Source organism: Capra hircus, chromosome 23, assembly GCF_001704415.2.
Source record: "Capra hircus breed San Clemente chromosome 23, ASM170441v1, whole genome shotgun sequence".
In the NCBI taxonomy this organism is placed as follows: domain Eukaryota; kingdom Metazoa; phylum Chordata; class Mammalia; order Artiodactyla; family Bovidae; genus Capra; species Capra hircus.
Genome location: NC_030830.1, coordinates 39,020,779 through 39,164,957, shown reverse-complemented (window position 1 = coordinate 39,164,957; position 144,179 = coordinate 39,020,779). Strand labels below are relative to the sequence as shown.

The following is a 144,179-nucleotide window of genomic DNA, read 5'->3' as shown; positions in this document are numbered from 1 at the left end:
TGTCTCCTGCATTGGCAGGTGGAGTCTTCACTACTGAACCACCAGGGAAGCTGAATGCTTATGTGTTTCTTACAAATACTTCCTAATTAAAAAATTCAAAATCAGTACATCAAAAGTATGTGTCAGGCCATTCAGGTCTCTGCAGATGTCTTTTTATGTAACTGTTGAAGGACACTTTGATCCAGCACCCTCAAGAGGAGGTGGAAAGCTTTGCTTGCTAGCACCCACCTATCTTGCCAGAGTTTTCCAACACTTCTGCAGAGCCTCTGTTTCCATCCCCTGAAAGTTGGCAGGGCACTCGGCTGAAACTGGGAGACTAGTAATGCTTGGCTTGATGCTGTTTACCGGCAAGGAGTGATTCATTTCATTATCAAAATCCTCGGCCCTTTAATATGCCTCCCAAGAACTTATCTGGCTTGAAAGATCACAGACAAAACACTGAAGGGAGACTCTCAGAAAAGTTGGAACGATTTTATAAAATCAACAAAGTGAACCAAGCCAAAATCTTTTTGTTCAGACTGTGGCCCGTAGGAGTGAATTAATGAATCTTTTTCTACATATATATATATTTTCAAATTGAGATATAGCTGATTTATAACATGGTGTAAATAAGATGTACACACCTTGATGCAATGCATTTATATGTTGCGTTTGACTTGGTGTGTTTGTATTGCAACATGATTACCAGTGTTAGTGTTGGCTAGCAGCTCTGCTGTCACAGAACGATTTTTTGTGGTGAGGACATTGGCGATCTACTCTCTCAGTAACCTTGATGTTTATGATACAATGTGTGGAATGTGGTCACTATGCTGTGCCTTAGGTTTCCAGAAATTATTTCTCTTCTAGCTGCAAGTCTGTATCCTTTAACAGCATCTCCCCCTTTTTCCCTTAGTAACTGCCACTCTGTTTCAATGGGTTTGGCTTTTTTGGGATTCTGTGTATGAGTCGTATCATACTGTATGTTTTCCTGTGTCTTATTTATCTCAGTATAATGCCCCCAAGATCCATACATGTCACAAATGGCAGGATATCTTTCTTATAGCTGAATAATATTCCATTGTATATATACACCGCATCTTTATTCATTCTTCGATGGACACTTAAATTGTTTCCATGTCTTGACTATTGTGAATAATGCTGTATCCATATATGTAAGTTTTGATAACAGGAAACCAGTTTCTCCTAATTCCTCTTTCCTCCAAGTAAATATTTAGCAAATATTTAGAGACTATGGGTTTGAACTCTAATTGGAAAAGATACATGCATCCCAGTGTTCGTAGCGGCACTGCTTAAGACATGGAAGCAACCTAAGTGTCCATAAACAGATGAATGGATAAAGAGGACGTGGTACACGTGAGACAATTTCCCTGGTGGCTCAGATGGAAAAGAAGATGAGGTGCATATATACACAATGGAATATTACTCAGCCATCAGAAAATGAAATGTTGCCATTTGCAGCAATATGAATGGGCCTAGAAAACACCATACTAAGTAAGTCAGAGAAAGACAGATATGATATCACTTATATGTGGAACTGAAAAATAATACAAATGAATCTATTTAGAAAACAGAAACAGACTCACAGACATAGAAAACAGACTTATAGTTACCAAAAGAGAAAAGAGGGGAAGGGGTAAATTGAGTATGGGATTAACATAGCACTATAGTATGTTAATCCCATACTCCTAATTTATCCCTGGGATTAACATAGCACTATAGTATATTAAATGGGGCTTCCCTAGTGGCTCAGTCGGTAAAGAATCTGCCTGCAATGCAGGAGATGCGGGTTTGATCCCTGGGTCTGGAAGATCCCTTGGAGGAGGGCATGGCAACTCACTGCAGTATTCTTGCCTGGCGGATCCCATGGACAGAGGAGCCTGGAGGGCTATAGTGCATGGGGTTGCAAAGAGTCAGACATGACTGAAGTGACTGAGCGCATAGTATTTTAAACAGATAAGCAACAAAGACTTATTGCATAACTTACGGATGAATATTCAATATCTTGTAATAACCTATAATAAAAATAATTTGAAAATATGTAACTTGAACCACTTTGCTATATATTTGAAACTAACACAATATTATAAGTCAACTGTAATTCCATTTAAAAAAAGACTGGGTTTGAAATGACACCAGAGTGATAGCCTGCTAGTGTACTGCCTGTCTTAGTCTGGTCCTGGGGATAGTTTCTTCACTGTAATGTAGAAATAATATATACTACATATAAATGTACACTATAAATATAAGCTATTATTGCCCAACAACCAAAAAATCAAATAAACAGTATAAAAAAATAGGGAAAGGACTAAAATGACATTTCTCCGGTGATAATATACAAAAGGCCAACGAGCAAATGAAAGTATGTTCAGCATCACTAATCATTAGGAAAGTGCAAGTCAAAGCCACAGTGAAATATCACCTCGTAACCATTAGGATGGCTGCTGATAAAACAAAAGCAAAACGGAAAATGTCAAGTGTTGGTGAGGATGTAGAAAAATTGGAACCACTGTTCACTGTTGGTGGGAATGTAAAGTCATGCAGCCTCCGTGGAAAATACCACAGCGGTTCTTCAAAAACTAGAGCTGGATCCAGCAAATCCTGCTTGTGGGTCTGTATCCAAGGGATTTGAAAGCAGGATCTCAAAGAGACATCTGTACACGTCTGTCTGCAACAGCGTTACTCCCAGTAGCCAAAAGGTGGAAGCTAACTCAAGTGTCCACTGATGGATGAATGGATAAACATAATATCGTATGTACATGCAAAGGAATATTATTCAGCCTTAAAAAGGAAGGAAGTTCTGACGTATACTGCAGCACGAATGAAGCTTGAGGACATTATGCTAAGTGAAATAAGCCAGTCACAAAGAGACAAATACTGTGTGATCCTGCTTATATGAGGGAGTCTCAGTTCAGTTCAGTTGCTCAGTCGTGTCCAACTCTTTGCAACCCCATGGACTGCAGCACGCCAGTCTTCCCTGTCCATCACCAACTCCTGGAGCCTACTCAAACTCATGTCCATCACATCGGTGATGCCATCCAACCATCTCATCCTCTGCCATCCCCTTCTCCTCCTGCCCTCAATCTTTCCCAGTATCAGGGTCTTTTCCAATGAGTCAACTCTTCGCATCAGGTGGCCAAAGTATTGGAGTTTCAGCTTTAGCATCAGTCCTTCCAATGAATATTCAGGACTGATTTCTTTTAGGATGGACTGGTTGGATCTCCTTGCAGTCCAAGGGACTCTCAAGAGTCTTCTCCAACCCAGTTCAAAACCATCAATTCTTCAGCACTCAGGTTTCTTTATAGTCCAGCTCTCACATCCATACATGACTACTGGAAAAACCATAGCTTTGACTAGACAGACCTTTGTTGGTAATGTTTCTGCTTTTTAATATGCTGTCTGGGTTGGTCATAGCTTTTCTTCCAAGGAGCAAGTGTCTTTTAAAAGTGTCTCTTAATGAGGGAGTCTACAGTAGTCAAATTGATAGAAATAGAAAATAGAATGGTTGTTGCCAGGGGCTGGGCAGGAGGAGAGAAGAGGGAATTGAGTTAATGGGTATAGAGTTTTACTCTTGCAAGATGAAAAAATTCTAGAGATTTGTTGCACAATCATGTGAAAATGCTTAGTTCTGTTCAACTGTACACTTAAAAATGATTAAGATGGTAAATTTCATGTTTTTTTAACCACAATAGAAATGTGGACGTTAAATATCAGCTCTTTTACAAGTGAGGAAACTGAAGTCCCAAGCAGGAAGCGGGGGCTTGACAAAAATCACTTCTCTCAACACGGAGCTGGACCTAACCGTGCACTCTTGTCACTGCGCCTCTGGACCCGGAGGAGGACCTCTTGTTGTTGTCCAGTTGCTCAGTCATGTCTGACTCTGTGACCAGCATACCAGGCTTCCCTATCCTTCACCATCTCCCAGAGCTTGCTCAAACTCATGTCCATTGAGCCAGTGATGCCATCCAACCACCTCGTCCTCTGTTGCCCCCTTCTCCTGCCTTCAATCTTTCCCAGCATGAGGGTCTTTTCTAATGAGTCAGCTCTTCGCATCAGGTGGCCAAAGTATTGGAGTTTTAGCTTCAAAATCAGTCCTTCCAATGAATATTAAGGATTGATTTCCTTTAGGATTGACTGGTTTGATCTCCTTGCAGTCCAAGGGACTCTCAAGAGTCTTCTTCAACACCACGGTTCAAAAGCATCAGTTCTTTGGTATTTAGCCTTCCTTATGGTCCAACTCTCACATCCATACATGACTACTGGAAAAACCTTGATGTACTTCTTTCCTAATTCGGAACCAGTTTGTTGTTCCATGTCTGGTTCTAACTTGCTTCTTGACCTGCATACAGATTTATCAGGTGGCAGGTAAGGTGGTCTGGTATTCCCATCTCTTGAATAATTTTCCACAGTTTGTTGTGAAACACACAGTCAAAGGCTTTAGCATAGTCAATGAGGACCTTCTGGGGGAGCATTATTTTGGAATTGAGATGATGAAGCCCAGCACAGAGGTGTGTAGCTCTGTCCGCAGGAAATCTAGTCCCAGCCATCATCCAGGTGACTTGCGTTGTCCCGTGGAACTTGGTTTTTGAGGCCCAGATTCACAGCCTGAAGGTGGCAACTTGGTTATTTGCTTCCATGTTCAATCATGACTGAAGAGTGCAGTGCCTCACTATCAAGTCTTACTACCACTTCCCCTTGTCAACAAGCCACAGCTGGGCTCAGAGAAAGCTTAGAGACCCTTCCAGAAATGGTGCAGAGAGTGGGATTCAACAGCCTCCTCCAAGACAGCAGCACTGTCTGCTGGGAGGCCTTGTTGGCAGAGAGGGTGGGGGTCCCCTCAATATCAGGAACTGATGCCCCTGTAAGGGGTGGCAGTTCTTTTTCTTCCTTTTGTGATCTTTTTAAAAAATTATTTTATGCTGGAGTGTAGTTGGTTGACATTGTTGTGTTTCAGGTGTACAGTGAAGTGACTTAGTTGCACACATGCTGAAGCTCCAATATTCTAATACTTTGGCCACTTGATGCAAAGAGGCAACTCATTGGAAAAGACCCAAATCCTGGAAAGATTGAGGGCAGGAGGAGAAGGGGATGACAGAGGATGAGATGGTTGGATGGCATCACCAACTCAATGGACATGAATCTAAGCAAACTCTGGGAGACAGTGGAGGACAGGGAAGCCTGGCCTGCTTCAGTCCACAAGGTTGCCAGGAGTCTGACACAACTTAGCGACTAAACAATAATATACAGTGTATCTATTCTTTTCCCATTTAAGTTATTACAGAATATTGAGCAGAGTTGTCTGTGCTATGCAATAGGTCTTTGTTGGTCATCTATTTTAAACGTAGCAGTATCTACATGTTAATCTCAAACTCCCAGTCTGTCTATCCCCCTGTTCTTCCTGCGCCTCATAACCATAAATTCATTCTCTAAGTCTGTGGTGTGTTTCTGTTTTCTAAATAAGTTCATTTTGTATCATTTTTTAGATTCCACATGTAAGTCATATCACAGTTATGGTATTTGTCTTTCTTCTGACTTACTTCATTTAGTATGATAATCTCCGGGTCTATCCATGCTGTTGCAAATGGCATTGTTTCATTATTGGCTGAGTGATATTCCATTGCATATATGTCTCATATCTTTATCTATTCACTGTTGATGGATATTTAGATTGCTTCCTTGTCTTGGCTACTGTAAACAGTGCTGCAGTGAACATTGGGGAACATGCATCCTTTCGAACCATGTTTTTCTCTGGATATATGCCCAGGAGTGGGACTGCAACCTCCATATTGTTCTCCATAGTGGCTGTACCAACTTACATTCATAAGAAGGGGGTAGTTCTAATTAAACATCAGACAAATTTGTTTCTCTGAAGCTTAGTACTTTTTAGTGGCTACACAGTAAAGTTTAGGCATGGTGTATTTGTCCAGTTGCTTTGTAGCTAAAGGAAACTTCTGGGGGTTTTGTAGCTGCAGTCTAGGGGATGAATCACAAAATAAATAGCCTGCCTCCCACTCCCCAGACTTCTGCCTGGAGCTCCTTTAAAGAGGGAGGCAGTGCTCCAAGGAAGAAATTAAGATTCTGGCACCAGGAGAAACTTACCTAGACTGCGCCCAGGGCAGTGTCTACATCAGGGCAGGTGTCTACATCAGGTGCCTGGAGGGGAGCCAGAGGTTAGGTGGGGGGAACAGCGGCTGCTGCAGAAGGGTGCGTGCACTGTCGTGGGTCTGGACGTCAGCTGTGGGGTGGGCCCTGGCTGGACATGGCCTCCACCAGAGCTGGGTGATTGGCACGGTGGAGAGGCAGAATTCAGTTTCCTGCCCTGTTCCACAAGTCCTGTGGGTCTGAATAGCAGACGGCAGATGCTCTGCAAGGCTCCAGCCAGCACTTCAGTTCCTGCTTGTCTGTGAGCTATACGAGCATGTGGGATCTTAATTTCCCAACCAGAGATCGAACCTGAGTCCCCTGCATTGGGAGTGTGGAGTCTTAGCCACTGGACCAACCAGGGAAATCCCTGGACATTTCAACAGTATTAATTCTTCCTGTCCATGGGCATGGGATGCCTTTCCACATATTTGTGTCTTCTTTGATTTCTTTTATCAGTGTCTTAGTTTTCAGTGGAGATTTTTCATCCCCTTGCTTAAATTTATTCCTATGTAAGAATTGATGCTTTTGAACTGTGGTGTTGGAGAATTGATGCTTTTGAACTGTGGTGTTGGAGAAGACTCTTGAGAGTCCCTTGGACTGCAAGGAGATCCAACCAGTTCATCCTAAAGGAGATCAGTCCTGGGTGTTCATTGGTAGGACTGATTTTGAAGCTGAAACTCCAATACTTCGGCCGCCTGATGCGAAGAGCTGATTCATTTGAAAAGACCCTGATGCTGGGAAAGATTGAGGGTAGGAGGAGAAGGGGACGACAGAAGATGAGATGGTTGGATGACATCACTGACTCAATGGACATGGGTTTGGGTGGACTCCTGGAGTTGGTGATGGACAGGGAGGCCTGGCATGCTGTGGTTCATGGGCTCGGACACGACTGAGCAACTGGACTGAACTGAAATATTTATTGTTTTTGATACTGTTGTAAGTGGGATTATTTTCTTATTCTCTTTTTCAGATAGTCTGTTGTTAGTGATTTCTTAATGTTAATCTTTTATTTTGCACCTTGTTGACATTGTTTTAGTTCTAATAATTTTTTGGAGTCTTTAGAGTTTTATATATATATATAATCATATCATCTACAAATAGAGACAGTTTTATTTCATTTTGATCCTGGTGTCTTATTTTTCTTGTCTATAATTGCACTGGGTGGGAGCAGTTTCAGTACTATGCTGATTAGGAGTGCTGAGAGTGGGCATCCTTGTTTTGTTTGACAGTGAGTTTGGGAATGTTTCCAACTTTTTGATTTTTTGGAAAAGTTTTAGAAGAATTGATGTAATTATTTTAAAATGTTTGATAAGAATCCATGAGTGAAGCATCTGGTCTGGGCTTTCCTTCATTGGGAGATTTTTACTTACTGATTCAATCTCCTTGTTGTTCAGTTGCTGAGTCGTGTCCAACTCTTTGCAAGCCCATGTGCTGCAGTCCATATCCTTCACCATCTCCCGGGGCTTGCTCAAACTGATGTCCATCGAGTCTGTGATGCCATCCAACCATCTCATCTTCTGTCATCCCCTTCTCATTCTGCCTTCAATCTTTCTAGCATCAGGGTCTTTTCTTTAATATAAATTTATTTATTTTAATTGGAGGCTAATTACTTTACAATATTGTAGTGGTTTTGCCATACATTGACATGAATCTGCCACGGGTGTACATGTGTTCCCCATCCTGAACCCCTCACCCACTTCCCTCCCCATCCCATCCCTCTGGGTCATTCCAGAGGGATGACCAGCCCCGAGCACCCTACACCAGCCCTGAGCACCCTGTCTCATGCATCGAACCTGGACTGGCGGTTTGTTTCACATATGGTAATATACATGTTTCAATGCCGTTCTCCCAAATCATCCCACCCTCGCCCTCTCCCAGAGAGTCCAAAAGACTGTTCTATACATCTGTGTCTCTTTTGCTGTCTCGCATACAGGGTTATTGTTACCATCTTCTAAATTCCATATATATGTGTTAGTATACTGTATTGGTGTTTTTCTTTCTGGCTTACTTCACTCTGTATAATAGGTTTCAGTTTCATCCATCTCATTGGAACTGATTCAAATGTATTCTTTTTAATGGCTGGGTAATATTCCATTGTGTATATGTACCACAGCTTTCTTATCCATTCGTCTGCTGATGGACATCTAGGTTGCTTCCATGTCCTGGCTATTATAAACAGTGCTGCGATGAACATTGGGGTACACGTGTCTCTTTCAATTCTGGTTTCCTTGGTGTGTATGCCCAGCAGTGGGATTGCTGGGTCATATGGCAGTTCTATTTCCAGTTTTTTAAGGAATCTCCACACTGTTCTCCATAGTGGCTGTACTAGTTTGCATTCCCACCAACAGTGTAAGAGGGTTCCCTTTTCTCCACACCCTCTCCAGCATTTATTGCTTGTAGACTTTTGGATCGCAGCCATTCTGACTGGCGTGAAATGGTACCTCGTTGTGGTTTTGATTTGCATTTCTCTGATAATGAGTGATGTTGAGCATTTTTCATGTGTTTGTTAGCCATCCATATGTCTTCTTTGAAGAAATGTCTGTTTAGTTCTTTGGCCCATTTTTTGATTGGGTCATTTATTTTTCTGGAATTGAGCTGCAGGAGTTGCTTGTATATTTTTGAGATTAATTTTTGGTCAGTTGCTTCATTTGCTATTTTCTCCCATTCTGAAGGCTGTCTTTTCACCTGGCTTATAGACCCTTTGTTGTGCAAAAGCTTTTAAGTTTAATTAGGTCCCATTTGTTTATCTTCGTTTTTATTTCCAATATTCTGGGAGGTGGGTCATAGAGGATCCTGCTGTGATTTATGTCAGAGAGTGTTTTGCCTATGTTTTCCTCTAGGAGTTTTATAGTTTCTGGTCTTATGTTTAGATCTTTAATCCATTTTGAGTTTATTTTTATGTATCGTGTTAGAAAGTGTTCTAGTTTCATTCTTTTACAAGTGGTTGACCAGTTTTCCCAGCACCACTTGTTAAAGAGATTGTCTTTTCTCCATTGTATATTCTTGCCTCCTTTGTCAAAGATAACGTGTCCATAGGTGTGTGGATTTATCTCTGGGCTTTCTATTTTGTTCCATTGATCTGTATTTCTATCTTTGTGCCAGTACCATACTGTCTTGACTGTGGCTTTGTAGTAGAGCCTGAAGTCAGGAATGTTGATTCCTCCAGTTCCATTCTTCTTTCTCAAGATTCCTTTGGCTATTCAAGGTTTTTGTATTTCCATACAAATTGTGAAATTATTTGTTCTAGTTCTGTGAAAAATACTGTTGGTAGCTTGATAGAGATTGCATTGAATCTATAGATTGCTTTGGGTATATACTCATTTTCACTATATTGATTCTTCCAATCCATGAACACGGTATATTTCTCCATCTATTTGTGTCCTCTTTGATTTCTTTCTCCAGTGTTTTATAGTTTTCTATATATAGGTCTTTTGTTTCTTTAGGTAGACGTATTCCTAAGTATTTTATTCTTTTCATTGCAATGGTGAATGGAATTGTTTAATTTCTGTTTTCTCAGTGTGTACGAATGCAAGGGATTTCTGTGTGTTGATTTTATATCCGGCAACTTAACTATATTCATTGATTAGCTCTAGTAATTCTCTGTTGGAGTCTAGGGTTTTCTATGTAGAGGATCATGTCATCTGCCAACAGAGTTTTACTTCTTTTCCAATCTGGATTCCTTTTATTTCTTTTTCTGCTCTGATTGCTGTGGCCAAAACTATGCTGAATAGTAATGGTGAGAGTGGGCACCCTTGTCTTGTTCCTGACTTTAGGGGAAATGCTTTCAATTTTTCACCATTGAGGATAATGTTTGCTGTGGGTTTGTCATATATATAGCTTTTATTAGGTTGAGGTATGTTCCTTCTATGCCTGCTTTCTGGAGGATTTTTATATAAATGGATGTTGAATTTTGTCAAAGGCTTTCTTTGCATCTACTGAGATAATCAAATGGTTTTTATCTTTCAATTTGTTAGTGTGGTGTATTATGTTGATTGATTTGTGGATATTGAAGAATTGTTGCATCTCTGGGATAAAGCCCACTTGGTCTTGATGTATGATCTTTTAAATATGTTGTTGGATTCTGTTTGCTAAAATTTTGTTAAGGATTTTTGCATCTATGTTCATCAGTGATATTGGCCTGTAGTTTTTTTCTTTTTGTGGCATCTTTGGTTTTGGTATTAGGGTAATGGTGGCCTCATAGAATGAGTTTGGAAGTTTACCTTCCTCTGAAATTTTCTGGAAGAGTTTGAGTAGGATAGGTGTTAGCTCTTCTCTAAATTTTTGGTAGAATTCAGCTGTGAAGCCGTCTGGTCCTGGCCTTTTGTTGAAAGATTTCTGATTACAGTTGCAATTTCCATGCTTGTGATGGGTCTGTTAAGATTTTCTATTTCTTCCTGGTTCAGTTTTGGAAGGTTGTACTCTTCTAAGAATTTGTCCATTTCTTCCAAGTTGTCCATTTTATTGGCATATAGTTGCTGATAGTAGTCTCTTATGATCCTTTGTATTTCTGTGTTGTGATCTCTCCATTTTCATTTCTAATTTTGTTGATTTGGTTCTTATCCCTTTGTTTCTTGATGAGTCTGGCTAATGGTTTGTCAGTTTTATTTATCTTCTCAACCAGCTTTTGGCTGTGTTGGTCTCTTCTGTTTCTTTTGCATTTATTTCTGCCCTGATTTTTAATTTTTCTTTCCTTCTACTAACCCTGGGGTTCTTCATTTCTTCCTTTTCTAGTTGCTTTAGGTGTAGAGTTAGGTTATTTATTTGACTTTTTTCTTGTTTCTTGAGGTAAGCCTGTATTGCTATGAACCTTTCCCTTAGCACTGCTTTTACAGTGTCCCATAGATTTTGGGTTGTTGTGTTTTCATTTTCACTCGTTTCTATGCATATTTTGATTCATTTTTTATTTCTTCTGTGATTTGTTGGTTATTCAGCAGTGTGTTGTTCAGCCTCCATATGTTGGAATTTTAAACATCTTTTCTCCTGTACTTGACATCTAATCTTACTGCATTCTGTTCAGAAAATATGCTTGGAATGATTTCAATTTTTTTGAATTTACCAAGGCTAGATTTATGGCCCAAGATGTGATCTATCCTGGAGAAGGTTCCATGTGCACTTGAGAAAAAGGTGACATTCATTGTTTTGGGGTGAAATGTCCTATAGATCAATTAGGTCTAACTGGTCTATTGTATTATTTAAAGTTTGTGTTTCCTTGTTAATTTTCTGTTGTTGATCTATCCATAGGTGTGAGTGGGGTATTAAAGTCTCCCACTATTATTGTGTTATTGTTAATTTCCCCTTTCATACTTGTTAGCATTTGTCTTACATATTGTGGTGCTCCTATGTTGGGTGTATATATAGTTGTTATACCTTCTTCTTGGATTGATCCTTTGATCATTATGTAGTGTCCTTTGTCTCTTTTCACAGCCTTTGTTTTAAAGTCTATTTTATCTGAGTATTGCTACTCCTGCTTTCTTTTGGTCTCTATATACGTGGAATATCTTTTTTCAGCCCTTCACTTTCAGTCTGTATGTGTCCCTTGTTTCAAGGTGGGTCTCTTGTAAACATATATAGGGGTCTTGTTATTGTATCCATTCAGCCAGTCTTTGTTTTGGTTGGGACATTCAGCCCATTTACATTTAAGGTAATTATTGATAAGTATGATCCCATTGCCATTTACTGTGTTGTTTTGGGTTCAAGTTTATACACCCTTTCTGTGTTTCCTATCTAGAGAAGATCCTTTAGCATTTGTTGGAGAGCTGGTTTGGTGGTGCTGAATTCTCTCAGCTTTTGCTTGTCTGTAAAGCTTTTGATTTCTCTTTCATATTTGAATGAGCTCCTTGCTGGGTACAGTAATCTGGGTTGTAGGTTTTTCTCTTTCATCACTTTAAGTATGTCGTGCCATTCCCTCCTGGCCTGAAGAGTTTCTATTGAAAGATCAGCTGTTATCCTTATGGGAATCCCCTTGTGTGTTATTTGTTGTTTTTCCCTTGCTGCTTTTAATATTTGTTCTTTGTGTTTGATCTTTGTTAATTTGATTAATATGTGTCTTGGGGTGTTTTGCCTTGGGTTTATCCTGTTTGAGACTCTCTGGGTTTCTTGGACTTGGGTGGCTATTTCCTTCCCCATTTTAGGGAAGTTTCCAACTATTATCTCAAGTATTTTCTCATAGTCTTTCTTTTTGTCTTCTTCTGGGACTCCTATGATTCGAATGTTGGGGTGTTTAACATTGTCCCAGAGGTCTCTGAGGTTGTCCTCATTTCTTGTAATTCTTTTTTCCTCTGTTTCATTTATTTCTACCATTCTATCTTCTGCCTCACTTATCCTATCTTCTGCTTCCGTTATTCTACTGTTGGTTCCCTCCAGAGTGTTTCTGATCTCATTTACTGCATTATTCATTATATATTGACTCTTTATTTCTTCTAGGTCCCTTGTTAAACATTTCTTGCATCTTCTCAATCCTTGTCTCCAGGGTATTTATCTGTGACTCCATTTTGTTTTCAAGATTTCGGATAATTTTCACTATCATTATTTGGAATTCTTTATCAGGTAGATTCCCTATCTCTTCCTCTTTTGTTTGGTTTGGTGGGGATTTGTCTTGTTCCTTTACCTGCTGGGTATTCCTCTGTCTCTTCATCTTGTTTACATTGCTTTGTTTGGGGTGGCCTTTCTGTATTCTGGCAGTTTGTGGAGTTCTCTTTATTGTGGAGTTTCCTTGCTGTGGGTGGGATTGGATGGGTGGCTTGTCAAGGTTTCCTGGTTAGGGAAGCTTGTGTTGGTGTTCTGGTGGGTGGAGCTGGATTTCTTCTCTCTGGAGTGCAATGAAGTGTCCAGTAGTGAGTTTTAAGATGTCAGTGGGTTTGGTGTGACTTTGAGCAGCCTGTATATTGAAGCTCAGGGCTATGTTCCTGTGTTGCTGAAGAATTTGCATGGTATGTCTTGCTCTGGAACTTGTTGGCCCTTGGGTGGTGCTTGGTTTCAGTGTAGGTATGGAGACTTTTGATGAACTCCTATTGAATAATGTTCCCTGGAGTCAGGAGTTCTCTGGTGTTCTCAGGGTTTGGACTTAAGCCTCCTCCCTCTGGTTTTCAGTCTTATTCTTATTCTTGAAGCCTCAAGACTTCTCCATCTCCTTTCAAAGACAATGGGCTCCAGTTTTGGGTGTCTGATGTCCGCTGCCAGCATTCAGAAGTTGTTTTGTGGCATTTGCTCAGCGTTTAATGTTCTTTCGAAGAATTTGTGGGGGAGAAAGTGGTCTCCCCATCCTATTCCTCCGCCATCTTAGGACCTGCCCCCCCAGGGTCTTTTCTAATGAGTCAGCTCTTCAAATTAGGTGGCCGAAGTATTGGAGCTTTAGCTTCAGCATCAGTCTTTCCAATGAATATTCAGGACTGATTTCCTTTAGGATTGACTGGTTGTATCTCTTTGCAGTCCAAGGGACTCTCAAGAATCTTCTCCAACACCATAATTCAAAAGCATTAATTCTTCAGTGTTCAGCCTTCTTTATGGTCCAACTCTCACATCCATACATGACTACTGGAAAAACCATAGTTTTGACTAGATGGATCTTTGTTGCAAAGTGATGCCTCTGCTTTTTAATAAGCTGTCTAGGTTGGTCATAGCTTTTCTTGCAAGAAGCAAGTCTCTTTTAATTACATGGCTGCAATCACCATCTGCAGTGCTTTTGTAGCCCAAGAAAATAGTCTGTCACTGTTTCCATTGTTTCTCCATCTATTTGCCATGAAGTGATGGGGCCAGATGCCATGATCTTAGTTTTTTGAGTGTTGAGTTTTAAGCCAGCTTTTTCACTCTCTTCTTTCACCTTCATCAGGAGGCTTAGTTCCTCTTCACTTTCTACCATAAGGGTGGTGTCATCTGCATGTCTGAGGTGATTGATATTTCTCCTGGCAATCTTGATTCCAGCTTGTGCTTCATCCAGCCCATCATTTCCCATGAGGTACTCTGCACAGAAGTTAAATAAGCAGGCTGATAATATACAGCCTTGACATACTCCTTTCCCAATTTGGAACCAGTCTGTTGTTCCATGGCCAGTTCTAACTGTTGCTTCCTGACCTGCATCCAGATTTCTCAGGAGACAGTTAAGGTGGTCTGGTAGTCCCATCTCTTGAAGAATTTTCCACAGTTTGTTGTGATCCACACAGTCAAAGCCTTTAGCATAGACAATGAAGCAGATGTTTTTCTGGGATTCTCTAGTTTTTTCTGTGATCCAGTGGATGTTGGCAATTTGATCTCTGGTTCCTCTGCCTTTTCTAAATCCAGCTTGTAAAACTGGAAGTTCATGGTTCATCTATTGTTGAAGCCTACCTTTCTCTCCTTACTAGTAATTAACATGCTCAGATTTTCTATTTCTTCCTGATTCAGTCTTGGTAGATTTTAGGTTTTTAAAAATTTATTCACTTTCTTCTAGGTTGTCCAATCTGCTGTAATATAATTGTTCATGTGTGTATTAGTTGCTCAGTCATGTCCAACTCTTTATGACCTGATGGACTGTAGTCCGCCAGGCTCCTCTGTCCATGGAATTCTCCAGGCAAGAATACTGGAGTGGGAAGCCATTTCCTTCTGCAGGGGCTCTTCGCAACTTAGGGATCTAACTCACATCTCCTGAATTGCAGGTGGATTCTTTACTGCCTGAGCCACCAGGGAAGCTCATAATTGTTCAGTGGTCTCTTATTTACATAAAATCAGTCATAATCTCTCCCCCTTAATTTATTTTAGTAACTTGAGTCTTCTCTCTCTTTTTTGTCTATCTAGCTAAAGTTTCTTCAGTTCTTGATCTTTTTAAAGAACTTTTGATTTCATGTATTTTCTGTATCATTTTTCTATTCTCCCTTTCATTTATACCTGCTTTCATCTTTATTATTTCCTTTCTTCTGCTAGTTTTGGGTTTAGTTTGTTCTTTCTCTGGTTACTTAAATTATAAAGTTAGGTTGTTGATTTGAGATCTTGTTTTTTACTGTAAATGTTTATAGCTAAAAAATTTTCCCTTTAAGATTCTCTGGTGTTCCAGTGATTAGTATTTGGAATTTTTACTGTCAAGGACCTGGGTTCAGTCCCTGGTCAGGGAACTAAGATTTCGCAAGCTGAATGGTGTGGCACACACAAAATATTTTCCCCCTTATTTAGTCTCACTTTTGCTGTGTCTCTTAAGTTGGTATGTTGTGTTTTTATATTCATTTATCTCTATTGCTAGTATCTCCTGTGATTTATTTTTTGACCTGTTTTTTAAAGTATATTAATTTCCAAAATTTTGTGTTCTTTCCAGTTTTTTTGGTTATTGTTTCCAACTTCATCTTATTGTGGTCTTGTAAGACATTTATCTTTTAAAATCTGTTGTGGCCTAATGTGGTCTATCTTGGAGAATGGCCTATGTGCAAGTGAGAAGAATGCATATCATGTTATTGTTGGGTGGTGGTCTGTATATATCTGTTAGATCTAGTCCTCTGTTTCCTTAATTATCTTCTATCTGATTGTTCTCTCCATTCTTGCCAGTGGGGTGCTGATGTCTCCAACTGTTACTGTAGAAATGTCTCTTTCTCCCTTCAGTGCTTCCATTTTTGCTTCACTTATTTTCATGGTTGGTCATTAGGTGCTTGAACACAGTAATTGTATAATTTTCTTGCCATATTGATACATTATTAATATATTTTTGTTGCTATTCAGTTGCTAAGTCATGTCTGACTCTGACCTCATGGACTGCAGCATGCCAGGCTTCCCTGTCCTTCACTATCTCCTGGAGCTTGCTCAAGCTCATGACCATTGAGTTGATGATGCCATCCAACCATCTCATCTTCTGTTGCCCTCTTCTCCTTCTGCCCTCCATCTTTCCCAGTATCAGGGTTTTTTTTTTTTTTCCAGTGAATCAGCTCTTCATATCAGGTAGCCAAAGTATTGGAGCTCTAGCATCAGTCCTTCCAATGAATATTCAGAGTTGATTTCCTTTAGGATTGACTGGTTTGATCTCCTTGCTGTCCAAGGTACTCTCAAGAGTCTTCTCCAGAACCACATTTCGAAAGCATCAATTCTTCGGCACTCAGCCTTAATGGTCCAACTCTCACATCTGTACGTGACTACTGGAAAAAACTATAGTTTTGACTACATGGGACTTTGTTGGGAAAGTGATGTCTCTGCTTTTTCAATACACTAAGTTTGTCATAGCTTTCCTTTCATGGAGCAAGCATCTTTTAATTTTGTGGCTGCAGTCACTATCCACAGTGATTTTGGAGCCCAAGAAAATAAAATCTGCCACTGTTTCCCTTTTTATTCCCCACCAATTTATTTATATATAATGTTCTTCTTTGACTTGTAACCTTTCTTGGTTTAAAGTCTGTTTTGTCTGATGTTAGTATAGCCACTCCTGCCCTATTTTGGCTGCAATTTGCATGGAATATTTTTAAATTTCACTTTCAACCTGTTTGTGTTTTTGGATGTCAGGTGAATTTCTTGTAGGAAGCATATACTTGAATCATGTGTATTATCCATTTTGCCCATCTCTCTGTTGAATGGAGAGTTGAATCCATTTATACTTAGAATAATTACTGATAGGAAGAGACATGTTATTGTTTTCTATATGTTCTGTAGGCTTTCTGTGCCTCAGTTGCTGCATTTGTCTTCTTTTGTGTTTAGCTGATTTTTTTTAGTGAAATGTTGAAATTCCTTTTAATTTTCTTCTTTGTATATTCTATAGTTATTTTTTCAGTTACCATAGAGATTATATGTAACATAAAGTTATAACATTCTATTTGAATTTATAGTAGATTCATAATATACAAAACTGGTCTTTTACAGCTTCATCTCTAATCATTTCAGTTGTTGATGTCATTAAAATTAAATTTTCACACACTGTGTGCCCAATACATAAAGTAATCATTCTTTCAAATGTATTAGCTTCCTATATTATGTAGAAAACAAGATTTGGAGTTACAAACTAAAGTTACAGTAATATAAACTTTACATTAATAACTTCTTTTTATTTAGATATGTTAGTCACTTAAGTAATTAGAAAACTAAGGACAGTTACAAATCATTTTTATAACATTACTTTTATTACCCATGTATTTACTGTTACTGAAATTTTCATTTCTCAATATGCCTTTGAGGTACTGTCTTGGGCCCTTTCATTTCACCTTGGAGGTCTCCCTTGAGCAGGTCTTAGTGGTAACAAATTCCCTCAGCTTTTGTTTATCTGAGAATATCTTAAATTCTCCCTCACTTCTGAAAGGCAGTTTTGCTGGGTAGAGGACTTTTGGTTGACCTTTTGATTTGAGCACTTTGAATATACTAGCCCACTGACTTCTTGTCTCTGTTTTTTTGAAGTATATTTGACCTATAACATTACAACATAGTGATTAGATATTTCTGTGCATTACAAAATGATCACTATAATAAATCTAGCTACTGTCTGTGCCAAAGATACATTATTATTGACTATATTCCCTACACTGTACATTTCATCCCTATGACTCATTTGTTTTGAAACTGAAAGTTTGTACCTTAATTTCTCTTACCTCTTTCACTCATCCCACACTCCCTCCCCTCTAGCAAGCACCTTTTTGTTGCTGTGACTCTATTCTGTTTTGTTCATGTTTTGTTTTCTAGATTCCATATGTAAATAAAACTGTACAGTATTTCTTTATCTGACTTATTTCACTTGGAATAATATCTGTAGGCCCATCTATATCATTGCAAGTGGCAAAATTTCATTCTTTTTTATGGCTTATAAAGTGTTCCACACACACATCTTTATCCATTCATTCATTGATAGACACATTGCTTCCATATTTTGGCAGCTGTAAATAATGCTGCAGTTATTTAGGATCTTTTCTGTTTCCATTCAAATTTTAGAATTATTTATTTTAGTTCTGTGAAATTCCACTGATTTAAAAAATTTTAATTTTAAAAAATATTTTTAAAATAGTTAAAAAAATTTTAGCTTCATCAGCTTAGTTGTGGCATGTGGGATCTAGTTTCTTGACCAGGGATCCAACCCTGTGCTGGAGATCCTTTCTTCTCCCAGGTATGTTGAGCATCTTTATGATCATTACTTTGAATTCCTTATTGGATAGATTGCTTATCTCCACTTCACTTAGTTGTACTCCTGTGCTTTTGTCTTGTTCTTTCATTTGGAACATATTCCTTTGTTGCTTCATTTTCCCTAAATCTCTGTGCTTATTTCTAAGTGTTAGGTAAGTTGTTTATAGTTCCCAGTATAGGAGATGTCCTTGTGGGGGCCAAGTAGTACACCACCCTCTGGAAGCAAACTTATGTGATTTAGGGGTGTTGACTTGCTTCTCTCTTGCTGCTTTCAAGATTGTTTATCCTTTCAAAAATACAATTATAATGTGTTGGTTTTGGTTTCTTTGAATTAATCTTACTTGGAATTTGTTGAGCTTTTGGGATGTTTACATTTGTGTGTTTCATCAAAATTAGGAACTTTCAGCCATTATGTCTTCTAATTACTTTTCTGCCCCCCTCTCTCTCTTTTTCTGGACTCTCATGATATCTACTCGATGGTGTCCCACAGGTCCTTTAGGCTCTGTTTCCTTTTTCCAGTCTTTTTTTCTTTTTGTTCTTCAGTCTGAATAATTTCCACCATCCTATCTTAAGGTTTATTAGTTTTTTCTTCTGCCTGCTCAAATCTGCCTTGGAATAATACATCTAGTAAATTTTTCATTGCAGTTGTTGTGCTTTTCAGCTCCAGAATTTTTTTGGCTTCTCTTTAGGTTTTTAAAATCTCTTGAGTGATCCATTTTGTTTACACATTGTTTTCCTGACTTTCTCCATATCTACCTTTAGTTCTTCGAGCATCTTTAAGACAGTTGTTTAAAATTTTGGTTGTGTATCTGTCATGTCTTTTTCAGGGGAAGATTCTGTTGAATTATTTTTTCCTTTAAATGGGCCTCCTGTTTCTTGGTGTCTTGCTTTTTTTTTTGGTTGTTGTTGAACACTGGCCATTTTAATCTAATAACGTGGCATTAACTCTGGAAATCAGATTCTCCCTCATCCTCAGGGTTTTGAGTTTTTGTTTATTTTTATGATTGTTGTAGGCTGTCTTTGTACTGAGAGTCAGTCTGAGGTATAAACGTAATGTCTTCAGGTCTTAGCCTTTCCCTGGGCACATGTGGTCTTTCTCATTTTCCCCATATAAGCAGTTGTTTTTGAATGTGCTAGGTTTTAACGTTTGGCTCCTAAAAGGGAGATGAAGATGCAAAACGTGAAAGATGCAAAACGCTGCTGGAGTTTTGAGCCACAGGCTTACATTGATGGGGGCGAGATGAGACAACACCTGCCTACCTCTTTGCATCTCAGTAATCAAGCAGAAATCCCACTCAGGGCACAGATCCTCAATATCCAGGGAACAGAGTCCCTTTTGCTCACCCTAGTTCCCACAAGCTGTGTCAGAAAACTTGCAGAGCTACCTGCCATGTTGTGGTTGTAGTGGATGAGTAGCTTCTATTGTGCTAGGTGAAATGAACAAAAACTGCCTACAATTTTCCATCCATGCCTGGAAGTTGTAGTTGAGTTCAGTTCAGTCGCTCAGTCATGTCCAACTCTTTGCGACCCCATGAATCACAGCATGCCAGGCCTCCCTGTCCATCACCAACTCCTGGAGTTCACTCAGATTCATGTCCATCGAGTCAGTGATGCCATCCAGCCATCTCATTCTCGGTCGTCCTCTTCTCCTCCTGCCCCCAATCCCTCCCAGCATCAGAGTTTTTTCCAATGAGTCAGCTCTTCTCATGAGGTGGCCAAAGTACTGGAGTTTCAGCTTTAGCATCATTCCTTCCAAAGAAATCCCAGGGCTGATCTCCTTCAGAATGGACTGGTTGGATCTCCTTGCAGTCCAAGGGACTCTCAAGAGTCTTCTCCAACACCACAGTTCAAAAGCATCAATTCTTCGGTGCTCAGCCTTCTTCACAGTCCAACTCTCACATCCATACATGACCACAGGAAAAACCATAGCCTTGACTAGACAGACCTTAGTTGGCAAAGTAATGTCTCTGCTTTTGAATATGCTATCTAGGTTGCTCATAACTTTTCTTCCAAGGAGTAAGCGTCTTTTAATTTCATGGCTGCAGTCACCATCTGCAGTGATTTTGGAGCCCCCCAAAATAAAGTTTGACACTGTTTCCACTGTTTCCCCATCTACTTCCCATGAAGTGATGGGACCGGATGCCTAATCATTTTCTGAATGTTGAGCTTTAAGCCAACTTTTTCACTCTCCTCTTTTAATTTCATCAAGAGGCTTTTTAGTTCCTCTTCGCTTTCTGCCATAAGGGTGGTGTCATCTGCATATCTGAGGTTATTGATATTTCTCCCAGCAATCTTGATTCCAGCTTATTTCTTCCAGTCCAGCATTTCTCATGATGTACTCTGCATAGAAGTTAAATAAACAGGGCGACAATATACAGCCTTGACGTACTCCTTTTCCTATTTGGAACCAGTCTGTTGTTCCATGTCCAGTTTTAACTGGAAGTTGTAAGGCTCTCATAAACTCCTGAATTCCAAAATAGTTGCATCAGACAGATTCTGCCGCTGTAGGTGTTGTCTCAGTAGGAGGTTCCTGGTGCCTCCTGTTCTTCGATCTTCCCAGAATCCTCCTTCACTTCACATTTGATCTACCCTTGTGAGTGGAAATAGATTTAAGATAACTGTGGCCCGAAGACCATAGACCCATTTTGCAGATGCACCCCGAGTCAAGTTGTTGGCTGGTTCCCAGCACCTCAAGGACCAAGATCAGGTTGCCGGGATTGGTAGAAAACCGTGTGGTTCTGGCCTCCACATTCCAAGGCAGGTAACAGGAGTGAAGGGCCACTGAAGTAAGAGATGTGAAGGGATGAAGCCTATTTGCTGAGTATCTACCGAGTACCAGTTTGGGTATAGTGTGCTAGATGCTGAGATGGGGATGAATAAAGGAATGTGTAAGTTTCTTGATGTCTCAGCGGAGGATCATGAGTTTACTGTGTTTGGGCTGGTGTCACCTTTAGGAAGACTTTGGTATCTGTAAGAGGGCAAGGGTATATAGGCGGGTTCATGTTTTTACACTGAAAAGATCAGACGTTCTCACTGTGGCAATGTGGTTGTAAGCAGATATCAAATCAGTAGAGTAACTGGAGTTAGTCATTGCATTGCCAAATACTAATCATTAGCTACTTGTTCTTCCCGCCTTATCTCCTTGCTCAAACTTCTGAGTAGCTAACTTCTTGCTGTAGGCATTATGATTTTTGGCTTTAAATTTATTTAAGAAAGCACAGTATCCAAGTAGACCCAGGAAAGAAATATTTAATGCCTCAGGGAAGGCTTCGACACTTGGGGAATATTTATAATGTGTCAACTAAGCCAGGTTTTAAATACATATCCCAGAATTCCTTCCTTATAGTTTCAGTAAGGACCACATGATCTTCTGTGCGATTCAGAAAATGGCAACAGTGCAGCAGCTACATCCTTTTTACATGTGGAAGCGTAAAGGGTGTTTAAATGTCTGACACATGGGATGCACCCAGTAGTTATGACCCGTTTAAGCCTGAGGCTGCAGGGCAGCTTTTCCTATGCACTTGTTCTTAGCAATTCGCACCAACCTTACCCATGTCAATGCCTGGCAGATCACTGAAGGTTCCACTACTTGCCCTTGATTATGTTAAAAAGGTGAGGGTCCCTCCAAACAAAGATACTGAAGTGTTTGCTCAAAAGGAGCAGGGTGCAGAGGAAAACCTTTTGCCTTTTCTTGCGGCAGCCAGATTCTAATGAGGATCTAATATCTGGTTTGTTTTGCACTGTGAATAAGGGTTCACAATGTATGTGACATCAGCTCTTTAGGCCTTCACACTGTGTGAATATCCAAGAAAAATGCTAAAGAGGAAATACTTGTTTAACACATAACAGTGCATGACACATGCTTACTTATATTTTACGTATTTATTAAAGGGCACAATTAAACCTCTTCACTTTCCAAACTGAACCTACCTTACAATGAAAATGGTGGAATGTCTACTGGTTAATGAAAACACAGAATCCTCTTCTTTTTCTGATTATTTGGTTCATTTGAACAAAGATGCATGATTCCATTGCCTGTACCCCAATGCTGATCTCAAGTTGTGTCTTAGAGCAAGGAGCAGGACAGTGTTGTTTCTTGTCAATTTTCTGAGGTTTCATTTTTTTCAGCTGGGCCCCCAAAGTAGTTTCCCAACCAAAACAACCTTTTTCTTGGAGACTACTTGAGCAAAACCAAGAATAACGGTGGGGGTGGGGTGCTTCCCAGGTAGTTCAGTGGTTCACCTACCAATGCAGCAGAAGCAGGTTCGATCCTTGGGTCAGGAAGATCCCCTAGAGAAGAAAATGGCAGCCTACTCCAGTATTCTTGCCTGGAGAATCCTCTGGACAGAGAAATCTGGTGGATTACAGCCCATGGGGTCACAAAAGAGTCAGAAACAACTTAGCGATTAAAACAACACAACAACAAGAAGAATGGGAAATCACATTTGTTTTTCTGAATTTATTTAAGGAACACCAAAAAAGTACATCTGAATAGTTTTAAAAACCAATCTGCTATTAATTCATCTGTCTCACCACTCCAAATGCAGTCTAAGAGACAGCTGATTTCTAGACAAATTGTTTAAAATCACTGAATTTGATACAAGAATACATGAGTGGTGATGGGCACCTTGTAATAGTTTCCTGTGAACCACCTGCCCACCCTTCCCCTCTGTCCCCTCCACACATTCCTTTTCTGTTCCCGTGACCCATAACATACACTAGGGAGATGGTGGGCTAAGAGAATCTAGTTTGGGGAATACTATTTTGCTTGCTACCTGCAAAAATCTAACTGGCCTTTTTAGGATCTAATTTCAATCTTGGCCTCATTGGAGTCATGCTCTAGTCAACAGAGCTACAAATACTAGACAGTTAAGCAGATAAGTAAAATCAACTTTTGCTTTATATTCTCTAGGTGAGATTGGGGCTTTTTAAAGAAATACCTCATGAAAAAAGACAAATGTGTACATGAGAAATTAAAAAGAATTCTAGTTATTATTAAAGGAGAAACTCAATTCCATTTGTTCCATAGAGACGAAAACTGGTATAAAAAGGAAATGACTTTATTTTTATGTTTTAACATGGGTCCTAACCCAAGAATAAAAGTGTTTTGTTAAAACCACCATAAAAGTAAAAATGAATCTAAAATATAATTGCCAGTGTTTAGGATTTAAAAAGGTTGAGCTGTTCCAGGTTGAAACAAATGTTTTCTGGGTTGCCCAATGCAGTCCTATGAGTGTTTCTTATTTCTTAGGCTGTGGGACTAGAAAGCCATGCTTAATCTCGCTTACCCGTAAGAACTAAAATTCAACTACATGTACGTATTTAAGACTTGCCCTAATTCAATGCCCAAGTACTGGAGATTTTAGGCTAGATGTACCTGCATGGGAAGCTGTTTTCAACTCTTTTCCACAACTCATACCAGAACAAAGCAGCTATCAGTGCAGGAGAAGAAAGCTATAGCATGTCAAACCTGCAAGGAAAATGGTTAATGTAGAAGAGCAGTGATTTATTTCTTCAACCTCACAGATTTTGTTTTTAAAAATTAAGCTACTTAGTAGTAAAAAGTCAAAAAAAATAGGAGTGTAAATAAACTTCCATATATCAGTATACACGTGTTTATGAGACAGGAATTTTAAAAAGACAACAACAACAAAATGCTTCAAGGATCCTAGATAGATAGGTTAGATAAAAACTCACTCCACGTCAAAGACATGAGAGCAAGTCTGAAATTCTTGACAGGAGAGGTCAGAATGGAAGTTAGAAACTGAACGGTAGCAATGAGCAGGCATTACTGGATGCAACATTCTTTCCTACCAGAGACAGAGGAGGGAAGAACAAGCACTATTCTGACTGTTCTCTTCACATTTCAGTGTCTCGGAACTTCATCCAAAGCGGGGAAGGCTAATCCAGAACCTCCTCCTGCTCACCATCATGGAAGAGTGTTTTAGGAATGACAGGGTCCCCCTCGGGGGACAGGCTGCGGGGCAGAAACCGCTCTCACAGTGGGGTTTCTTGACTAAGGCGGCAAAGTCAGCAAGCGAGATGCCTCTGAGGTTCTGGCTTTCAAGTGTGTGATGCTGCTGTGGACCTGAGGGGGACCTCGCCCCTCTACAGTGGGTTCTGTTCGTTAAAAATGCAACAGCTTGCATTCAGAGCACTTCAGTCATTTGGAAAACAAAACCTCCCCCACCCCCAACTCTCCCCTGCCCAACTATAGGAAAGAAGAAACTCATCAAGCATTGATTTCTAGGTTTCTGCAGTGCTATTAAAGTTCAATCAAATGTAAAACCTAACAGACAGCCCCCAATTGTTAGAATGATCTCAAGGGACCCGGAATTGGATATTGCAAGTTGACATCAACTGAAATGAGCTGGACTTAGGTGCTGGCTCACTCTCCACACTGATAGGCGCTGCTCTGTTCCACCTGGAGTGGTCCCCCGCGATGAGACCTCTGGGCAGCAGCAGGGTGGTGGTTTTTTGGGAAGCTACTGGTTTTGCTGTTTGCTTCCAGAATCACATAGACTATAACAAACTTTACATTAAACACTGTTTAGTCCTGAGTTGGGTGAAAGCCCATGGAGGAGGGGCCGAGTTCGTTAGGACTCTTCCCTCCGTGGCGTGGTGTCATACGTGCCCTTCGGCTTTCTGCTCGTCCATCGGCGGACTTCCTATTTCTTTTTCGTTGGTGACCCCTTCTAAAGTCTTCTTGCTCATTGCTTTACTGGCCTCTTCCTAAGGAGCAAACAAGGAATTAAGAGGGTTAGAGGAAAAAAGAAATGTCCAGTTGCTTCCTGGCTCCTCTAGACGGTCAGGTCTAACACAAGAGGGTGTGAGCACGACTGTATTGGGATCCACGGCTGGTCAGTCCTATCGCTGCTGCCATAGTTAGCCTGGAAGCTTTCCCTTTTCTTTGGTTAAAGTGACCAGCCTGCCCCAGGGACAGCTTTGACCGTCATGTCCACGTGACCGAGGGTCTGAGTGGATGGTCAGTGAGGACCAGAATACACCTGAGTGGTCCAGGGGGCTGACTCTGACTGCTCCTCTTGGGTTGCTAAGTTGGCTCTCAAGCTTCAAAGTAAAGGGCATGGGGTAGGGCTTCCCCTCAGAGCTTATTTCCTAGGAAGCTTGGAAGTTTCGACAAGCAAGTGTTGTGTTTGGGTTTTAAAATAATAAAAGCCTTAGTGCACTTCTAGGGAATTAATTCCCTCCTCTCTTGCATGGACGTGCCAGGGCCTCACAACTGTGCCTCTGGCGAACTGAACCGCGCACCCTCCCGGCTCGTCCTCTAGATCCAAGCAGCCTCGACTGGCTCTGAAGTCCTTTTCCCTCCTCATGGCCTCTCAGGTTGTCTTCCTGGGCCTGTGTCCTACGGGAACCTCCTTAGGACGGAAGTCAGAGGCGTGGTCGGTCCGTCCTCCCCCAACCTGAAGGTGGGTGGGTTCTGCATGTACCTTTGCGTCCTGCTCTGCAAACTTCTTGAACATGTTGGCATAGATTCTGCGGTCCCGCTCGTTGTGCTCCTTAGCCTTTTTCTGGCACATGGAGATCTGCAGTCTTGCAGCCTTATTCTGGGGGTTTACTTCCAACACTTTCTCAAAGTCGCCCTTGGCTGACTCGAACTCGTTCATGAGCAGCTGGGCTTCACCCCGCCTGTACAAGCCCTTCTCATTGGCACTGTCCAGTCCAAGGGCCTGGAGACAGATGGGCTGTATTTTAGAAAGGATGCATGTACCTTGTGGGAATTTGGAGAGAAAAGTCTCTGGCCAAGGGAATTAGAAAAGACCAGGCTCAAGGCAATTATATACTAGTCAAAATAATCAAATTCATTTCTTTTTTAAATGCAGTTTGTATAAATATCCCAAGGGGGCTTGGGAGGAGGGCTTTTGAGAAGTTCATTTTAAATGGCAATGGAAGAAGTAAATGCCTAAGACTGGCTGAGAAAATTTTTGTAAACACAAAAAAAATGAGGGGACTTGACCTACCAGAAAAAAAGATATACTATTAAACTACTAAAACAGTTATTAGTACTCCATGAAAAAACAGGTTAGTGGAACGAAGCATTCAGAAACAGATTCACGTGTATGTATATAAAAAAAGATTTAATAATCACAAAGATGGTAACGTAAACCACGTAGAAAAAGGAGTAACTTCAATAAATGGGGCTAAAACAGTGACTATCCATGTAGAAAATAAGAGATTCTATGTAGAAAATAAGATTTAGATTCTTACCTCATAAACACAAAAATAAATTCTAATCCAAATATATTTACATGCAATGCCCCATAAAAATATAATAGGGTTATTATTTCTTAAAAAGCAAACCTAGTTGGAGTAGGTTTAAGTACCAAATGGTTATTTTTAAAAATAATCTTAGGATGTAAACAAGCAATTCAGAGAAGAAATACTAGTTCAATACAAGTAAAGAAAAGATGTGCAACTTAATTAGTAACCAAGAACTAAAAATGAAAATAAGAATTTTCTATTGTCAATAATACTAAGGAATCACTAATAATATTCAATAATATATAAAGTATTAAAATTTAAACATATTTAAATATATTAACAGAATGTCTTTTGACCCAGTATTTCAACTTCTAGGGATTTTATCCTAGAGAAATAATCCCATACATGTGCAGAGAGACACTATATAATTTGTAATATCAAAACCCTGGAAATCTACCAAAATGGGTTGGTTAAATAAACTGATAGATACATACACTGGATACTAAACAGACTTTAAAAAGAAAACGATGAACTGATGAGATGTGGAAAGATGTCCTTATTTTATAGAACTATAAATCTATACATTCTCATTAAAAAGTACACATACATGTTACTCTACTTATGGAAATGGAAAAACGAGGACTGTGTGTGTGAAGTGAATGACTGTGGCCTTGGGAGAGGGTCAGTGGGAATTTTATGAATGGACTCAGGTTCTTAGATGTTTCTGTAACGTCTGAGTATTGAATGACTTTATACTACTTCTATAAGAAAAGAACAGCAAAGGTTTAAAAATGTAATAGTAACATTATTCTCTCAGGCAAAATGCCATTTAATATATTTAACATGTTATATATTTCATATAACATACTAATCCATAAAACTCAAAATTCTAAAACTCAATCTTACAAAGAAGGCCTGAAATACTTGCTTGCTTTTCTTGTTCCCTTTGTCTGTCTTTAAGATACATCCAGTTACTAGCTTGTACCCATAGTAAAAGGTACACTGCTCACTCTGGGACCTAATACCTGACACAGCAGCATCATTAGTACAGAACAGAACAGAGTCATACATATGGTACTTCTCCCAGCCTTTTAGTGCTTAGGCACTGCTTACCATGTTAACAATACAGATGGAATGAGGGTGCTGATGCTTTGTGGGTCTTGCAAATTATTTATGTGTAATCCTAGGCAGTGAATAAATATAATAATAATATGTATATATCCCTGGATGAACAATCACAGCCTATTCTTAAAGACCTAAAAGGCCTAAAAGACCTAAAAGACCTAAAAGGCCTAAAAGGCCTAAAAGTTAAATCTGTTTTTATAAAAGTGTGTAACCTGGTACCAAATGCCACAGACTTAAGGTCATGGATAAATATTGCTTAATTTTATCATAACTTTTAACTCATAATGTATTATTATAAACAGTCTAGGCATAAGGAAAGTATGACTAGTAAAAAAAAAACACAACTTTCTGAATTTCCCAGTTCTTACTGAGAAATAATCTCAAACAAAACAAAATGAAAAAACCCAAACCCTGGCTGAGAGGAAGTGGAAGATGACTAAGCATGAAGATAGGGAAAAATATCTGGACTATGTAGCGTTCATCCCACACGCGGACACTACCTTGTCACAGCACTCCACGGCTTTGGTGTATTCTCTGAGCTTCAGGTAGCACATGGCCAGGTTCAGGAAGGCAGCAAGCAGAAACGACTCAGAAGCTTTCGATTCCTTTTCTGATAAGCCATATTCCATCTCTAACCAGGACACTATCTTCCCATACTGAATCACCGCCTGCATGTACTTGCCTCCCTAAGAGAGAAAAGCTAGTAATTACTTGCTGTCCTGGCTCTGGAGCGAGTTCAAAGGGAGTGTAAGCTCAGCCCTCCCGGAGCGAGGCAGATCCTCAGAAGGGAACTACCACCTCATCCCAAGCAGGGTGTGTGAGTGTCCTGCTCTCCAGACACCTCTCCCTGTTCTTCTCGAGCCCAGTGACCTCTGAGCTGCTGCAGGGCGGGCACCGTGATGCTCTTCGCCAGCATTTACCATTTCACCCTTTTCAGCACATGGGCCTCAAGGCTTTTGAGTTACATTCTTTGGTGCCAATATTTACCAAACTTTCATAAGGCCTGTGAGTAGCTGTAGACTATGTCACTAGTTTACTCGAAGGGAAGTTACTTTCCCCTTTTCTCCTGATGATCAGCCCTAGACAGAGGATACTAGATTCTGTTAAGTGCTAGTCCCAAACCCAGCAGATCTTCGTTAGCTAAACCAAGGGTTGACAAACTTTTCCTATAAGGGGCAGATAATACTTTAGGCTTTGCAGACCCAACAGTCTCTGCTGCAACTCTGTCCTGGCTACTAAAGCAGTGACAGATGATATATAAACAAAGGGGGTGTGGCTGAGTCCCAGGAGAGCCCTGACTACAGAAACAGGCTGTGGTCTGCTAACCACTGATTTACAGACCCAGGGAATATACACAATGAACAGCTGTCCAGCATACCTAACTATAAAACAAAAATCACACAGGTGTTAGTCACCTGACTACATGAGAAAGACTTTTCTCTTAATCATATTTTCACTCAGTAACAACTGTGAATAAAAATTGTATAATTAATTCACATGAATGATATATATGCTCTATTACTGTAGAAAGGAAGCCCTGATGTCAGTTTCCAGTGATAAGGATGGGGTAGACACAGTTCCAAGTGGAGGGCCTGGATCTGAAGGCAGTCTTCCTCAGCTTACAAGGGGGTCACCCCCCAGTATGCCCAGGGAAACTGAAGTGCATTTCATATGCCTCACCTACCTTCAGTGTGATCTAGCCTACAGTTGGGCAAAATCATCTAACACAAAGCCTATTTTATAATAGAGTTCTGAATATCTCATGTAATTTATTGAATACTGTCCTGAAAGTGAAAACCAGAAAGGTGTGTGAGTCCAGAACCGCTGTGTCGGTTGTTCAGCCCCATGATCCCATGGCTGGGAGCCATGCTCACTGATGATGACATCACCAGTTTGGGAAGAGGCAATCCAAATTCAAAGTATGATTTCTACCGAATGCATGTTGCTTTCACACAGGTGTAAGTTAGGGGCTGGCTGTCCTTGTAGTCTGCCATAGCCTTAGGCCCCACTACTCAAGATTAAAGTCCTTACCAGTTTCAGGGGCTGGCATTTTCTGTCATTGTCTTTTCTCTTGGTGGATTATGAGCTTTTGGGGACAGGAAGCATGCCCTATCCCTTTTGGAATATTCAGGGTTTAACACGAGGTGGCTCTTGATGATGGTTTGTTAAGTAAATATTAAGGTCAAAGGAATATAACTATGGAATCAAGTTTTTCAATCACTGGGAGCAAAATGGTGAAAGTGAAAGGTGTCCTTTTGCTCTCATCCTCCTCTTAACTACCTTTCTGTCTAATATAGTGTCATAGAGGAAGGAAAGAGCCAGGGAGGACAAAGACCAGATCCGATCACTTCAGTAGGTTCTGACTGTCAGAATGGTAGAGAGGCTACAGTTTCTGAAAGAAAATAAAAAACCCCAAAGTATCAGACTTTATGTAAATGTTCTTTACACTTGAGTATTTTACTTTCTTGATAGTCCTTTCATATATAGTATATATAATTTCTATATCTCAACTTTAAATGAGCAAAGATCTTTGTGTTATTTCTGCTTCTGATGGACTAAAACTGGAGTTCTCAACTAGGGTGGCTCTGTCCCCAGGTGACCATCTGGTAATGTTTCGAGATCTTCTTTAGTTCTCACAACTGGGAATGTGTGTGCACTACTGGCAGCTAGTGGGTAGGCCCAGGGCTACTGCTAAACGCACAGAACCTCCCACTAAACAATTAACTTTACAGCCTCAAATGTCAACTGTGCCAAGGTTGAGAAGTCTTCTCTTTCCTTCACTATTCTAGAGCAAAAGAGGGTTTTTCTTAACCTAAAATCCGAGAGTCATGGACAACTTGTTTCTGAATCAGAGCACTGGCTTCCTGGGTCAGTAATGGTGGTCAAAACACAGCAAAACCTAGTGTGTCTGCAAAGGGTCCTGTGGCTGAAAGATGACCCTTCACTCAGTTGCTTTAAGAATGCTTTATCCCCAAGGAGCACAAGGGGGCGCAAGAACCTCTTGGTAAGAAGTGTCCTCAGCCTTCTTCCCACTGCCTCCAAGTCAGAGGAGAGAGACACTGACCAGCTGTGACAGTTAACACTCCTGTCTCAGTGCTGTCAGCTATGCGGGCGCAACGCCATGTTATATGTGCTTCATGATTATTTTCAGAGCCAAATGAAGACAGTCCTCTCCTACCTTTCTTTAGTGTTCAGAGGTTCATATGAGGAGTTCACACTCTAAACACCAAAATCACTTCCATTTAAAAGCTTTTTACAGCTCTACTCTACTAAGAGCAGAGGCTTCCCCACTTAGGTGTAAACCCAGCCGACAGGTCACTGAGAATAGGGCTCGATGTGTGCGTGGCATGACCGTGCCCCATCTCTGCCCTGGCCGCCACAACAGGACCCCGTGCTTGTGCATAAGTCGCACAACCTGAAAGGTCGAGGCCCAGGAAGGCTGCTCGGCAGACTGGAACTTGCCCTGACATCTGAAAAGGGAATGTGTATAGGAACCCACCTACCATTTCTAAAGTCATACAGCTAAAACTAGGATCGCCGCTGGGATCTTTTACCTATAAATGTGAAGGTGCCTCCAGGGAAGTTTTTAATGCAAAACATTCAAAGACATTCTGGGAGAAAAAGTCTTAGGTCAGTGGTTCTGAACCTTTTCATTAATTTTCCCCCAAAAGAATAATGTTTTGAAAGATTTTGTCTATCAAACTGCACGTTAAAAATAATATGTGTGATCCAGGTTTTATCCAAACATCAGTAATTTTAAGAGTGTTCATAACATTATGAAATACACAAGTCACTATTGTGGTTATGATGCTAAGACGCAACAAAGTTAAATAATTGTATAGCTACTTTAGCACTGATTTCTGCTGCTGATTACAAATTCTGGCCATCTCTCTGTATATATTCAAGACACAGCTATATGATACGTGGCTTTGCAACACTGAGTCATCAGCAACCAATTAGAGTTTCTGAACAGCTGTTTTATTACACTGAGTTGATATTGTCATTTAATCACTAAGTCGTATCTAACTCTTTGCGACCGGGCTCCTCTGTCCATGGGGACTTCCCAGGCAAGAATACTGGGGTGGGTTGCCATTTCCTTCTCCAGAAAATCTTCCCAACTGAGGGATAGAATCCATGTCTCCTGCATTGCAGACAAATTCTTCCCCTCTGAGCCACCAGGGAATCCAGTATATATGAGTCATAAATAAATATATATTATCTATACCCACAGTAAGAAATGCTTTAAGTTATGATTTGTAAATCATACAAATCAACTCATTTAAGCAGGTAAAGTGACAGATGTTGTTATATTCATGGTGTCACCATTAAAGTGAATAATGAGAGTTACTAGCCTTTCTGGCAACCCTATGTTGATTCCTAACAATTTAACTTGATTATTTAAAAATCTAGTAACATGCTCTTTGCACTTTTTATATTGGGTTCAGTTCCTTTCGAAATCTGTGCATGAACTTTTCTCTCATCATGTACCTAAGTGACTTCCCCAAAACGGTGGAAAGGGAAAATGATATGAAACTTATCCCTTTGAATGCTACTATTTGCTAACAATTATTCTATTCATTCTTTGTTTTGTTGCACAAACACTTGGTGACGGCCCACTATGTACCAAGCACAGTGCTTTAGGCCTTAACTGATACATGGTGAGTGGGCAAGCCAGACCTGGTCTGATGCTATGGATGGTTACAGTCTAGATTAGAATGTGTAAAAGAGGCATTTGTATTCTGTGTCACATTAATTCATTCTGCCTTATAATTTCTTATGCTGAAAATGACAGACTTGTAAAAGTTCAGGCTTATTCTTATCCTGAAGGGTACTGACAGAATCCAGGATAGGGGATATCAGCACAATTCACTGATACTTGAGTAAATTCTTTGAGATGGAAAGTATCGTACAAAGAGTCAACGTACCTTGAAGTACACAGTCCCCTTCTCTTTGACAATGGCAGCCTGCTCCAGTTTTTCTTTGGTATCCATCTCCCAGGATTCTTTGGCCTGTTGTATAAATGCGTGACAATGGTTAGATGAACCAAGAAGGAAAAAGCATCAGCTGATGTCCATAAGAAAAAACTTACAGCTACTTCCACAGAATACCCACACCTCAAAACACAGTGGCTTTTAAAACTGTGTGCCCTTGCCAATGCCCTGATAGGCTAGAACTCACTCTCCATGAGAACAAAGGTGTAGCTTGACCCACGCTGCTCAAGAGGGAGGCTTGGGTGGTAACACCGTAAGGAACGTGAATCGTTGAGCACTGTTAAAGAGTGCATCTTTAGAATTACAAGGTGAGGCCACACAGTGAAAGCTGGGGCCTCTTTTCTCATTCTGCTGCTATACTGTTATTACAATTTGGGCAAGCTGTTTCTCTCAAGATTCAGTTTTTACCTCTAAAATGGGAACACCACTGCAGGCAAGTCAGTTATATACTCATACACAGTTTTAAAAACTCCAGGTCATGTAATTGTCTATATTCACTGTGAAACAACCAGACCTGAAGCCTCCAAACTGTGGCAACTTGCAGAAGTTTACTTGGGGAATTTCAAGGAAAACATAATTGGGAAGACAGAGGTGACGCAGAGACATAAACAAGTGCTTTCACGATCACCTGCTAATTTGTGTGTATCATTACTTTCCCACATTACAGATATGAGTCCAGGGACAACTGCACTTTTATTAAGAACAGCTGGATCATAAAGGGTCAACAGAACAATCTGAGAGGCCCTTTAGGGGAAAAGCACTGACACAGCCATTGTCAACTTACTGATAAGAAGCTTCAGTGGATTATAAATCTGCTCTTAATATTACAAAACAAAATTAAATCATGTTGATACCAACATCATCACACACTGTCACATGGTTTCAAGTATAATCTCATAGCACTGTGGTCAGAAAAGATGCTCGATACAGTTTCAGTTTCCTTAAATCTACCAAGGCTTGCCCTGTGGCCCAGCATGTGACCTGTCCTAGACAATGTTCCATGTGCACTTGAAGAGAATGTGTATTCTGTGCTTCTGGATGGACTGCTCTGTAACTACCAATTAAGTCCCTCTTGTCTTAATTGTCACATGTCATTTAAGGCCTGCGTTTTATGATTTTTCTGTCTGGATGATCTGGTCACTGATGTAAGTCCCCCACTATGATTGCGTTACTGTCATTTCTCCTTTTATGTCTATTAACAGCTGCCTTATATACTGAGGTGCTCCTGTGTTGGTCTGTTGTATCTTCATGGATTGATCATGTGGTTTCAAATGTGCCCTTGGGGCTGTGACTGAGCACAGGCTTGCTGTGGTGTACTACAGTACTACTCAGCAGTGAGAGGGCGCCTAAGTGGGCCAGGGCCACAGGGCCACGATGGGAAGGGGTGGGGGTTACTTTACTGAAATGGAAACAAGAAAGCCAAAGGGCTAAATAACCATGTGCAAAAGATCCCCTTTCCCCTATGTGAAACCACTTTGTGCCGTGAAGACAACTTTGGAGGATCAGGACTTCAGAAGACATTACCTGACAACAGGCAATAGCCGTGAAAAGAGCAGGTGTGTGTTTGTGTTATGATTAGGAGCATCACCATAAGGAGAGGATCCCAAAGCTGTCCTCCTCTTTCTCAGCCCAACATTAAGAGGCCCTCAGGACAATGATTCCCTTTCTGTGTCTAATAACATAAAAATGGTCATGTTTCTAGTCTAAAGCTTAAAGTAAGGAACATCGAGGTAGTGCTGGGAGGGAACGAAAGATGTCTACAAAATGCACTCCCAAGGCTCTCAGGGAAGGGAGACTTTGGTGGGGCAGGGACATAGCTGGATGTGACAGTGTACCCAGCTCAGGCAAATGTTTTGTTTGTCCAGGGAAGCTGCTGCCGGGAGCCTCCAGAGGTGGATCTGAGATGGAAGTATGCTCAAGGAGGTGTGCCATTTCTGGATCTTGAGGCCAACACTTTTTTCTACTTGGACAGGTATGAAAAGAAAAGGTCTAGGGTCAACAGATTTGTTCCTTATGTCCCTTGTCACGGAGCCTGGTGGCCCACGAAGCCTTGTATTTTGGATAATAACTTGGAGCCACAATGACGGCCTCTTCGCAACTCCTGTGAAGGGTACAATCCGTTCAGCCCTGGAAAACTGCACCCCACTCCCCCAAGGAGCTGCTTGGCAAGAACATGAACCTTTTTGTCTTCAACCCAGGAAAAAAAGTACAAAAAGAACAAGTCTAGGAACAAATAAGGGAACAAGTCTTGGCTTCTACCCAAAAAAGTTAATAATAATAAAAAAAAGGCTGACACATAGGAACAAAATAAGAACACTGAGCTCCTTGGTTGCGTATCAGCTGTGCTGCATCAGTTGTCCGGTGCTTTAGGGGCAGCATCAGAGACAGGGGACAAACTTGGTCATGGAAAGCATGACACAGAAACAAATACCATCTATCTATACCATCTGGTAATGTCAGATACTAATTTACAGGAAGTAGATGGAGAAGAAAATCTGTCATGATTTCAGAGAAGTTGGTATTTTCTCACCTTTTCGAAGCTCTTAAGTGTAACTTCATATATAAGCTCAGCATTAGGTTCAATGCCAAATTTAGGCTTCCCTGCCTCTCCAAAACCATATCTGAAATGGAGAGGGGAAAAAAAAACAACTTTAAAGAACTGGTCTATTTCCAGGCACCTCCTTCGGTATCTTGAGGCATCACATTAGCATAGAGCTCTCATTTGCAAACTACACACATCAGAGACCCTGAAGATAAACCAGATGTTGGTCAGAACATACAGTGCCAAGTACCGCTGCTGTGGTTTTTAAGAAGCCAGGCTCCAGTTAGTCTTCTTCCTTACATTCCTCTGTGATGCAACACCTGGACTCCTTGGGACAGCTTGCTTAATATAACTGTAAATGTCACTGTCTTTTTCTCTGCTTGATTTTATATTTGGTTCTTTTTATTAAAAAGCCATTATTTGATTGTCTTTTTCTCTGCTTGATTTTATATCTAGTTCTTTTTTAAAAAACAGCCACTATTTGACTATCAGGGCTGAAGCTTCATCAGGACCTAGAGAAGACAGACACTATAATTGTTACAGTGCTATGTGGGAGAGTTATGTTTTAATGAGCTTTTAACTTGAAAATGCTGTCCCCTTCCAGAAGTGCCATTTCCAGTCAGATAAATGGGGGAAAAGGATCACACACCAGAAAGGATATATATCCTCACAGTATTTCTTCAAGACTTTTAGAAAGCATAATAGAAAACACAAAATATATAATTTAAAAAACCAGCCCCAGCAAGCTCTAACGCCTCATCAAGAGAAATACCCTGCAGTGCATTCCCATAGCTCCCTGGCTGTAACTCTACACAACACTGCATTTTTTAGCCAAAACTTACTGAATACAATTACTGAGGATATAGAAATTTGTTTTTTTCAGACCATTTAAGATTTTAACAAATGCAAGGCATTCGAGGGAGCACACGACTACGAGAACGGAAATTCTGATGGAGCTTTGTCTGTCTGGTTCAGTGGTTTCCCAGCATGTAGAACAATGCCCAGCATAATAGGAAAATGTTCCCTGGAATAATTCTACTCCCATGTGTTTCAAGCCAACTTCTCTTTAATATATGGAATGGCACTGCAAAACACTTAGTAACTCAAACACTCAGGCTATGGGATGAAAGATGCCAAAACCGGGTTGATGTGTTAATACCTTAAGTTTTCTCTGGGGTAAGAGGATTGGCGTGGGAACACTCATCTCTTGCTGTCCGCACCACTTCTCTCCTCCCTGCCTGAATTTTTCAGGAAGAAAATGTTTACTCACATACCTCCACTGTCACACAAGACAGTGGAAGCTGGAGCCGGAGAAAGGCACGGAGATGGACTGAAGCTGGCAGGAATGGGGTGGGGTGGTTTTAATAGCAGGGCAAAGGGTATCTTCAGCGGAGAAATAAAAGCGGACATAATTACCAGTGGCCAACTGTAGGAAGTGGTGACTAGTTTTCTACTTTGAGCTCTCAGACTGCTCTATCTCCTATTTTGTTCCTGCCATCTGGTAAATAAAAGACATTCTTTAACTGCTGGGAAGCAGGTAGGCAGGTGTGTCCTTGCTAAGCGTTGTGTTTACTGACAGCATAGTTGTACAGTCTATTCTGTGAAGACGTATGTGGAACACAATCCCACGGAACTGTTTTGGGAGCATCTAAACTGACTTCCAATTATACAGAAGCTTGTCTGATTTACTCTGGATTAGGCTGGGTGAGGAAAGACCCACAAATTCATCTGATTGAAAGACATGCGTTCTCAGTCATGTCCGACTCTTTGCGACCCCACAGACTGCAGCCTGCCGGGCTCCTCTGTCCATGAGATTCTCCAGGCAAGAATACTGGAGTGGGTCGCCATTTCCTTCTCCAGAGGATCTTCCCAACACAGGGATCGACCCCACTGTCTCTTGTACTGGCAGGTGGATTCTTTACCACTGCGCTACCCGGGGAGCCCAGCTGAAGACCACCACAAATGGGATTTCAGGCTTAACCAGAAGACAGGCTGGGTTACAGTAACAGAAGGGATCCAGCATCAATGTTGACCTGACAGGTGCCTGCGGAGAGCAGAGAAACACTGATTGCTCACGACCATCATGCCCTTCTGCACACACAAGCAGCACCTGTACCGTGTATGCGATTATTCCCTTTTTACAGATGGAGAAACTAAGACTCAGAAATGCTTCCTCAGAGTCACACACAGGCAGTGGTGGAGCCAGGATTTAAATTCAGACTGTGTGGGTCCCAGAAAATTGTTTAGTTTTTGAACCACACTGCCTCATAATGAGATACTCTGGCTCCTGGCAGCCTGTTTTTGTTTGGGGTTGGTGCTGTACAGAAGACAAGGAAGAAAAAAAGTTAAAACTAGCCATACTTTACCTAAAACAAGAAAGATTAACCAGTCACCATATTTAAAACAATATTAAAGACATTGTCCTGATGAGAGGTGAGAAAATGGATTCTCTGTATGTGTTTGATGAATTCTTTATTATGAAAACATCCTGTCAAGGAGTCTTGTCAGAATCAAAGGGAAGGTATATGCCCTGGAAATCTTTTGGAGAATGAAACACAGGTGACACTAAGAGTAACACCAAACACATATTTGCAATAGCCATGTTTATAGCCACACTCAGCTGCAGTGTGTCTGTTAAGTGGGAACCTGGTAGGACAAGCGAATTCACTGCACACGCTCCCCGCACGCCCGGATTCTCTACGTACACAGATCATACATGGTGCACATGTGGGCAGTCTCCTGTTACAGGCGTTGCACTTCATGACTCCTTAACATACTAAGCAACATCTTAAAGAGGAAATAACGTGCTCCTCTCTAACCATGCTATTTCCACAAAACATACGAAAAACGTTTTAGACCTAGAAATTCATGAAAACTTGTTTCCTACTTTTATGCCTGAAAAATCTACCACATGTTAAAACAGGGTTTCCTTTTCCTTGTGGTCTGACAGTGAAATGGGAGAGTCATCAGGACAGCAGTAACAGCCAATATGCTGAGGGTCCGGGTGTGTCAGGCACTTTGCTACGCTCCTCACATGCATTCTCTTACTTAGTCCTCCACAACTCTGTGAGGTAGATACTGCTATCCCCATTTTACAGAAAGGAAAACAGACTTAGAGTCAAGTATACACGGCTGGTAAGCGGCATGTTTTTTTTGTTTCTTTTTTTTTTTTAAACCACAATTTAAACCTGCAAGGAACCATCTGCATTAATAAGTATAAGGGTAATTCCGGTTTCTCTCTGCCCGTTAAAATTGAGACATATCTTCCCACAACTGGCTTGTCAGCTGGGTTAAAATGTAATAAACTGATTCATATTATATGTTTATAATACATGCACAACTCCTCTGCAAGGAACTTAAATCTGAAAATATATGTGCATAAATACCACTCTCTTTATATGAGCTTAGAACTAATGTAACTTTGGGATGCTGGATTAAAAATAATTAGATATTACTTAGATATGGAATAGACGGCCTGTCTATGCCCCACCTGAGTTAAAAAATAGTTTCTTACAAAAGAGAAAACTAGATTCATCTGAGTGAAGTACATACCACTATTTACATAGTAAATGCAAATAAAACACAAAGGTGGGAATATGCTAGTTCAGAAAGGAAGAAGGCAGAGAAAAAGAAGGGACTAAATAAAAGGTGCCTCAGTGCAGGCTCTAAAGGGTTTGAGATGTAGAGCATTTTGCAAGGCTTTTCAAGTGGATTAGTGGCATGACTGGAACATCACTTGAGAAATACAATTATGGCTCAAGTGTCAGGGCAAAGGTAAATATGCCACTGGATTAGGACTAAGGCTACACAAGGCAAGTGTATTCTTATACAAAAAGCACAAGAATACCTATTGGCAAGTGCAGGTCATCAGGATTCCCAGTAACTCAAAGTCCTACTGACGGAAACCCACAGATCCAGGGAGAGAGGAGACACGAGATAAGCAGATGCACTTTCACACAAATAGAATCAAAACACCCTGGTTTCTCTCAAGGGTCCATTTCTCAAGATAGAAGGGTTAGATCCATGGTATAATTTTAGGTCTAAAAATAATACCAAACATGTTTTCACAAGAGAGACTGTTAGTGTCTGATAGTTCTAAGCTTGGAAGTGCTAATGGATATCCTTATGATGGGAAAAATTTAGGCAAAAATGAGTCATCTCCGCTGCCTTTAGATCCAGGAAGAGCACTCTTTTTTCAGGGAGTCTGTATAAGAACAGGTGGCACAAATTCAAGTGGTAATAAGTCATCCAAATGTTGCTTCTACTTCCAGCCCCCACGTTTTACCGCCTCCAGCCTATTTCAGAGGAAAGGGGAGAAGGGGCAAGAGCTTCCTCTCTTGGCGACATGACCAGCAAAATAAACAGAGAAGCAAGACTCTCCTGTCAGTCCTACCCTGAACACACATCAATCAAGTGAACAGGCTTACAAACCTCTGTAATATTATAAGGCCCATTAACTCACCCTAACTGTAGCCTGATTTAATTAATTGTTTCCACTCTTGGCATTAACTTCACTGAAAATGCAAAATGCTGATTGAAAAAACAAGCGTATCCCTGTTCTTTAGATAACGTCAGTCACTGTGTACTGAACCAGGACACTGCTTACCGTGGTCCAAGATATAAAATACATTGTTCCTCACGCTGCATTTTCTCCAGGGCTTTGTCGATTCCGATTGGAATGTCGTGGTCTTCTCCTTCACCAACGATGAACCCCACATCTCTGCAATCAAACATCCTTCCACCACAGCGGCCTTCCAGGTGGACTAGAGAGGGGAGACAGGACAGTCAGCAGAGCTGCTCCTTGTGACTGGCTAATGTAGGGCCATGATAAATGAGTATTTCCCCTTCTTTGCATCTGGAGACATATGGAGTATGTCCTGTTGAAGCTTAGTCCACCCAGTTGGGAAATTTAAGTGCAATCATATTTATTTCTGTTTTAAGTTTAAACTTAAAAATTACTGTAACTATATGAATAAGATAGTTTAGCAGATAATAAAGTATAAACAGCTCTAACTTGACAGAGATATCCTCTACTGTAACACAAGAAACACTAATTATTTAATAGGTAATTATCAAAATGTCACAAATTTAATGCCAAGTAGATAAAGGCTTAAACATTTTCTTGGCTTCAGATGTCTGGGTTGAAAAACAACTGCATGGCTATTTCTCCAGTGATATACAAGGGTTAACTGAATACAGAAGCTCTTTTTTAAGAGCTTTAACCTCATTCACAAACATGTCTAAATAAAATGGAAAAGCCAAAGGCAACAACAATAACACAGCTGTAATCCCTTAGTGGAATAATATATGTAAAATGTGAAGGAATCAAGTCTACTATAACTTGAAAAATCAAATTTCTCAGCCACCTCCTCAGAAATGTTAAGAGGTCAATTTCTCAGGGCCTACTTCGCCACTGTACTCAAACTCAGCTCATTTGCAGGGTAATTTCATATTAGATAAGGGGCTTTATGTTAGTATAATATAGAAAAAATGCATATAGATATGTATTTCCCTCTTGATTGGTTAGACTTTTCCTTCTGGGATAAACAATTCTCTGAAACTTTCCAACTATGTTTAGTATTAAGGATATTCATTCCTTTCCATTTAGGTCTTTGACTCAGTAAGAGAAATGGACGGTTTGCATGACAGCACGGCAGCCAAAAAACAATATAATAATTTATCTTTCACAAAAAATTCTTTATTCCTACTTCTGTAATATAATGGCCTTGATTCGATGTAATGAATTACTAAAATGCTTCTTTTCTACGACTGGTTGGGCTACTTTAGATCAATAATTTGCTTTAGAGACTAAACATCACTTGTTCTGTTACACCCGTTGCATGAGGCAGTTATCTTCCAAATACGAATTCAATTCCAGCGTATACTTTTCAACTTCTGAATCTCAACGCTCCTTTGAAACTCTAAAACTCTATAGTTCTATGACCCAGTAATGTAACTCTCGACACAGACCAGAAACTAGTTTCAAAGCTAATTCCTGTAATTTGATCAGGTTACCTTTAGCCCAGGGCTAGGAAATGAGAGAAACCCTGAAGGGTAAATAGCAGTGGCATAGATACTAGGGGCCAAAATGTCACATGGACATTTATGCTTTCAGGTTCTCTACCCTTTTCTAATCACTAGGATTAATACTATCCTGATTTGTTCCCATCACAGATATAGGATGGAGCCAGACACTTGGGCCAGACTAGAGAAGGCCTGATTCGAGTCAGACCCTCTACACAGGGGCGACAGCTAGACTATGGCTCTCAGGGTGGAGCTGGAATAGAGGAATTTTGTTCTGTTTGATACTCATAAATAGAGATAACTCTCAATTAACTCACCTTTGGAACATTCTAGATAAAATACAACTTAGCTTGCAGCACGGTGAAAGTACTCTCAGAAACAGTCCCAAATAAATTCAACTTTATTATTTTGAAATACGTACACACCTGAGAGATTCTGCAGGAAATTCTAAGCTTAAAGATATTTTTACTAGAGGGACTTCCCTGGTGGTCCAGTGGCTAAGACTGTGCGCCCAATGCAGGCGGCCTGGGTTCCATCCCTGGTCAGGGAACTAAATGTCTGTCTGCATGCTGCAACTAAGCCCCAGCATAGCCAAGCAATGTTTTTTTTTTAAGATATTTTTTACTAGAGTAAAAGCTCGTACTTCTCAAGGATTTGGGAGTTCTAAAAAGTTTATGTTCTTAAATATTTTAAAATCTGCCCAAGAAATTTAGACTAATGTGATGACACTTTTCATGAAAAAAAGATTTGCTGAGCAAAGTGAATTTCAGCCCACGTATTGTAGCACATCTCAAGCACTGAGATTTATGATCCTAGTAGCTCACAACTTTTTGTGTGAGGTTTATTGTTAGAAGTGTTTTCCTCCCTGAAGGAGAGAACATTTAGTGGGGGAGGAAGCTATCAGTACATTCGTTGTGGTTTTAGGTTGATCAACTTTGAATGTGTTTTCAAAACAGGAAATCCAGAGACTCTGCGAAAGATTCCTGCCTGTGTGTCAGTTTCCTAGGCTGGTTTTCAGCTTGATGCATATACTTGATCTTAAAATTATATAAATGATTTCAGAAATTCTCCTTGCCTGTGACAACCCTTCATGTTAGGGAAAGAAAAGACTGGCTACTAATAAACATGTTGGGAAAGATAAGTGAAGCAAGCAAGCAAAAAAAAGAAGTTCAAGTCAAATTATAATGAAAGTATAATTAAGAAAGCAAAAAAAAAAAAAGTTCACCGCAGCTGGTCTAAGAGAGATAATACTGGGAGAGCTAGTGGTTTAGCCACCCAATAGGGAAACATTTGCAATAATGCTTACAAACACTTGCTACCTTGTAGAGGAACTAACCTTTTTTTTCTATTAAATCTCTTTTAAGTTGAACCTGAACAAGCACTATAGTACCACAAAATCTTAAATTGATAAACTGATATGCATGTGTGCACACACACAGCAGTCTCTCTGTGTATATAAAACCTTTTAATATTGACATTATCTGGAATGTCAGTGCAAGAGGAGGTGTTACAGCCTTGGTAGAGAGCCCATTGATTCTTTACATCTGCAAGTAGCAAACCCTATCGCTAGGTTAACTGATTTCTAAAATTGGAACACTGGTGTGACATGTTTCATGTGACAGCTGACGAGAACTCACACCCCATCCTGGAGCTACAGAAATGCCTGCGGATCGCCACAGCAGGGTCCCCCATCATGGGGACAGATGCAGACATGTCTGGCTCCCACATATCTGTTTTTTAAAAAATTGTCTCAACAATTGCTACCAAAGAAAACCATGGCAGTTCTGGCTGTGGAAGACCTGTGGTTGCTTTTGACCTTGTATCACTTAGAGCAAATACTCATTTAATAAATATTTAATAATAACCATCATGACTCACTGGGAGCTCGGCCTCTAGGGCTCAGGAGGTCTGTTGCTAATTCCAACCAGCCTGATTTACGGGAAGTAAATGATCTATGACATGCCCAAAGAGAATAAAAGTACATACAGGATGCTTCTACTTAGGGCTTTTTTGGGGGAGAGAAAGAAATACACAAGTTAAAAAGGGACAACATTTTCTCTTGACTTCAAGTCTATATAACTTAAAAGGGGGAGATCCTCCAAACCCCACGAAATCAAACCAAACTGAATTACCCGAGCCTCTCTGCGAAATCCGAGTGTAACCACATCAAGTGAGCCTGGTCTGCTGCAAAACATCACTTAAACTGGAGCTCTGACTTATTGTTCTCTTACTGCCCTAGAGCAATTTTGTTTTGAAGAGCACAGAACACCCTGTTCTGAATGTGGCTGGCACATGAACTCGATGTGCTGACAGCAATTTGTACTCCGATTAAAATGGGGGGGAAAGGAAAGAGTGCACTGCAGTAAGGAGAGAAAAAAAATCTGGAATGCAAGAATCCAGAAACTTGCATTTTGGGTATAATTTGTATTTTAGGAAGCAAAACTGAGAAAGAGGCTCCATAACCTTAATAAATTTTAAAAAGGGCTGTAATCCCTCCAGCCTAAAGACATTAGCTCTGGTGAGTGTTTTTCCCTTTTCTAATTATAGTAGTTGGTGTCTGATAGCTTTGTACTCATTCCCAAAACAATTACTGGGTCATGGGGAATCTGAATGGGAATAGTGTAATGGCATTACTGCTAGACAAGACTGGCCATTTAGCCAGAGAAAACCAGGTTGTGACAGGTTACGCCCACTCAGCAAGGGTTTTCTCTGCTGCCTACTTCATGCCAAGGGAGTTTCTCTCTGCCTGTGTCCCCTGCCTAACAGAGCAGAGCACCCAAGAGACAGTGGGATCTTAATGGCCCGCTGGAGAGGCAGATTCAGAGATGGGTTTCTCAAATCAGGAGAGAAGAGCAGAAGAGAAACCTCTCCCCTCAGGCACAGTGGTCAACTCCCCCCACTGGAAGGCTGCTCAAGGCACTGAGGGACAGAAGCTAGCTGAGAGCAGGCATGGAACCCGGCCGCTTGAACAGAATAACGGTTATGAATAATGGTTACACGTCTTAGTCTAAACAGGAAGCGTACACACAGCAATACATTCTACACCAACAGAACTCCTCACCACTCTCTCCTCTTCACACTAGTACAGCACTTGAGTCACTGCTGGATTCCTGTCCCACTCAGTCACTTGCCTGTGGCTTTAGACAAGGTCATTTAAATTATCCGAAGATCAGTCTCTTCATGTATACGTTAGGGAAACAATGTTAGCTAACTCCCAATTGTTGACAGGATGAAATTAGGTACTGAATTAAAGCTTTTAGCCCAATACGGGACATCTATTCATTTACATGTCAGGGCAGCTACTATGTGAGAACACTATTATGTGTGGCCTACACAGAGATGAACTCAATGAACGCTAGCTATGATTATTTTCCACAATTAGTGGTAAATTATACCAGATTAAACAAAAATTGGAACTTGGTATGAGAAACCAGTTAATGGCTCCACAGAGAGCACTGTCAAAATGTGAATAAAATTCAAAGTAGGCAAAGGCAATATCTTACGCTTTTGTACCTCGCAGTGTGTCTAACTGTGGGTACAACACACAGTTCAGGGCCAGAAAGTAAATATTTACTTAATGATTAATCTGAAAACAGGGCATTAAGGAAAATGGTAGTAATTTTCACTCATTTATAGGAATTTTCCCTTTTGAATATATTAGAACTCCTATTTTTAATAAACATAAGAGCTATTTAAATTCTTCACTGATATGGAGCTTTTCTTTTTAATACTATTTGAAAATAAATGGCCCATTGGCTGAATTTTTTAAATAACAAAAAGATGATTTTCTACTAAGATTTTACTCTACCTGAAGATTTGAAGATAACTTTTAGAGCTATATGGGCTCCCCTTGTAGCTTAGATGGTAAAGAATTCACCGGCAACATGGGAGACCTGGGTTCGATCCCTGGGTTGGGAAGATCCCCTGGAGGAAGGCATGGCAACCTACTCTAGTATTCTTGCCTGGAGAATCCCCATGGACAGAGGAACCTGGCGGGCTACAGTCTATGAGATCACAAAGAGTCAGACACGACTGAGTGACTAAGCAGCCTTTAGAGCTATATAAAACCGAAATATCTGAAAGAATAAACACTATCCATTTTAGACCCAGGCACTGTGCTTAGTCGCTCAGTCCTGTCGGACTCTTTGTGACCAGGGAAGCTCTAGACCCAGGTACCATACAACATTATTTTGTGAAAATATCTAATAAAATGGTTGCAAGAACTGCTCTCTTACTGGACAAAATTTGCCAGGGCATTAAAGCATATGAAAAACAAACAAAACCAGAAAACCCCTTATAGCTCTATCAGATTTCTTTTTTTAAAGAACTTTTAATTGGGGGATAATTACAATATTGTGCTGCTTTCTGCCATATATCAACATGAATCAGCCACAGGTATACACATGTCCCCTCCCTCTCGAAACGCGCCCCCAGCTCCCACCCCACCCCGCCCCTCTAGGCTGTCACAGAGCACTGGGTTGAGCCCCGTGTCACACAGATCCCCACTGGCTAGTTCACATATGGTAGCATACAGGTTTCCATGCTTCCCGCTCCGTCCGTCCCACACCCTAAGCCCGCTGCAGCCGCAAGTCTGTGCTGTCTGCATCTCCACTGCCCTGCAGACAGGTTCATCAGTGCCATCTTTCTAAATTCCACACACACGTGTTAATATACAACGTGTCTTTCTCTTTCAGACTCACTCACTCTGTACAACAGGCTCTAGGAGGATGAACAATAGGCTCTAGGTTCATCCACCTCATTAGGACTGACTCAAATGTGTTTTTTTATGGCTGAGTAATATTCCATTGTAAGTATGTACCACTATTTCTGTATCCATTCATCTGTCGACGGATATCTAAGTTGCTTCCACGTCCTAGCTATTGTGAAAAGCTCTGCAGTGAACACTGGGGTCCACGTGGCTCTTTCAGTTACGGTTTTCTCAGGGTATATGCCCAGCGAGGGGACTGCTGAGTCATATGGTGGCAGTTCTATTCCTAGCTTTTTAAGGAACTTCCATACTGTTCTCCATAGTGGCTGCATTAGTTTACATTCCCACCAACATGCAAGAGGGTCCCCTTTTCTCTACATCCTCTCCAGCATTTATTGTCTGTAGATTTTTTTAATTGATATTCTGACTGGTGTGAGGTGATACTTTGTTGAAATTTTGATCTGCATTTCTTTAATAATGATAGCTCTATCAGATTTCAACATGGGCAAACATTAAATCTTTCCTCTATTTTCCATTTTTGGACCATTTTGGTTTTTGGTGCTATTCATAAGGAACATACATACTGTCTATAAGGAACACATACCTAGATTTTGTTGTCATCTTTGTGTTAACTTCATGAGAATTTCTGCCTTTAATAGGTGACTTTACCTCATTCATATTTTTTGTAATAGATGACTTTGATTGATTTTATTCCTACCGTCTTATTTTTTATTTCCTATATAATGTTTTCTTGTTATTTTTCCTTTATTGCCTTTAATAGATCAGTCAAATTTTCCTTGTTCCTTTACTTCCTCACTTCATGCTGGTGGTTTGGAAGTTCTACATACTATTCTCACTGGCACCTAAGATTAAACTTTGAACAAATCATTTAACACACACACACACACACATATTTATCAATGTGAACTAATTTCAACCTCCTGCTGAGAAACCTGTATGCAGGTCAAGAAGCAACAGTTAGCACCAGACATGAACAATGGACTGGTCCCAAATTGGGAAGGCTGTATATTATCACCCTGCTTATTTAACTTATATGCAGAGTACATCATGTGAAATGCCAGGCTGGATGAAGCACAAGCTGGAATCAAGATTGCTGGGAGAAATATCAATAACCTCAGATATGCAGATGACACCACCCTTATGGCAGAAAGTGAAGAGGAACTAAAAAGCCTCTTGATGAAAGTGAAAGAGGAGAGTGGAAAAAATGGTTTAAAACTCAGCATTCAAAAAACTAACATTATGGCACCTACGGTACCATCACTCCATGGCAAATAGAAGGGGAAACAGTGGAAAACAGTGAGAGACTTTATTTTTGGGGGCTTCAAAATCACTGCAGATGGTGACTGCAGCCATGAAATTAAAAGAGGCTTTCTCCTTGGAAGAAAAGCTATGACCAACCCAGACAGCCTATTAAAAAGCAGAGACATTACACTGTTGATAAAGGCCCATCTAATCAAAGCTGTGGTTTTTCCAGTGGGCATGTGAGAGCTGGACTATAAAGAAATTGAGCGCCGAAGAATTGATGTTTGTGAACTATGGTGTCAGAGAAGACTCTTGAAAGTCCCTGGACTGCAAGAAGATCAAGCTAGTCAATCCTAAAGGAATCAGTCCTGAATATTCATTGGAAGGACTGATGCTGAAGCTGCAACTCCAATACTCTGGCCACCTGATGCAAAGAACTGACTCATTTGAAAAGACCCTGATGCTGGGAAAGATAGAAGGAAGGAGGAGAAGGGGACAAAAGAGGATGAGATGGTTGGGTGGCATCACTGACTCGATGGACATGAGTTTGAGCAAGCTCCGGGAGTTGGTGATGGACAGGGGCGTGCTGCGGTCCATGGGGTCACAAAGAGTTTGACATGACTGAAATGAACTGAACTAATCGGCAGAATCTGAATAAGAAAATCATTTTAGCCAATTTCCTTCCTCTCCCATCTGCATCTCATTTTGTTAAAATGACCCAGACTGTTAAACAATTACTATTTTTAACATTAGTTCTACCATTTCAGGGATCCCAACTTCAGCTGTCCTGATATGGAAATTACTTTTATGCTCACTGATGTTTCTTATGGCTGAGTCTTCACTTCCTGGCTTTATCTTTTGTGACGTTTTAGTATATCCTATTTTTTTTTTTTCCCCAAAAGGGCACAAGTCTGCATACTCCCAATAGTTAATTTTCTTCTTATAGTTAAGTGGGAATTTGGCTGGGGATAGAATTTTAGGTTCAAAATACTCATAGACAATGCTCAAAACACTGTCTTTTCATATGTAGTTTCACAAGGTTATTCTGATTCTTAGTCCTTTGCACAGTTTCTCCCTGGAAGCATGCAAAATTTTCTTTTAAGTAATGGAATTAAGAAATTTCAGCAGATATAAACAGAATGGAATACTACTCAGCCATAAAAAGAATGAAATCTTGCCACTTAGGACAACATGGATGGACTTAAGAGCGTTATTTATGCTAAGTAAAATAAGTCAGAAAAAGATAAATACTGTCTCATTTCATGTACATGTGAAAACGAAAAAACAAAGCAAATGAACAAGTGTAACCAAACAGAAGCAGAGCAGAGTCACAGATACAGAAATCAACAGGGATGCCAGAGGGGAGAGGGGATACGTGAAATAGATGAGGGAGATAAAGAGGTACAAACTTTGTTAGAAAATAAATGTCAGGGATATAATGTACAGCATAGGGAATAGAGCCAGTAATACGGCAATAACCCTGTATGACGACAGATGGTAACTACACTTACCATAGTGATCATTTTGTTAATGTATTGGGTTGGCCAAAAAGTTCATTCAGTATCAGCTTGCTGAACGAACTTTTTGGCCAACCCAATCTGAAACCAATATTTTAAGTCTATTATACTTTAACTGTTCAACTTCAGCTTCTTCAGCATTACTGGTTGGGGCATAGACTTGGATTACTATGATACTGAATGGTTTGCCTTGGAAACGAATAGAGATCATTCTGTTGTTTTTGAGATTGCATCCAAGTACTGCATTTTGGACTCTTTTGTTGACCATGATGGCTACTCCATTTCTTCTGAGGAATTCCTGCCCGCAGTAGTAGATATAATGGTCATCTGGGTTAAATTCACCCATTCCAGTCCATTTTAGTTTGCTGATTCCTAGAATGTCGACGTTCACTCTTGCCATCTCTTGTCCACTTCCAATTTGTCTTGATCCATGGACCTGACGTTCCAGGTTCCTATGCAATATTGCTCTTTACAGTATCGGACCTTGCTTCTATCACCAGTCACATCCACAGCTGGGTTTTGTTTGTGCTTTGGCTCCATCCCTTCATTCTTTCTGGAGTTATTTCTCCACTGATCTCCAGTAGCATGTTGGGCACCTACTGACCTGGGGAGTTCCTCTTTCAGTAACCTATCATTTTGCCTTTTCATACTGTTCATGGGGTTCTCAAGGCAAGAATACTGAAGCGGTTTGCCATTCCCTTCTCCAGTAGACCACATTCTGTCAGTGTTCCAAAAAAGATGTCCTTTTCATTATAGGGGACTGGAATGCAAAAGTAGGAAGTCAAGAAACACCTGGAGTAACAGGCAAATTTGGCCTTGGAATGCGGAAGGAAGCAGGGCAAAGACTAATACAGTTTTGCCAAGAAAATGCACTGGTCACAGCAAACACCCTCTTCCAACAACACAAGAGAAGACTCTGCACATGGCCATCACCAGATGGTCAACACCAAAATCAGACTGATTATATTCTTTGCAGCCAAAGATGGAGAAGCTCTATACAGTCAGCAAAAACAAGACCGGGAGCTGACTGTAGCTCAGATCATGAGCTCCTTATTACCAAACTCAGACTCAAATTGAAGAAAGTAGGGAAAAATGCTAGACCATTCATTCAGGTATGACCTAAATCAAATCCCTTATGATAATACAGTGGAAGTGAGAAATAGATTTAAGGGCCTAGATCTGATAGATAGAGTGCCTGATGAACTATGGAATGAGGTTCATGACATTGTACAGGAGACAAGGATCAAGACCATCCCCATGGAAAAGAAATGCAAAAAAGCAAAATGGCTGTCTAGTGAGGCCTTACAAATAACTGAAAAGAAGAGAAGCGAAAAGCAAAGGAGAAAAGAAAAGATGCAAGCATCTGAATGCAGAGTTCCAAAGAAGAGCAAGGAGAGATAAGAAAGCCTTCCTCAGCGATCAATGCAAAGAAATAGAGGAAAACAACAGAATGGGAAAGACTAGAGATCTCTTCAAGAAAATTAGAGATACCAAGGGAACATTTCATGCAAAGATGGGCTCGATAAAGGACAGAAATGGTATGGACCTAACAAAAGCAGAAGATATTAAGAAGAGGTGGCAAGAATGCACAGAATTGCTGTACAAAAAAGATCTTCACGATCCAGATAATCACGATGGTGTGATCACTCATCTAGAGCCAGACATCCTGGAATGTGAAGTCAAGTGGGCCTTAGAAAGCATCACTACAAACAAAGGTGGTGGAGGTGATGGAATTCCAGTTGAGCAATTTCAAATCCTGAAAGATGCTGCTGTGAAAGTGCTGCACTCAATATGGCAGCAAATCTGGAAAACTCAGCAGTGGCCACAGGACTGGAAAAGGTCAGTTTTCATTCCAATCCCAAAGAAAGGCAATGCCAAAGAATGCTCAAACTACCGCACAATTGCACTCATCTCACATGCTAGTAAAGCAATGCCCAAAATTCTCCAAGCCAGGCTTCAGCAATATGTGAACCATGAACTTCCAGATGTTCAAGCTGGTTTTAGAAAAGGCAGAGGAACCAGAGATCAAATTGCCAACATCCGCTGGATCATGGAAAAAGCAAGAGAGTTCCAGAAAAACATCTATTTCTGCTTTATTGACTATGCCAAAGCCTTTGACTGTGTGGATCACAATAAACTGTGGAAAATTCTGAAAGAGATGGGAATACCAGACCACCTGGCCTGCCTCTTGAGAAACCTGTATGCAGGTCAGGAAGCAACAGTTAGAACTGGACATGGAAGAGCAGACTGGTTCCAAATAGGAAAGGGAGTATGTCAAGGCTGTATATTGTCACCTTGCTTATTTAACTTACATGCAGAGTACATCATGAGAAACACTGGACTGGAAGAAACACAAGCTGGAATCAAGATTGCCAGGAGAAATATCAATAACCTCAGATATGCAGATGACACCACCCTTATGGCAGAAAGTGAAGAGGAGCTAAAAAGCCTCTTGATCAAAGTGAAAAGAGGAGAGTGAAAAAGTTGGCTTAAAGCTCAACATTCAGAAAACTAAGATCATGGCATCCGGTCCCATCACTTCATGGGAAATAGATGGGGAAACAGTGGAAACAGTGTCAGACTTTATTTTGGGGGGCTCCAAAATCACTGCAGATGGTGACTGCAGCCAGGAAATTAAAAGACGCTTACTCCTTCGAAGAAAAGTTATGAGCAACCTAGATAGCATATTCAAAAGCAGAGACATTACTTTGCCGACTAAGGTCCGTCTAGTCAAGGCTATGGTTTTTCCTGTGGTCATGGATGGATGTGAGAGTTGGACTGTGAAGAAGGCTGAGAGCCGAAGAATTGATGCTTTTGAACTGTGGTGTTGGAGAAGACTCTTGAGAGTCCCTTGGACTGCAAGGGGATCCAACCAGTCCATTCTGAAGGAGATCAGCCCTGGGATTTCTTTGGAAGGAATGATGCTAAAGCTGAAACTCCAGTACTTTGGCCACCTCATGCAAAGAGTTGACTCATTGGAAAAGACTCTGATACGCTGGGAGGGACTCGGGGCAGGAGGAGAAGGGGATGACAGAGGATGAGATGGCTGGATGGCATCACGGACTCAATGGACATGAGTCTGAGTGAACTCTGGGAGTTGGTGATGGACAGGGAGGCCTGGCATGCTAGGGTTCATGGGATCTCAAAGAGTTGGACACAACTGAGTGACTGAACTGAACTGATACTTCAACTGAAAGAAAAGAAACGAAAAAAGAAAGAGGAAAGGAGGAATTTCATCAGGATGTATCTAGGTGCAAAAGCACTTCTTACTCCTATGCCACTATCAACTGGCCCTTTCAATCTTAAGATTCTTCTCTCTTCCTGTAGGAAGATACATATTACCTAACCTTGATTAATTTTTCATCTCTTTGGGTTTTTTTCTGTGTTTTGAGATATTCTTTACCATCTTTTGTATCACTAATTCAGGATTCTGAGACTGTCCATTTTGCTTTTCAATCCTTCCTTGGTATTCCAGTTTTGATAATCACAATCTTAATTTACAGATACTTTCTTATTTTCTTCATTTTCAGAGAAGTTGATCTTGAGTCATGAATTCAATATCCTGTTAAATATCTCTGAAGATAGTATTTTGAAAGTTCTCTATTTCTTAGTATTTTGCACTAGTATTTTGAATACTTAGTGTTTTGAAAGTTCTCTTCTATTTCTTAAGTCTATCTGAGTGTTTCTGTTTCAGAATCTGTTGAGGATTCTGTTATTATTTGGCCATATTATAAAGGAAGGATTCAGAAAGATCAAGTTAGTTTAGTTAGCTGGCACAGGTTTTCTAAGCCCTTGGATTAGGTAAGCCTTTTAACCCAAGAGCAGTGGGCTGATCATGGGGATCTCTGGTTGAAGAGTCCACAGATATTTATTGAGCATTTACTATGTGCTGAGGTGATGTGCACAGGAAGGCTGGGGACACCTTTTCTCACTGGTGACGTAGGAGAAAGTTTTACTTCAGGAACAAGACACTTCAGCTTATTTACTGTTGGGCAGAATTGCTCTTTCACTTTTTCCCCCTTCAAATCTGTTTTCAAAGTTCAAAGGTACTTTATGTTCTTATTCTGCAGTCCAAGTCCCAACACATGGTGTCTTCCGAGGCAGATCCCTATTTTATTTTAGAAATCTAGCCTTACTGACTTAAGTCTGGGAGCAAAAGTCACAGCCAAGCCCTAGAATAGTAATTCTGAATCCTTGGCTGCAAAGTAGAATCACCTGGGGAGTTTATTTTTTTTTTTTTAATCCTTATGCTTGAAGTTCCATCCTTTGAGATCTAATATTCTTATTTAACTGGTCTGGACTGAGACCTGGGCATCAGGATTTTAAAAGCTCCTCAGGTAATTCTAAATTCAGCCAAAGTTGAGAACTTGCTACATAACAGGCTTGCTAGCCCAGCTGTTCCATATTGTTTTATAACAACCCTGATGATTGCCCCATAGCCTGCTTTGGCTCCCTCGCACCAGCTAACCAAGCTTGGAGTTCTGCCCAAGCTTGTGGGAAAGAACAGTATGTGCCTCTGCAGAGGTCTTTACACCTGTTGCGGGCTGGGTTTCCTGAGTCTAGTTTCCATCAGTCCCATTTTATCTACTTTACATATTCCAGAAATTCTTCATAATTTTTGACATACTTCTTGAAGTTTTCCTGTTTTCTACCACTAACGTGGATTGCTTCCTCTTTTTTGAAATCATTCTCCACCTGTCCCCTTCCCTTCCCCAACTCTCATTTCAGTGGGATTTGTGGAGGGAAAGAGGGTGAGAGGGAAGGGTACTCCCAACAACCCAACTCCCTGTAGATCACTCTTGAAATTTTCACATTTGAAAATACTGCCGACTATCTATACTCTTTGCATTCAGATGTGGTTGAAGTACTGTGAGGTAAGAGAGTTTAACTCAGAGAGCATTTTGATGTACCTACTCCAAGCACAAAGTTAATAAATCAGAAGAGGTGAGAGATGGGAGGTGGGGGAAGAGGAGCTGGTAGCTCTTCAGAGCTTTATGTCAGTCAATTGGTTTTTCTAAGAAGACAAAGCTTAAAAGTAACAATGTAGCCACTACTGGCAATGAAACTAAAGTATGATGACTAAAGTATCAGTCATCATGATAATGTCAATTAGAGGAACTTAGAACACAGTGACTTTTCTTTAATGGAAAAAGGACAACACTGCATAAAAATTACAAGACGGCCATCTTAATTGACATAAACACACACACTGGAACAGGATCTATTGATTTGCAACCATCAGGATCCTGACAGAGGGAGTAAAATATCACAGTTTCTTTGAGAAAGATTAAACTCTGTCAAATTAACGTACAATTCTCACTTCCACAAAGAAACCACTAAAAGGAAGCAAAAGGTCACAATTCAATAAAAGCCTTTTGATTCCATCCATAACTTTGTTCTTCAAAAAAACCAACCAACAAAAATCCTGGAGAAATATGAATTAGGTAAGATTACTAAGAAGGTATATAATTATTTTAAAGACTGTTACCAAAGACAAACTGATTATGGGTTCCAGGTCAACCCTGGTAGAGGAAAAGGATTTGCTAATGGATTGGCTGGAAAGTAGAAGGGAAAGAGAAGTCTAAGGTTTATTTCCTTAAATCTATTTAAAGGAAGCAAAACATATGATATAAACATAATATAGAAGATAAAGAAATTAAGTGTCTGCCACCTTCTAGGCACCCTTCTTCACTTAACTGTCACAATAATCTGTGGGGGTAAAAAATCATTATTCTCATTTTACAGATGAGAAAGATGATTAAGTAACTCAAGGTGATTAAGTAACTTGTCTAAAGTCATAAAAATACCAAGTAGTGATTCTGAGATTCAAAATTCATGTCTATCACTTCTGAAGTCTGCGGGCCCCCTCCCCTGACTATTCATTGTACCTTTACACAGAAATGACAGAAACTCAGTCCCTCTTGTATATCTATAATGATATATTATAATGGATGATCATTGTCTGTAGCTTTTCTTTCACAACTGGCCTTCGTTCTAGGTTTTGAACAGTCTATAGTGATGCTACAAAGAAGGCACATCAGTCAAGACAAGACTGAGAAGACTTTAAAAGGAACAAGGTGATCTTGGTTTCTGACAGGGACCACTTCTGAGTCAACCTTCTGTCCTCCTCCCACACAGAGTTTCAAAGAGCTTCATATAGGCTTCACAAAGGGAGAGCAGAACACCTTAACCTTGATACTGACAATACAGCAAATTTTTATAAAATTGACTTGTTCCAGAAAACCCCAAAGGGCTTCTGGGAGAAAAAAGAATAAACCATTTACTCTAAAATTTCCCAGGAAAATATAAGCTAACAAGAGAGACAAAAAAATTAGTCATTGCCTTTTCTTAATATATTTAGAGACAGAAAAGAATAAAATTATATAAAGGATTATTCTAATATATCAAAAATTCTATTCACAGAATATATTAGATGGAATATTACAGAATAGATAGAATTCTATATGGAATATTATATATCAATATAGCATGTTGATAGAATATTAGATATCAATATGTAGATATATATACTATAGACAATAGATAATATAGATAATAATATATATCTAATATATAGATATCTACTATTCTATCCATATATTATACAATATATATCAATATACAATATCAATATAGAATATTGATTATTCATGCAAAAAGGGATTATAAGAAAAAATTAATATATCTGTTCATTTCTGCAAAAAATATAAGAATAAACCAAGAATGAATGAGACTGGCTACCTGTAAGAGGCAGAAATTTAGCAACAGAGTGGAAATAATGAGGTAATGGGGACAGGTTCGTAGGATGAGGGGGCTAACACTTTTGTGCCTTTTATATCATCCAGAATCATGGTAATGTTTCATATACCCCAAAAACAGATAATTAAAACCAACCAGAGTGTGAGGGGAACTCCAGTGGAAGGCAAACATAACAGATGAACGTAACTGTATTACAAGTGAGTAACATCACCACAGTGAAGGGAATGAGAATGGGAGAACCAACCTAAGTTGGAGAACAGTATTTTCAGTGTGTGCTACAGGCTCAGGACAAAAGGATCTACTTTCAAGATACTTCCTACGTAGGAAATCTGGTTTTCACAGGGGTGTGTGTGCGTGTGTGTGCATTCAGTCACTCAGTCACGTCCGACTCTTTGTGGCCCAATGGACTGTAGCCCTCCAGACTCTCTGTCCATTGGATTTCCCAGGCAAGAATATTGGAGGGGTGTGGGTTAGCAATTCTGAAACTGCTTTCTGTGCATACTATGATTAAGCAAATAAATAAATATACTGTGGATAATGAGAGCCAGGTTTCTCACTGTAGGAGAAAGCAGTTTCAAAGCAGCAGAGGGAAGGCTAAAACAAATCTGTGATGGGGTGAATCTGAAAGTGTCAGTATGTACCCATAGTTTTTAACATATTATTGACCAGGGGATTTCCGCAGAAACTAACACCTGTGGCCAGCAATTTATAAATAAATCTTGAAAAGTCTCTGGTCAATAAAATTCAGGTAACAGAAAATGTATTAATATGTTTCTAGTCAGTAATGAGTTAATACATATTTGCATACTAATACAGAAGTATACATAGATATGCACAGATGCACATCAAAGCACATGTATTTCCTGGACCTGTTAAGAGCTTCTAGAAGCAATACCATTCCACAGCATGAGTATACCTAGCACCCAGATCTTCATTTCTAAATACCATTCTCCAGGAAAAGGAATCAGACAGAGCTCCTTGGAGAAACGGCTGATTCTACACCTGGGGCAGGAAAATTAACCAAAGAAACCCTGAGCATCCACTGGTGTCAAAAGTAAGCATGTGCTCAAGAAACAGTGTTGAAAGGACAAAGGAGTCAAGCTGAAGGAATTCTGAATTGCCAAATCTAGGACAATCTGAGCAACAAGAGTATTAATGAACAATAACCTACAGGATAAAACAATATCCATGGGTCAATACTGGTGTAAATAAATAACTGAATAAACAAACAGGGGAGAAGAGGCAGCTCTTCCTCACAGCAGAATTCTAATTAAATGTAGAAGAAACAGTGGAAATAGAAAAGTCACCATTAGGCAAATACCACAGTAATAACTGTTGCATACAAAAATCGTTCATTCAAGGGTGCTAAAATTAGTGTGTGAAGGTGTGATGTAAAAGAGGTTATTCCCATAGTTTTCTAACATTTCCCTCCCAATGAGATACTTCGTAACTATGGACAGAAAAACAGTAACTTTATAGTGGAAAAACATGGCAAACAGACCCCACCATAACCAAGTGATCCAAGTTAATATCACCATCAGTGAGACACCAATGTCATGCACCTCCTGGTAACTGAGAAGGGCACAGCATAACTTAGGTGGTATTTTTCCAAATATACGTAGCCTCAATCTGATCAGGGGAAAACATCAGACAAACCCAAATTGAGGGATATTCTACAATAATTGGCCACTTATCTTCAAAAGTGTTAAAGTCATGAAAAACACAGAAAGATGATAAACTGTCACAGATTGAAGGAGACAACTAAATTACAATGTTGGATACTGAATTTGATGGTACACTAGAAAAAGGACATCAACATGGCAACTGGTGACATTAAAGTTAAGATTTGCAGAATGGTTAATAGCACTGAATCCATGTTAACTTCCTGATTCTGATAATGTATTGTGGTTAGGTAAGATGGCAACACTAGGGGAGGCTATGTGAGGCATATAAGGAAAATCTCTGTACTAGTTTTGCAACTTTTCTGTAAGTTAAAAATTATTTCAGTGAAACATTAAAAAAAAAAAACTCCTGTTGAAAATATTACCAAAAGCAAGATTTGATTTAATTTACAGTGGTAGCTTTGTGGTATTGCCTATAACTGGGAAAAGTTTTTTCTTTTAATTTCGTTGACAAAAACCTCCAGTTTTAAAATATAAATCGCTGAGTTAGGGAAGTCACTGTAGCATAGGTGAAAAATCCTTTACTTTGTATGTTCGAAAATTTTCATAATAAAAAATTTTAAAAAATGTTATAGACAAGATTTCTACTACTACTACTACTACTACTAAGTCACTTCAGTCGTGTCCGACTCTGTGCGACCCCATAGACGGCAGCCCACCAGGCTCCCCCGTCCCTGGAATTCTCCAGGCAAGAACACTGAAGTGGGTTGCCATTTCTAAGTACTTATTAATATACTGAAGAGAATTTCCTATTATTTCTGTAACTTTCATAAACATTTAGAATTTGGTCATAGAAGTTTTAGGGCTAGCAGGACCTTAGAAATCAAGACAGCTTCTCCTGTGTCACTGTACACAAAAGAAGCGAAAGCCAGAGAGGCAACATCCAGCTAGAGTTGGCCACAGTCTGAATCCTCTCTCAGCTCCTATTCTAGGTGTTTCTCAAACGTTATACACCTGAGCTCTTCTTCATCTATTCTAAACTTATCAAGAATGATAACTATCTAAACACTTTAACTACAATAGAACAGCAATACTATTCATAACTGTTTCCAATTTAACCAAAAGCGAGATTTGAACTAATTTACCGGACCTGTGGAAACAAAAAATGGGTTCAAAGTAGAAGGTAAAATAATGTTGTGGTTCAATATGCAACATTAAAGAAAAAAGAATCAACTATTCTAGTATACATTTTAAAAAACGAGCTCTCATTCCTGTTGCCATCCTTGTTTAGTGACTTGATTTTTTTAATGTGTGTATTTCTTTTTTTGGGCACATGATCCATTTAGTCTAGTCTTTCAATAGTTTATAATTTCCCTATAAGGGACTTCCTACATATTTTTTGTTAGATATATTCCTAGATATTCTAGTTCATTATGCTATTTCAAATAAAACCTTTATTTTTCAAACTTTAAACCTTTTATTTGGTATTGGGGTAACAGAAAAGAAGATATTAAGAAGAGGTGGCAAGAATACACAGAAGAACTGTACAAAAAAGATCTTCATGACCAAGATAATCACGATGGTATGATCACTCACCTAGAGCCAGACATCCTGGAATGTGAAGTCAAGTGGGCCTTAGAAAGCATCACTACGAACAAAGGTGGTGGAGGTGATGGAATTCCAATGGAGCTCTTTCAAATCCTGAAAGATGATGCTGTGAAAGTGCTGCACTCAATATGCCAGCAAATTTGGAAAACTCAGCAGTGGCCACAGGGGTGGAAAAGGTCAGTTTTCACTCCAATCCCAAAGAAAGGCAATGCCAAAGAATGCTCAAACTACCTCACAATTGCACTCATCTCACACACTAGTAAAGTAATGCTCAAAATTCTCCAAGCCAGGCTTCAGCAATACGTAAATCGTGAACTTCCAGATGTTCAAGCTGGTTTTCGAAAAGGCAGAGGAACGAGAAGTCAAATTGCCAACATCCGCTGGATCATGGAAAAAGCAAGAGAGGTCCAGAAAAACATCTATTTCTGCTTTATTGACTATGCCAAATCCTTTGACTGTGTGGATCACAACAAACTGTGGAAAATTCTGAAAGAGATGGGAATACCAGACCACCTGGCCTGCCTCTTGAGTAACCTGTATGCAGGTCAGGAAGCAACAGTTAGAACTGGACATGGAACAACACACTAGTTCCAAATAGGAAAAGGAGTACATCAAGGCTGTATATTGTCACTCTGCTTCTTTAACTTATACACAGAGTACATCACGAGAAACACTGGACTGGAAGAGGCACAAGGTGGAATCAAGATTGCCGGGAGAAATATCAATATCCTCAGATATGCAGATGACACCATCCTTATGGCAGAAAGTGAAGAGGAACTAAAAAGCCTCTTGATGAAAGTGAAGAGAGGAGAGTGAAAAAGTTGGTTTAAAGCTCAACATTCAGAAAATGAAGATCATGGCATCCAGTCCCATCACTTCATGGGAAATGATGGGGAAACAATGGAAACAGTGTCAGACTTTATTTGTGGGGGCTCCAACATCACTGCAGATGGTGACTGCAGCCATGAAATTAAAAGACGCTTACTCCTTAGAAGAAAAGTTATGAGCAACCTAGATAGCATATTCAAAAGCAGAGACATTACTTTGCCAACAAATGTCTGTCTAGTCAAGGCTATAGTTTTTCCAGTAGTCATGTATGTATGTGAGAGTTGGACTGTGAAGAAGGCTGAGCACCAAAGAATTGATGCTTTTGAACTGTGGTGTTGGAGAAGACTCTTGAGAGTCCCTTGGACTGCAAGGAGATCCAACCAGTCCATTCTAAAGGAGATCAGTCCTGGGTGTTTTTGGAAGGAATGATGCTAAAACTGAAACTCCAGTACTTTGGCCACCTCATGTGAAGAGCTGACTCATTGGAAAAGACTCTGATGCTGGGAGGGATTGAGGGCAGGAGGAGAAGGGGACGACAGAGGATGAGATGGCTGGATGGCATCACCAGCTCGATGGACGTGAGTCTGAGTGAACTCCGGGAGTTGGTGATGGACAGGGAGGCCTGGCATGCTGCGGTTCATGGGGTCGCAAAGAGTCGGACACGACTGAGCGACTGAACTGAACTGATAGCCAATTAACAATGTTGCGGTAGTTTCAGGTGAACAGCAAAGGGACTCGGCCCATACATATACATGTAACCATTCTCCCTCAACCCCACTCCCATCTTGGCTGGCACATAACACTGAATAGAGTTCTATGTGCTACACAATAGGTCCTTGTTGTTTATCCGTTTTGAATATAGTAGTGTGTACACGACCTTCCCAAAGTCCCTAACTATCCCTTCCTCCCGGAACCATAAGTTGGTTTTCTGTTTCTGTTTTGTAAGTCAGTCAGCTGTATCGTTTCTTTTTAGATCCCACATATAAGGGGTGCCACACTTCACTCAGTAGGACATTCTCCGGGTCTGCCCACACTGCTGCACGTGGCACTGTTCATTTTTTGATGGCTGGGTAATAGTCCATGCTATATATGCACCACAGCTTCTGTATCCATTCCTCTGTCAATGCACATTTAGGCTGTTTCCATGTCCTGCCTATTGCAAACAGTGCTGCAGTCAATACTGGGGTACATGGATCCTTTCAGATCATGTTTTCCTCTGGATATATGCCCAGGAGTGGGACTGCAGGGTCATATGGTAGCTCTATTTTTAGTTTTCTAAGGACCTCCATACTGTTCTCTATAGTGGTTATACCAATTTACATTCCCAGTAATGGTATAGGAAGGTTCCCTTCTCTCCGCACTCTCTCCAGCATTTGCTGTTTGTGAATTTTTGATGATAGCCATTTTGACCAGTGTAAGGTGCTATCTCATTGAAGCTTTGATTTGTACTGCTCTGATAACTAGCAACGTTGGACATCTTTTCATGTGCCTGTTGGCCATCTGTATCTCCTCGTTGGAGAAATGTCTATTTAGGTTTTCTGCCCATTTTTCGAGAGGGCTGTGTGTTTTAATGCTGTTAAGCATCAAAGTGTTTATAAATTTTGGAGACTAATCCCTTACTGATTAAAAAATGAAAAAAATTTTTCTTTTTTTTAATCACATGGCTTGCAGGATCTTTAGTTCCCTGACCAGGGATCCCATGACCAACCTCAGGCCATGGCAGTGAAAGCGCTAAGTCCTAACCACTGGACCGCCAGAGAATTCCCTTGATTTTTTTTTATTTTAATGGATGTATTTCTTTATGCTTTCTCACAACTGTCTATTTTTAAGTACTTCAGCTCAGTAAATGGCATCTAACAAACATTTATCCGTGCAGAAAGCATTTGCTGAACACCAAATGTGTAAGGCTCTGTAAGTGATGCTGGAAACAAAAAGATGAAGAAAGGTTCTTGTCGTCCAGCACGCGCTGCGCTGTGCAATGAAGAGAGGAGCAGATGCGGACTGGAGGGCATTTGTGTACACAGTGTGTACACAAGTGGTGTACACAGTGGCACACAATATGTGCATACCTCCCTCTGGGAGGGGGGAAGGGTGCTCCGCTACCCTGGTCCTCATCCTATTCTGACACCCTATTTCGCAAATGGAGTACCCATCATGGTCAACAAGAGTCCGAAATGCAGTACTTGGATGCAATCTCAAAAATGACAGAATGATCTCTGTTCATCTCCAAGGCAAACCATTCAATATCACAGTAATCCAAGTCTATGCCCCAACCAGTAACACTGAAGAAGCTGAAGTTGAACAGTTCTATGAAGAACTACAAGACCTTTTAGAACTAACACCCAAAAAAGATGTCCTTTTCATTATAGGGGACTGGAATGCAAAAGCAGGAAGTCAAGAAACACCTGGAGTAACAGGCAAATTTGGCCTTGGAATGCGGAAGGAAGCAGGGCAAAGACTAATACAGTTTTGCCAAGAAAATGCACTGGTCACAGCAAACACCCTCTTCCAACAACACAAGAGAAGACTCTGCACATGGCCATCACCAGATGGTCAACACCAAAATCAGACTGATTATATTCTTTGCAGCCAAAGATGGAGAAGCTCTATACAGTCAGCAAAAACAAGACCGGGAGCTGACTGTGGCTCAGATCATGAGCTCCTTATTGCCAAACTCAGACTTAAATTGAAGAAAGTGGGGAAAACCACTAGACCATTCAGGTATGACCTAAATCAAATCCCTTACGATTATACAGTGGAAGTGAGAAATAGATTTAAGGGCCTAGATCTGATAGATAGAGTGCCTGATGAACTATGGAATGAGGTTTGTGACACTGTACAGGAGACAGGGATCAAGACCAGCCTCATGGAAAAGAAATGCAAAAAAGCAAAATGGCTGTCTGGGGAGGCCTTACAAATAGCTGTGAAAAGAAGAGAAGCGTAAAGCAAAGGAGAAAAGGAAAGATATAAGTATCTGAATGTAGAGTTCCAAAGAATAGCAAGAGATAAGAAAGCCTTCCTCAGTGATCAATGCAAAGAAACAGAGGGAAACAACAGAATGGGGAAGATTAGAGATCTCTTCAAGAAAATTAGAGATACCAAGGGAACATTTCATGCAAAGATGGGCTCGATAAAGGACAGAAATGGTCTTGACCTAACAGAAGCAGGTGGCAAGAATACACAGAAGAACTGTACAAAAAAGATCTTCACGACGGTATGATCACTCACCTAGAGCCAGACATCCTGGAATGTGAAGTCAAGTGGGCCTTAGAAAGCATCACTACAAACAAAGCTAGTAGAGGTGATGGAATTCCAATGGAGCTCTTTCAAATCCTGAATGATGCTGTGAAAATGCTGCACTCTATATGCCAGCAAATTTGGAAAACTCAGCAGTGGCCACAGGACTGGAAAAGGTCAGTTTTCACTCCAATCCCAAAGAAAGGCAATGCCAAAGAATGCTCAAACTACCTCACAATTGCACTCATCTCACATGCTAGTAAAGTAATGCTCAAAATTCTCCAAGCCAGGCTTCAGCAATATGTGAACCGTGAACTTCCAGATGTTCAAGCTGGTTTTCGAAAAGGCAGAGGAACGAGAAGTCAAATTGCCAACATCCGCTGGATCATGGAAAAAGCAAGACAGTTCCAGAAAAACATCTATTTCTGCTTTATTGACTATGCCAAAGCCTTTGACTGTGTGGATCACAATAAGCTGTGGAAAATTCTGAAAGAGATGGGAATACCAGACCACCTGGCCTGCCTCTTGAGAAACCTGTATGCAGGTCAGGAAGCAACAGTTAGAACTGGACATGGAACAACACACTGGTTCCAAATAGGAAAGGGAGTACGCCAAGGCTGTATATTGTCACCCTGCTTATTTAACTTCTATGCAGAGTACATTATGAGACACACTAGGCTGGAAGAGGCACAAGCTGGAATCAAGATTGCCGGGAGAAATATCAATGACCTCAGAAATATCAATGACACGACCCTTATGGCAGAAAGTGAAGAGGAACTAAAAAGCCTCTTGATGAAAGTGAAAGAGGAGAGTGAAAAAGTTGGCTTAAAGCTCAACATTCAGAAAACGAAGATCACGGCATCTGGTCCCATCACTTCATGGGAAATAGACGGGGAAACAGTGGAAACAGTGTCAGACTTTATTTGTGGGGGCTCCAACATCACTGCAGATGGTGACTGCAGCCATGAAATTAAAAGACGCTTACTCCTTAGAAGAAAAGTTATGAGCAACCTAGATAGCATATTCAAAAGCAGAGACATTACTTTGCCAACAAATGTCTGTCTAGTCAAGGCTATGGTTTTTCCAGTAGTCATGTATGAATGTGAGAGTTGGACTGTGAAGAAGGCTGAGCACCAAAGAATTGATGCTTTTGAACTGTGGTGTTGGAGAAGACTCTTGAGAGTCCCTTGGACTGCAAGGAGATCCAACCAGTCCATTCTAAAGGAGATCAGCCCTGGGTGTTTCTTGGAAGGAATGATGCTAAAGCTGAAACTCCAGTACTTTGGCCACCTCATGCGAAGTGCTGACTCATTGGAAAAGACTCTGATGCTGGGAGGGATTGGGGGCAGGAGGAGAAGGGGACGACAGAGGATGAGATGGCTGGATGGCATCACCAGCTCGATGGACGTGAGTTTGAGTGAACTCCTGGAGTTGGTGATAGACAGGGAGGCCTGGCATGCTGCGATTCACGGGGTCGCAAAGAGTTAGACAGGACCGAACAACTGAACTGAACTGAACTGATTTAGCAAATGAAAAGAAAGTAAATAAAATAGCTTCAGGTCATTCTATAAATGACAAAGTGGAACTTGAACCCAGGTCTCCTGACACAGAACAGAATAAATTATTCCCCAGTTTTGATCTGTCTAAAATGATGAACCATTTTTTATCCTGACAACAGCCTGTGAGATGAGTTTGAGAGCCCTGAAGGGCATTACCATTTACTGCTCTATTTAGTAAATGTAACCTTGAGTAATTTATTTAACTTCTCTGAACTCACTTTTCTCACCTAGGGATAATTAATCATACCTCAAAAGGTTACTGTGAGAAATAAATGAATAAATATATAAGGTAACTAATATGGCTATTGGCATACCAAGGAGTCCACAGACTAAGAACTCCTTATTGGATCGGCTTACCTTTTATTCACTTTTTTAAAGAGTTTGAAGAAGCTGGTACAGTTTTTGGCACATACAGGTTGAGTGGATATTTACTAAATGAAGTCATTATTAAAGAAATGTTTAATTTAAAACTATTCTAGATAAATATTCAGTACATTTACTCTTTTAAAGATTTTAAAAAGGAAAGCTCCATTTTGTCCATATAACTGGGACCTCTCACAGCAGTACTTACTCTCTACTGTCGCTCCCTCATTTGGGTTTGAATACCCTTCTCCTTTCCGTTTGATTCTTCGAATAATACCTCCATCTTCAAATAAATCCTCTCCTTTGAAATCAAGGAGCTCAATCTAGAAAGGAAAAAGGGATATGGCTGAGAATGGCCCAAACAAAGTCAATTTAACATACTTAAATGCTAGGGCAACTATTCTCCTTTCATTTTACAAAACAAAACTCTGTTTTATATTTATCTGTGCTTCTCAGTTATTGGAAAAGTAGGGAAAAAAGAACACTGCACTTTTCAATACCTGGAAAGAACCTTCACTTAATGATAATGTCTAGGACCACATCCTGTGGGGCTACACTGCAAAGACAGACAGGAAATACTAGGAAAACTGCCTTGTGGGCAAAACGCCAGAGTGACACAGTTCTGGCCCAAAACTACTTTGTTTAACTCTAGAGGCCACCACTTTTTCACCCCAAATTCATGGGAATTCCCTTCTTAAAATGTAAGACTAAACCCTATGAATCAGGCCTACAACCAACTAAAGGCGTATTTTACCTGTTTACAATGTTTCAGGCATTTTCCCTCTTAATTTTTTAATTAAGTGTGGCCAAATATGTGTGACTCAACACAGGATGAGCAACATTTTATCACCACCTACTGCTTCTAATGAGGAAGTGAGATCTAGGACAGTTATAAACCTCTGTCATAAAAATAGCTTTACAACTTGGTTTAGGTGTATTTCAACATTTATCTCCCACATTTCCCATCCTGTCCTCTGGTCGAGTCTGAATATGTCACAACTCAGACCACTGATCAGAACCTTTATTTCTAAGCCTGTTTTCTTTTGTTTATTTGGATATGACCGTTCTGTGCCAGAGACACGTTTCTAAGAAAGCACTGGCACACACCCCTTGGGTTTGTGGGAAACAATTCAAGAAGCCAAGCTCCAAAATAAATAAGTTGGATCCGATTCTCAATAGCAAGCTTAGCTCCTCGTTGCACTGCCTGTCGCTTTGGAGCCAGCACTGTAGTAGAGCAGATGCTAACAAGGCAACATCACACACATACTTGCCTCAAAAAAGAGAGTTGCATTCGAGGGAATTTTGGGGAGACTGCCAGCTGAGCCATATGCATATTCTGGTTTGCACAGTAAATGACAGATCTCCCCTTTCTTCATGGTAGCCACCCCAATGTCCCATGCCTTGATAACTTGGCCTAGGAGAAAGGAAAAAGTGGTTGAAAGCTATAGGCTATATTTTAAGACTTTCACAAAACAAAAATTCAAACACATTTCCCATTCCTTAAACGATACACTACTCAGCTAGGAAACGGGGGCTACAAAAAAACTCAGTCAAAGCTACACACTAAGAAACAAAGTGTGATCTTTTTTTTCCTGAGAGCTAACAGAGAAGATTCTCTGCCGAGAAGCATGAAAGTGGTATCAGATTCTAAACTGCTCAAAGACTAAGTCTTTAAGAAGTGGCAGTAACACGATCTCTGAAATGTGGCTGGGCTGCAGTTGTTGGTTAATTTATAATTTCAACCATAAGAATAAGTGCGTGTTTTCTAGGCAGAGATGGAACAAAAATAGTATAGAAAATGGAATTTGTCCTAAGAAAGCATATAATTTAGTTGGGTAGACAAAAACAACAAACAAGAAGCAGTCGGAAAAGTATAAATTGCATAAAACGGCGCATGAAACAGATTTCTCCTCAAAGTTTAGAGTAAAAAAAAGAAGTGGTTTTTGTTTTTCTAAAAAACCAGAATGATGTGTGTCTTCTTCTGCCAAATCACAAGAACTACAGAACTCAGAAAATTTTTTTGCTTACTTCCAGGAAACTAAAAGTTTACTGTAAAACTGTATTTTTTTTTTAATTTTTTGGATATGGACCATTTCTAAAGTCTTTATTGAATTTGTTACATTACTGCTTCTGTTTTATTGTTCTGGCTTTTTTGGCCACAGGCATGTGGTATCTTAGCTCCTGATCAGGGATCAAACCCACACCCCCCCACACCCCCCCTGCACTGGAAGGTGAAGTCTTAACCACTGGGCCACCGGGGAAGGAGCTTAACCTACATGATCGGATCTTACAATAAGCAGTCCCAAATCCTTTGGAAAACAACAGAAAATGTACAAAACTTCAAGGGATGATATACAAATTTGAGGTGCTCTGTCAAAGACTTGAGTATTCAAAGTGAGACCAGGTGAGCAATGAACACCAAAAAAAGCAAAATTTTGAAAACAGCTGTTATCTTGAACTGAGAGCTGATGGTAGGACTACAGTAAGGATGATTAGAATAAGAGGAACTCTACACTAAGGTATGTAAGTACAGAGAGACAAAGCATGTGTGACTCATGACTTCAGCTTAGTCTTACGCATTACAACTTTTCAAAATATCAGGTATACTTATTTTAAAGTGTATGTAAGGTATACATGCCTATTTTTACAAATACTTAAGAGAGAAAGATGTAAGTGAAAAGTCATTCATTCCCTCCTTATAAGAAGCCACTGTTGTTATTTCTTTTTTGTATCTTTCCACTGTGCGCTGTTGCTTCTTTAAAAATTTAAAACAAAAGGACAGCATACTATACATTCAGGTCGGAACTGCTTTTTCATTACATAGATTCTTATATACATATATTTTAATATATATAAATATATGACATAAAATGCTATAAATATATATAAACATGTTTATAATTTATATATGTATGAATATATGCTTATATACACACACTTATATCTTTATTCATCAGCTGATAGGAGGATATGAATTTTAGGGGTCAGCAGTACAGCCTGCTTTAACTCCAGACTGCGTAAATTAGAATACCAGGTCTGCCGCATATTAGTTGTGTGACCTTGTCCAAGTTTCCTTGTCTGCAAAATGTAGATAATAACAGTACTTGCCATATAGTTGTTATAAGAACTCAAGTGCCTGGCATATAATATACACTGAATAAAGAATAGTCGTCGTCATCATCAATACATACTGACCTACTTCATGCTCAGTGGCTTCAGAATATTCCAGTCACTCTACTCTTGAGAAACATTATCATCAACAGTACTCTAATAAGGATTTTTGTCCCTTATGTTTGCCTTTTATGTGCAAGTATATCTGGAGAGCAAATTCCTAGAAGTGCAGAGGTGATGTGCACTTTCTATTTGATAGATATTGCCCAACTGCCCTTCCAAAAGAGCTATATCAGTATACATGCCCACACACGGTTCCAAAGTGAAAACAGTCTAGAATCATTAGAGGAAATGTAAAGTCTGCTGTTGACAGGCTGCTTCACAGTCACTGATGGTCCTCAAAGACTGTGACTGGTTTTAGTGTGGTCCATACAGAACTTTTTTTACTCTCAACTCTGCTATTTTAAGACCAATAATACCTTATACCCTCTTTTATTGGAAAGAGGAAACCATATTGTGGGGGTACTATTGTATATTTGTTCAAGACATTTAGCCAATTACTGAGGAGCAAAGGTCTGTCCAGGTTCTAAAAATTTGAAAGTGGGTGTTCCCTTCTTCCATCTAAGAAGCATGCAACGTAGATTGGCTAGTGCAGCAGAAAGACACATGCCTTATTTGTTTTTTTAAGTGTATGGTGAACACTAACACAGAATACAAACAGTGGCTTTTGCCTTGGGCTGGGGATTGGAGCAATCAGCAAAAGCTTTATTCACAGATGATGTCTATGGTAGGCCTGAGAAGCTGGAAACAGCAGTCTGGCTATTAAATCCACAGGAACCCCAAGCTATATAAATCATGTCTGTGCCTTTGGCTTTTCTTCTCATTCAGGAACATTTAAGTTTCTTTTACACAGAACTTCAGATACTGAATGAAACACGCTGAGCAAAGAGCCAGCCTGATATGAACATGGATATGTTTCTAAAACGTCCATCTTGGGCCTCTTCATAAAAAGCACTTCCCCGATTTAAAAAAAAAACACCTCATTATAGAACACTTGAAATGTATATAAAAACACAGGGAATACAATAAGAAAAAAAAAATCTGCAATTTCAGCATCTGGGGTAAATTGTCAATTTCTTGGTTCATTTTCTTCCGATTGTGTACATCTACTTTGTTTACATATTAAATTTTTGTATATACATTCTTAAAATTCTGGTCATAGTTTGATTTTGTAGCCTACTCTTTACACTTATATGGGCATTTTTTTTCTGTTAAAAGACAGTATCTGAAAATATGACTTTTAATAGCTATATGCTATTTCATCTTTTGAATATGCCATACTTTCATTATTCCCCAAATAAACATTTAGACTTTTTTATAAAAGCCTCTCACCTGACTCATTAGGACCAAGGTTTTAGGTTAGTTTAAAATGTTGCTTTGAGTGAAGAATCATAAAAAGAACATAAAAAAATAAATAAGTAAATAAAAAGAACATATACATGATGTCAAACTTTTTTAAACTTAAAACCTATCAAAGTGTATTAATTCACTAATTCTGTGTTAGAAGGCCTAGGCCTTGTCTCTGAGTGTAATAAGAGTCCTATTTCATATTCACTATATAAATCACACTTATGGTATAGCACTTGCAATTTACAATGTGGATATCTTTAAAGCGGAGTAAGAACTAGAAGACACTTATAATCAGTATGTAGAATCCGTCTGGTAAAAATTTGTTCTGAATGGCCTACTTATTTCACCTGGCATTTACCCACCCCTAATTCAATAGCCATTTTAAAAAGACTTTTAGCAATTCACTTTAACAAATCTTTCCAAAGATGTTCAACTTAGTCTTCATGGAAATAATTCCCCTTTCTTCTTATATATATATATATAATATAATTTCAGTGTTTTATATACTATCTAACGAAACTGCATAATTACAAAAAGGATACTGGATATAAGCAAGTTTAAACTGATTCTTAGTAAGAATCTGAGAAAAGAAAAAAGCGGGCCCTAATGTCTAGAAACTGCCTGACACAGCTTGGCCTGGGTGATTCTGAAATGGGCCCAGGGCACCCAGCTAGGCCACACTATTCTCCTGTTGGATCTAACAATCTCACAAAACATCACTGGACCGTTACTCTGAAACCATGAAAAAGTGAGACAAAAGAAGAACACTTCAAAATTTCGTCTGAGCATGGACAAAAAACAAGGTCCCTGTGCAACCTACAAAATACCAAACATCCCCCTCTCCTGGTGACAGGAGTGACTGCCACTTCTCTACAGGTACAGCTCAAGCCTCTCACTCCAGTCAGCCCTCCTCCTAGCTCAGATCTGCTAAGATACCCAAAGAATCATCTGCATTCCCACAGTATCAATCCAGAGCAAATCCCTTCTTTCTTAAACTCTTCCCAAATCACCTAATACGAGCCCCAATGCTACAGGCCTTTTGAACACTCTTACTGGACACCCCCAGCTTCCCATTGTGTGCAGACTACCTGAGTAATAAATGCAACCTATTCACTACAGTTGTATTCCTAGTGGTCTGTGGCTGAAGGACACTGATGACTCTCTCAGCTGGCTGAGGCAGAGTGCAGGGCCACCAAAGAACAGGACACAAGGGGTATCACTCAGCGTCTTTACCAGCAGAATGGAGAGTACCAGTTACACTGGAGTTGGTTAAGCAAGCACCTACCTATTTCCTTAGAACTGATTCCTAAAAGCAGATTTACTGGGTCAAAGCAAAAACATTTTTAAGATTCTTGATTTTTGGGATCTTTTGGTCTCTTTAGGGTCTTAATTATGGGTATAATACACCAAGAATATAAAAACACAATTTATTCTCCCACTTGTTCTGGACTTCAATTTTACTACCTCAAGTACAATTGATCAATTTCAGCAGTCCTATTCTATTGGTAACAAAATATGAAACGAGAATATATACTTAAAGCTCAGTATAAAAACAATGCACTGTACTTTTTTCTTCTTTCTGCAGAGTTTAATATAATTTTTTCTGATTAAAAATAAAAACAAAATCCAATTTTATAGGTGCAGTGTAGGTTCATCAGTTATAACAAGCATACCACCCTGGAAGAGGGAATGCTGAAATAAGGGAAAGACTAAATCGTGGTAACGTAAATAAAAATGACCATTTCAACCATTAAGTGTACAGTTCAGTTCAGTAGCTCAGTCGTGTCCGACTCTTTGCGACCCCATGAATTGCAGCATGCCAGGCCTCCCTGTCCATCACCAACTCCCGGAGTTCACTCAGACTCACGTCCATTGAGTCCGCGACGCCATTCAGCCATCCCATCCTCTGTCGTCCCCTTGTCCTCCTGCCCCTAATCGCTCCCAGCATCAGAATCTTTTCCAATGAGTCAATTCTTCGCATGAGGTGGCCAAAGTACTGGAGTTTCAGCTTTAGCATCATTCCTTCCAAAGAAATCCACTGGTCATGTATGGATGTGAGAGTTGGACTGTGAAGAAGGCTGAGCGCCAAAGAATTGATGCTTTTGAACTGTGGTGTTGGAGAAGATTCTTGAGAGTCCGTTGGACTGCAAGGAGATCCAACCAGTCCATTCTGAAGAAGATCAGCCCTGGGATTTCTTTGGAAGGAATGATGCTAAAGCTGAAACTCCAGTACTTTGGTTCAGTCAAGTATAGTCAAACTGTTGTGCAACCAATGTCCAGAATTTTTCATCTTGCAACACTAGAACTTCACTCACTAAAACTCATTTCCTCCTGCCCCAAGTCTCTGGCAAGATTTCATTCTACTTTCTGTTTTATGAATTTGATTACTCTTGATTTCTCTACATGTAAATGGGATCATGCAATATTTGTCTATTTGTGACTATATTATTTCAGTTAGTATAATGTCCTCAAGTTTCATCAGTTTTGTCTCATTTGAATAATACTCCACTGTACGCATATACCATTGTAAGTACATTAAGGCATTTTGTTTACCCACCCACAAACATTTGGGTGGCTTCTGCCTTTCGGCTATAATGAATAATGCTACAAACACAGGTGTACAAATATCTCTTTAGGATTCTGCTTTCAGTTCTTTTGGTATATACCAAGAAGTGGAATTGCTGGATCATAGGTTAACTTTTTCTTTGAGAAACTCCCATGCTGTTTTCCATAGTGGCTATACTATTTAACATTCCTACCAACAATGCACAATTTCTCCAAAACCATGCCAACACTTGTAATATTTTTTATAGTACCTGATGGATATGAGGTGATATCTTATTGTGGTTTTGATTTGTATTTCTCTAATGATTCAGTGATGCAGAGCATCTTTCCATATGCTTGTAGTCCATTTGTATACCTTCTTTAGGGAAATGTCTATTTAAGTCCACTGTCCATTTTTAAAAAAATTTTTATTGAAGGATAATTGCTTTACAGAATTTTGTTGTTTTCTGTCAAACCTCAACATGAATCAGCCACAGGTATACATATATCCCCTCCTTTTTGAACCTCCCTCCCATCTCCATTTTCCGTTTTATAATCAGATTATTTGAGGGTTTTTTAGTTGCTGGATTATAGGAATTAAGTATTTAAGATATTAACCCCTTGTCAGATACATGATTCACAAATATTTCTTTTCATTCTCTAAGCTGCCTTTTAAAATAGGGTTTTAATGTTTTTTCACTTTTATTTTTGGTTGCGCTGGGTCTTCATTGCTATGCGAGCTTTTCTCCAGCTGCAGTGAGAGGGGGTACTCTCTAGTTGTAGTGGGCAGACTTCTCATTACAGTGGCTTCTCTTGTTGCGGAGCACGGACTCTAGGGTGTGCGGGCTTCAGTAGTTACAGCATGTGGACTCAGTAGTTGTGGCTCCCAGGCTCTGGAGCACAGCCTCAATAGCTGTGGCACACAGACTTAGTTGCTCCACGGCCTGTGGGATCCTCCCATACCAGGAATCAAACCTCCATCCCCTGTGTTGGCAGGCAGATACCTTACCACTGAGCCACCAGGGAACCCCTAGGCTGCCTTTCCATTCCATTACTGTATCCTTTGATGCACAGAAGTTTTTAATTCTGATGTAGCCAATTTATGTACTTTTTACTTTTGCTGCCTTGCTTCTAGTGTCTTATTCAAGAAATCATTGCCAAATCTAAAGTCATAAAGCTTTCAAGTTCTCTCCTAAAAAAAACTATTTTATGTCTCATATTTAGGACTTTGATTCATTTTAATTTTCATATATCATGGGTCTAACTTCATATTTTTGCATGTAAATATCTAGCTTTCTCAGCATCAACTGTTTCCTTAATAAATGGTCTTGGCAACCTTGACAAAATTAATGACTAACTTTTAAATGTATGTTTGCATGTGAAATCATTGATAATACTGACATTGTCTTTCTTCTTCTCATAGTAAAGTTTTTCCTGTATTTTTCCTCATATTAATTTTATCTTATTTTTTTAATGTCTTATAAAAAAGGACTCTGATAAATCATCCCCACTCCCTACCAAAAGGATATGATTATGAATTCAACAAACTGATTTATATGTTAAGATTCTTTTAAAGGGTTCATATGTCTTATGTTACATTCTGTTTTTGCCATTGCTCTAATTACTAAGAAAACTGATCACTGGATGATCTTTCCCCATCCTCATGACTTATCATTTCAAAGACAGGGAGAAAAAATAATGTTTTGGGACAGCCCTCATGGTCAACTCTGCCAGGCTAAACTGCTAGATACCTGAAGTCAGGAGTCATGTATTGATTATTTTTTATTTCCCGAAGAACTTAACACCACAATATTATACTTAATAAAGGAACACAGTCCATGCTGCAATATCTATATGGAATTAAAAATTTGTCAGCTTCCCCTTGTCTACTCTCACCCATGCCTAAATCAGCTTCTCCTTAATATCCGCTTAGTGATGAAGCTGGAAGCATTCTTCCTTCATTGGAAAGTACCAGGTAAGGCCAAAGAAAGTACTGAAAGTTTGTTGTCTTTCTGGCTCTCATTTTTGGGAAGGACAGAAAATTTGAATATTTTGGCCTAAAAGCCTTTGCTCCAAATCCTGAATGCTCCTAAACTGCATGTTTTTTTAAAAAAATGTAAACAGATGGTAAGACTGCATTTACAGAGGAGTAACAGTATCAATAGAAATTTAAAGGGAACATATGGCTAAACCACAAACAGCCCACAGGAAGCCGGCTGCATGGTTACCCGTTACTAGTAAAGGTATTTTACTCGCTGTAAAATGTTGTCAAGGCCTAAAATATGTTAAAAACAAAAAACAGGGCAGGGATAGAGACGCAAACGTAGAGAACAGACTTGTGTACATAGAGGGAGAAGGAGGTGGTGGGACGGATTGAGAAAGGAGCACCAAGTATAAAAGAGCTACCTAGTGGGAAACTGCCGCGCCGCACAGGGAGCCCCCCTCGGCGCCCTGTAATGGCCTGGAGGGGTGGGGTGGGAGGGAGGCTCGAGAGAGAGGGGATATATGTAGGTATTAATTAGCTTGATTGTGGTAATCATTTCACTATATATATATCCAAAAATGAATATGAAACAGTAAAAAAAATCATTTCAAATAAAAATAAAAATAGGAACTAGGCCCCAATACCAAGCATGTAATAGCCATAATTTTGCTTTTGATAAACTTCATTAACTACATCATTCCTGTAAGAAAAATGTCTGGTATACAGCAGGCACTCAGTAAATTCTGCTGGACCAGGACCTACTTTGTTTCTGTGCCTAGTTTTGGGGCTAGTTTTAAACCTTAATATCTAAACATAACTTGAAAGAGCTATGGCTCTGCCACAACTGTATAACTGGCTCTGCCACTTACTGTATAACTTTGGGCTAATTATAATTTTAATAATAATTATTAGAACTATAAATAACAGTAACAATTATAACTTTGTGCTCTCACTTTACCTGTTTCCTCATATGTAAACAAAAAAACAACTAAAAGAAAACTAAAATAGCTAATTATAGTAGGTACCTAAGACATTTTAAAAAATCAGTAAAGTGGATTTCATTAAAATTGAAAATTTTTGTTCTTTCAAAGACTGAGAAAATGAAAAGGCAAAAAAAAAGAAAATGAAAAGGCAAGTTAGAGACTGGGAGAACACACTTGCAAAATACATATCTGATTAAGTGCTTGTCTCACTGGGTACAACTCAGTGGGCACGAGATTTGAACAGACACTTCACAAAAGAAAAGATACAAATGGACACTGAGCACAAGAAAGGACACCCTCAATGTGACTAATTACCAAGAAAACGCGACTGAAAGCCAACATCAGACACCATTCCATGTGCGTCAAAGTGGTTGAAAAGACTGACACCACTACCAACTGACTAGGATATGAAACACAAACTCTCAAACCTTGCTGGTGAAAATGCAAAATGGTACAGACACTTTGAAAAAACAGCGTGGCAGCATCTTACAAAGTCAAACATATGTTTACCATGTGATCAACAAGTCCACTCCTGGGTATTTACCCCAAAATAAACTTACCCAATATATCCACACAAAGACAAGTATGTGAATGTTCAGTACACTAGTCACAATAGCCCCAAACTGGAAACGCCAATGTCCAGTTTTTGAATACATGAACAAATCGTAGTATTTCCATACTTGTAAAATGCTACCTGAAATTCAACATGTAAAACGCTACCTGAAATTCAACTTGAAATTCCAATCATTATGCTAAGTGAAAGAAGTCAAAACACCAAAGATGACATATGATTCCATTTATACGAATTTTTGGAAAACACAAAACTGTAGTAACAGAAACCAGATTAGTGACTGAATGGCCCAGGAACTAGAAGCAAATTTTTAGGGTTAGAAAACTGTTCTATATCTTGACTGTGGTGGTGGTGGTCATATAACTATTACCCATCAAACTATACCTTTAAAAGGGTGAGTTTTAATATATGTAAATAGTACCTCAATTAAAAAAACTCAGTCTTAGACACAGATGTTATTATGACTAATTGCCACCTAAACTATACTGAACAGATTGTGCAAGAAATCTAAAATATACTCAGGAGTGACTGAGTTACTTGAAGATGGCAAGATTGGGAATTTCCCACTATTGAAAAAAAAAAAAAAAGGGCATTTCAGAGCAAAACTGAATGCAATTATAAAATAGTAAAGTTACATTTATGAATTCTTGAATTGTCTGTATAAATTTTAAATACCTCACACTTAAAATTATTTATTTGTTTTAGTATCTGTATTCTCTATTGACAAATAAGCTTTTAGACAACCGGGATCATAACTGTATGCCCACTGTTATATTTTCAGCTCCTAGCACAAAATCAATCACATAATAGCAGCTCAATAAATATCTGTTAAATTAAAAAAAAAAATCTAAAACGTAATAGTAGGGGCTTCCCGGATGGCTCAGTGGCAGAGTCTGCCTGCCAAATGCAGGAGACCTGGGTTTGATCCCTGGTCCCACGTGCCATGGAGAAGCTAAGCCCCGTGCACCGCAACTACTGAGCCTGTGCTCTACAGCTCGGGAGCCTCAACTCCTGAGCCCGTGTGCCGCAACTACTGAAGCCCGTGCACCTTAGAGCCTGCGCTCTGCAGCAAGGGGAGCCACCACAGTGAAAAGCCTGCACACCGCAACTAGCGGGCAGCCCTCGCTCAGCTCAAGTGGAGCAAAGTCCATGCAGCAACAAAGACCCAGCATGGCCAAAAATGAATCAATTTAAAAAGACTTTACAAAAGAATAATAGGGTTGACGTGAGGATTAAATGAGATAATGCATATAAGCCCTTTGCCTTGCACTGCAAGTCCTAGAAAGTATTCACTATTAGTCTTTCAACGTATACTTTCTCCCTTTTACCCCAGTATGCTAATGACTGACGACAATCATGGATCATGATGCATCTAATAAGGTTAGATTAATGTTAAAGGCAGACCACTCACATTTACTTCATTATGCTTTACTCTCAATAGTAAGAAGAATAGTAATGTCAAAAATCCAAAACGACTAGTCTGTCTTCTCAAACTGAGGGAAGAATGTAAGAGACAGGATTTTTATCTTCATAATTCCCAACTGTACTTACGTCATATACCAAGAACACCAAAGACAACTTCACTGACATAGCCTTTTATCAAAAATCAGCAGATTCTCATAGGGGTAGATGGGGAATGAGTGAAGCCTTAGTGTCCTTAGATTTACTTATAAGAACAGACCAGATATAATTACTGCAGCCCTAAACCCATACCTTCCCAATTTTAGTGACAGCATATTTGCTGGAGGGAGAGGGAAAGAACAAAAGCCCTATTACGGAAGCATACTTGAAAATCCTGAGTCATTCTTATTTTAGCTTAAGATGGGCTATGGAACAGTTCTGAAAGAGATGGGAATACCAGACCACCTAACCTGCCTCTTGAGAAATCTGTATGCAGGCCAGGAAGGAACAGTTAGAACTGGACATGGAACAACAGACTGGTTCCAAATAGGAAAAGGAGTACGTCAAGGCTGTATATTGTCACCCTGCTTATTTAACTTATATGCAGAGTACATCGTGAGAAACGCTGGACTGGAAGAAACACAAGCTGCAATCAAAATTGCCGGGAAAAATATCAATAACTTCAGATATGCAGATGACACCACCCTTATGGCAGAAAGTGAAGAGGAACTAAAAAGCCTCTTGATAAAGTAAAAGAGGAGAGTGAAAAAGTTGGCTTAAAGCTCAACATTCAGAAAACGAAGATCATGGCATCCGGTCCCATCACTTCATGAGAAATAGACGGGGAAACAGTGGAAACAGTGTCAGACTTTATCTTTTTGGGTTCCCAAATCACTGCAGATGGTGACTGCAGCCAGGAAATTAAAAGACGCTTACTCCTTGGAAGAAAAGTTATGACCAACCTAGATAGTATATTCAAAAGCAGAGACATTACTTTGCCAACTAAGGTCCGTCTAGTCAAGGCTATGGTTTTTCCAGTAGTCATGTATGGATGTGAGAGTTGGACTGTGAAGAAGGCTGAGCACCAAAGAATTGATGTTTTTGAACTGTGGTGTTGGAGAAGACTCTTGAGAGTCCCTTGGACTGCAAGGAGATCCAGCCAGTCCATTCTGAAGGAGATCAGCCCTGGGATTTCTTTGGAAGGAATGATGCTAAAGCTGAAACTCCAGTACTTTGGCCACCTCATGGGAAGAGCTGACTCACTGGAAGAGACTCTGACGCTGGGAGGGATTGGGGGCAGGAGAAGAAGGGGACGACAGAGAATGAGATGGTTGAATGGCATCACTGACTCGATGGACGTGAGTCTGCGTGAACTCCGGGAGTTGGTGATGGACAGGGAGACCTGGCGTGCTGCGATTCATGGGGTCGCAAAGTGTCGGACACGACTGAGCGACTGAACTGAACTGATGGAACAGTTCTAGGGATTCAGAATATGCAATAAAGATTTAGTTTAAAAAATTCAATAGAGAAACCATCATTGTTTCATTCTAATTTCTGTAACACACTTTGTAGTGGTAATAACCAGCTGTCTTAGACTGATCCAGTTACTTTCTGGGGCTAAAAAAGATGCTTAAGCATTGTTTCAAAAGGTCTGTTTCCAAGCACAGTAAACAGGAGTGAGGCCCCAAACTGCTGTAACACAGTTCTTGCCCCTCCATTGTAAAGCCATCCAGTAAGCCCAGTACATAAGGAATCAAGAGAGTCCAGTGTACAATACTTATGCTGCAGTCCATTTGTATTATTTTTCTTCACTACGATGAAGTAGTTACTGCCTTAACATATAGGCATTAACTAAGCTGCCTAGCCAGTGTTTGTTTTCTAGGCAACTGAACACATTATGTTATAGAAGTGTTACCACAGTGATACTACCCTAGCCTCACATTCCTAATTGTCATCTTCAGGGGTCCTCTAAAGGTTTTTGTTTTTGTGTTCGGTTTAATCCTTCACAGTTTTTGTCCCTGTACTCTTCACAGAATATACAAGAACGGAATCTCAGACTCAGGACTAATCTTAAAGCTCTTCTACAAACGCTTCTTTTTTTTTTAAGAGTAGGGAAGGTTAGGTGAGCTATTCATGTTAACATACCACAGGGAAGAACGAAAACTTCAGAAATGCTGGCTTCCTAACACCCAGCTGGATGCACTTCCCCTGAGACCATGCGACCTCTAGATAGGTGTGCCGAAGGTACCAGGTCAACTGAAAGCTGCCTCTTCTCTGCTCAAAATTCCAGGAAACATAAAAAACTGTGTCTGAAAGTCTGTTCTTTATATCTCCACTGCTGTCCTGTAGATAGGTTCATCAGTACCATCTTTCTAGATTCCACATATATGAGTTAATACATGGTATTTGTCTTTTTCTTTCTGACTAACTTCACTCTGTACAATAATAGGCTCTAGGTTCATTCACCTCATTAGAACCGACTCAAACGCATTCCTTTTTATACCTGAGTAATACTCCAGTGTGTGTATGTGCCACAACTGCTTTATCCATTAATCTATTGACGAACATTTATGTTGCTTTCACGTCCTAGCTGTTGTAAAATGCTACAATGAACATTGGGGTTCTATTTTATGGAAATACAGTCTTTTCAATTATGGTTTCCTCAGGGTATATATATGCTCAGTAGTGGGATTGCTGGGTCTTATGGTGGTTTTATTCCTAGTTTTTAAAGGAATCTTCATATTGTTCTCCATAGTGGCTGTATCAAGTTACATTCCCACCACAGGGCAAGAGGGTTCCCTTTTCTCCACACCCTCTCCAGCATTTACTGTTTGTGGACTTTTTGATGATGGCCATTCTGACCGGTGTGAGGTGATACCTCATTGTAGTTTTGATTTGCATTTCTCTAATAATAAGCCATGCTGAGCATGTTTTCACGTATTTATTAACCATCTGTATGTCTTCTTCAGAGAAATGTCTGTTTAAGTCTTTTATTTTTTGACTGGGTTGTTTTTCTGTTATTGAGCTTCATTAGCTTCTTGCATATTTTGCAGATTAGTTCTTTGTCAGTTGTTTATCTGCTATTAATTTCCCCCATTCTGAAGGCTGTCTTTTTACCTTGCTGATAAGTTTCCTTCACTGTGTAAAAACTTCTAAGTTTAACTAGGTCCCATTTGTTTATTTTTATTTTAATTTCCATTACTTTCACCATAGTGCACTTTACTGAGAAAATCTGGGTACAGAAGGTGGTTGTATAAATTCTCAGCAATTCTTCAGTCTACTTGCAAAGATAACTGCTGACAGAAGACCTATTATCTTAAATCTACCAACTTCAAGACAGAAATTCAAAGTGGGAGCAGTGGGAACTAAGAGGTCTGATGAGGCCATTTACTCTGGGGTCCTCTCAACTAAATAATGATTCCACAGCCATGCTGGTGGCCCTGGAGCTTCACATCCCTACATCAGCAAGAATGAAAAAACATTTACCTGTTGTCACTTTCTGCTATGTTAAGGAAAAAAATCTGTACTTGATTTTGATTGCTATCCTACTAAACACAAGATTAATCTCCCATGAGCCTTCAACTCACTAAAGACCCAAAGGAGAAGGGGGCAGTGACCCAGCCAGCATTAGAGCTTGAAGAGAGGACTGTTGGACGGGAAGCAGAAGTCGCCATGACATACAAATGCCTATGGGTACAAGGAAACCAGAAACTCAGAAAGAGTTTAACTCCTTAGCTACTTGCTGTTTCCTTTCCCAGATCCTTACTTAGCTAGCAACTCAACTAAGTGTAGAGTCAGAAAAGAGAATGAAATTATTCAACACTGAGGCATGGTGGTGAATGGGGTGGGGGGGATTGCCTCCTTTCTCCTACACTTGACCTGGGAACAAACTAAAATCTGCTCTATCTGTGACTGATAAAGCTAAAAGGACTTTGTAATTCAGCTACTAACTTCCAACAAGTCACATGGTCCACGAAGTTCAATTTGATGTATGGGCTATTCTTTTTCCAAGATTGAAAAAAAAAAGAATAGTAAACTAACTGAAGACATTTAAAAGTATTTATAAAGAAACTAGTAAAAAATCACATTTAAGATTTTCAAACAGTGGTTCTCAACTTTTTTCCTTAGGACCTTATTACATCTTTACCAGTTCATTAAAGTAATAATAGCTGCATATGTTAGTATAAATTATTTTTATGGAAAATAATATTTCTCCAAAACAAAACAAAAAAAAAAGTGAGAAGAGTGATATCGTTTTATAATTGTTACAAATGTAAAATGTGTCTGACAATTCAATCTGATTCTCATACCTACTTTTGGATTCATCTGTTGCAACTGCAAGTTTTGGTTGAAGTATATGGAAAAAATCCAAACCCACAAAGATAACAGAAAAGATAGGAGCTTTTTAATAGCCTTTTCAGATAATCATGAATATAATAATCTGATACTACATCAAAATTGGACAGGTATTAGTTTCATAAAGGTCAGTTGCCATGTGGAATCTGAGATCCTATCAAAGAATTTTTCATATGATGTTACATTAAAATCCACTGGTCTAGCTTACACATCCAATGGACCTTTTACTTATGAGTGATTTTGTAACATCTTGCATTGGTCCCTGGGAAAATACTGTTCACTGAGTCACACAATCTTCCAAATGTTAACACATTTCATTGTATGATATCTTAAAACACATTCATTTATACTCATTGATCTCATCAGAAATCATTTACATTCTGGAAAGCTGTCCAGCTCTGAGTAGCAGATACAAATTTTCCCAAACTGCACTTTTCACCTGAAAACTCAATGGTAGAAATACTGTCACTTGTTCTGGAAGTGACAGGCTCACTGCATTAATCTGCAAGAAATTATCTTCCAAATACAGAATAGTCAAATCTCAATAATCACAGCTTGTCCTTTCAAATAAAAATGACGCTTCACAGAAACAATCCAGCCAGTTCAGTTCTCAACCAAAGTGCACAAGTGCTTCCCCTTTAGATAATCTGTGTGTGTGTGTGTTGGGGGGGGGGAGCGGTAGGAGGGTTGGCATAGTGTTTTAGGTGTGCTTTCCCATCTGTCTCAAAATACCAAAACAATGTGAAACTCAACGATTAGGATTTAACAAAATTAATATTTTTTTTACACCACATCAAGGACATTCTTAAGTGAAACTTGCTTTCCTTTGTCTTTCTTATTTAAGCAGTAAGTGAGGACAGGAAGAACACACTGCTCCTGCTGCTGCTAAGTCGCTTCAGTAGTGTCTGACTCTGTGCGACCCCATAGACGGCAGCCCACCAGGCTCCCCCGTCCCTTGGATACTCCAGGCAAGAATACTGGAGTGGGTTGCCATTTCCTTCTCCAATGCATGAAAGTGAAAACTGAAAGTGAAGTCACTCAGTCGTGTTCGACTCTTAGCGACCCCATGGACTGTAGCCTACCAGGCTCCTCCGTCTATGGGACTTTCCGGCAAGAGTACTGGAGTGGGGTGCCATTGCCTTCTCTGGAAGAACACACTACTACTGGTATAATCTGATGTCACCGTCTAGATTTGCACTAAGGCTCCAGCAGTTTTTCACCACTGCAGCTTAGTACCATCAGTGCAAATGTCAACACAGTAAAAAATAATAAATAACATCTTAGTATTATAATGAAAACAATTTTGACACTATGGACCCCCAAAAGAATCTCAGGGACCCCACAGGGATCCACGGACCACACTTTGATAACTACTGCTCCAAAATATCTTCACTTTTGGCAAGGATAAGATCCACTGGCTCCCACATAATATAAATAGCAATAAATCTAAGCAAAACACAACTCAAAAAAAAAAATCCCTCTTACCTTTGCCAAGACTAAAGACAAATGGTTCATTTCTATCATGACTGGAATCAAACTTCTTTCCATTTGACAATTTCCCTCTGTAATGGACATAAACTTTGTCTCCAATCATTGGTGTTTCCTCACTATTTCCCACTCTTTTGACAATCTAGGAAAGACAAACGTCAAGAAAAAAGGAGGTTAAACATTTTTCTTTTAATCAGAGAATAAAAATGTCACTCAGTCCATGCCACATCACTCAGGCAGATTTGTAAACAACCATCTGTCCTTTCTAAAGGCCTCCCTCCTAGTTCTTGCAATAACCTTCACTGTTAGAAAACTGTCCTATACCACTAAATATTTAATACTATATTTAATTGTACTGTTAACCACACTATTCTCTCAAAATAATAAACCAATAGAGCTTGTTTTATTGCTTTAGTGTCCCATGTTTTGACACTAAAATCTCTGAAAACACAGAGCTAGTTCATGTACAAACTGAATTAGACCAAAAAGATTAGTGGACTTTCAAAAACATTCAAAAGTAAGTCCGAAGCAAAGTTTCAAAGGTAAGATTTTTATTTCTCTCCTTTCTAAAAACATTAGCTTCTGATTAGATTCCATTAGTTTGATTTCAAAAAGCCCAATTTTCTGATATAACAGGTTATACTTCCTACTATCTGAAGAATACGCAATGTGTAAAAAAAAAAAGTTTGATATGATACTGAATAACTTGTGTTCTAGTAAAGGAAATGTCATAACGTTCCAAGTTGAAAAATATTTAACTATCATAAAATCCAGTATATTTATTTTGTTCTTGGCAGAGCAAGACACTAATAGAGTTGGTCAAGTTCTGGGAAAAGAAAATCAAATCCAGGCATGTGGTGTATAATTTATTCTGTCAATCACTTATGCCAAATTAATCATTTTTGCTAGATAACAGAGGATGGTAACTAAACATCTTTTGTGGGGAAGCGTCTGAATTTTTATTGAAAGAATTCAATTATTTGCTCCTGAATTCTTTCTTGAGATATAACCTCCTTGCTCCATTCTCATATCATCACATAAACACTGTGAACTAAGATTCCACAACTTTCTTAGTTCAAAAGCCCAGACATTCTAAATGAAAAAAAAGAAAATTGCAACTTCATAGAAAGCTGAACTTAATCAATCAATTCAGTAAAGTTGCAGGATTACAAATTCAACATACAGAAATAAGTTGTGTTTCTACACACAACAAATTACCTGAAGAGGAAATACTGTAGAGAAAATAATCCCAAAAATGCAAATGAATCAGAATGGCAATTATCCAAAAGACAGAAATAACAAGTATTGGTAAGGATGTGGAGAAAAAGGAACGCTTGTGCATTGTTGGTGGGAATATATACTGGTAGTGTTGTCATGAAAAGCAGTATGGAGGTTCCTCAAAATACTAAAAGTAGAGCTACCATGTGACCCAACAATTCCACTTGTGGATATTTATCCAAAAGAAATGAAAATACTAACTGAAAAAAGATATATGCAACCCCATGTTCACTGCAGCACTATTACATTAGCCAAGATACGAAAACAGCCTATGTTCACTGATAAATGAACGCATACAGAAAAATATATATATACATATATATGGTGACTTCCCTGGTGGTCCAGTGGCTAAGACTACATGCTCCCAAAGCAGGGAAATGGGGCTCAATCCCTGGTCAGAGAAAAAGATCTCACATTCCACAACTAAGTCCCAGCACAGCCAAATAAACAAATAAATATTAAACATATATATATATATATATATGTATGTTTGTATACACAGACAATGGATTATTATTCTGTCATGAAAAAGAATTAAATCTTGCTGTTTGTAATATGGATGGACCTTGAGGACATTATGCTAAGTGAGATAGGTCAGACACAGAAAAATAAATACCGCTATGACCTCACCTACCTATGGAATCCAAAAAAAGAAAAAAAAAAACCAACCAAATTTACAGATACACAGAACAGAAACAGACTGGTGCAGAGGTCACAGTTTGAGGGGAGGGTGGGAGAAATGGGTACAGGGAGTCAAAAGATACAAAATAATAAGCCATGTATGTAACGTACAGCATGGTGTGACAGTTAATAATATTGTAATGCCTACTTGAAAGCTGCTAAGAGAATAGATCTAAAAAGCTCTCATCACACAAAAAAATTTTAAACTATGTATGGTGACAAATATTAACTAGACTTACTGTGGTAACCATTTCATAATATATACCAGTGTCAAATCATTATGTTGCACACCTGAAACTAAACTGTTAAATATCAATTATACCTCAATAAAACTCTCATTCAAATGGCATCAAAAACTATCAAATAGTTAGGAACAAATTTAGTCAAGGAGGCAGAAGATTTGTTCACTGAAAACTGCATGATCCTAATGAAAGGAGCTGAAGAAGACACAGAAATGGAAAAAGCAGCCTATGCTCACGAATGAGAATATTAAAATGTCCACACCACTGAAAGACACCTACAGATTCAGTGCAAGCCATACCAAAATTTCCCATGGCATTTTTCACAGAAATAGAAGACAAGACCCATGAAAGACCCAAAACAGCCAAAGCAATCCCAAGAAAAAAGCTGGAGGTATCATATTTCCTGATTTCAAACTACATTACAAAGCTGCAGTAATAAAAACAGACACATGGACCAACGGAACAGAATCAAGAACCCAAAAATAAACCTCAGCATACACAGTTAACTCCTATTTGACAAGGGAGCCAAGAATACTCAATGAGGAACAAATAATCTCTCCAATAAAAAGTGCCAAGGAAAACTGGATAAACCCATGAAGAATAAAACTGGACCCCTATCTTAAACCACTCACAAAACCTAACTCAAAGTCAACAACAGATTTAAAACATAAGATATGAAGCTACATAAAACATATAAAGGAAAACAAGGGGAAAACCTCCTTGACATTAATCCTGGCAGCCATTTTTTTGGATATGACATCAAAAGCACAAGCAACAAAAATAAATAGGTAGAACATCAAACTAAAAACGTTTTGCACAGCAGAAGAAACAATCACCAAAATGAAAAGGCAACCCATGGGGTGGGAGAAAATATCCACAAACCATGTATTTGATATCTAAAATATATATGGATCTCATGGTTATTACCAAAAAAAACCCAACAAATAACATCCGTTAATAAGGATTTGGAGAAAAGGAAACCCTTGTGCACTACTGATAGGGATGTAAACTGTGACAGCCACTATGGAGAATGGTATGAACCTTCCTCCAAAAATTAAAACTAGAACTACCATATGATCCAGCAATTCCACTCTTGGGTATAAATCCAAAGGAAATGAAATTATTATCTCAAAGAAATAATGAATAAAGATGTGGTATATATATGTACTGTGTTGTGTTAGTTGCTCAGTTGTGTCTGACCCTATAGACTGCAGCCCTCCAGGCTCCTCTGTCCATGGGTTTCCCAGGCAAAAATTCTGAAGCAGGTTAGCTGGTTAGCTGCTCCAGGGGATCTTCCCAACACAGGGATCAAACCTGGATCTCCTGCATTGCAGGCAGATTCTTTCCCTTCTGAGCCACCAGGGAAACCCATATATATGTATAACAGAATATTATTCACTCACAAGAAAGAAGGAGACCATACCATTTGTGACAACATGGATGTACTTTGAGGACATTATGCTAAGTGAAGTTAAGTCAGAGAAACACATAAATTGTGTGATATCACATGTATGTGAAATCTAAAAAAGCTGAATTCACAGAAACAAAGAGCAGAATGATGGTTGCCAGAGGAAAGGGCATGGTGGGAAATGAGGAGATGGTGGTCAAAGGGTACAAACTTTCAAGTCATAACATGAACTAAATTCTCAGGATCTAATGTACAGAATGGTGACTGTAATTAACAACAGTGTATTACATACTTGGGCACTGCTAAGAGAATAGATCTTAAATGTTCTTACCACAAAAAAGAAATGATAATTATCTGAGGTGATGAAGGGGCTAACTAACCCTTTTGTGGGAGTCATTTCAAAACATTTAAATGTATCAAATCATCACATTATACACCTTAAACTTACATAATGTTATATTTTAATTTTACCTCAATACAGCTGGGAAAAAAAGTTATAATTTTAAAACTAAAAAGATAATTTTTAAAAAAAAACAGTAGAATCATTACTGCCCTTCTAGGGCTCAAGGGGAAAAAAATGTTTCCGAAAACGTTAATCTAAGAGAAATCTTACAATATTCTGAAAGTGCTCATGTTCATGAACTGCATGCAGTACTGGGGAGCCTCGGCTGCCCCTGGAGGGCATCTGCATTTCTAGGACTACAACCAAGTAACTGGGCTGATGGAATGAAGGGCACCCAGGGAGTCAGCGCTGTTCACATCCACAGTAATACTGTGGTATCACTTCAGGTTTCCCCAACAAGCTGAGTTTAGTGCCTAAACCTGGAGTTGTCTTAAGAAAACAACCTAGTCTCAATTCAGTTTAAAAATGTAAGCTCAATTCAGTTTAAAAATAAAGAAATTTTATATTACTGGGCTAGTCTCTGACTGACTTCCCAGATCTGCCTTGGTCTTAAAAAAAATATATATATATATATAGTTAATAAGAGACAATTACAAACATGGCACTGTATTAAATGCTTTATATAATCTTAATTCTATGATATAGGCAGTATTATTATTCAAATTTTACAAATGAGGAAACTTCATCACAAATATGTTATTAAATTGCCCTAGGTCATGGCAGTTAACAATCCTATTTAATCTTTTTTGTTTCTTCTCTATTTTTTGGCCACTGTATAATCGTAAGGGATTTGATTTAGGTCATACCTGAATGGTCTCGTGGTTTTGCCTACTTTCTTCAATTTAAGTCTGAATTTGGCAATAAGAAGTTCATGATCTGAGCCACAGTCAGCTCCCAATCTTGTTTTTGCTGACTGTACACAGTTTCTCCATCTTTGGTTGCAAAGAATATAATCAATCTGATTTCGGTACTGACCATCTAGTGATGTCCATGTGTAGTTTTCTCTTGTGTTGTTGGAAGAGGGTTTGCTATGACCAGTGCATTCTCCTGGCAAAACTCTATTAGCCTTTGACCTGTCTTTTTTTTCCCAAGGCCAAATTTGCCTGTTACTCCAGGTAGCTCTTGACTTCCTACTTTTGCAGTCCAGTCCCCTATAATGAAAAGAACATCTTTTTTGGGTGTTAGTTCTAGAAAGTCTTGTAGGTCTTCATAGAACCGTTCAACTTCAGCTTCTTCAGCATTACTGGTCAGGGCACAGACTTGGATTACTGTGATACTGAATGGTTTGCCTTCGAAATGGACAAAGATCATGCTGTCGTTTTTGAGACTGCATCCAAGTACTGCATTTTGGACTCTTGTTGACTATGAGGGCTATTCCATTTCTTCTAAGGGATGCTTGCCCACAGTAGTAGATATAATGGTCATCTGAGTTAAACTCACCCATTCTAGTCCATTTTAGTTTGCCGATTGCTAAAATGTCAATGTTCACTCTTGCCATCTCCTGTTTGACTACTTCCAATTTGCCTTGATTCAGGGACCTAACATTCCAGGTTCCTAAGCAATATTGCTCTTTACAGCACTGGACTTTACTTCCATCACCAGTCATATCCACAACTGGGTACTGTTTTTGCTTTGGCTCTGTCTCTTCATCTTTCTGGAGTTACTTCTCCACTGATCTCCAGTAGCATATTGGGCACCTACTGACCTGGGGAGTTCATCTTTCAGTGCCCTTTCTTTTTGCCTTTTCCTACTAGTTCTCAAAGGCAAGAATACTGAAGTGGTTTGCCATTCCCTTCTCCAGTGGACCACCTTTAGTCAGAACTCTCCACCAAGACCCATCCATCCTGGGTGGCCCTCCATGGCACGGCTCATGGCATCAGAGCTAAACAAGGCTGTGGTCCATGCGATCAGATTGGTTAGTTTTCTGTGAATGTGGTTTTCAGTCTGTCAGCCTTCTGATGGAGAAGGAAAAGAGGCTTATGGAAGCTTCCTGATGGGAGAGACAGGCTGAGGGGGAAACTGGGTCTTCTTCTGATGGTCGGGGCCATGCTCAGTAAATCTTCAATCCAATTTTCTGTTGTGAGGGCTGTATTCCTTCCCTGTTGTTTGATTTGAGGCCAAACTATGGAGGAGGTAATGAAGATAATGGTGACCTCCTTCAAAAGGTCCCAGGCACTGCTGCACACAGTGCCCTAAACGCTGCAGCAGGCCACCGCCGACCCACACCTCCATCGGAGACTCCTGGACACTCAGAGGCCACTCGACTGGTCTCTTGTGGGGTCACTGCTCCTTTCTCCTGGGTCCTGGTGTGCACAAGGTCTTGTTTGTGCCCCGCAAGAGTCTGTTTCCCCAGTCCTGTGTAAGTTCTGGCGGCTCTATGGTGGGATTAATGGCGACCTCCACCAAGAAGGCTTATGCCATTCCCAGGTCTGCTGCACTCAGAGCCCCTGCCCAGCAGCAGTCCACTGCCGACCCATACCTCCACAGGAGACACTCACACACAGGACGGGCTCAGTCTCTGTGGGGTCTCCAGGTCTTGCTGCATACAAGGCTTGTTTGAGCCCTCCGAGCATCTCTGGCAGGTATGGGGTTTAAGTTTAAACACAATTTCACCCCTCCTACTGTCTTGTTGGGGCTTCTCCTTTGCCCTTGGATGTGGGGTATCTTTTTTTGGTGGGATTCAATATTCTCCTGTTGACAGTTGTTCAGCAGCAAGTTGTAATTTTGGAGTTCTAGCAGAAGAAGATGAGTGCACGTCCTTCTACTCCACCATCTTAGTTTGTAGAATCCGTTACGATTATACAGTGGAAGTGACAAATAGATTCAAGGGATTAGATCTGACAGAGTGCCTGAAGAACTATGGAGGGAGTTTCATGACCTTGATAACAGGTTGTGATCAAGACCAACCCCAAAAAAAAGAAATGCAAAAAGGCAAAATGGATGTCTGAAGAAGCTAAAGGTAAAGGAGAAGAGGAAAGATATACCAATTTGAATACAGTGTACCAAAGAAGAGCAAGGAGAGATAAGAAAGCCTTCCTCAGTGATCAATGCAAAGAAACAGAGGAAAACAATAGAACGACAAAGACTAGCGATCTCTTCAAAAAAATTAGAGATACCAAGGGAACATTTCATGCAAAGATGGGCTCGATAAAGGACAGAAATGGTATGGACCTAACAGAAGCAGAAGATATTAAGAAGAGGTGGCAAGAATACACAGAAGAACTGTACAAAAAAGATCTTTATGACCTAGATAACCACAATGGTGTGATCATTCATCTAGAGCCAGACATCCTGGAATGTGAAGTCAAGTGGGCCTTAGGAAGCATCACTACAAACAAAGCTAGTGGAGGTGATGGAACTCCAGTGGAGCTATTTCAAATCAAGATGATGCTGTGAAAGTGCTGCACTCAATATGCCAGCAAATTTGGAAAACTCAGCAGTGGCCACAGGACTGGAAAAGGTCAGTTTTCATTCCAATCCCAAAGAAAGGCAATGCCAAAGAATGCTCAAACTACCGCACAATTGCACTCATCTCACAGGCTAGCAAAGTAATGCTCAAAACTCTCCAAGCCAGGCTTCAGCAATACATGAACTGTGAACTTCCAGATGTTCAAGCTGGATTTAGAAAAGGCAGAGGAACCAGAGATCAAATTGCCAACATAAGCTGGATCATCGAAAAAGCAAGAGAGTTCCAGAAAAACACCTATTTCTGCTTTACTGACTACACCAAAAGCTTTTGACTGTGTGGATCACAATAAACTGTGGAAAATTCTTCAAGAGATAGGAATATCAGACCACCTGACCTGCCTCTTGAGAAATCTGTATGCAGGTCAATAAGCAACAGTTAGAACTAGACCTGGAACAACAGACTGGTTCCAAATTGGGAAAGGAATATATCAAGGTTGTACATTGTCACCCTGCTTATTTAACATATGCAGAGTACATCATGCAAAATGCTGGGCCGGATGAAGCACAAGCTGGAATCAAGACTGCCAGGAGAAATATCAATAACCTCAGATATGCAGATGACACCACCCTTATGGCAGAAAGCGAAGAACTAAAGAGTCTCTTGATGAAAGTAAAACAGGAGAGTGAAAAAGTTGGCTTAAAACTCAACATTCAGAAAACTTAAGATCATGGTTTCCGATCCCATCACTTCATGACAAATAGATGGGGAAACAGTGACAGACATTTTTCGGGGGGCTCCAAAATCACTGCACGTGGTGTCTGCAGCCATGAAATTAAGAGACACTTGCTCCTTAGAAGAAAAGTTATGACCAACCTAGACAGCATATTAAAAAAGCAGAGAAATTACTTTGCTGACAAAGGTCCGTATGGGCAAAGCTATGATTTTTTCCAGTAGTCGTGTATGGATGTGAGATTTGGACTATAAAGAAAGCTGAGCACTGAAGAACTGATGCTTTTGAACTCTGGTGTTGGAGAAGACTCTTGAGAGTCCCTTGGACTGCAAGGAGATCCAACCAGTCAATCCTAAAGGAAATCAGTCCTGAATATTCATTGGAAGGACTGAGGCTGAAGCTGAAACTCCAACTCTTTGGCCACCTGATGCGAAGAACTGACTCGCTGAAAAGAAAGCCTAATGCTGAGAAAGATCGAAGGCGGGCAGAGAAGGTGACGACAGAGGATGAGACAGCTGCATGGAATCACTGACTAGATGGACATGAATTTGAGTAAGCTCCAGGTGCTAGTGATGGACAGGGAAGCCTGGCATGCTGCAGTCCGCGGGGTCACAAAGAGTCAGACATGACTGAGCGACTGTAATGAACTGATTTTTTGGCCATGCTGCACAGCATGCAAGATCTTAGTTCCCTGACCAGAGGTTGAACCTGTGCTCCTGCAGGAGTCTGGTGTCTTAACCACTGGTCTATTATGAAAGTCCAGAGACCTATTTAATCTTAACCAAAAGCCCTATGGTGAAACCTGAGGCTTTAGACAGTGATAAATGATAAGATTTAAAGGGTTTACAATCTCAAAATGTTTCTTCAGTTCAGTTCAGTTCAGTCGCTCAGTCGTGTCCAACTCTGCGACCCCATGAATTGCAGCACGCCAGGCCTCCCTGTCCATCACCAACTCCTGGAGTTCACCCAGACTCACGTCCATCAAGTTAGTGATGCCATCCAGCCATCTCATCCTCGGTCGTCCCCTTCTCCTCCTGCCCCCAATCCCACCCAGCATCAGAGTCTTTTCCTCTGAGTCAACTCTTCACATGAGGTGGCCAAAGTACTGGAGTTTCAGCTTTAGCATCATTCCTTCCAAAGAAATCCCAGGGTTGATCTCCTTCAGAATGGACTGGTTGGATCTCCTTGCAGTCCAAGGGACTCCCAAGAGTCTTCTCCAACACCACAGTTCAAAAGCATCAATTCTTCGGCGCTCAGCTTTCTTAACAATCCAACTCTCACATCCACACGTGACTACTGGAAAAACCATAGCCTTGACTAGACGGACCTTAGTCGGCAAAGTAATGTCTCTGCTTTTGAATATACTATCTAGGTTGGTCATAACTTTTCTTCCAAGGAGTAAGTGTCTTTTAATTTCATGACTGCAGTCACCATCTGCAGTGATTTGGGAGCCCAAAAAAATAGTCTGACACTGTTTCCACTGTTTCCCCATCTATTTCCCATGAAGTGATGGGACCGGATGCCATAATCTTCGTTTTCTGAATGTTGAGCTTTAAGCCAACTTTTTCACTCTCCTCTTTCACTTTCATCAAGAGGCTTTTTAGCTCCTCTTTACTTTCTGCCATAAGGGTGGTGTCATCTGCATATCTGAGGTCATTGATATTTCTCCTGGCAATCTTGATTCCAGCTTGTGTTTCTCCCAGTCCAGCGTTTCTCATGATGTTTCTTACAGGGCTAAAAATCTTATTTGATTTACTCCCTAGAACAAAGCAGGGCCTGAGGCAAGTTGTTCTGTGTACCAGTGTTCTGAAAAGATAAAAGAGCAGAAGATAACAACCTGCAGAATTTCCACTGTCTTGAGAGGCATTCTGGAGTTTGGTATGAGTAATTCACAGAGCTACAAGGTTGAAAGCCCTCTGAATGAAGATAGCATGATACACATCTATAATGCTGAAGTCTTTATTTTACAAGTCTTCAAACTTTGGCTGGGCATATAGCAAGCTAATAGTAAAACATGTATATTCAGAAGAGATTGATGTTTGTGAATATGTGAAGAAAGCTTTCATGTAAGCAAGATTAGCCAAAACAAACTAAAAGAAAAATCTCATTTGCTACTGATAACATAAGGAGATATTAAAACTCAGCTTATTGATAATAACTTTAAAAGCTTAACATAACCTTTTCAGCAAAAAAATTAACCTTACAAAACCTGAATACATCACAACAGTGTAGGAGAAAAAAGAACTTACTATGATTAAAGCCATTTAACCTCTCTATTATATGGAATAATAGCACATATATCTTCCATATATAAATGGGAGAATCAAATGTGCTCTGTCTCAAAAGACCACTGTGAGGTTTAAAAAAAAAACCACATGTAAACATAATTACAGAGTGAAAAGTGTTTTTAAGGAGGAATACTAATTCAAAAGTGAGATACATTCTCTGATTAAACCTCAAAAAAATGTTTTCATTACACACAGAAATTCTATGTAAAAAAACAAATCCTTTTGAACTTTGCAAGTTAACTTTTTTTTTCTTTTAAGAAAGTCTTTTAAATTGTCATTAGCTAGCTTTAATATACTTAAATATTAAAATAATCACCCATTTATACTCTGGTGAGAATAGAGAGAGACAGTCTTTTTGGAGTCAGACATAACATAAATCCTCAGACCTGCATTTACTGAGATATATGATTTGGGGCAAGTTAATTTACAAAGCTGGCCCTCAGCCTTACTATCTATAATCTGGGATTAAAAATAAACCTGCAGTTATAAAGACCAAATGAGAATGAGTTCTTCGCATCAGGTGGTAGCATTTGGTACTTAGTAAGCCTCAATAAACATAATCCATCTCAATGCTCAGTTGCTCAGTCATGTTTGACTCTCTGCGATCCCATGGACTGTAGTCCACCAGGCTCCTCTGTCCATGGGATTCTCCAGGCAAGAATAATGGAGTGGGTTGCCATTTTCCCCTCCAGGGGATCTTCCCAACCCAGAGATGGAACCCGCGTCTCTTGCGTCTCCTGCATAGTCAGGCAGATTCTTTACAACTGCACCACTTGGGAAGCCCCAATCCATCTCCACCTCCAGCCAAAAACAAAAAAAGATTTTTATTAACAGTCTTCCCAAATAGCAAATTTCCTTACATGTCATGGCCTCACCTTTAATACTCCTCTATCTTTTTTGGAGGTAATATCCTCTCCCTGTTCAGCAACAGCTGCTGCAGGGCTTTCTCCATTGTTCTTGGCAGCTTCATCAGTAGTCATTGTCTTAAAAGTAGACAACCTGCTGAGAAGAAATATACTTTAGCTAGAAGTATCACTTCATTATGTATCTTAAAATGTCCCTAGAAACTGAGCTTTACCTGACCCAAGATTTACATAGGGCCAGTAAGGTTAAACACCGAAAAGGAAAATAAAAACATCTGCTATGAGCATGTACTGATGTCATGAGGCATGTAAATAAAACATCATCCAAATCTTCAATTTCCCATCTAGCTCTGGTCCCAAATTAGAAAGCAGCACAAGTCAGGCTTGGCAGTGATTATACTCCTTAGCATGATTACACATTGAAAAGTAGTCCTTTCAGAACTTGAAAATGTCCTTTTCCTCTAGCCATATTCTTGACAGAATTAGGAACTTATCAGGTGATCTGATAAAAGAAAAGGCAATCTATCACAGTGGAAAATAGGAAAAGGTTTTAGGAAATGATAGACCCCAGTCTGAGCCTCAGCTCCAGCCATATGCTTGATATTTGTCAACCTATTTAAGATCACTGAGCCTCAGTTCCACGTCCATAGTTCACAGAGTTACTATGAGGCATTAATGAGATAACAAATGTTAAGGGATGAGCACAAAGTCATAACTTAAAAATGTAAACATTTATCATGATGATTATTGGTTCTTTTATAGAGCCACATTTTTCATTTCCTGCTCAAATTTTCCTACAGAATGTTCTTCTCCTCTACCATGACACTCAACGCCTTCTACAACATGATCGTAACCTATGTTTCAGGTCGAGTCTCCACTACTTTCTTTACTTTCTCACATGCAGCTCATGCTCTAGCCAACCCAGACCAGGCTTCTCCTGCAACAAGTCCTGTGCTTTCCCATCTCCATACTTTGGGCATTCTTTTTCTTTCCCACTCTTCCCACTCAAATACTACCTTCATTGTACCAACTTTAACCTTCTATTTTGCAGTTGTCTGCCCTTTACTTTCTTAGCTCTTCCATTGATTTGTTTTCTGTAATATATTCATAAGAAGATACATGCATTGGATTGAAGAGAGCTTTAAATTTTTTCTTAATATGTATATTTTACTGAAGAATAGTTGACTTAACAGTGTTTTAGGTGCACAAGGGGATCAGTTATACATATACACATATATAATTTTTGAAATTATTTTCCAACATAGGTTATTACTAGACACTGACTGTTATGACCAACCTAGATAGCATATTCAAAAGCAGGGACATTACTTTGCCGACTAAGGTCTGTCTAGTCAAGGCTATGGTTTTTCCAGTAGTCATGTGTGGACGTGAGAGTTGGACTGTGAAGAAGGCTGAGCACCGAAAAATTGATGCTTTTGAACTGTGGTGTTGGAGAAGACTCTTGAGAGTCTCTTGGACTGCAAGGAGATCCAACCAGTCCATTCTGAAGGAGATCAGCCCTGGGGTTTCTTTGGAAGGAATGATGCTAAAGCTGAAACTCCAGTACTTTGGCCACCTCATGAGAAGAGCTGACTCATTGGAAAAGACTCTGATGCTGGGAGGGTTGGGGGCAGGAGAAGGGGACGACCGAGGATGAGATGGCTGGATGGCATCACTGGCTCGATGGACGTGAGTTTGAGTGAACTCTGGGAGACGGTGATGGACAGGGAGGCCTGGCGTGCTGAGATTCACGGGGTCGCAAAGAGTCGGACACGACTGAGCGACTGAACTGACTGACTGACTATATAGTTCCCTGTGCTATACAATAAACCTTTGTTGTTGTTGCATATCTATGTTTTTAATTAGAAATTAAGCATTCTATTCATACTAAGTCAAACAAGTGGAATCAAAATGTCATAAAATTTATAGTTAGGCAAAAATTCTAAGTTTTCTGAAATATATATATGATACATATTGTTTTTACATATATGTGTACAAAGCTTTTCTACTACAGTTGATAAAGGCTTGAGAAAGAACATCAAAAAACAAAAAAGAAGAGATGGAAAAACTGGAAAACAAACTAAATTAAATAGTTTGCACTGAATAGTTTGCACTGAAGGAGCACTGAATATGAAATAGAAAAAGTGGAACAAACTAGATAAAAGTAAAAGATCATCATATAGTTCAGCTGTTTTCAAACATGGCTGCTCATTAGAAACATATCTGGAGCTCTGAAGGAAAAAAAGCAATACCTGGGCATTTTTATTTTTCAAAAATTCCAATAATTCTGATATGCTTCTGGATTTTAAAAAGTGATTACAGCTTTTTCTATTGAATCGTGGTTTTGGTGATATAGAGTTCTATTGTTTTTCTGTTGACCAGTCATAATACAATGGTATTAAGTAATAGTTGCACAATCACAACAGTAAAAGATGTTTATCAGTTTCCACAATCAAAAGAAACAAACAAAAAGAACAGTTTTCATACTCAATAGCCAGACCAAAGATAGAAGATTGATACAATTGCAAGCCATTATGGAAACATGACTAACCTGGCAATATAAAATAATTATATACAATCTGGGGGGGTGGTCAAGCAGAGTGAAGTGGTAAGTAGAACTGCACACATGCACATGTTTTCAGCTGCCCAGCCAGTCTATGTCTGGTGCCTTTAATCCATTTACATTTAAGGTAATTATCAATATGTAAGATCCATTACCATTTTCTTAACTGTTTCGGGTTTATTTTCTGCAGGTCTCTTCCTTCTCTTGTGTTTCCTGCCTAGAAAAGTTCCTTTAGCATTTGTTGTAAAGCTGGTTTGGTGGTGCTAAATTCTCTTAGCTTTTGATTGTCTGGAAAGCTTTTGATTTCTCCATCAAATCTGAAGGAGAGTCTTGTTGGGTAGAGTATTCTTGGTTGTACGTTCTTCCTCTTTCATCACTTTGAAGTGCCATTCCCTTCTGGCATGCAGAGCTTCTGGTGAAAAATCAGCTGATAGCCTGACGGGAGTTCCCCTATATGTTGTCATCTTCTCTTGTTGCTTTTAATATTTTATGTCTTTAATTTTTGTCAGTTTGATTACTATGTCTCGATGTGTTCCTCCTTGGATTTATATGCTGCCTGGGACTCTCCACTTCCTGGACTGCTGACTATTTCCTTCCCCATGTTAAGGAGTTTTCAGCTATCATCTCTTCACCTATTTTCTCAGGTCTTCTCTTTCTCTTCTCCTTTTGGGACCCCTATAATGTGAATGTTGGTGCATTTAATGTTGTCCCAGAGATCTCTTAGGCTGTCTTCAATTCTTTTCATTCTTTTTTTCTATATTCTGTTTTGCGGCAGTGATTCCACCATTCTGTCTTCCAGGTCACTTATCCATTCTTCTGCCTTAGGTATTCTGCTATTGATTCCTTCTAGTGTATTTATTCATTTGTCTGTTTGTTCTTTAGTTCTTCTCAGTTCAGTTCAGTTGCTCTTTTGTGTTCACCTCTTTGCAACCCCATGGACTGTAGCACGCCAGGCTTCCCTGACCATCACCAACTCCTGGAGCTTATTCAAACTCATGTTCATCAAGTCAGTGATGCCATCCAACCATCTCATCCTCTGTCGTCCCCTTCTCCTCCTGTCTTCAATCTTTCCCAGCATCAAGGTCTTTTCCAGTGAGTCAGTTCTTCACATCAGGTGGCCAAAGTATTGGAGCTTCAGCATCAGTCCTTCCAATGAATATTCAGGACTGATTTCCTATAGGATTGACTGGTTTGATTTCCCTGCAGTCCAAGAGATTCTCAAGAGTCTTCTCCAACACCACAGTTCAAAAGTATCAACTTTTCAGCACTAAGCTTTCTTTATGGTCCAGTTCTCACATCCATACATGATTACCAGAAAAACCATAGCTTTGACTAGACGGATCTTTGTCAGTGAAGTAATGTCTCTATTTTTTAATATGTTGTCTAGGTTGGTCATCGTTTTTCTTCCTAGGAGCAAGCATCTTTTAATTTCATGACTGCAGTCACCATCTGCAGTGATTTTGGAGCCCCCCAAAATAAAGTCTGTCACTGTTTCCATTGTTTTCCCACCTATTTGCCACGAAGTGATGGGACTCGATGCCATGATCTTCATTTTTTGGATGTTGAGCTTTTTAAGCCAGCTTTTTTCACTCTCCTCTTTCACCTTTACCAAGAGGCTCTTCAGTTCTTCTTTCCTTTCTGCCATAAGGGTGGTGTCATCTGTGTATCTGAGGTTATTGATATTTCTCCCAGCAATCTTGATTCCAGCTTGTGCTTCATTCAGCCCAGCTTTTTGCATGACGTACTCTGCATATAAGTTAAAAAAGCAGGGTGACAATATACAGCCTTGACGTACTTCTTTCCCAATTTGGCAGTCCATTGTTCCATGTCCAGTTCTAAGTGTTGCTTCTTGATCTGCATACAGATTTCTCAGGAGGCAGGTCAGGTGGTCTGGTATTCCTATCTCTTTTAACGATTTTCCATAGTTTGTTGTGATCCACACAGTCAAAGGCTTTGGCGTAGTCAGTAAAGAAGAAGTAGATGTTTTTCTGGAACTCTCTTGCTTTTTCAGTGATCCAATGGATGTTGGCAATTTGATCTCTGGTTCCTCTGCCTTTTCTAAATCCAGTTTGAACATTGGAAGTTCTCAGTTCACATACTGTTGAAGCCTGGCTTGGAGAATTTTAAGCATTACTTTGCTAGTGTGTGAGATAAGTACAATTGTGCAACAGTTTGAAAATTCTTTGGCATTGTCTTTCTTTGGGATTGGAATGAAAACTGACCTTTTCCAGTCCTGTGGCCACTGCTGAGTTTTCCAAATTTGCTGGCATATTGAGTGCAGCACTTTCACAGCATCATCTTTTGGGATTTCAAATAGCTCAGCTGGAATTCTATCACCTCCACTAGCTTAGTTCTTCTAGGTCTTTGATAAAACATTTCTTTCATCTTCTCCATTGTTTTCCCAAGATTCTGGATTATCTTCACTATCACTATTCTGAATTCTTTTCTGGAAGGTTGCCATCTCCACTTCTTTAGTTGTTTTTCTGGGGTTTTATCTAGTCCTTTCATCTGGGACATAACTTTCTGCTTTGTCATTCTAATGAACTTTTTGTAATGTGCTTTTTGTTTTAGCTGCTGTGGGACTGTGGTTCTTTTTGCTTCTTCTGTCTGGACCTCTGACGGAGGAGGCTAAGAGGCTTGTGCAAGCTTCCTGATGGGAGGGAGTGGTGGTGGGAAAAACTGAGTCTTGCTCTGATGAGCAGGGCCTTACTCAGTAAAGCTTTAATTCAACTATCTGCTGATGAGTGGGGTTGCACTCCCTCCCTGGCAGTTGTTTGGCCTGAGACAAATCAGCCCTGGGCTCTATAGTACAGTTAACAGGGACCTTCAAAAGGACTTACACCAAGGGGGACATTGCCCCCGTCCCTGAGGCGAGCCCTTGCCAACCCATGCCTCCACAGGACACCCTCCAACACCAGCAGGGAGTTTTGGTTCAGCCTCCTGTGGGGTCACTGCTCCTTTCCTCTAGATCTTGGTGTGCACAAGATTTTGTTTGTGCCCTCCAAGACTGGAGTCTCTGTTTCCCCCAGGCCTGTGGAGGTCCTGTAATCCAATCCTGCTGGCCTTCAGGGTCAGATTCCCTGGGGATCCCCAGTCGCTTTGCTGGATCCCCAGCACACCCACCTGGCAGGTATGAGACTTGATTTTATCATGACTGCATCCCTCCTGCCATCACGCGGCAGCTTCTTCTTTGTCTTGGGACATGGGATCTCTCTCTTTGGTGGGCTGCACCGTCCTCCTGTCAACGGCTGTTGAACAGCTAGTTGGGATTTTGGTGTTCTTGCAGGAGATGAGCACACATCCTTCCAGTCTGCCATCTTGAACCAGAAGGCCCAGATTTAAGAGATCCTTAAGAGCAGGGTCATGGTTTGTCCTTATTTAGATTCTCCAGAACAACTCTACCTTTTAGACTGGTAAGACAGAAGGGCCAAGGAATTTGGAGCTCCTTATAAGCTGTGTGATGTTGCTTACTTTTAATTTCTCCAAGCCTTTTTTCTCTACCTGTGTAATCAGAATAAAAGTAATATGTACTTTCACAGAGTGACCTTTTGGATTAAATGGTATAATGTATATGTTAAAAGTATACTAGCTCTTATTATCATCAATCATCTAAAATGACAGATACCTTTTCATGCAAGGCAAATACTGAAAAGCTAATCAACAGACAAAACAAAAAACACCTCACTGCCTGCTGTCACGATGAATTCCCAAATAGCTCTCCTGGCTGAGCAGGAAAAGTCAAGACTTAGTAACTTCCACAGTTATTCGATATTAGGCTAATAATGGACGTTAAGGCTCCCTAAGTCACTGTGGGATCCTCTTGCCTACACAGTCAAAAAGAATTATTTTATACTTGTGACAAATGTCTTATTGATAAAACTGACGATTAAACAACTAAATGTATCTTAACTCACTTCCAGTTGACCTAAACTTACTTCAATGTCAACAAAGACACAAATCAAACTTTGCTGTACTCAAAAATCTTCAAAGAGAACACCAAAAACCAGGGGCTAAGCCCCTTTGCTTTATTTACTAGTACAGTTTATACCAGCCACCAAAGATCCAAATGCTTGGCTCAGGGTAAGGGAAAGGTCAGAACAAAGTGTTCTCAAACAAACAACAACAAAAACTAAGTACCTAGTTGTTGTATGTGATGCTAGGCAAGACAGGAAAATTAGATGAACAAGATTTGTACCCAAATTCCAGTAACCTACCACTCACAAAACACTTCTCTCATGCATAGAAATTTGCAGAAAGCACTTCAAAAACAGGGAGAAAAGATCTTTTAAACATTTCGGAGGTTGGGCTTTACAGATACACTGACATCCATCAGTAAACCCCTGGGAAACCACATCAATAAACAAGTTAAAACCATCATATGAAAGGTTATTAGGGAAGAGAACAGTCAGAGGGTCTCAAAGCATGACCCTATAGACTACTTATACTTAAAAAAAGGAAATGGGCTTTCTGGTGGAGTGGTCTGATCACACAAGTAACCTCCATCATGACCAAACTCTGCATCTTCTTCATTAACACAAGCTGGTATCACTGTGCCTCCCGTTGTGTTACAGGAAGTACACAAGTGGCATTCCTACCAAACATGTTTCACCTGAAACTAAGCAAGAAGACAAAATTAGGGTGTGGAACATTCTACAAGACAACTGGCTTAGACTCCTCAAAATGTTAATGTTATAAAAGAAAGAAAAGTTAAAGAAAGGAAAGGGCCTGCTCTGGTTTTAAAAAGACTGAAGAGACACAACCACCAAATGCAATGTGCGATCCTTGGCTGAATACTGGATTAGGACAAACAAAAATTTACAGAAGCAAATTTTGAGGAGAATTAGGAAAATCTGGAAAAACAGACTATACAGTACCTTACTATTATTGTATAATGTTAGCTTTCTAGAGTGTGATATAGTATTGTGGTTCTGTATAGAACAATCTCCTCTTTCTTAGAGGAGACATGCCAAAGCATTTAGGGATGAGGTGCCCTGATGTGTGCCTCTTACTTTCAAATTATTTGACAGCCTGTGTGAGCACAAACAGCTAAAAACAAAGCACTCAGAAAGCATGAATACAACACATCCAAAGGCAAGGCCTTTCTTTTGAACGTTCGTCATTGGGCGATCAGCTAAATTTTCAGATGAAAACTCTGTGATTCAAAAAAACATTTTCCTTTGGTTCTAACCCTCCCCTTTGGAAACAGTGGCTTGCTAAAATTCAAATAAATAAGGAGCTTGTATACATTGATTTGCAAGCTTTACAAATCTCATTTGATAAAGGAATTTGCTCTTCAGTTTTGGTTCTAACACTTGAAGGGATACAAATAACCTTTGTGATCTGAAAATGATTTTGACCAGTATGGAGTCCATGTGAAAAGAAGTAGCACAAATAATTAAAACACAAAGATAAAAACCAAACTAAAGCTTTGTTGAACTTTCAAAGGCAGATGAATCTGGAAGAATAAATAAATAAACTGAACTTTCTAAGTACTTACCCTTAATTCCAGTTATGCCATCTGATACAGATTTTTGTATCAGACAAAACAAAAACTTCTCTGATCCAGTGTTACATGAAAAAAAGGCTGTAAGAACAGATAATTCCTAAAAACCAATTGGACACACTGAAAAAGTTTCACTTTTTTTAATAAGAGAGCTGTGTCTTCGTTCCCTACCTTACATTTATTCTGGATTTAAAATCACTCTGTAGCTATGGATATTAATCTATGATAAAGCTCACTGTTCTGAACTGTCCAAAGGGGGAAATTGCTGCCCAGTGCCTCAGAAAGAGAACACACAGTTCGTTCTGTTATGGATAAGCATGCACTCTCCAAAGTGCTCATCAGCAACCACCTGAGACAGAACAGGAAAATGAGACTATGCTGAGCATTTCATCAACAGTGCACTGAAAACTCCAACTTACCTAACTATACTGTCATATTCCCCCAAGTGAGAAATCATTCTAAAGGTTTATCCACTAATTAACCTTGCATATTACGTACTCTACTCATTGTTCTCTTTGTTAAAATACAGGTATCTTGTATCAAAGATTATCCTACTGTCTAGCAAGAGTTCAGAAAGAAGGCAGAAAAGAATAGAGAAGCTGGCTACTTTGGCAGGAGCACAGAAAACTGCATTTTTAAGTACCACGTATGTCTGGGCCATAAAGGTTTTCAGTCTCCTAAAACTAAAGCACAAAAGGAAGAAAACACAAGGAAGGGCTTAAGACAGAATGCAGTATGAGTGCATCCTAATTTTGAGACTATTCACGTAAAGATGAACTGGAAAGCCTTCACTTTACTTTCAATCCCCGGCCAGTAACATTCAAGTCCAGTCACAGAGGAGTTATCTATCTATAGACAATACACACACATGAAAGAGAGGATATGCACACACGCACAGGGAACACCACCGAATGTATAGACTATATGTCTATATGAAACTGCATACTGTATTAATTCACCTATGTCCCTCCAGTTATTTGCTTCTTTACACTGGGGTGGGGAACGAAGAGATGACAAAAAACACTCAAAGATGTGTTCATACATTTACTTTTCCTCCTTTAAAAAAGAAACTTGCAAGAACATACGCAAACAACCAGTAAGTAAATGAAAAGATGTTCAACGTCATTATTCATAAAGGAAATGCAAATCGTAATCACAGTAAGATACCACTTCACACCCATTCAGTTCAGTTGCTCAGTCCTGTCTGACTCTTTAAGTGAAAATGAAGTCACTCAGTTGTGTCCGACTCTTTGCGACCCCATGGACTGTAGCCTACCAGGGTCCTCCCCCCATGGGATTCTCCAGGCAAAGAGTACTGGAGTGGGTTGCCATTTCCTTCTCCAGGGAATCTTTCCGACCCAGGGATCAAACCCAGGTCTCCCGCATTCCAGGCAGACACTTTAACCTCTGAGCCACCAGGGAAGCCCTGTCCGACTCTTTGCGACCCCATGAATCGCAGCACACCAGGCCTCCTGTCCATCACCAACTCCCAGAGTTCACTCAAACTCACGTCCATCGAGTCAGTGATGCCATCCAGCCGTCTCATCCTCTGTCGACCCCTTCTCCTCCTGCCCCCAATCCCTCCCAGCATCAGAGTCTTTTCCAAAGAGTCAACTCTTAGCATGAGGTGGCCAAAGTACTGGAGTTTCAGCTTTAGCACCATTCCTTCCAAAGAAATCCCAGGGCTGATCTCCTTCAGAATGGACTGGTTGGATCTCCTTGCAGCCCAAGGGACTCTCAAGAGTCTTCTCCAACATCACAGTTCAGAAGCATCCAATTCTTCGGCGCTCAGTTCACAGTCCCACTCTCACATCCATACATGACCACTGGAAAAACCATAGCCTTGACTAGACGGACCTTTGTTGGCAAAGTAATGTCCCTGCTTTTGAACATGCCATCTAGGTGGCTCATAACTGTCCTTCCATAGGATGGTTATTATCAAAAAAGGGAAAGTGCTGGTGAAGATGCAGAGCAATCGGAACCCTCATGCACTGATGGCAGTAATGTAAAATGGCGCAGCTTCTGTGGAAAGGTTTGGTGGTTCCTCAAAATATTGAGCATAGAATTACCATAGGATTCAGCCATTCCACTCCTGGATATGTGCCCCAAAGAAGTAGAACCAGAGATTCAAACAGGTATAGCAGTATTATGCACAAAAGCCAAAAGCTTAGAAAAAAAATCCAAGTGTCCATAAACAAAATATGGTTATGTGTACAGTATGAATTATATATTGTTAAAATGAATATTATCTGGCCATAAAAAGGAATGAAATCCTGATACAGACTACAACATGGAGGAACCTGAAAATGCTGTGCTAAGTAAAGTAAGACACAAAAGGACAAATATTGTGTAATTTTACATATATGAAGTATATAGAATAGGCAAGTTTACAAAGACAGAAAACAGAATAGAGATTACCAGGGGCTGGGAGAGCGGAGAATAGAGAGTGGTGGTTTAATGGATACAGAGTGTCTTTGGGGGGAGATATAAAGGTTCTGGAAAAGAGTGGTGATAACTGCTCAGCAATGTGAAGTATGTAATGCCACTGCACTGTACATTTAAACACAGCTCTCTCCTTAGTCCTCTGATCTTCCTCTTAATTGAGGATGCCTTCTGCATTTCCAGTGCAATCCCAAAGTTTTGAGTCAAGCCTCCAGAAGCGTTCTGCATCAATTCTGGAGGGAGAGACCAAAGATTCTGCAATGTCCAATCATAAAGACGGCAGAGGAAAGAGAATCCTAAATTGAACTACTGCTTGATAGCTACAAGTTGCTTCCTCCTTCATTGTCTCTCTCAGATGCATACAATGCTTTGGTAAATTCACTTTTCCCAGTAATTACTGAAGAAAGCAAAGTTAACAGACCAAATTTATAGTTACTCCTGTCACTAACCATTTACTTGGGTAAATTACTGTTCTTAAGTAAGTAGGAGACAAAGAGTTAAATTAGTAATAAAATAAAACAAAACAAAAAATCTAGAAAACACAAGACCATCCAAATGCCAAATGTTGAAAGACAGGACCAAGGTCAACTTTCTCCCTCTGAAATGGCACTGGAGAGACAGAAAAACTTGTAAAGCTCTGAGCCTGAAAACAAGAAAAAGTGTATCACTGAACTAGAAAGCAGAAGAGATCAGTCCCAAGGAAAGAAAAAGGAGCAAACTGCCTTCTAAACACCAACTATAACAGCTCTTCCCAAGGGAACCTGGACAACCTCCCAAAGAGCAGAGAAATTAAGCAGGGACCCACCTGGGGACAGCAAATGCAGTGCTCCATCAACTAGGCCAGGCAGGCTTCCCTCCTTCCCAAATGCACAAGGTGGCTCCCGTTTTCTTCTATAAAGAGGTCAAATCTTTCTTTATTCCAGGGGTTCAGCTACACCACTAGGATATATATGATATTTGTCTTATTTCCTTCATCCGTGCAAGAGCCTTAACATCCTGGTCCTTAAACACTGAAAACAAGTCTCTGAGGATCTCAGGGAAGTACCTACTATTTCTTTCCCCTCAGTGTCTGTCCTCTGCTTCCAGAAGTATTATTAGACAGACTTGGGTATCAGTTAAGTTCAGTCGTGTCCGACTCCTCACGACCCCATGAATCGCACGCAGCACGCCAGGCCTCCCTTGTCCATCACCAACTCCCAGAGTTCACTCAGACTCATGTCCATCGAGTCAGTGATGCCATCCAGCCATCTCATCCTCTGTCGTCCCCTTCTCCTGCCCCCAACCCTCCCAGCATCAGAGTCTTTTCCTATGAGTCAACTCTTCTCATGAGGTGGCCAAAGTACTGGAGTTTCAGCTTTAGCATCATTCCTTCCAAAGAAATCCAAGGGCTGATCTCCTTTAGAATGGACTGGTTGGATCTCCTTGCAGTCCAAGAGACTCTCAAGAGTCTTCTCCAAAACCACAGTTCATATTCTTGGTTATATCCTTCAGGTCTCGTAACGTTTCTGAGATAAATATCAGAAGTACCCAAGAAGCTTTAAAAAGTCACTGATGCCTGTGGACCCACTTTCAGAGAGTCTGGATGGAACTGGTCTGTGATCAAGATATCCGTGTTTTTAGAAAGCATCTCAGATGATTCTAGTGTGCACACAGGGTTGAGAAACAATGGTCTTTTCTCTCAGATTCCATCTTTGTCCTTTTGCTCTATATCCTAAAATATATCTTTTGATGAAGTTTCTAGATCACCTTTTGTTTGTCAGCCATGTCCACTGTTGTCACTTAATTTGTTCAAAGGATTCTTAAAAAGAATGTTTATTTCTGTATACTCTTATTATCTGATTGCTCATTTTTCTTAGCATGTCCTTACTTTATGGATGCAATTACCTCCCCAAATGTTTCTAAAGATTCTTAGAATAAAATGAGACACCTCTCATGAATACATATGTGGCTAAAAAGTTTTTAAGGAAAAAAAAAATGCAGACTTTATGTATTCCCTAGTATCTCCTGACTTCCCTGGTGGCACAGATGGTAAAGCATCTGCCTACAGTGCGGGAGACCCGGGTTCAATCCCTGGGTCAGGGAAGGTCCCCTGGAGAAGGAAATGGCAACCTACTCCAGTACTCTTGCCTGGAAAACTCCATGGACAGAGGAGCCTGGTGGGCTACAGTCCATGGGGTCGCTAAGAGTTGACACAACTGAGCAACTTCCCTTTCTAGTATCTCCCAAAGGCACTAGGCAGTGGTGAAGACTGGTAAGCTAAACGGAAAGGAGAGAGGCAGCACACGTGAATGTGAAGCAGAAGCGTGTGCATAAGATGCCAAAGTGACGGGTGAGAATTTTGATACTCGTATTATGCTTACAAAGGGAGACAATAAAATGCTTTGGTGGAAAGGGAACTGAAGAATAAGAAAGAACTAGACAGGCTGAAATACACAGGGGAAAAAGTCACAGGGAAACAAAAAAGTAATGATTTGCGAGTGAAGAACACAGCACAGATTTTCCCTGGCAGCTCAGACGGTAAAGCGTCTGCCTACAACGCGGGAGACCCGGGTTCAATCCCTAGGTCAGGAAGATCTCCTGGAGAAGGAAATGGTAACCCACTCCAGTATTCTTGCCTGGAAAATCCCATCGACGGAGGAGCCTGGTAGGCTACAGTCCACGGAGTTGCAAAGATTTGGACACGACTGAGCAACTTCACTTTCTTTAACTTACAGCTAAATTAATATGCCTAAATAAAAGTAAGGTTTTCCTCAAGAGGAATCTTTAAATGAAAATTGACAAATTCGTACCATAAGAATATTATGCAGTCTTTGAAAAGGATGAGATAAATCTAAAGAGAATATTGAGCTAAGAGTCTAAACATCAAAAACATCAAAACAAATGAGCTGAGAAAGGATTTTGTAGATGTCCATCCATTAAAAAAGAATACCACTGTAATAAATGCAATGTGTTGTCACAATGCATAGTGCCCAATGATTTGGTTCTCTGGACTGTAAACAAAACCAAAGTCACGTGATGATGTCAAAAAGGGACAATATACGTGGTACAGACAATGTGGTATATCGCAATTACTTGCAGTAACCAACTATGGTTCCCAGTATAGATTTCGTGTGTACAATCATTTTAGAGAACTGGATTACAAGTATGCAAATATTACATATTACATGCCAAAATGTCTTTTTCATCATTGTTCTTTCCTAGAGTTGAGACAACTAAACTCTAAAAATATTAATAGGAAACAGGTGAGGTCTTAGCTATTCTAGATAAAGTGCAAGTCACTCAGTCATGTCCGACTCCTTGCGACCACATGGATGATAGTCTGTAGAATTCTCCAGGCCAGAACACTGGAGTGGGAAGCCTTTCCCTTCTCCAGGGGATCTTCCCAACCCAGGGATTGAACCCAGGACTCCTGCACTGCAGGCAGATTCTCTACCAGCTGAGCCACAAGGGAAGCCCTTATTCTAGCTAAGCAATCTTCTAACAATGACATGAAAGTTGGAACATTATCCAGCATGTACTATGAAGTGAATGGGAAGCTGCAGAACAATTAGTATGATCCTATTTTTAGGAAGAAAATGGTGTACATTTACTAATATATACAAGAAATGTATATTTAACCACTGTGAAGACAGTGTTACCTCTGGAAAATGAGATTTAGGACGGTAAAAAGGAATTTTCATTTGTAAAATTTTTATCATTTAAATATTAATGCTAAGTATATATTTCTTTCATGATTTTTAAGACAAGTTTTTTTAAAAAGATGAAATGATGAAAATACTTCACTGCACTCATCAGGATTTTTTATTCTTTCTGTTCAATTTAATTCAAACATGGTGGAGTGCCTCCTATGTAGAGGAAGCAAACTCTGGTTGAGTGAGGGGTGCTTGTAAGAGATGCAGAAGGCAGTCGGGAGATGAAGGCTGCACTCAGGAGAGCTCTGGGTGACAGTATACATTTGGGAGTTATCAGATTCTACAAGGTAATTAAAATACAAGTATAAGGGCACCCTAATTAATAGTCCAGTGACTAAGACTCCGTGCTCCCAATGCAGGGGGGCTGGGTTTGATCTCGTCAGGGAACTCAATCCTGCAAGTCGCAGCTGAAGATGTTGCGTAAAAGACCCTGGTCACAGCCAAACAAATAAAAATAAATATTTTTTACAAAAGATAAAAGTACAGTTGCAATTGCTTCTAGGAAAGTGAAATTGGCTTTCAAACTTTTAATGTCCCAACCTCACTTCTGATTACTATGTCCTGTGGCAGTACAGATAAAATAATTTCCATGGAACTTATACACTGCTGATGGTAAACACAGGAGTGAGCCTCTATTCCTGTTTTGATAGAAAAATTAAATTTCTACCTGTGCCACAGTGGTATATTATTAACTTGAGTTGACTCATTAGGATCAAACAGTTTGATCCCAAGTCTGCTGATGATTTCTAAGAAAAGGACAACAAGGTAACATATGGCAAAAGGTCTGCAAACATCATACAGGCAGAGTGTGTCCTAGTCATTTTTGAACCCCCACCACCTAGTGTAAATGGACATACAAGAGGCACTAGATAAACGCAAATGAATTGTGATATTCAAAAGCAATCAAGGTAAAGATAATAAAATAGCAGACAGTGTAAGGCATCAGCACTGAAATTTAATTATCAGTTGACTATATTCCTTTTCTAGGTCTACTCTGAAAAATCTAACCTGGAGAATGACACCATACCTAAGATAGGACCTTCCAAGCTGACAAGTTAAGCTCATAAGTGAATCCTGCCAGCTAGATAAAGATTTGTCTATCTTTCTAAGTAAACACCCTCTTTGGAATGACTCATATATTCCATGTTTCCAGAACAAATTTCTAATTATAGGGCATGTATACGGTAGAGTACTGCCCTGTGCCTGGATTTAACCTCAAACCTGTTGTAACTAAGCTACAGGATCTTTGGTTCTTGCTCAGTTTTCCATTTCTTCATCTGTAAATTTCAGGGGCAGCAGGGGGGGTGGCATTAGACTAGAGGGATAAATCTAAGGTTTATTCCAACTCTTAATTTTTTAAAAATTTATTTTTGGCTGCACTGAGCGTTCAATCCTGCCCACAGGCGTTCTCTAGTTGGAGCAAGGGGTGGCCATGGTGGCTCCTCTGGTTGCGGAGCACAGGCTCTAGGGCACCTGGGCTCAGCAGTTGCAGCACACGGGCTTAGCTGCTCCAGGGTATGTGGGATCATCCCGGACCAGGGGTCGAACAAATGTTCCCTGCCTTGGCAGGTGGATTTCTATCCAGTAAGCCACCAAGGAAGTTCCAACTCTAATGTTTTATATCTAGGATTATTTTTTAATAAGTGCATGTTTTACCTTATAGGAAAATGAGGTTTGATATGTGGAATGGAAAACAATTCCCAAGGAATGGAAAAAGTTATTCTGGTATCACAGAGTTCACTTTCTACTGCAACCTTCTGGTAAAACTTTATTAATTCTGAGGGTTATCCTCTTAGATATTTTCTACAGCTGCCACACCAGTCACCAATGTAAATGGCTTAAACAATAAGCACTTGTTATCTTACAGTTATGGAGCGCAGAAGATAGAAATGGGTCTCACTGGGCTAAAATCAAGGTGCTAGCATGGCTGCATTTCTCCTAGATGCTCTAGGAAAGCGTCTTCTGCTTTTTCCAGACCTAGAGGCTGCCCATCAGCTCAGTTCAGTCGCTCAGTCATGTTCAAGTCTTTGCGAGCCCCATGGACTACTGCAGCACGCCAGCTTCCCTGTCCATCATCAACTCCCAGAGCTTGCTCAATCTCATGTCTCAAGTCGGTGATGCCATCCAACCATCTCATCCTCTGTCATCCCCTTCTCCTCCCGCCTTCAATCTTTCCCAGCATCAGGGTCTTTTCCAATGAGTCAGTTCTTAGCATCAGGGGGCCAAAGAAGTGGAGCTTCAGCTTCAGCCTCAGTCCTTCCAATGAATATTCAGGACTGATTTCCTTTAGGACTGACTGGTTTGATCTCCCTGCAGTCCAAGGGACTCTCGAGAGTCTTCTCCAACACCACAGTTCAAAAGCATCAATTCTTCGGCGCTCAGCTTTCTTCACAGTCCAACTCTCACATCCATACATGGCCACTGGAAAAACCATAGCCTTGACTGGACAGACCTTTGTCGGCAAAGTAATGTCTCTGCTTTTCAATATGCTACCTAGGTTGGTCATAGCTTTTGTCCCAAGGAGCAAGTGTCTTTTAATTTCATGGCTGCAGCCACCATCTGCAGTGATTCTGAAACCCAAGAAGAGAAAGTCTGTCACTGTTTCCATAGTTCCTCCATCTATCTGACATGGAGTGATGGGAACAGATGCCATGATCTTAGTTTTTTGAATGTTGAGTTTTAAGCCAACTTCTTCCCTCTCCTCTTTCACTTCATCAAGAGGCTCTTTAGCTCTTCTTCACTTTCTGCCATAAGGGTGGTGTCATCTGCATATCTGAGGTTATTGATATTTCTCCTGGCAATCTTGACTGCTGCTGTGCTTCATCCAGCCTGGCATTTATGAGGTACTCTGCATATAAATTATATAAGCAGGCTTATGGCCCACTTTCTCCATTTCCAAACCCAGCAATATCGTCTTCTCTCTGGTCATCCTTGCTGTCCCCAAATGCAGATGGTGCTATGGTCACCATCTCCCTCTGGCCACAGATGGGAAAGCTTCTCTGCTCTCTTAAGAATCCATGTGATTATGTTGGGCTCACCTAGATAATCTAGGAAAATTTCCCCACCTCAAACCTTTAACCTCGATCATATCTGCAAAGTCCCTTCTACTCTGTTAGGTAACATATTAATAAATTTCAGGAGTTAGGATGTGGGCATCTTTGGAGGGATCTTTATTCTTCTATCTACCTTAGATGCCTAGTCATCCAAACAAGATCTTAAGAATGTCTCCCAAGCCTAGAATTCTGTTGACTTCCACCATCTTACACTCAGTATTCTTTGAACATTCCTTCCTCTCCCTCCATTTATTTATCATCCAGTTGGATTACAATGTTCTAATCTGACAACAGAATTAAATCTAACATTTGATACATCATTATTATAAAAAATTCTTCAGAATTTCAGAAAGCTCAAATTGGAACATTTATTCAGTTTCTTAATTTTGTAATAAGTTAAAAATTATAAGTAAACTTGATAAATACAGTGCATGTTTTCTCATCTCAAACTTAATCACTGAAAAATTAGTTTAAAAACTGAGTCCCTTATCTGATTCTGAAATTCAAGCAGCTTGCTCTCCCCAAATGTAGAACACACACAAAAAATTTTTTTTAAGAGTTGACAATAAACTGCATATATTTAAAGAATATACAATTTGTAAGTTTTGACACACATATATGTATTCATAAAGCCATCATTGCAATCAACATAATGAATGTATTTGTCAGCCACAAATTTTCTTTGTATCTCTTTATGATTCACTTCTCTCTGGCTCACATCAGAGCAATCTCTGATTTGCTTTCTGAACAGTTCGTATTTTATAGAATTTCACATAAACGGAGTGTCTTTTTTTCCCCCGAATTCCTTCTCTTACTTTGAGAATAAAATACACTGTTGCGTGTTATCAATAGCTCGTCCCTTTTTATTGCTGTGTAATATTCCGTTGCATGAGCCAGGGCACCATGTCTGCGGTTGATGCATACTTGGATTGCTTTCAATTTCTGCCTATTACAAATAAAGCTGCTATGAATATCTGGGTACAAATCTTTATGTGGTCATATGCATTCATTTCTCTTAAATAAATGCCTAGGTGTGGAAAAGGCTAAATCACAGAGCAGGTGTATATTTTAGGTCTTTAAGAAAGTGGCAAACTGCTTTCCAAAGCAGATGTACCATTTTGTACAGAAGTGTGTAAAGGATTCAGCTGCTCCATGTCCTCACTAACACTACTGTAAGCCTTTTTAACTGAAGACATTCTAACATGTATGTAGTGGTGTCTTACTGTGATTTTAATCTGCATTTTCCTAATGAGTAACAATGTTGATCAACTTTTCATGAGCTGACTTGCCATCTGTATATCTTCTTTGGTGAACTGTCCAAATCTTTTGCCTATTTTTGACTTAACTTTCTTAAGTCTTGAGAGTTCCTTATATAATCTGAATATAAGTCTTTAATCAGATGTGATCTGTTAATATTTTCTCCCTGTCTGTGACTTGTCCTTTTATTCTCTTAAAGGTGGCTTTCAAAGAGATGTTCTTAATTGATATAGTCCTATTTATCTTTCTTTTATAAATCATGCTTTTGGTGTTGTATCTTAAAAATCTTTACCAAACCCAAAATCAAAAATATTGTCTTCTAAAAATTTTATTGATTTGGGCCTTACATTTAGGTCTACGGTCAATTTTGAATTAACTTTTATATATAAGGTATGGAATAAGGTATGGATTTAATTTTTTGTATATGAATATCAAGTTGTTCCCCTACCATTTGTTGAAAAGACTAACCAATTTTCTATTTAATTGATTTGGCACTGTACTCAAAAACTGACCATATTTTCTGTTCCATGGGTCTACTTACCTTTACATCAATATCACTGTCTTCATTATTGTAGCTATAGTAAGTTTTAGAAATCAGATGGTTTTAAGTCCTCTCTATTCTTCTATTCTAAGTGAAGTGAAAGCCACTCAGTCTTGTCTGACTCTTTGTAACCCCATGGACTGTACAGTCCGTGGAATTCTCCAGGCCAGAATACTGGAGTGGGTAGCCTTTCCCTACTCCAGGGAATCTTCCCAACCCAGGTATCAGGCCAAGATCTCCTGCACTGCAGGCAGATTCTTTACCAGCTGAGCCACAAGGGAAACCCTCTTCTATCCTAGGACCCTTGCATTACCATATAAACTTTAAAACCAACTTGACACTCTACACATTGCCAGCTGAATTTCTGACTGAGGTTGCACTGAACCTATGCCTTTAGAGAAAACTGACAATATTGAGCTTCCAATCCTTGAATACAGTATATCTTCATTTATCTGAGTTTTCCTTAATTCCTCTCAGTAATATTTAATAGATTCCAGCGGAGAGATCTTACATATCTTTTAGGAAATTTATCCTTAGGTACTTAGTATTTCAAATTTTACTACAAATGGTACTCTTTCAAAATTTCAACTTCTGGCTGTTTTCTAGTATATAGAAATATAGTTGACTTTTCTGTATTGATCTTGTATCCTGGAATTTTGCTTGTTGGTGTTTAGTTGCTAAGTCATGTCCAACTCTGCAACCCCAAGGACTGTAGCACACCAGGCTCCTCTGCCCTCTACTATCTCCAGGAATTTGCTCAAATTAATATCCATTGAATCGGTGATGCTACCTAACCATCTTATCCTCTGCCCCCTCTTCTCATCCTGCCTTCAACCTTTCCCAGCATCAAAGGTTTTTCCAATGAGTCAGCTCGTTGCATCTGGTGGCCAAAGTACTGGAGCTTCAGCAAGTCCTTCCAATGAATGTTCGGAGTTGATTCAGAACTCTTCGCTATTACTCATCTGTCCTGGATGCCCCTGTACGGCATGGCTCATAACTTCACTGAATTATGCGAGTCTCTTTGCCACAAGGGTGTGATCCATGAAGGGGGCTACTTTGCTAAGTACACTTAATTCTAGTAGCTTTCTTTCTTTTTAAAGAAATCATAGGCAATCATGTTATCTGTGATAAAAAGTTTTACTTCCTCTATTCCAATCTGAATGCCTTTTATTTCTTTTCTTATTTGACTGAACTGGCTATAAGTTCAAGTACAATCCTGAATGGAAGTTGTGACTCACAGTGGACATCATGCCTTGTTCCTAATATTGGAAGGGAAGGATTCAGTCTTTCAGTGCTAAGTATGATTTCAGCTATTAGTTTTTCATGGATGTCCTTTATCAGACTGAGGAAGTTTCCGTCTTTCCCTAATTTGTTGACAGTTTTTAATGGTGGATTTTGTTAAATGCTTTTTCTGCATCTATTGAATTGATCACATGGTTTTCCATTTTTACTTTACTGACATGGTACACGATCTTCATTTTGAAATGTCAAGCCAACCTTGAATTCCTGGGACAAATCTCACTTGGTCACTGTATTTTTTTTTCTTTTTATATGTTGTTGGAGTGTATTTGCTAAAATTTTGTTAAGAGTTGTGCAACTGTTTTCATGAAGGATACTGGCCTGTTAACTTTTTCTTGTAGTGTATTTGGTTTTAGTTATCACAACAATACAATTGTTATAGAATAAGTTAAGAAAAAGTCTCTCCAACTTAATGGAAGAATTTGCATAAATTTTGTATTATGACCTCCAAAAATATTTGCTAGAATTCATCAGGGAAGTCATCTGGGCCCAGAGTTTTCTTTAGGGGAATTCAATTTCTTTAACAGACATAAGATTATTCAGGCTACTCATATTTTCCTGAGTGAGCACTGGTATATTGTGTCTTTCAAGAAATTTATCCACTTCATTTAAGTGTCTAATGTACTGACATAAAGTAATTTATATCCTTCTTTTTACATAGCCTTTTAAAGGCTACAATCTCTGCAGCTTTGCTGACTCTTTCATTCCTGATTCTGGTAACTTGTGTCTTCTCTTTTTGCTGATCCAATAGGATAGAGGTTTATCAGTTTTATTGGCCTTCTCAAAGAACCAGCTTTTGATTTCATTAACTTTCTGTTTTTCTGTTTCATGGTTTTGGCTTTGATTTTTAGCTCATTTCTTCTGCTTACTATGGGTCTGATTTTCTCTTCTGGTTTCAAGGTAGAAGCTGAGGACAATGATTTGCTCAACTTGACTCTCTCTAATGTAGGTATTTAGTGAATTTTCCCCTGAGCATTACATTAGCTACATCCCACAAACTTTGATATGTTGTGTTTTCATTCACTACAAAATGCTTTCTAAATTCATCTTTTTTTTCCTTTGACTCATGAGCTTCTTAAAAACCAGTTTCTAAATATTTAGAAGTTTTCCAGATATCTTTCTATTGTTGACTGTAAATTTAATTCCCTTTCAGTTAGATAACATATCTTTTATGATTTAAGTAATTTTAAATTTATTGATACTATTTTATGGACTAAAATGTACTGGTAAATGTTCTTTTGTGCAACTGGACAAAATATGTATTCTGCTTGTATTGGGTAGAATGTCATATAAACGTTAGTTTGGTCAGTTGGTTATAGTTTAACTCTTAAATCATTACTAATATTTTGTCTACTTGTTCAGTTATATGAGATGATGGCTGTTCACTAAACTTATTGTGACCATTTTAAGATGCATGTAAGTCAAACCATATGCTGTACACCTTCAAATAATACAGTGTTAAATATTAGTGAACAAAAATAATGTTTTCGTCCACTAACTCTATCACCTGTGTCATTTTCGGATCTGTTTCTTTTTTTAAATTTTCCTCCTCAAGGACTGCTTCCTTGCAAGTCAGATGCTTTTGATTGGAGATCAAATGTGAATTTTACCTTGGTTCTATTTTTTTTTCCCTCTAGTTTTGTTGAGATATAATTGACATCTCGCACTGTATAAGCTGAGGGCTTCCCTGGTAGCTCAGATAGTAAAGAGTCTGCCTGCGGTGCAGGAGACCAGGGTTCGATCCCTGGGTCGGGAAGATCCCCTGGAGAAGGAAATGGCGACCCGCTCCAGTATTCTTGCCTGGAAAATCCCATGCGTGGAGGAGTTTGGCAGGCTGCAGTCCATGGGGTCACAAAGAGTCGGACACGACTGAGTGACTTCACTTTCACTGTATAAGTTGAAGCTATACAGCATATGGTTTGACTTACATACATCATGAAATGATCACAATAATTTTAGTGAACAGTCATCATCTCATACAGATACAAAATTAAATAGAAATTTCCTTGCAATGAGAACTCAGGATTTACTCTCTTAACAACTTTCCTATATAACATAGAGCAGTGTTAATTATATTTATCATGTTATGCATTATATCCTAGTACTTATTTACCTGATAACTGGGAGTTTGTATCTTTTGACTGCCTTCACCCAATTTCCCCTTCTCCTGCCCCTGCCTCTGGTAACCACAAATCTGGTCTCTGTGTCTATGAATTCGTTTTTGAATTATAATTGACCTACAACACTATGTTAGTTCCTGTTAAACAACATAGTTGATATTAAACAACATAGATTCAGTATTTCTGTACATTTCAAAATGATAATTACAGTAAGTCTAATGATCACCACAGAAAGCCTAATCACAACCGGTTACCAAAGATATGCATAGTTACTAACTATATTCCCCACACGGTACATTTCAGACCCTTGGCTCTTTTTTTCTTCCCGCCACCAGAAGTTTGTACTTCATAATTTCTCTGACCTATTTCTTTCTTTCCCTTAGTCCCCTCCCCTCTGGCAATCACTTGTTTGTTCTCTGCTTCTGTTATGTTTGTTCACTGGTTTTGTGTTTTGGATTCCACATGTAAGTGAAATCACACATTATTAATCTTTCTGTCTGACTTAACAACTGTATAAAGATATCACATCTGCAATATCCTTTCCTCTGTTGATGGGTAATTAAGTTGCTCTCATATCTTGGCTATTGTAAATAATGCTGCAATGAGCACGTATGGTTACATATATCTTTTCTAATTAGTATTTTGTTCTCTTTGGATAAATATCCAGGAGTGGAACTGCTAGATCACACAGTGGTTCTACTTTAATTTTTAGAAGAATCTCCACACCATGGCTGTACCAATTTACATTTCCACCAACAATTGCACAAGGGTTCCCTTTTCTCCACATCCTCACCAACACTCGTTGTTATCTTTTGGACAACAGAGTGCTAGTTTTTGTAATAACTATACATTTTGAGCTTTGTTCTGGGGTGCAGTTAAATTACTTGCAAATAGTTTGATCCTTTTTTTTAAAGTGGTGTCAACAATGACTGATTTTTTTTTATTGGAAGATAATTGCTTTACAATCTTGTGTTGGTTTCTGAGAACTATTTGAGTCAGTCCTAAGGAGGGGGATGAACCTAGAGCCTACTATACAGAGTGAGGCAAGTCAGAAACAGTTTGATCCTTTTGAGGTCTATTTTTAAGCTTTGTTAGAAGGGATGAGAGCAGTCTATAGTTTAGCACCACTACTGGGGCAACACGTTTCTGAGTACACTACCCGATGTCCTGTGACTTAGGAGGTTTATTCCCTTTGGCTGGTGGGAATACATACTACTTTAACCTTGAAAAAGAATCAGGGATTATTCCCTCTACTCTCTTCAGATGGTTCCTGGCTTTAGGTAGCTTCCACACAACATATGCACTGATTATTACTCATCTGAAAGCTAAAGGGGGAACACTCTGCAGACCTTTGAAGTTTCCTTTTTGTGCTCTCTCCTCCAAACTATAGCCTCCTTTACGCCCAGCTCTGTCTCCTCTACTAGAGAGACTGCTGGGCTGAGGCTGGGTTCTCCCTCCTCATGCTGCAGCCTGGAAACTCTCTCCAGGCAGTAAGCTACGATAATTGTAGACTTCATCTGTTTCTGCTTTCTTGGGAATTATCATCCTTTGCTGCCAGTTGTTCAGTGTTTGAAACTTCATATATTTTTTTCTGGGGGTTTTGTTTGTTTGTTATGTGATTATAGCCCAGAGAGTAAATCCAATCTCTGTTATTCTATGTTGGCCAGAAGCACAAGCTCACAAGTGTATTTTTAAGTCAGATAAAGGGAGACACTAGAATTATGAATGGAACTTCAAATGGGAAGAAAGTATTTTATAAAATAAGAATTATTTAGAACTAATTTTTACAGTCTGAAATCTGAAGGATATAGTTTTTCCATAACATTACAAAAGCCAAAACCTATAACTGGCAGTAAGACATCTCTCTACTAAAATGGCAGGTATTTGATTTTAAAACAACTGTCAAAACTATGGCTTTGCAAATATTTCTGAAAACCTGCATAACTTCAGCATCTCATTTTTCTTTAACATATGTAAGAAGTTTAAGCCTTATGAGAATAAAAAATATATGATTTTACATTTCTAAATGCAATTAATAAATATAACACAGCTTTAAAAAATCTGGGTTAAAAATCCCCTTCTTTTATTAATTCAACTAAAAAATGCAGTGCAAATCATCTTAATATTTCAAAGTCTTAATACTACAAAAAAGTTGGCTTGTGGTTGACACTGGTATTAATAGTTTTTAGCAGGTCTGTAAAAGTTGCTTTTGTTTTGAAACAAACTTCAAACGGACACTTATGATACACAAACCTATCAAGTATTTCCATATACTGAGATTTTAACACTGCTTCAACTGGAAAGAAAGCCCCCAGACTATCTAAAACACACACACTCTGTAGTGGTACTGACAAGCACAGGAAGAGCAGTCGTCACTGAGTCAGCCAGGCTTGCTGCTCTGTGCACCTATTTAAACTTTTAACCAGCACCATCTGCAGATCTCTACCCTCACCATGATTTCCTAAGAGACCAACATACACAGATGCAAAGAGTTGAAGGAACAAAAGGGCAGAGAAGTCAGTAAAGAGCTCTGCTTGGATGACTGCCCCCTGCCCACTTCTCAAAATCAACTTTCATCAAAGTGACTTATGCAGCTCAGACTGCATTATCTGGCTCCGTGCCCTAATGCTACTCAATCATCATTCATTCCATTCATGGATGGCAATTATACAGACTAGCCAGATTCCAAAAATTCACCTAAATATTTGGAGGAAAGTCTTAGTTAAGGTGAGCGGGAAGGCTTTTAATGGAGAGTGAGGTGGCAAAGAAGAAACTGACGGAAACTCACTGGAGACAGAAAGGCGCATTCACGGAGCCGAGTGTTAAATCTGAGTCTGGCTCATTCTAACCGTAACCTTGTGCCCCAGCTCTTCACCTTCATACATTCTGCCTGGAAAGTTAGGTTACTCTGGTTTTTAGCTACAAAGCTAAGAGCTGCCTGTTGAGTTTTTTTTTTTTAATTATATTAGCCAAACCGTAAACTAAAATTTTTTAAATTATAATATAGTTATATGTTACAGCAAGTTTAGGAAATGAAGGAGGAAAGAAATTACCATAATCCCAACACCCAATTTAGGAGTCCTTTGTTAAAAACAGATTTTTTACAGCAGTTATAGGTTCACAACAAAACTGAACAAAACAGTCAAAACAACCTTGAAAAGAACAAAGTTGGGAGGACTCATACTTCATGGTGCCAAAACTTACTACAACATGACAGGAATCAATATAGTGTGGTACTAAGATGAGGACAGACACATAGATCAGTAGAACAGAATTGAGGGCTGATAAATAAACTCTTACATTTGTGGTCCGGATATCTGAAAAAAGTTCCAAGACAATTCAATAGGAGAAAGACCAGCCTTTTTTCAACAACTGGTGCTGGATCTCAATATGCAAACGATTATGAAGTTGGACACTACTTCACACCGCATACAAAAAATTAACTCAAAATGGACCAAAGACTCATCATAAGAGCTAAAACTATCAAACTCAAGAAAACACAGGAGTAAAACTTCACTGACCTTGAATTTGGCACTGTTTTCTTATGTGAAACTGAAAGCAAAATAAAAAATAATAATCAGCCTTCATGAAAATTAAAAACTTTGTGCTACAAAGGACACCATCAGGAAAGTGAAAACACAACAGGATGAAAGAAAAATTTTGCAAATCAAATATCTGATAATGAGATTGTGTCTAGAATATACTAAGAACTCCTTTAACTCAATAATAAAAAATAACTCAGTTAAAAGAGGGCAAAGGATTCAGACATTTCTTCAGACAAGATTTACGAAGAGCAAATAAGCACACAAAAAGATGCTCAACATCATTAGGCATCAAGGAAATGCAAATCAAAACCACAATGAGATAGCACTCTAAAACCACGAGGATGGCTATTAGCAAAGAGACCGATACCAGCAAGTATCATCAGAGATGTAGAGAAGGTGGAGTACTCATGCACTGCTAGAAGAAACGTAACAGGATGCAGCTGCTGTGGAAAATAGTCTGGGAGTTCCTCTAAAATTCAGTTATCATTTGATCAACAATTCCAAGAAAAATGAAAATATGTCCACACAAAAACCTGGACATGAATATTCATAAAAGCTAAGGAGTAGAAACACTCCAAATGTCCATTAGTCGGATATGTCCATTAGACATTAGTCAGAAATGTCCATGAGATAGATAAAAGTCATACATCCATACATTAGAATATTATTCAGTGATGAAAAGCAATGCAGTACTGTAACATGCTACAACATGGATGAACCCTGAAATATTATGCTAAGTGAAGGCCAAGCACAAAATGCCGTATCTTATACAATTCCATTTATACAAAATGTCCAGAATAGGCAAATCTATACAGACAGAAAATAGACTGGTGATTTTATCGGGTAATCAGGAAAAGGGTGTGACTGCTAATGGGTATGAGATTTGAGGATGATAAAGTGTTCTGAAGTGGGGTAATGGTAATAGTTGTGTAACTGTGAATATACCAGAAACCACTGACTTGTAGACTTCAAAGGGATAAATATTATGTTATGTGAATTTTACTTCAATAAAGCTATAAGAAGTTTAATCTATTGAGTGGATGAACCATAATTACTTACATCCATTGCTTCCAATTTACCTACTCTATGTAAAACTGCTGTGAACAGTTTTATGCCTAGGCTTTATCACATTATAAAATTAGGGGTATGAATTCTGTTTGTAGGAATCTTGGCTTGACAACAGAGCAGCAAGTCAGTTAATTTCTTTGTGCCTCAATTTCCCCATACGTGACATGAGATTACTAGCATCAATACCTCTTTGGATTCTGAGAAATAAAGTAATGTGTGTCAAGGGCTTTACATGGTGCCTGTCACACAGCAAACTTTCAACATTAGTGGTAGAGGTAGCTATTCTAATTGTTATTCTAGTCTGCATTATTTTCTGAAGATGATTTCCAGAAGGGGTATCATCAACTCAAAAAAAACCCATGGACATTTATGTCTGAATACATCCTGCCAAACTACACATATCAAAAGGGGTGCACTAATTTTTGGCAGCAGTAACTCTATGAGAGAATCAGGGTAACCACGCCATCATCAATATTATCTTATAATAAATTTGTTTTCTTAATAGGCATCTCACTGTAACGGTTCATTTGTGCTGCTTTTGAAACCCAACAGTTTTTCTAAGTATCATAAAAATCCTACATACCCTGAGCATCTACTTAATGTGAAATCTGTGCAAGACACTATACTGGGGGCTAAACAGAAACTAAAAATGAGTCAAGCAGAGGATTCTGTGTGAGGTAAGGCAGAGAAGCATTTTAACTCAGGATAATTATGATTAAGTATAACAAAGCTACCAAGTATTTATGAGGGCAGGTTTATAAAGGGGAGAAAAGATGGCAGTGTTTCAGCTGATTCTTGAAGGATGGGCAAAATTTCAACTGGCAAGGGTGTGGCAAGAGTGAAATCAAATCAAGGCTGGTAAAAGAACACAACACACTGCAAGACTCTGCGGCTAGAGTCCAAAGTGGCCGGGGAGGGGACGGTGGGAGAACAAGGCACAGGGTGCTCTGGGAGCACAGAGAGGTCCCTCTGAAACAGAGCCACAACCACGTGAGCTGAGGGTGAGAGCGTCTCCCAGGACAGTCGGCGTGCAGAAGAACACGGAGACACAAAGCACTGTGACCCATGCAGGGAACTGCACGTAACCCAATTTGGCTAACGTGGAGGGTACTTTGGGGAAGGAAGCAGATGATGCTAAATGGGCAGAGGCCTGACTGTGAAGGACCTTGCGTGCCAGAAGCAAGCATTTGAACTTTTATTTCAAAGCAACTAGAGAACTGAAGCGTTTTTAAGAAAAGAAGTGACAATCAGACTGACTTAAAAAATGAACTCTGGTAATACTCCCAACGGCTTCCCATCTCACACAGAATAAAGCCAAATCCTTCTTATGCTTGAAACTCTTCATGTACACTATCGATGCTATCTATAAAACAGGTAATTAATGAGAACCTACTGCATAGCACAGGGAACTCTACTCAGCACTCTGGTGACCTAAATGGGAAGGAGATGTGAAAAAGGGGGGCACGTGCATATGCGTAGCTGATTAACTTTGCTGCACAGCACAAACTAACACAGCATTGTCAAGCAGCTAAACGGCAACCAAGATTTTTAAAAATAGTAAGAATAAAGGGGGGAAACCCCATGCTGGTCGGTGGCTATCTCTGAAATTATTTCCTGTTGCTCCTCCTCTCACTCTGCCTGCGTGACTCTGGCCCCCTTGCTGTACCTTCAATACGCCACTCCTCAGGGTTTCTGCACTTGCTGTCCCCTCCACCTGAAACTCTTGTCCCAAATCAGCTTCCTCACTGGTCTCTGGTTTGCTTCCTCACTTCCAGCAGGTCTCTGTTCAAACACTTTCTTATCAGGCAGACCCTCCCTATTACCCAATATAAAAGAGCAAGAAACAACGACAATCAATCCTACCGTCATTTTCCTCTACTTACCACCTGGCACACGTATTTATCTGAAAATTTCCAGTCTCTCATTACTAGAATGTAAGTTCCAGGATGGATCCTCTTAATTACCCTGATATACGAACTATTATTAGCATGTCCAGATGGTGAAATTCAGGGGCATAATACTGCTCATGTGCAGTGGAACCAGGCAGAATGACTCCTGAGCCTGCATTTGAACCATTTCACCTACTGACTCTGGTGAAGTCACAGGGCCCTGGCTTTGACTCTAGATTATTTCCTGTGACTAGGCTCCATCCTGACAAGCACCACAACAGTACACTCTAAATTCACACTATGTTCTTCCAAAAAAATTAAAAAAAAAACACCTCATTCTTATCATTTGTTATTAGCTGAGTTTCCAAAGCCAAGAAACATTTTTTAAATGATCACTTAAAATGCACAAGGTATCTGGACTTGTATCTAGTCAATAATAAGCTGGCTTTTTTTCTCTTGTGTTGGACCCACAGATATCAAAACAAAATGAAAAGATTTTATGAAACTACACAAAAAAGGAGCATAGCACATGACACCAAAACTACTTTTCCAAGACCTTTTTTCAAGTGTAATAGTCAACTTCAGGAATAAAACTAACTCCAACTTTAAAATACACACAACAAAATTTTCTGAGGTATTACACCAAAGAACATGGCAGCTACCTGGAAAACATCCAGTAAATACAATATCATATGTAGAGAAAAACAATGAAGGTGAGGGACTCCCCAGGTAGCCCAGTGGTAAGACTCTACGTTTCCAATGCAGGGGCTGGGGTTTGATCCCTGCTCTGGGAACTAAGATCCCACATGGCTTGTAGTGCAGCCAAAAAATTAATTAAATTTTAAAAATAAGGCCATTAAAAAAAAACGAAGGTGAGTTCACAATAAGATTTATCCTGATTCTTTTCCTGTTTCTCAGATTACTGACTTCTTTTCTTGATTGCTCTTTTCATCCCATCTCCTATTACTGCAAGTTGTTTAGTTACTAAGTCATGTCCAACTCTTTTCCAATCCCTGGACTGTAGACCAGCAGGCTCCTCTGTCCATGGGATCTCCCAGGCAAGAATACAAGAGTAGGTTGCCATTTCCTTCTCCAGGGGATCTTCCCCATCCACGGATCGAACCCACGTCTCCTGCATTGTCAGGCGGATGCTTCACCACTGAGCCATCTGGGAAGCCCATCACTGCAAGTACCTCTTTTCAAAATGTAGTTTTCAATCAACAGCTTTTCCCCCATCAACCACTTCATCCCAGAACTCATCCACTCTTAATTTCAACTTTACCTGCAGATAACTTCCAGATCTAGTTAATTTCTCCCTCTTCCCTTCTCCAGTTTTTTAACCTCTCCTGAATTGCCTGGTTATAGATACTTAAGCGGAGAAGGCAATGGCACCCCACTCCAGTACTCTTGCCTGGAAAATCCCATGGACGGAGGAGCCTGGTAGGCTATAGTCCATGGGGTCACGAAGAGTTGGACACTTACTGAGTGACTTCACTTTCACTTTTCACTTTCATGCATTGGAGAAGGAAATGGCGCCCCACTCCTGCCTGGAGAATCCCAGGGATGGCCGAGCCTGGTGGGCTGCTGTCTATGGGGTCGCACAGAGTCAGACACGACTGAAGCGACTTAGCAGCAGCAGCAGCAGATACTTAAGAACCCTTTTATAGCCCTACTTTTATTTTTTAAAAAAGAAAATCACCTTTTTCAAACTTGGCCCCTTCTCTATTGACTTCATCATCTGCATTGTCTGGCTGTTCTTCCACAACTTCAAATGCTTCACTTTTCTCCACTGAATCAACAGGACCCGCCAACTGCACATTGCTTCCTACTCTCTTAGCTTTTCAATCCCACAGCTATCACCACATTCTGGGTTTTCTTCCTTTCCTTCCTGAGTCACCACAGCCCTCCAGCCTACTCACTCCCTTCTATTCTTTCAGTACATACCACCAGTAAACCTCTCTCATACAGTACACACCCCAGTTCAAGGACTTAAAATAGTTCCTGAGAACAATGAAACCAAACTTCTCAAACCAATACTCAGGGCTTTCCATCCTTTCAGACAGTCACTTGTGAATGTTGAGCTTAAACATCCCAAGGAGGCAAAACCTTAAAACCAACATTTTGATCTTTCACATCTGAATCAGTGTAATGTATACTCTAAGTCTGTAGAAACTATAGGCTACCATCTTCCACTTGACTTCAACTACTTATGCCAGGCAATGGGGATATTTGATTTAATCCATCTTCTGAACCACTCAAATTACCAGAAGGAGGATTCATTTTCAAAAGTTGAACTCTTCTAGCCCACAAAATGAAAGCATGTAGTTATTAGAAAATAACAACTCATGTCCTTAATGAGTGCAAAGCAGTATGCTATCTTTAAGGGGGAATTTTCCAACATCTACTAGAAGTTGTAAGAACACACAGAAGAACTATACAAAAAAGATTTTCATGACCCAGATAACCACGATGGTGTGATCACTCACCTAGAGCTAGACATCCTGGAATGCGAAGTCAAGTAGGCCTTAGGAAGCATTGCTACAAACAAAACTCATGGAGGTGATGGAATTCCAGTCGAGCTGTTTCAAACCCTAAAAGATGATGCTGTAAAAGTGTTGCACTCAATATACCAGCAAATTTGGAAAACTCAGCAGTGGCCACAGGACTAGAAAAGGTCAGTTTTGATTCCAATCTCAAAAAAAGGCAATGCCAAAGAATGCTCAAACTACCGCACAATTGCACTCATCTCACATGCTAGCAAAGTAATGCTCAAAATTCTTCAAGCCAGGCTTCAGCAGTATGTGAACCGTGAACTTCCAGATGTTCAAGCTGGATTTAGAAAAGGCAGGGGAACCAGAGATCAAATTGCCAAGATCCGCTGGATCATCAAAAAAGCAAGAAAGTTCCAGAAAAACATCTACTTCTGCTTTATTGACTACACCAAAGCCTTTGACTGTGTGGATCACAATAAACTGTGATCCTTGAAGAGATGGGAATACCAGACCACCTGACCTGCCTCCTGAGAAATCTGTATGCAGGTCAAGAAGCAACACTTAGAACTGGACATGGAACAACACACTGGTTCCAAATAGGAAAAGGAGTACGTCAAGACTGTAAATTGTCACCCTGCTTATTTAACTTACATGCAGAGTACATCATGCAAAATGCTGGGCTGGATGAAGCACAAGCTGGAATCAAGATTGCTGGGAGAAATATCAATAACCTCAGGTATGCAGATGATACCACCCTTATGGTAGAAAGTGAAGAAGAACTAAAGAGCCTCTTGATGAAAGTGAAAGAGGAAAGTGAAAAAGTAGTCTTAAAACTCAACATTCAAAAAACTAAGATCATGGCATCTGGTCCCATCACTTCACAGCAAATAGATGGAGAAACAATGGAAACAGTGACAGACTTTATTTCTTGGGCTCCAGAATGACTACAAATGGTGACTGTAGCCATGAAATTAAAAGACGCTTGCTCCTTGGAAGAAAAGTTATGACCAACCTAGACAGCACATTAAAAAGCAGAGGCATTACTCTGCCAACAAAGGTCCGTCAAGTCAAAGCTATGGTTTTTCCAGTAGTCATGTATGGATGTGACAGCTGGACTGTGAAGAAAGCTGAGTGCCGAAGAATTGATGTTTTTGAACTGTGGTGTTGAAGAAGACTCTTTGAGAGTCCCTTGAACTGCAAGGAGATGAAACCAGTCAAAGGAAAACAGTCCTGAATATTCGTTGGAAGGACTAATGATGAAGTTGAAACTCCAACACTTTGGCCACCTGATGTGAAAAACTGACTCATTGGAAAAGACCCTGATGCTGGGAAAGATTGCAGGTGGGAGGAGAGAGTGACGACTGAGAATAAGATGGCTGGATGGCATCACTGACTCAATGGACATGAGTTTGAGCAAGTTCCGGGAGTTGGTGATGGACAGGGAAGTCTGGCATGCTCGAGTCCATGGGGTCGCAAAGAGTTGGACATGACTGAGCGACTGAACTGACAAAAAGTATATGTGCAAATATCCTTTATCCCTCCAATAGCACTTCCAGGAAATATCCTGTAGATAGTCTCACAGAAGAGAGCAAAATTATATGTGGAAGGTTATTAAACACAATATTGGTGAAATGATAAAAAAAAAAAAGTGGGCACACTACTTCCTTGACTACTATTATACATCCCCACAGTGGAATATTATGCAGCAATTAAAAATAAAGAAGCAGTTACAAAGACTTCCCCAGTGGTCCAGTGGCTCGGATTCTGCACTCCCTGTGTAGGGGGCCCAGATCCAGTTTCTGGTCAGGGAACTGGATACCACATGCTGCAACTAGGAGCTTGCATGCTGCAACTAAAGACGTCACAACTAACACCCACCGCAGTCAAATAAATAAATAATTTTTAAAAAAGTTCTTTTAAAATGGAGCTGTTACATATGAGTTGATATGGAAAGACGTTTAAGAAGGGGAAAAGCAAGTTATACAACAATGTAGACTATTATTTTATTTGTATAAGGAAAATGTACATATATTTGTAAATGTAAGAAAATATCTAGGAAAAAACTACCAGTCATTAACAGTAGCATATTCTGGAGAATGGGATTCAGAGAAAGAAACAAGGGAGTTTTACTTTTTGTACGGGGTGTGTGTGCGTGCGCACACATACATTATTTTTTTTAAAAAATCATCTTAGCTTTCATTTTTAAAACAGGACTAAGCACAGCAAAGACTCTAACTCTGGATGAATGTAATTGAACTTGATTATCTACATTGCAGGAAATATGAGCTACCCAAAGTGCTTAATGAGAAACTCATCCATTCATTCAACAATTATTTATGGAACACTAACTACATGCCAGGCACTGTACGTGATGATACTGACATAATGGTGAACAAGAAGGACCTCATCCTTGCTCCATTTTTCCTGTTTGCCTAGTAAGAACCACTGACTTTCAGGTTTGTGTTCTCATTGTGTCTATTGTACCTACAGATTCCCATAAAATAGATACAAATTAACAGAATAATTACATCAAACAAAAACAAGGGCTTTCAAGATTAACTCCTATCTCCTTCACAATTAACTGAAAAAGTTATCAGAGACACACTCTGTGAAAGAACAATTCAACAAGCACCATTTCAAATAAATTTTAAAAAGTAACTTAGATGGTAAATGAAATTTAAGGGAAATTAGCTAAGAAAATTCAAAAGGGAAGAAACATAGGAAATTTTTTCTTTTCTGTATGGATTTATATATACTCACTAAATTATTCTACAATAAACATGTACTATACAATAAGGAGAAAGTAAGAGCTGTTCTTGAAAAGAACCCTTTGTTACAAAAACAGATCAACTACTGCCTAAAGTCCACCCCTCTAACTCATTATACCATTATGGTCTGCCCTGGTCGAGACTCTCTGTTTTGTCAGCCTAGAGGCCATTCCACCCTCTACTGCAAACAGCATCCTGGGACTTTCCACTAGGGAATGACGGCTCCTCACCCCTGGGGGTAGGCCCATCCCTAGTCCCACCAGTCAGCTCCTTCTAGCCCCCTGGCCATCCCAATGGTTCAGAGGCAGAAACATGACAGATCCAAATCCAATCAATTCTGAAAAAGGCTAATTTTAACGAGGCTATTAAAATGATAATTGCTGACATATAATACAGCTAAATTTCCTAGAAGAACTTTATAATAAGTAGAATTCTCATTTAATGTGGTCCCTGAATATTCTGAGTGACTATAACTTCAAATCACAAAACTGGAGTGAAAGAATCATAACCGACCTCTTTTGTTGAAATAGAACAACAACAAAAAAAAAACAACAACACAGTATTAGAAAATTCCCATTTCTAAGAAGTGACTAAAACTTCGTGCTGTTTCAAACAAGAAGAATGTTGAAACCATATAGATCACATCCTGTTAAAACAGCTAAGTATAGAAACAGTAAGAAAACAGGTTACCCAGCATATACGTTAATCATATGTCCTGTGACAGAAATCTTCTAAACCACTTCAAAAACAAAGACCCCAACTTTAGTATTTCCTGAGGCACCTAAAATGCCACAATACCTAAAACAAACAAACAAAACCCAAACACTTGAAATGTATAATAAACATTTTTTAATAATTTTTTAAATTTTAAATACTTTTTATCAGTTAACCATTTTCTTTTCAAAACTAAGAAAACTATAGAGTACACTAATAAATTACAAGGGAATAAACTTCAACCCAATATGAGAAAATAAAACTTAACCATTAGAATTTCCTAAGAGTGAAATGGACTATCTTATAAAACAGGGACCTCTCCTTCCCTGGAACTAAAACTAAAACCAACACTCTGTAATTCTCTGAAAATAAGACATCCTTGAAGAATTTCACTGCTGTGCCAGCTGTTTTATTTCTTGAGAGTATAGCTGAACACATATAATAATCCGTTGCATTTTTTTCTAGCATTGCACAATTTTCCTGGCACACAATGTGCATACTGTATTTATTATCATATTTAAGCATCTGACAGCATTGTAAGAATCCATAGTATTATTCTCTAACTAAATGCACACATAATTTTTTAGTCTTCAAACGGCCATGGATTTCAGTAAAGTATCCTATACATTCTTTCCACAAAGTTTAAATACATTTCCTGAACTTTCAGCTTTCAGTTTCCTGTTCGTCAATGGCTACAATTCTAGAGGCAATATATAAACACACCCTAGCCATGGTATTTCCACTTTTGACAAAAGTGGATGTAAACTTAGTATGACCAAATATAACTACAGTGCATATGAATGGTATATGACAGCTAACACAGCAACAGCAGTAATTAGTTAAGGTATAAAAATGGAAATATAAATATATTCCTTATGAAGAATTCACATAACAACCTCTTTTTTAACTTAGAACTCAGAAAAAGTTTCTCTCTCATTAAAAACTAATAAGCTTTCTTTATTAGACAATAATGATGAAACCCATCCTGTTCCCTTTTTACTCTTGCTTGCCAGGAGGCTCAGAGCTAAATTCAACGTTTAAATACAGAAAATATCTTGCCTCAGATTACTGGTTTAGAGATTTCTTTCCACTCTCATCCTGCTCATTATTTCTCAAGTATTTTATGCTTGAATTCTGATTTTTAATAGTGCTTGCCTTTTAATTTTAATTATAAGATATCAAATCTTTTCAATGAATATAGAAGAAACTTAATTTAACAGACATATCTTTATATCACTGAATAATCTGTTAATCCAATTCACAAAAAATGTAGGTCCTAAAATGCATCTTTACTTTCCCCTTTAAAGTTGTTTTACACATTTCATGATTCATTTTTTAAAAAGTCATTGGTGAGTTCTCAAAATAAAAGACTGATAAAATGACACAAGGATCAAAACAAATTACTAAATTAGGGACACTAGATTAGGAGAATTATTAATTTTTAAATGTTTTCAATTTTCTAACAAAATTGGTCTGGCAAAGCTAGATAACTGTCATAAAAAAATTAACTCACATAAACTACTAAAATTTTGTTTACTGTTATCAGCATTTCAGATGCAAAATAGACAACAGGTATAAAAATATTTACTTAGGAATCTTAAAGAGGAAAACTCAGTCACACTTGTTTAGCAGCTATAGACACACAAACACGAAAATATTCAGCACATGGTAATACCAAATAGTTTATTAGAGATATTAATAAAATGAACAAAAACAATATGAAGATGAACTATAACCCAAACTGACAAATTTAACCAAAAACTAAACAAAAATATACCATGAGTTGAACAGAAAATCTAAAGTCATATTAAAAATGAAAAAAGAAATAAATTCATTTTGTAACAAAGACTACAGTCTATAAGAATGCATAATATTAAAGCTCTCCACTTACAGAAGCCACAAATAAAAAATGGAAAATAATAAATGGAGTAAGCAAGACAGCCAAATAATTTATATAAAGGTTAAAAAAAAACAATTTTTTCCTTTCTCTCTCATCAAACGAGAACTGGCAGGCTTACACCCAAAGCAAAATTATATTAACATATACAATATTTCTGCTGTATATTACATACATAATACAGTACTATACACAGTGCACATATTATAATTATACACAATATAATTTATATAGTACTATTATATATATAAAAAATATATTCTATAATATATATATAAAAGTCTTTGCTTCTATATATATATTTATATGTATATAGAAGCAAAGGCTAGAAACCACTCATAAAATATAATTTAACAAATTTCTTTAAAACAGTAAAACAGTTTACAAGAAAAAAATTTAAAAACAGAAAACAAACTCCTATAATTTGAAGAAAGAGGCTAAGAGAAACTTACACACATACATAGCTATCAAAAAAATCTAAAATTTAATTTTGAAGTATTTATCTTTCCTATTAGCATAAATAGAAGTTATAATTTGCTATAAAGAATAATCATCTATATAAAACAAGTTGCAGATCATAAGAGAAAAAAGTCCTCAGAAAAATGAAGACAGGAAAAAGAAACTAAAGCATAGACAATACAACTAAGGGATCTGATACAAAGCACTGAGGACACGGACAGTTCTTCTTTGTGTACTATACATTTCAGCTTCACGATGTTTGAAAATGATAAAGAAAAATAAGTATTTCAGTAAAAATGAATCTGGCTAGAAGACTTTTTTTTTTTAAGGGATATGGCAGGATGAGCAGAGAAGTCTGGGGCATCTTTATGTAACCCATGACACTTATTCTTTCTTTCATCTTGGGGAAGAATACAGAACATGAAAATATTACCAGCTGTGAAATAATTTTATGATAAAATTATGCTTAAAGTGACTAAAAAAGTATTTGCACATCACACAAGTTTTCAAAACACAAGAGGAACATCTTGCCGAAGTTAAAACAAGACACCGCAAGAGCAGAAAAGTGGTGTGACAGTGATTTGGAGATTAGGAACTGACATTACTGAGAAAAAATTACGTGCTCTGTAAAAAGTGAAGGAAGCATTTATTGAGCAACTAGAGTATCCAGACACTATATAAAGATTAGGGCTTTATAGAATATAGTCTGTCAGATCACATCTAGGTAGGAAAACGATCTGGAAGAGTACAGTGCTTAAGTAAGTTTCTCACCTTGACGTGTGGCATACGGTAAAATGTAAGAGACTGACTGAAGATGATGTAAGCTTAGAGACAACCGTCCGAGCTGAAGTACAGGTTTGGGGGCTGTGAGGTCAAAGTACAATAGTTCCCAACATTTCATGCTAACCTTATGGGCCCATCAATCACTCTATAAAAGAACCTGTGTTCCACCATGATAGGAACAAAATGTCCACTTTTTTTGAGAATGTTATTTATAATACTATTTATAATTTAAAACTTTAAAAATAAAATAAATCCTTTTCTTTCTAAAGCACACTTTGGAGTTTGGTTTTAAACATTAAGAATAGTAATGCTAATCTAAGAAGTATAATCACAGGCTTCTCATTAAGAATAGAGTGAATTATTATCACATTATTCCTAGTAGTAAAATTATTCTTACCTTGGGGTCTGATAGTTGTTAGTAGAAATATTATTAGTGATACTACTCTAACTCCCACCCAGATTGTTAAGAATTATACTAGGATAACAGTTTAAAAAAAAAACCAGCCCTTGTTTAGCTCTGAAAGGTATAGGCTGCTAATTATTAGTTGTGGGTCTTCATGTAACTTCCTCTGGACCTCAGTGTCCTCATTTGTAAAATAAGACTGCTGGACTAGAGAATATTTCCCCACTTTCCTCACCGTTTTGCCCTATCCCTTTCTACCTTGTGACTTTGGTGATTTAGGATCTCTACTGGGATTTTTGAGGGCAGAGTGGAAAACAGCAGAAATCCACTAAACTTTGAGGAAAAGGAATAAGCATTATGTAAACAAATAGAATAAGGAGAGAAATAGGGAAACGTTAGCCAAAATACACGTTTACAGAAAGAAATGAATAGATTAAAGTGCCATAATGGTTCAAAGTAGAGGATCATGAACTTCATTGTCAAAATTAGTATGAATAGCAGTTTCAATTATACTGAAATCAGGAAAGACAGTGAGAAACGCAAGAGACACAGACTTAGAAATGTTATTCATAGCACACAAGAATGCTTTACAAATAACCCCCAAAATCTTCCCAAGTTCCCCCAAAATATATGGAGATGATGTCACACTCCCTGGCTTAATCACTCATAATTCTGCCCCAACACAATCCCCCACTATTTTCCACAGGTTATTCCCTTGAATCCATTTGGCTTCATCATTTCAAGCAAACCTACGATACCTCCCCTTCGTTATCATTCAATGTTCTACCTGAAATGCATTCTCCCTCTCTCAATTTATAGCAACAATTTATCATGGTCTAACTACATGGCTTGTTTCTGATTTTTTGGGGTTGTGCTGGGTCTTCTAACCACTTTTGAGGCACTGTTCTAAGCACTTGGCATGTATTAACTCAATTCTCTCAACAACCCTAGGAAGGAGGTCAAGTAACTTGCTGAAGATTACAGAGCAGCAGAGTCAGGATTCTAACACAGGCAGTCTGGCTCCAAGGAGCCTATCCCCTTAACCTGCTAACTAGTCCTACAAAGCTCAGGTGGAGTTCTGTCACCTTCCTGAAATTCTCATCTGCTTAGCAATTACTCCTGCCTCACAAGTTCTTAAGTACACCACTCATTTGTCACTTACCACAGGACTTGGGTTGTTACTTATCTTTCGTGTACATGCTCTATCTTGTCTAAGGACAGGATCTTATTTATTCTGTAACACTACTTAGAACCTAACAGAACTTACTATCCAAACACAAAACTGCTTATTAATGAAACTATAATTGTATTTAATATTTACTGAAGACATATGCCAGGTTCTAGGCTAAGTACTTTGTATGTATTGTCTCATTTAAACCTCACAACCCTTAGGTAGGTATTAATACTGCATGCACCTCCCAATATTATAGATGTGGAAACTGAGGCTCAGAGAAAAGCCATGTACCTTGTCCCATATCACAAAGTGGCAGTGATGGTCTTACCTAAGGTCTAACCAGACTCTTACTCTCCACCCAACCACAAAACACCCTGAAGACAAAATCAGTCCTAACAACTCAACTCTCACTTACTCTGCAGCACTATTCTGAACACCAAGCATTCAGGGTTAAGAGGCACAGCTTCTCATAGCCCACGAGGGCCTCAAGACCACATTCTGATGCCACAGGCAGAGCTGCCATCCCCAAAACGTCAGGAAGACTTTAACTTATATTTTAAACCAAAATAATCCTTGGAAACTCTTCCATCCCATTCCTTCTCCCTTCAGGCTTCTCAACTCCCCATACCCTAGGACTTATCTCTAGTTTCTGTACTATCGAGAAGGATCCCACTAATCCTAACAACTGTAACTTGCCCAAGATTATGTAGCAATACTCCTCCTCATCAAAGGTCTAGCCCCACCATACTAGCCTTCCTATAAATGGTGTAATTTTCTCCTCCATTTTCCACTCTTAATAACCATTAATTTCTCAGAATCCCTGTATTATTCCTACTTCCCACAGAAGAAAATAATCAGATATACTGGATTATCTAAAACAGTATCAAATTTTATTCTCTTATCCCCGAGTCAGTAATGTAAAATTGCATCTTGATTTCCACCAGGAGGAAATTCAAACAATTCCCAGAAGAGCAGAAAGATCTCCATAAGCTGACCAAAGGCAAGCCAAGTTGATAAGCTACAATCCATCTGGAAAGGACTCAGGCCCAAGACCACTGGAGGCTGGCTACTGCTCATGCGAAGTACAACAGGCATCCCTTACCTTCCTATTTTTATTTTACATCCTCTCAACTAACCTCAGGTTCCTATCTTTCTGACAAACCTCAAGTCTAGGAGCCTGTAAAGAGAAGGGAAAGTAATAAGATAAGAGTGTCAAGTCACTTTTGGCATAATGGCTTTTTGATGAGAACTATCTTGAACAGGAAATTTGCCACAAGGAATAGGAGAAGAGTTTTCAGGTAAACCAACAGATCCCTTATTTTTACCACAGAAGCACAAGATGTCCTGAAAACATGTTACATACACTTAGTATCTCCCCCACTGCAAAGCACCTGCAGATACTCTGGGCTAGAAGGAGCTCACTTGGGCCATTTCTGTGGTCTAAGAAGGTCTGCCGCCTATACCCTTGCCGGCCATCATTCACCAGGTTGAGTGGTTTGGAAATCATCTACGTCACCTTGGTTCAAATATAATGATTTCCTAGGCCTTAAAAATTATGTGTTTGCTTATTAGACTGAAGCCTTCTCTGAAAGGGAAGAAAATGCCCTATTTTACTTTAGAAATATATCTTAATTTTGATATATATCAAGTTCATTATAGATTAAGGATAACTTCCTGCTAACATATTATGCAAATTAGGACAATTAGAGTGGAAATGAAAAGGATAAAAAAACATAAATTTAGAAACAAAGTGATTTAGTGACTCATTGAGCTTAAGTAAAGGAAGAGTAAGGAAAAAGAAAAAAAAAACGACCAGTAAGAGTAACAGTGTCACAAACAGCTAAAGAGGAAAGTCAAGAAAGGGTTTTGACTGGGGGCGGTCGGAGGGGGTGTTGGTGTGCTGTTGCTACAGAGATGGTATTTAAACATACTTAGTTTCAAAGACACAGGTGAAAATTTGGGCCTCAGTTTTGGAAGGCCTCAAGAAGATATACATTTGGAGCCTAAAAAAGCACAGCAATGACATAGTTTTTAGAGAAAGAAAAAATAATAGCAAAACATTTAAACAACAGGATTGCTCAGACACTACATTTTGAAGATAATCTAACTTTTCAGATGAACAGTACTTTATTCTAGAGTGTACTTGGACTAATTTACTATAAAGAAAAAGCTAAAAAATTTATCTTTCTTTTCCAGGCTATGAACTGACAGAAAGGAACTAAGAATAAGAATGGTTTCAGAATCACTGATTGTGCAAAGCTAAGTCTGAGCTAAAACACACCGCTTTTCAGGTTTCTCTATGTACAACAAAATTTTGGGGAAAAAAAGACAATCTGGTAAACCAATACTACTGCTTTACGATATTTGTGAGAATGTAACAGTTTTAAAAGCACATTAACTGAACTGTTGATAATTAATAAACCTGGAGAATAGGTATATAGATGTTCATTATACTAGTGTCTCCGGTTCTGTGTATGTTTGAAACTTTCATAATAAAAAGTCTAAAAGAAAAGCTACCTATAAGTATTTTAAAGTTCTATCTGCAGTTAAGGCTTGACAACTCAAAATTCTTAAAACTTTTCCAATGTTTTATTCATGCTTGACAGACCAGGGAAATTTAGTGTCTGTAAAAGGGAGCAAAGGACATGAGGAACATGAGCGTGTTCACTAAATGAAGAAAGTCAGTCCTGTTACCCATGTTGGCAGAGTTCGACGTTTGTCCTTTTTCTCGTCAAAGAACTTACATTTGTTAAGGAAAAAATTTACAGACAATATATATGTACAGTTTTGGTTAGTAAAGGCAACCTAAGTGTTTATCCCCAGTCATCAATGATTAATTTGTTAAGCCTATTGGTTAGTTCTCCTGTTACTTCAAATCATCTTCCACTCTAGCAAATAACCAAATAAATTTCTTATGGAGATGCAAAAAGAAAAAAAAAAGGATGAAAAGTGAATATCCATAAATAATGCCCAATCCTAAATTGTGAAGAAGATATTTAAGCTTACATAAAATAGTAAGTTAAGAAAAAAAAGTTCAATGTCTTAACAACTGACATATTTTAAGATATGACTTAAATAGATTTAACTCAAATCACTCTATGGCAGCACTAAAACTAATACAGAGCACCAAATTCACATTTAGATTTACCACTTACCTATGATCAAGATTAGTTTATATGGTTTGTAAGCACCACTCTTTCCTCCCTATTATAAATACCACCCAAAAAGGACAACCAAATTTGTTTCCCTCTTCTTTGGTGAATTCTAGGACAGTAAAGATTGTACATGTTTGAGAAAAACCTAGCACACTGAAGATGTGCAATTCTCTTAATGGGAATTATCACTACCTTTAATTCCCAGGATGCTATCACTAGGTAGCAGCCTCATTCCCTAGGTGACTTACACAGCATAACAAAATAAACCAGTTTCCTTGCTGGCAACTGTGCCTTGAATCATTTTCAGGATTCTGTTTCTTCTAACAGAAATATGTTGTCATGAGACTTCAGAAAGAAACAGCACAGATACATATATGTAGAGACTAAAGACATGTCAGTAATTCTCTTTTTCTACATTATTATTAAAGCACTGCTTTCATATTTCAAGTTGAGGTATTTCACTTTTTTCAGATAACAAAGTCATTCTCATCTTCCACAAATATTTATAACTTTTTTCCTTATGAAAGTAAAAGTTACATACCATAAAATGCACGGATCTTAGTATTCGGCTTGGTAAATTTGAACAAATGAATACACCACCAACTGATGAATCTGGAAGTTCTGTGTACTGGTCTTGAAACTGTTCTGTAAGTTAAAAATATATGAAAATTAAAAATTACCCTGAAAGCGTATATGTGAATTTCATCACTTGAATCCCAAACCAAGCTACAGAATATTTCTATCACCCTCAAAAGTTCCCTTTTGGGACTTCCCTGGTGGTCCAGTGGCTAAGACTCCACTCTCCCAATGCAGGGGGCCAGGGTGTGATCCCTGGTCCGGGAACTAGATCCCACATGCCGCCAACAAAGACCCAGCAAAGTCAAATTAATTAATGTTTTGAAAACTGAAGAGTTTCTTTACAGAAAATGTCCCCCTTTGTCCCTTTCCAGTTATCCACAGCCTTTACCCATACCTAAGTTTTGTCTGATCTTATATTTTTTATAAATGGCATCTAACAATACATACTTGTGTTTGGTTTCTCTTGCTCTGAATAATATTTCTGAGATTCTTCTATGTCACTATATGGGTCATTAGATTATTATTATTGTGAAGAAAGATTCTATGAACATTTTTATCAGTTTCTGTGTGGACATGTACTTTGTTCCTCTTGATAAAGCAAGATTTCACTTGGAAAAAAAAAAGAATTCACATATAAATAAGCCTGTGAATTCATATAGATGATTTATATGTACAACGTAATAAACATATACCGTTACATATATAATGAAAATACATATAGTATAGATATTTATCTACCTACCCGTGTGTATGTATTTGTGTGTGTACAAATGGACTCTGAGAGGTCTACCTAGGAATAACCTCAAAGATATATTAAACAAACTTACAAAGTTCACAATGAAAATAAGTTTAGATGATATTTCAATTCTTCTTAATAAGTATATTATATTTTAACCTAAGTTTAATTCAAAAGAGAAACAAATTTCTCTCCATGTAAGTTACTCTATTTTGCATCAATCAAATACCATCTTCTCACAACAAATTGCCTTTCCAAACTAGAATTTCAGAACATTAAATGTGACCATCCATCATGAAGTAATCTTTTTATGCTAGAGGGTAAAATCCAAAATATGTTAAGATTACAAGATTTTATTTTATTGTCTTGCTTTTTTAAAAGTTAAACATGGAAATAATTCCATTGGCTAATATTTAACATGAGTAAAGACCATTCCATCCTTATTCATAAAAAGACCTCCATTCCAAAAAACAACCTACTGCAGCACTGTCTGTGACAGAGACATTCTGACCTTCAAATTCCGTGTGTAATTTTCAGCAGCTAGAAGGATCTTTAATTTCCAGAGACAGGAACATTGAGAAACATACACATAAATCTGATTTTTGATGAGATCAATTTGAAATCCCCAACCCTGTTTTTGATAAACAGATGATCGTTTTCAGGGGACTAGGAGTGGTTCTTCATTTAACATCACACATAAACTGCCAAGACTACAAACTGAACATTACAAATGGTTCCAAAAATTTACCATCGCCTGCTTTAGCAAAGGTTTGCAAACTACAAAAGGGAAAAAACCCCTCTTCTAGTCTTTGATCTTTCTCCATCTTTTATTTCTCCTTCCAAAAATGAGCAATTTCAAGACCATACAACTCAAATGGACTGTATTTTTAATCTTAAAAAACATTCTTAGCATTCAGATGTTCCATAACTTTCACAGATGTGGAACTGTTTACTTAAAAACCCATTATTTCACTCTGAAAATACATATTTTTTATTTTTCTAGTAACTGTACCTTTTTCTAAAAAGAAAAAAACAAACTTGATTAACTGTTACAAAAATGACAGCAGTTCCAAAGAGCTACAATTCCCAACTTTCAATATCTTCTTGCCTGTTTTAGAGAGCTAAAATTTTATTCCTATTTTTTAAAATGTTTCTCTTCCAGACCAAGAGTAGAAAATAGATTAAATCAAATGTGTAGACCCCATACTCCCTCTGGTGGTCCTTCACTCTTATTAACTAGCTGTTTTCCAAAAGGCTAGAACACTAAAATAAGCGTAAAACCAACTTGCCCCATTTAAGGATTATAGCCTTACATGTTTGAGTTTCAGCTGAATGCAGGCCAAGTCTCATCATGACAAAAATGAGGTACAAATAATTTGAGTGCTTGAATTTTAGTGTTTCAAATACTACTGAAATATCCTTAGGAACTTAGTTACGTCCACAAGGTCCTGCTATAAATTACTTCAACCTGTTTCATTTGGCAGAACTATCTTTTACACAATAAATAAGCATCTTTTTGCAAAAAAAAAAAAAAAAAAAAAAAAACCACTTGTGGCTACTGTTTTTAAATCAATAGTTATATGATTTACCTACCAACTTCCATCTAGTCTCGAATGACTGTAAATTTAATTTTCCTTAAACTTTTAATTTTCCTGGCATAATGTCAGAAGTTAAAAATGCATTTTAAAAAAATTCAGAATGTAAAATAATGAAAAACAAAATCTGATTACTGATCAGCTAGGTTAGAAAGTTCAAATAGTTTCAGAATTATAAAAAGTATAAATAATTTAATTGTTCAGCATAAAATAAGTACAGAACTCAGTATGCCAAAATATGTACAATATAGATTCTTTGTTAGGAATTGTGAAAAATATTAAAGGCCTACGTAAAATATTCTGAGTACCAGATACAGCACGCATTTTACTGTTAAATAAACAAGTATTACTATCTAACAGTATCGTGTGATTTAGCCTCAAACGTAGCTTGTTTCACATGTGTCCCTGTTTTTCTGTAGCTTTGTTTAATCAAAAATATTTGCCCACCCCCAAATTCAAAAGGAGCCACACCTGAGGGTAAGTGACTTAAAAATACTCCCAACATTTATTATGTAGATGTAAGAATTCAACTTATATTTAATTTTGAAGCTATAATGTGGTTGACCATTTTACGATACGGTCTACCACAAGTTAAAAGTGGACAGAAATCAGTAATTAAAACATGTAAAAATTGAATTTGAAAACAGTATTTTAATTAAAAGGCACTTTTACAGTTAAAGTTCCCAAAACATGCTTTTGTAAATTAAACTATGAAATATAGCTTTAATTTATGGTACGTGATACATTTAAGCATCACAAGATAAAAACTATAAAACTTCTAATTATACACAATAGTTAGATTAATATACCCCTATACACTTTAAACAACAATTATATAGATCACCCATAACCCTAGTCTCATAAGATTCCTCAGAACTACTTATACAGAATAAAACTCACTCTGAACAAGTCACTGTTCAACCTACCTTCGCTAAGCATCGAAAAGCCAACTCAGCTTTCAACAGTAATAATTTCTTCTACAACTATAGAAAGAGAATGTTCTTCCTTCTCTAGACTGATTGTTCTAAGCTAAGACTTTAGGAAACAAAACAACCGAAATATGTTCTTTTTCCAATGCAAGAATAAACAAAATTGAAGACTTCACTAGTTCCTAATCCAATATTTTAAAATGTTCATGTTTGAAAGACAAAGAACTCACAGCAGATAAGCCTGTTGTTTTCAAGAAAACAAAACAATTTTTATGAAAACTATCTTTGATTAAAAAAAAAAAAAATCCCGAACAGTCACAACTAGCCTATTGGTTAGAGTGCACCTTTCAAAGGTGTTACTAATTAACATGTGACTAAAATTACCACTCAATGAAGCACTAATAAAGTAACATAATTAAATCAAAAGTGTAACTGTCCTTAAGAAGTTCCTTACATCTCTTATTCAAATCATATCCAGCACAGACATTTAAAAAAAAGACACATAAGAAGAAAAATCTGAGTTATCTAAACCTTCATAATATATTTTAGAATAATTATATATTATTTTTAAACTTTTTTTTCTAAAATTGGTCAGGGCCATAACTGTAGATTTTAAGTGAGGTCAGCCGGGAGAGAGAGAGAAACAGAAAATAAGTGAAAGTATAACATAAAAACTTCCACAAGAATAAAAAGTTGTTCAACTCTACTCTCGAATTTTAAAATAAATACTCTTATGCGGGGCGGGGGGAGGGGGGGAATGGGTGAAGGAGAATTCCCACAGACTATTAAAAATACTGAACCAAAATATGCCTCAACTTTTCCCTCGTCTATAATCTAACAAAACGAGAAGACAATGAAAATAAACACTCCTGTGTGCCCTCAGAGAGGCAAAGAAAGCTCCCATTCAAAGCTAAGCCGTATTCCACTCTTGTAAAGTAAATCCAAAACCACGAGCTCAAACTGCTTCATGCAGAATTTACTGAATGGCGGCCAAACGTTGTACACTCTGTCCTGAACCACAGCGAAGGCTATCTCGAGCTCTGCATTCTCCATTTACAACTTGTACCTTACTATGCATGCTTTCACCACCACTGCAGAAACCGATTTTTTTTAAACTAAGATGTTCCTCCCGGCCAAGTCAATGGAAAGAAGGCAATCTACCCGCTGGCGACACTCCCCACCTTCCCCACCCACCCCGCACCCCAAGCAATACTGGTTTTTGACTCCTATACTGCGGTCAGCACACCTTAAAAAAAAAAAAAAATCATTATGGGAGAAGGCGTTACAAAGCCCCCGGAGAACTGAATTACCGAACCCTGAAACAACTTTTCAGTGGCTCTCACCTGGCACTTGGGATAATCACCTGTTGGAACGGCGCTGCCCCGGTCCCCTCTTACCGGCAGTCGAGGGCGGGGAGGCCGTGTTCCCAGTCACTGGTCCCCCTCCCGGGGCGGCAGGTGAAAGACGGCGAACGCGCATATCCACACCCACCGCCCCGGGAGCGCAGACCGAAAGCCGGGGACCGCGGCTGCGGCGGGACGCTCCGTTATCCCTCCCCTCGGCGGGCCCGCCAGGTGAGCGAGGCTCCATCGCCGCCGCGATGCGTCCCGGCGCACGGCTCACCGCCGGCCCACTTCTCCCGCCGCCCGGGCCCGGGAGACCGAAGTTTCTCTCCCGCTCGCGGCGGTGGCGGCGGCTCACGGGCCGCCTGGCTCTCGGGCGCCGGGCCGCGGGCGAGTCGGGGGCCGCCGAGACGGGAGCCGGAGCAGGGACCTGTTACCCAGGGCGGGAAACCAAAAAAAAAAAAAAGCCGAGTGAGGACCAGCGGGGCGCGACCGGCCTCGTCTTCCCAAGGGAGAGCGCGGCAGGGGCGGGGAGCGGCTCCCGCGGCCGCCCGGCTCCGCGCCTCCCGGAGGCGAAGGGAGCCCCGGCCCCGCTCGCCCGGCGGGGCGCAGAGGATTCCCGCGGGGGAGCCTGGGCGCCTCCAGCGCGCCCGCTCCGAGGCGTCTCGGCGCCGCCCGCCCCGCAGCGCGGTTCCCGGGCTGGGGCGCCGCGTGAGGAAGCCGCACAGCGGCGGCAGGACCGCGAAGGAGGGAACGCGGCTCCCGGGGCCGGGCGGCCACCCCGCCTCATCCCCCCCGTGGCCATGGCGCCGGTACCTGTCGCCGTGGCGGCTCGCCCGTTCTGTCGCTCTGCCTCAGCCGCGCGCCGCCAGCCCCTCAGCCCGCCCAGCAGGCCGCCAGCGCGCCGGACGCCGCCGCCGGAGACTGGCAGCGCCCGCGAAGCGGCCAGAGTCCCCCCGGGCAGCGCCCGGCGCAGTCCCGCCCCCGCGGGCCGCAGGACCCGCCTCCCATAGGGCCCCGGGGCTGTCAGTCCGCCCCAAAAGACGCGCGGGCTGTCGCTCCTCCTATCCCGATTGGCGGCCGAACGCCGCCCATGCAAATAAGGCCCCGCCCCCGGCCATTTGCACCTCCGCCTTGGTGTAACCTCCGCCTCCCCCACGCCAGCCCACGTGTCTGGCCCTTGCCCCTTTGTGGGCGCTGTAGGGAAGAGAGGGAGGAAACTGAACGACGCCCCCTCACTCCATCCCTTACCTCCGGGGAAACTAATGCCCAAGCAAGCTAGTGGACTTCACACTGGGACCTCTCTCTGACAGTTCTGCCCTCCTGTCCGCCCACCCGACCTGATTCGTGGAAGGAGAGGGGCTGGCCAGGCTTGTTTGCGTCAGGTAAGCAAGCTAGGTTAGCCCCGGGAAACAATACCAGGGGAACTGGTATTGTCCATTTGGAACTGGGGGGAAAAAATCCCATCTGGAGAAACCATAGCACGTAGCACTTGCCTCTGGACACTCAGGGACTGTTAAGACTAGGCTTTCCCTCCGTCTTCTACCTTTCAAACATGAGATCTCAGGTGACTGAGACAGCAGAGGATTTCTGTGTTTTCTTAAAAGATGTCTGTGTTCTCTGCCGCCTGCCAACGGGTAGGTCTGCTGAGCAGCTGGACTTCAGGAGGGGGCTCAGGCCCCTGGAGTGAAATGGCCAAACCAAGATTGGGATGAAGGGGACTGAGCTAGCAGCTCCTGGGCCTTAGGGAGTGGCTCGCTCAATCTCATTTTTGAGGAAACAGGAACCTGAAGTCCCACAACTGTGGAGCTTAATAATCACCTATGGAAACCTAACATCTCCTAACTCCACATCTGGCCTCAACACTATATCACCTAGGGTCATTTAGGTATTTATGAAGAGCTTCTTCTGCAAATAACCATCCCTGCCTTCAAGAGGTGCCACCTGCAGAAACAACCACTAGAGCTGACGCTGAAACCCCCTCAATGAGGGCAAAGGCCCTGCTTCAGGGCCTAGAAGCTTACCTTTTTACCAGATGCCAAAGAGTGTCACTGAAACAGTTTATTTGTGCATGAATTCTGCATACTAAGCATCTACTGTGATTTTAATGGGGCTTCTCAGGTGGCGAGCTAGTGGTAGAGAACCCACCTGCCAAGGCCCGAACTTCAAGAGTCACGGGTTCAGTCCCTGGGTTGGGAAGATCCCCTGGAGGAGGGCATGGCAACCCATTCCAGTATTCTTGTCTGGAGAATCCCCATGGACAGAGGAGCCTGGCAGGCCACAGCCCATAAGTTCTCTCAGACACAACTGAAGCGACTTAGCATACACCCACATGCTTTTCAACAGCCTGGAATTAAGCACTGTGCTACGTGCACGGTATACTGAGGTGAGAGGACATTGTCCCAGACCTAAGAGACAGTGCCATCCACATTGCATGTCCGTGGGCCTCATGTTTCAGAGATTGTGACAAGA

General features: G+C 39.6%; 1 protein-coding gene across 4 annotated transcripts; it reads right to left on the bottom strand.

Moving 5' to 3' along the window:
• Positions 22,620–142,656, bottom strand: FKBP5 (FK506 binding protein 5). 4 transcript variants are annotated; one of them, XM_018038959.1, is made up of 13 exons: positions 142,524–142,656; positions 137,067–137,170; positions 119,700–119,730; positions 93,721–93,844; positions 82,404–82,548; positions 65,830–65,972; positions 64,767–64,881; positions 39,677–39,833; positions 35,059–35,149; positions 32,463–32,546; positions 28,038–28,223; positions 25,641–25,880; positions 22,620–24,921 (listed from the first exon to the last, which is right to left on the bottom strand). In XM_018038959.1, the coding sequence occupies exons 4-13, from the start codon at positions 93,823–93,825 to the stop codon at positions 24,814–24,816; spliced, it is 1,374 nt and encodes a 457-aa protein (XP_017894448.1). In that variant the 5' UTR covers positions 93,826–93,844; positions 119,700–119,730; positions 137,067–137,170; positions 142,524–142,656; the 3' UTR covers positions 22,620–24,813. The 4 variants fall into 4 exon arrangements, with proteins under 4 accessions (XP_017894448.1, XP_017894445.1, XP_017894446.1 ...); XM_018038956.1 differs by lacking the exon at positions 119,700–119,730 and adding an exon at positions 99,395–99,772; XM_018038957.1 differs by lacking the exon at positions 119,700–119,730 and having other exon boundaries at positions 93,721–93,847.

Coding starts and splice junctions, on each gene's coding strand:
- FKBP5 (XM_018038956.1), bottom strand. CDS start 99,588: ATGGCAGACTGGAAGGATGTGTGCTCATCTCCTGCAAGAACACCAAAA. Junction 93,845..99,394: donor TCAAGTCTCATACCTGCCAG/GTGGGTGTGCTG, acceptor TCTTCTCAGCAG/GTTGTCTACTTTTAAGACAA. Junction 64,882..65,829: donor ATGCAACTCTCTTTTTTGAG/GCAAGTATGTGT, acceptor TTTCCTTTCTAG/ATTGAGCTCCTTGATTTCAA.